Here is a 122,215-nt window from a genome sequence, read left to right on the forward strand (position 1 = left end):
TCCTTCATTGCAACACACTACTTTGGTCAAACACTCATACTTTCAACAACTATCATTTAATTGCTACTAATTGACAACTACTCTAAAAATTACTCGCTATCCAAATATTAAAAGTTATCCCGACTAGTTTTTGTCAAACATGGCCTAAATATAGTCAACGTGCGTGAATTTCTCATATGGAATTATTGTTTTCCCTAATGTTTCCCTAATGTTTATCAATAGTGTTTTACCATATCAAATCATCAACAATTTAATTTGCCAGGACATAATTTTCAAAAAGAAAAAGAAAAAAATTTGCCAGGACTTAATTTGTCACACACAATACTATTTTTAGTATTATATTTACTAATTCAATGTTATATTTGTTACTCCTTCATTCCTTCCCTTTCTCAAGGCCATTTTTGCATAGATTAATTTGAAGGATATTATAGTATTGTACATTTGTACATACTTCAAAATTCTATCTTCTATGTTTTAAAAAAACAATAAAAACAAAATTCTATCTTCTAACCAACATTATATATTTATACTCCATAATTTACGTAGTATTAATATCCCTAAATACACCTAACAACCAATAATAGTTGAGATTAGACGCAAAATTTCCTTGCAATTACCACGACAATTGCAATCACGTAACCATAACTTCAGATTTGGCCCACAAAAACCTTCACGCAATCTTCTCCACGTCAATTCTTTCTCTATTTCTTAATTTTTTTTTCCCCAATTTTAATTTTTTCCTCCATATTTTTTTATTATTGACTTTCACAATGAAGTTCCATTTTTCATTTTTTCGTCTCTAAATTAGTTCAATTTTGTTTTTATTATCAATCTCTAAATTTTTTTGACACAAATCTCTAAATTATTGTTATAATAGTTTTCGAAAAAAATAAAAATAAAGTTATAATATTATATAATAAGCCCATTTCTGATTCTACTTCCCTTTCACTTGAAATTACCGTACAATTTTCCTGTTTTATTTATTGATTTTATTATTCAGTGTTTGTTAGTTTATTTTGTTTCTATTCCCAAAATTTTGGGAATTTTTTTTTCTAGGGTTTATCTTTTTTTTTTCTTGGTTTTGGGAATTCAATCGATTGATTTCTTGCGGAATTGAGCTGTTTTACAAGTGAACGCAAGACGGAGAATCGAAGAGCGGTATATTGCCGTGTGTATGCTGCAGATTTGGTGTGTATAATCATTTGATTTTGGTTGTTTATGATTATTATGTCATTTGTAATTGAAATTAACTTAATTTGTTGTTTTTTGTTGGATTTGAGCTATAATTTTTGCTGTGTTTTGGTTTTTAGCTTATGATTATGTTACTTCAGTGAGTGATGATTAATATTGTGTTTTGGAATTGAATTCATTTTATGTATCATTGAGATTGTTTGTTATATTCAATTTCATAATGAATTACACTGTTGAATTTATTGCTTTAGCCATTGTCTGATTTACGTTTTCGACGACGGTACGAAATCTTTCTTTTTAGTTTGGATTCTGAATTTAGTAAGTGATGTTATGAGAACCTTTTCAGGTAAGGAGATACGGAGTATCCAATTTTAAGTAAAGATATTTGTCACTTTTGGCATGACAACACCTACATTGTGAAAGAGCGATTTGTGCTACGATGATCGTGCTCTATTGTTATTTATTGCGGCATTGTCAACGACATTAGCCTTTGGTGAGTAGCTATGTTTTGCAGGGTCTTTTTTTGGTCGATTCTTGTTTATTAATAAAATGTATTTTTGAAGTTGGTCTGCTATTATGTGCATTGTCGCCCCTGCGTGCCTTGAAAGGCTAGTGTTGTAGTAAGCAATGGAAATAAATCCTTAAGATTTTTCTTTGTGCTTTTCTTGATCTAAGTTGTGACGAAGTGGTTAGGTGGGAAATGTCTTATAAAATGTCGTATGTTTTTTGGTATATCAACTTCAAGCATTGAAATCTAGTTGGAATTGTATGGTTTCCTGTTGTAATGGCAGAGCGAGAGAAGAGGGTTTAGGAAACAAACATTTGCTATGTGTAGAAAAATTATGTGTAGCATGCACGAAAAGATCTCAGAGTAGGTTATATAGATGCCTAAAAAATACAGCTGAACATCTGACCAAATTCTAGCAAGAGAAGGCCTCTTTTTTTTATTTTATTTTTTAATTATTTATTATTTAATAAAAAAGTGTTCTTTTTTTTACCCCTGAAAGTTTGAATATATTTTTCCACTAGTTAAAAGTCCCGTGCAATGCACGGATTTTACTTAATTTATAGTGAAGTATAATATTAATTTAACAATTGTCTACAAAAAAACGAATTATGGTATCCTAATATACAATTTGATTATGCTCATTTTTATAACAAAATTACTTAATGTAAAATATATACATATAAAAATATTTCGTTTGAGTGTGTATGGAAAAAATATAATCGCCAAAGTGGAAAGTGAATATTAGGCTATAAATACTTTTTATGAAGGATAGACAAAAACAAATAAGGAAAGGTAAATTGGAGGGAAAATTTTCAACCAGTGGATGACATTTGTCATCACTGGTTTTGCTTTTAGTACTAAGTTATTGATTGATTGATTTTCTACCTCCCCTTGGAATTATTATCTGACATATCTATCTCTCCTATCTTTTAAGGAACAAGCAAAGCTGCAGCAATTACTGTTGATAGAGAAGTTATCTTTATCAAACATGCCTTCCCTCCAACTTTTGCGACTAACAGAGCATGGCAGAGGCTTTCTTGCTTCAAGAAGGTACTGGGATTATCTTCTTTTCTCTTCCAATATGAAATAAAAAGAAGAATTTATCTATCATTTTTTTTTCTCTATCTGTGGTACTACTAGTCTGCAGCTTCAGCTTAATCCAAGTAGGTACTTTGGGCTGTTATTTTGCTCATTTGAGTAGTTTGGCTGTAACCTGTAACAGAAGTTTTTTCTTAGCTTTTAGGAATTAATTTTTATGATCTTTGGATGTGCATTGGAGGTGTTTATTGCTTTGCAACTATGTTTTAGATGACTGAAGATAATACTTTCATGGCATAGATATAAGAATTGGAAATACATATTAAAGCTACTCACTCCATTTAGTTGTACCATATTGACTTGTAATGTTGGCCTATGCAATTTGCCAATTTACAACTTTGACCATTAAATAACTTTATATATCTGTAGGTACATACTATAGAAATTTGGTATCATGAAAAAACATATTGAGATGAATCCAACAAAAACCCACATGACTATGTTTTCCTTATGTATAAATAACCAAAGATGGTCAAGTTGGAGATGGGGAATATTGCAAAATGTCTGTATGATATAACTAACAAAATGGAGGGGGTAGCTTCATTTTTCATTTACTACTATGCATCCGAGATTCGAGAAAAGCCTTTCTAATCTTATTGCCTCGGCCTTCTCTTTTCTACTATTAATGTGTCGTACATGTTCAAATCTGCTCCAACATATTTGAATTGTAATTCTCTTGCAGGAAGTCTTTATTGCTGGCTACTGGTATCTTAGTAGCAGGTGGAACAGCTGCATATATGCAATCAAGATCGAGCCATAAGCGATCTGATTCTTCCGGTCATTGTAATGGGCCTGGTAGTTTGTCAGAGAGTTCTGAAAATGATATTTCGAACCCAACTGCATATAAGGGAAAAATACAAAAGAAGAATGCATTGAGATCTCTTCAGATCTTAGCAGCGATTCTTCTGTCACATATGGGTAGAAGGGGTGCACGTGACCTTCTAGCATTGGTGTCTGTAGTGGTAAGCTTCTTCATCGATTGCTCAGACTGTTATTAATCAAGTGTTAATGAACCAAAGAAAACACAATTCTAAAAAACAAAGCTCCTTTTGGTTGCAAATGTGGAGAGGTTTATTCTGACTGATACCCGCAGATGCTTGATGGGTTTCCTTTATGTGTTTTCATCAATAACTCAATACCCTCTTTTGTCATTGTGATTAATTTTCTTATTCTGTGTATGTGCCTTGGCTGTTTAACTGGTGAGAGATTGTGAGTAGGGGTAACTTTGTGTAATCCTTCTTAGAGATGCAACGATAATCTACTTTAGATAAGAGATGAATCAATTTGCTTTAGTTGAACACTTAAATGCTTTATGATATTTAGATACGCCTTTTATTATTTATTTTTATTTATTTTTATTTTTTAGTGAGCCTTTATATATTGGTTGTCTTTATTTTGAAAGGTTATAGAAGAAACATTTAGGAAATTTGACACGGCATTCCACCTTTAAAGAGTGAAATCAGTAAATGGCAAAGGGTGCAGCTGAACAAATTCCCAGTAAGCATCTACTAATAGGAATGTCTTGTGGCCTCTAGTTGTATCTAATTGAGAACCATTACCCAGAATTTTATAGTGTGCCTAAGTAGCTTAATTTTCTTTTTAATTGTTGCAACTATGACTGGAAGATCTGAGAGCAGCATTAAATAAACTTGTAATTTTGTAAACCTCTTGTTTAATGTGAACATGAAATTTCCAATTTTTTTGAATGTACCTTAGGTAAGGTTAGTGTGAAAGAACCAAGTTGAGAAGTAGAGATTAAGGGATGGCTAGAGAAGCTTAAGTCCATGCGAACAATCCTTTCACTGACTGGCTTGTAAGTACAAGTGAAAGTAGAATGCACAAAGCCTAAAATCATGATTGGTAATTGTCTTCGCTATTCTATGTTGGAGAGACCCATGCGATATCCCAATGGTTTGGTTTTAGGCAATATAATTTACAAGCTAATCATTAAGGAACTAATTTAAATTTAGATTATATTTTGCACTCAATATCTACTGTATGTAACTCGTATAACGTCAGTGTGAGGTGTGAAGGATCCTTGGAGCCTATGCATGTTTTTTTGGGTGTCCCTAGAAGATTTAATAACCGTGTAACATGTACTTGGAGCATTCATTGACTAGAGGGAGCACTTCCGAGGGGGGGGGGGGGTTTATATGTATACCTCATTTCGCGTGTTGTAATACTGAAAATGAGGAGGGATTCTTACACGCACATTGGTGCACAAAGAGGTAGGTGCTGTTCACCTAAGTGACCTTTTGGTCATTTTGAAAAATTTTAAATGACCAAAAGTTATCAAATGAGCAGAAAAATACCCTTGGGTGTAATTTTAAGTGTACACGGGTACGTATAACAATTTCAGAAAAAATGAGAAAAATTTGAATTTGAAGTAATCTCCCAAAGATTTTGTTGTAGACATATTGAGTAGGATGTGCTAACGTCAAGTTTGGTTGATAATACTTGCTTCTCTAAAGGAAGATGAGATGTGTTTTTCATTTTGTTTTGTCATTTTGAAAATGCATTTTTCTCATCTAATTAAGATGAGATGTGTTTCTAGAAGCAGGCAAGTAAATGGATACACTCCCTAGGAAGTGTAGAGAATCATTGTTATCAGTGGAATTATTTAATCCCATAGAGGACCAGAGAATGAGACTAGGGAGAATTATTATTTAAGAAAATGGTAGTAGAGGAAACATTTTCATTTTACTGTTATCTCACTGCTCTGCCAATATATTTTCTTTTACGAGTTTTACCTTAAGCATCTTCAACTTTACTGCTGATCCATTGGACCTTTGATATTAAATAAAATGGAAAAAGAGGCAACATTTTCATTTTTACAGCTATCTCAATGACTCATTTCTCTGCCAATATGTTCTCTTTTACCCCTATCATCTTGAACTATTACAGATCCATTGGACCTTCACTATGTGCAAATATTGTGTGAAGGTATTAATTAGGAACTGGTTGACAATTGAAAGTCTATTGGAGTTTGGATCCTTAACATGATCCATAACCAGGAGTCAGTACTCAGTTGCTGACTTCTTGTTTAATTGCAAAAGACAACTTTATGATGCAATTACAGAGATTACTCTCAGCAAATCCATTTTAGGTTAATATACTTTTGGGATTCCTTTGCTTTCTATAGTTTCTAAATCTTTTGGTCTGTTGCTGGTACATAATTTGCAAAATAGGTGTTTTTAATACAGATATACATTACATAATTTGTCAACTTTAATTTTTTTTGCAGGTGTTGCGGACTGCTGTAAGCAATAGACTGGCCAAAGTGCAAGGCTTTTTGTTTAGAGCAGCTTTTCTACGCCGTGTACCATCCTTTTTGAGATTAATAATTGAAAATGTTCTTTTGTGCTTTCTTCTATCAACCGTACATTCTACGTCAAAGTACATAACAGGGACCTTAAGCTTACGATTTAGAAAAATACTGACGAAGCTTATCCATACACATTATTTTGAGGTATGTTGTGTGTACAGTGCATGTACCATTTCCTACTGTTATGTTATAATTCTTTTTGTTACTATCTACACTTTGTGTACTCCCTACATTCTTCTATGTTAGTTCCATTTGGAATATTCTATTTGAATAGAGACAAACTTTGACCATGACTATTCATTGATATTTATAAGAAAAAAACATACTCATGGAGGGTCTTGTTGGATACTTAGATTTCTATCTATGTATAGTTTGAAAATTATATTTTTCATAATTTGTACATACATAATTGAAGAATTGTTCTCAAGATATGCATCGAAAACTGTGAAAATGGTCAAATGGGACAAATATTAAGGGACGGAAGGAATAGTAGGTAAATATTTGATTTTAGTTATTGCATTAAATCTATATCTATACTTGTATATTAAGGACAAATGGGAGAGAGTGAGGGATAGCTCAAGTGGTTAGAGCTTTCCTCCCGGTCTCATGAGATTTTGGGATCGATTCTCATCACCTGCCTATGTGGCTCTCTAAACACCAAAAATATTAAGGACAAATGGGAGAAACATTTAGGCTCTTTTATTTTTCATTTATTTTATTTATTTATTTATATATACATTTGATTTACAGTTTAATTATTTATCCTAAATTTAACAAAGGAAACTGCTGATGAATGCGAGTGTAGGAGAGAAAACAATCAGTTACGATACTCATCAATTTCATATCCTATGTTATTGCATCAACAATTAATTTTTCATCAAACCCCATAATCATGTGTAATATGCTAAAACTCTTAAAAGTTCTCATAGTGATTATATATTGTGTGTTAATTTTGAATAAGAAAAAAGATTGGTTATTAGTATTTTTGTTTGACTCATTTGAAGCACAATCGTATATTGCTGGCACTTGTTTTCGCCCGAACTATTATTACACTAAGTGAACACTAGAAAGCCAAATTCTTTGCATACAAGTATAATACACTCCTCCATCCCATAAAGCCTTTCCCGTTTTTTGTGGGCACATAAAGTTAGGAGAGATGTGTATTTATGACCATTTATGAACGTGTGGGATAATGAAAAACAAATTATAATTGGTGGACCAAATCTGTATAAGGAAATGGGAAACTTTGTTGGGACAAACTTAAATTTTAAAAAAAGGGAATAGCTTTGTAGGGCTTGGAGAGTAAATATAAGGAAAATGTGCAAAAAAAGTCCTTTTAAGTGGTCGACTTTGGGGTAAAGGTCCTTATATAAAAAAAGTTGCAAAAAAGGTCCTTATATTCTAGTTAGGTTTTAAAGAGGGACCTTTGACCGGATTCCAGTGATTGACTTTATTTTCTGGCCATTAAAAGTCACGTGTTGCCCTTTTTTTTTTTCTTTTTTTTTCCTCCCTTTTCCTTCCAATTCCAACTCACCTTAATGGTTTCCCCCTTATTTTTCCTTCATCTCTGTGCAAACCCTAATTCTCAAGAAAAAGGGGGAAAGCATTAGGGTGAGTTGAAATTGGAGGGAAAAAAATAAATAAACTAAAAGTCACTACTAGACACGTGAGTTTTAATGGCCGGAAAATAAAGTGAATCGCTGGAATCCGGTCAAAGGTCCCTCTTTACAAACTAATTGGGATATAAGGACCTTTTTTGCCACTATTTTTTAAATAAGGACCTTTATCACAAAGTCAGCCATTCTAAAGGACCTTTTGGACAAATTTTCCTAAATATAATGATGAACTGAATAATTGATAACTAGTGCACTCAGGCTCGGCTATGGGCGGTCCATTCGGATCGACAGAACATGACCCCCTAATTTTGAGGCCCATTATTTTTTTTTTCACATGTTATGATAAAACCCAAACACAAGTAATAAGGAAAGTCTTCTTCCTCACATTCCCTACACTTTCCTTGAGAAATTTAACAATTTATTAACCTCTTTTTTCTCTTTGACTTATCACTCCAATTTTCCATGTTCTGATTTCCAAGTAAATACACCACAGTTAATACTCTCACAATTATCATTCTCCTAAAAACCCTCTAGTCAACTATATCCTTGATGTACTGATTTATTTCCTCATTCAAACCTTTAAAATTTTCTTAAGCAATCCACATAAATTAGAGTTTTTGATGGCCAAATTTTCATACATTTATATTTGTATCAAGATCTCTAAATTACAATCTTTCACATCCTACAAATTTGTTTTAGTTCTTTACAAAAGGGGAGCTCTTGAATATCTCCAGGACGATTTTTCAATTAAATTTCCATGTTTTTATCTATTTTAATCTTAATACGTTTCAATTATAAATTGCTGCTGTGATTTTTTTTTTTAAATTTGTGTGAGTTTATCAGTTATGCCTCTTAAAATCAAGAAATATGATTTTGGTTGTGAAAACAAAAATTGAAAAAAAAAAATGAAAGCTCTGTATAATTTCGTTGTAAAGTAAACACCAGTTTCTATTGAAAATAACGATGGTGATATGGACTATGGAGGATGTTGTAATTTCGAATCAAAAGTATTCCTATCTTGATGATGACGTGATTTCACATTAGATAGTTGTCCTTCAAAAAAATTACTGGGGTCTCATTATAGTACTTGGCACAAGACCTCTAAATTCCCGGAGACTGCCCTGAGTGCACTGCACATGCCACAGGACTATAATTATTAAAGTAGAAAGTTTTCTGCGGCTGGGTTGTTTTACTGAACGAGCTCCTTTACCTCAACATAATCTGATGGGTACAATTATAAACCCAAGGCTCTGAATATTTTTGGAGTGTTTGCTTTGCAATGCGTAGTTGGTTCAAGTTCTGGCTAGAATAGGAATTACTACATTGCTAAAATCAGTTATTGTTTCCTCTGTCTCTTCCTCTCTCTTCTCTTCTATTTTGTGCAAAGTCGTATTCTCTCTCTCTCTCTCTCTCTGTTTCTTTTGTTGGTGTATTGAATCTTCTTCTATCATTCAGAGCCTTTGGGTTGTTTTGGAACTGTCTTCATGTGCATCTGAGAAGAATTGGGTTTTTGGATCGTATCTACATGCTTGGGCTGGACTTGCTTGTACTTTTTGTTGTGCTCTGTGTCGGGCTTCATTACTTGCTATGCTATTTGTGTAATGGCTGGACTTTATATTACTGTTGAGGATTCTCCCCGTGCTCAATTGTTGATCCTTGTTTTTCTTGAAGCTAGAAAGTGACACTGCTTGAACAAACTGTTCTTTATACATGAAAATCATGTGGATATTACACTCACAGACACATCTATCCTTTTCAGAATATGGCATACTACAAAATTTCCCATGTCGATGGCCGGGTAACTAATCCAGAACAAAGGATTGCTAGTGATGTTCCAAAGTTCTGCTCCGAATTAAGTGACCTTGTACAGGAGGATCTTATTGCAGTTACAGATGGGCTACTGTATACATGGCGCCTCTGTTCTTATGCCAGTCCAAAATATATCTTCTGGATCTTGGTATATCCAATCTGGTCATAGTTACACATTTAAATTGAGTTTTCTGGAGTTTTTAACTAAACTCCGCAATCTGGAGATACCCATTTCTGATTACGCCCCTTTTATGTGTTTCAGGCGTATGTACTTGGAGCAGGGACCATGATTAGAAACTTTTCTCCTGCATTTGGTAAGCTAATGTCTAAAGAACAACAACTGGAGGGGGAATATAGACAGCTTCATTCTCGATTGAGAACCCACTCAGAAAGTATAGCATTCTATGGGGGAGAAGCTAGAGAGGAATTTCATATTCTGCAAAAGTTTAAGACACTAGTAAAGCATATGGGTGTTGTTCTTCATGATCATTGGTGGTTTGGTATGATCCAGGATTTCTTGCTGAAGTATCTTGGTGCCACTGTAGCTGTTGTTTTAATAATTGAACCCTTTTTTTCTGGCAATTTGAGGCCTGATTCTTCCACGTTAGGACGAGCTGAAATGCTGAGCAATCTTAGATATCATACTAGTGTTATCATTTCACTTTTTCAGGCATTGGGTACTCTGTCAATCAGCTCAAGGCGACTCAATCGTCTCAGGTACTTTTGGACTTGTTATACGTTGAAAATTTACAACTCTGTGTCATGCTTATTGGCAGTGGATTGTCTTGTGGTCTTGTTGCCTTGTGTCTTACTGTCTTCTGTTCTCTTTTACTGTGTTCTTTTTTTATAATACGTTTCCCCCTAGATTTTATGTTCTTTTGTTTGTAGTGGTCATTTCGTTGGAAGTCCTCTAAGATTAGATGTAGCTTTCTCAGTCATTTACTTGTCCAGTAACCTATAGTTCTATATTTCTACCATGCTGAAGTATCCACCTTAAATTTTGAATGTGCTGAAGAATCCCTCATTTAAGGATCCAAGTAAGGAAAGAAAAGAAATAAAGAAGAATGTATGGATACCTATGTGCCATTCATCTTCCATCTGTTGGTTGTGCAAGGGATCTCTGGCTTGCATGGGAATTGCTTATTTTTTTGTTGTTTTTAGATATATCTATATCTATAATACACACTATGCAAAAAGCAAGCATATCATTGGAGGACAAAGCTTGTAAGGATAAAGGAAAAGGTTGAGTTCCAATCCAAAACAATACATCATTGAATGAACACCCTGTGGTAACCCTAAGAGTAGCAAGCTCAAAGTTAGTACCAAAGGTAATCACCGAATGATTTACCCAAACTTCTCGCAGCAGCTGCAAGAAGTTTGGGTAGGTAAAAACAACAAATTGCATGTTTTCGATGAGCAATATAACCTCTTAACACATGCACAATTTTGAACCATCTAATGCATGACATATTGGCTATTACATATCAATTTCTCAGCTTACTGAACCAATGTATGCTTCCAAAATGCAAGCTCATGCTCCTGCAACGCTTATGCGTAGATTTAGAATGGCTTGTTGAGAAAACACCTTTTTAGCTGTAAGCTACCTCTATCATGTTGCTGGATTAATTGCATGATTGTGATCCAAGACGTGGCTTATTCCTTGCTGATTTCAAAGGAAGACAATATATCTGCAATTTATTTTTCGTCCATTCATTTATTGGCTAAATTGCAGTGGTTATGCGGACCGAATTCATGAGTTAATTGCTGTATCTCGAGAGCTTGGTCTTCGTGATAGCTCCTCTTCACAGAGAAATGGAAGTAGAAATTGTTTTAGCGAAGCCAAGTACATCGAATTTTCAGATGTAGAGGTGCTTGCTTTCTTGCTATTAATTCCAATACAAATTTACTTGTTTTTCAATTTTTGGCTGTTACATAACTCTGTGTTAAATTCAGGTTGTTACCCCATCTAACAATAAGCTGGTGGAAAACTTGACACTAAAAGTTGAACCAGGATCTAACCTTTTGATTACAGGTATGGTAGGAACTTGATGCTTGAAAGTTTTCGTTGGTTTCTTTTTATTTGGGGCTGAATTTCCATTTCAGAAGTGATTGTAATTGCATGTTGCTCTAGTTTGTTTCTCATGTTTAGATCCTTCTATTGTGAAACTATGATTGAACTCTGGTCAAGCAATGTGTCAATCTATGCTTCACTTGGCTTCTCCATAGGCTGTAGTGTAACTGTGCAGAACCTTATGCAGTTCTCATTTTGTGCTGTGGATTGCTGCACTTCTATGACTTATGGCATTTATGAGCTTGTCATTGAACTGACACCCATCTATTTGATTTTTTCGTAGCTAATGGTTACCTTGAAACGTAGACAACCCCTGTTTCTCTAACGTGGAATGTTTGCTACTACACCCTTTTTATCATGATATAGATATGGGTATGTAAGCATATTTCACAGCCAACTACTGTTGGACACACATGTAAAGACAAGACGGGGCTAAAGTAAAAATAAAGAGGCTTAGGAGAGAAATCTGCCTACATGTAGTTGATCTACTAAAGGTCGTGGGGTGATGTGGTATGTATATGCAAGAATGTAAAATTGAGATCTCCCCAAGACCTTTAGTAGAGTAATCTGCCTACATATACTCAGATTACTCTCCTTAGCCAAGAATTGTGTTTAAAGTTAGGAGAGAGAAAAAATAAAGTGTGAAAGTGACAATAAAAAAAATATTAGTTGTGAGAGTAAAAGTGGTGGGTCCTATTTCTAAAAATAGTAAGTTGTGACTTGTGAGTAAATAAAAAAAATAAAATCGAAAAAAAGAAAGTGAGTAAATTAAAAGATTATGGTGGGAGTATTGAATTGTAGTTACCAGGAAAAGGGAAGGTTGTTAAGTGAAATCTGTGAAGCCATTCCATGATTTTTGCATATATGTGTAGTGGATTTACATTCTTTTAAGGGTAGTGGAGATCTATGGTGTCCTAATTATATTTGGTACTTCTGTATGTGATTTGAGGTTTTGCCTTTTGTTTTTCTTTAAAGGCCCAAATGGCAGCGGCAAAAGTTCACTTTTCCGAGTTCTTGGTGGACTTTGGCCTCTAGTGTCCGGACATATTGCGAAGCCTGGAGTTGGATCTGACCTTAATAAAGAGATATTCTACGTGCCACAGCGACCATATACAGCTGTCGGCACTCTTCGGGATCAGTTGATTTATCCTCTTACTGCTGATCAAGAGGTTGAGCCGCTGACACGTAGTGGAATGGTTGATCTGTTGAAAAACGTAGGTTACTTTTCTATTTGCATCATAGTTTATATTTTATATTTGCATCACTGTATATATCTGGAAGTTGTGTAGAGTAGCTGCTTTCTCTCTATAAATTCACTGACGTGTTTGACCACTCAACTCTATTATTTGTGGATTTTTCTTTGTTCCTATTTCTAGGTTGACCTTGAATATCTCCTTGATCGCTATCCTCTGGACACAGAGGTCAATTGGGGTGAGGAGCTTTCTTTGGGAGAGCAACAGCGACTAGGAATGGCAAGATTGTTCTATCATAAGCCCAAATTTGCGATTCTTGATGAGTGCACCAGTGCTGTGACAATTGATATGGAAGAGCGTTTTTGTGCCAAGGTCCGGGCTATGGGAACTTCGTGCATCACAATATCCCATCGCCCTGCATTAGTTGCGTTTCATGATGTAGTGCTGTCCTTGGATGGTGAAGGGGGATGGAGCGTTCACTACAAAAGGTGAGAATATGACTTGGCATTCTGAAATTGTTCAGCATTTAAAAATTATCGATATAATCTAAGAATCCGAAATTTGATTTACTAAAAGGTATTTTTAATTTACAGGGATGAAAATTTGGCAGATGATGAGAATGGTATGGATACTAGTAACCCTTTAGAGTCTAACCGCCAAAATGATGCAATGGCTGTGCAACGAGCTTTTGCGACTAATAAGAAGGTTAAATTTATAAATCCACTCTTCCTGTTTCATTTTTCCATGTATATGTACAAAATGTTTTCCCTTTTCACAATTCTGAAAAGCTTGGCACTGAAAGTTTCATGTCCTTCCAGAGAGCATCAATTGCTAGATCAAACTCTGAATCATACATCTCAGAGGTATTGAGATCATCACGTACTTTGGATCGAGCTCCAACTTTGCCCCATGTACCACAACTCCAAATATCTCCAACAATGTTGCCATTGAGAATTGCAAACATGTTTAAAATATTGGTAAGTTATAGCTAAAGAATCCTTTCATACAATGACTTTTGTTGCTGCAATTTGTGTGATAATTTACCAGCTTGGACTTTTCTGGTTGGCATCACATATGATTTATAATGTTGATGTGAATTGATTTCTTTTTCTCCATGAGTGAAGATATTTAACTTAATGAGTGAGCTCGCACTCAGTGTGTGGGGGCTGTGGGGAGGAAAGCCTTACACATAATGCCTGTTTCATACTGCTGTTAATATCACGAGGGTGCTATAATTGTGTCTGAACATAAAAAATTGTCATATGGTAAAATGTAAAGCCTGAACATTAATAAGCTTAATATGGAAGAAGGCAAAGCTTTGAACATTGAGAAGATTCGCCAAATTTTGGAATGGAGGGAATTACATTTAAGCCTTAAGCCTTGTTCTCTTCACCTGATTTTTGAAGTTGTTTTTACTGAAATTTGATTAATTTTGCCAAACTTAAATTATTTTTACTAAAATGCATTTTTTTTTTATTTTTTTTTATTGATTTAGACTTGTTTTTTATATTTGCTCTTTAGAGTTGCTGATTTTTACTAAATTGAACTTATTTTTATTGAAGTGAACTTATTTTTATTGTACTGAAATTATTTATAAAAAACTTAAATTATTTTTACTGAATATTTATTGAATAAGGTGAAGAGAACAGAGCCTAAATTGAAGATGTTTTATGAGCAATGGTTGTGTTCATTACTTGGCCACTTACGTCATTTATTTGATTGAAAGCATAAACAAGAACTTTAGAAAGTAGTGGTGTACTTTCTTCATGTTGTGTTTATAAGGCAGCTTGTAAAAATTGTTGTGACAATGTTGGTCTATTGCTTATGCTGTTTATCATCCTTGATCATTCTTTGTTATATGGTCTTCTCTGCTATTTTTCTTTGTCATTTTGTATGCTGTAGTTGTTTAAGAGTGAACTATGTTCTTGAAAACAATTTTTTCTCAGATATCAGGTGCTTGTAAGTATGCTATAGTTGATCTATCATTATGACATAAAACACTAATGTTTAGTTTATACATCATTCTGTACGTATCATACCATAGCAGTTTCAGTTTCCACGCTCCTTGTAACTCGTTATGCCTTTCCTGCAGAAATAGATTCATGCTAGTCTCTTTTAGTTGTTGCTTGATTTCAAGGACAAAGTCCTGTGATAGCATTCTTCTAGATTATATATGTAAAAAAACGAGCACTTGGTCACTGTGTAGAAAAGGTGCAGCCATTGAACCATGGAAATGTGCTAAGGTGTAGAGTTTAATATTTGTCAATGCCTTTTCTTTTCCAGGTACCTACTGTTCTTGATAAGCAGGGAGCACAGCTACTTGCAGTTGCGTTCTTGGTTGTCTCAAGAACATGGGTCTCTGATCGTATTGCCTCTTTGAATGGTAATTGGCTTGTATTATTTTTTTATTTATCCTATTCAATTATTTTTAGCCAAAATTGTTACTAAATTGCATGTTTTCCCCAGGGACAACTGTAAAATTTGTTTTGGAGCAGGACAAGGCAGCCTTTATCCGTTTGATTGGGGTCAGCGTGCTACAAAGTTGTGCTTCTTCTTTCATTGCTCCATCTATAAGGTTATATTTCCTGGTATCTAAAAACTGGTACCACTTTAGCACAATTCAGGTTTCAAATTCCCTGCTGATTATAAGCATTCTTGGATTTAGGAAATTTCATGACAAGTATCTGTAAGTTACTTGAGGATTTTATGTAGTCACAAATTGAATCCAATCTAACTACCCATATTAAATCAAACAGTTGGTATAGTTTCTTACAAGGATGACCCTATTACTATCTAATTTCATTGATGATTCATATGTTACTAAGAAATGAAGTAGATTTGTGTAAAACTCAATTGGGGAGTCTTACCTAGAAATTTCCATGATCCTATCACATAAGTGCATAATTCTAGGAAGTATATCAAACACACCCTTAGTGAAAGAAAAAGTACAGGATAAAAAGCAGATTTTTTTGTGAGATGCTCTGCATTAGTACAACAACAACAAAGCCTTTGTCCCAAAATGATTTGGGGTTGGCTAACATGAATCATCATAGCAAAAGGCCCAGCTGCCCAAGAATTAATTCATGACTAATGGTACCCATTGAATTTGTGCTCATAAACCGAAGAAGCTGTTAAATTTCTTGTAGCTGCAGATGGTTATATTAATCGGCAATTATTGCTCATGTTCTGAACATCAAGATGAAAGTCTGTCACTGATGCTGTTGTGTTATTTGATATTATTGAAGCATGAAGATTCTAGCATAAGAGACTTGTTTCTGATCTGGACATTTTGTCATAATTTAGGCACTTGACAGCTAGGTTGGCCCTTGGATGGAGGATTCGCTTGACTCAACATTTACTCAAGAATTACTTAAGGAAAAATGCTTTCTATAAGGTATGAGTTAGACCAACAATTGTCCGTGACAGATTAGACTATTACCAACTTGTTAGCTGCTTTGTCTGTGTTCTGAGCATTTTTTCCCCAAAAACACTTGTTACGTTATGTTGTAGTTATTAAAAACTCTAGTTTTTCAGGTTTTCAACATGTCAAGCAAAAGCATAGACGCTGATCAAAGATTAACTCATGATCTAGAAAAGTTAACCTCAGATTTATCAGGGCTTGTCACTGGAATGGTGAAGCCCACTGTGGACATACTGTGGTAAGCACTGATATCAACTGGCAAGAGATGCAACTGCGGTTTATGATTTAAATTCTAGATGCTACGTGTTCTCTTTCTATGTACAATCCTTACTTGATTTCATTATTTCTTTAAGGTTCACTTGGAGAATGAAGCTGTTAACAGGTCGTAGAGGTGTTGCTTTCTTATATGCATATATGCTGCTTGGACTTGGATTTCTGAGGAGTGTTACTCCGGATTTTGGTGACCTTGCAAGTCAAGAGCAACAACTTGAAGGAACTTTCAGGTTACATTTATTCACTATTGTCTGTCTATCTGGCATTATGTTGTGAACTTTGTTGTTTATTATTTTCTATCTGATTAGGTTTATGCATGAGAGGTTGCGCACACATGCAGAATCTGTTGCTTTTTTCGGAGGGGGTGCTCGAGAAAAGACGGTGAGTAACTTCAATTATAGATTTCTCTTGCTCATACCAAAGATAAAAGGTAGAGGCTCCTCACTATTGGCTGGGTACTTAATAGGGTAGAACTATATATTTTAATCTGACTTCAGAAATGATAATAGGCCAAACAGTTATGGTAAATAATTGGTTATTAGTTTTTCTATTAGTATCAAGCCCTGATTTTACCCTTTCCTTACATTTTAAAAGTTTACAGGTTAGTGAACTTTTCTTGAACAGTATTTTAATCTATGCCTTGTCTTTTAACCTATTGGTTTTGCTAAGTAACCTTTCCAAAAGGAATTTAATTACTTATCTATATGCACATGTGTTGTGCATGTATTCTAAGCTCTTTTGTGCAAGAGTAGGGAAGAGAGAAGTGAGGCAAAGAGAGAAATAAAATTAAGCCATTATGTTGTTCAAAGTCCTAGTGTAGGTCACTTTTAAGAAGTGTATGAATTCTGGCGGTGGATTTCCTGCTGCCAGTCCCAAGGATAAAGGAGGAGGGTTACGGTAGGCCAGTGACAACTAGTGTAAAACTTTGTCACATCGCTTGGCATGAGCCACAAGGATTGAGAGTAGTACTAGGATGGGTGACCTCTAGGAAGTCCTCATGTTGGTTCATGTAGCCGACACCACTTATTAAGGTGTTCAAGCAGAAGAAGAAGATGAATTCTGGCACACCATCTTTTTGTCATTGACTCATTGCCTGCCTTCATTTTGACAAGTGTAGACACTGGAAACTAACTTGTCGAGTTTTCAATTCTAAATTTACTCAACCCAAACCAAAATTGAATTGTACCCAAAACAAGATGTTCAATTCTGACCTGAACTGAATTTGTTTTCCAATTCAAATCAACCCAAATAAATGGCGCAACTAGCATTACTTGAGTTGTCATAATTGGAGTTAGATCTCTTTTTGATCTGTGACTTGAACATGGCCTGATTGAATCAAGGTAAACTGAACCCAAACTGGACGAAAGATTTTCCAGGTCTACTTGGTATCCTACAGTTCTTGTACACGTCAGTATCTCATTATGTTGATGTAATACAGCCCCCAGCCACCCCCGCCTCGCCGAGTGGGCAGTGAGTAAGTTGAGTATTTGTTAAGATTCAGTTATGATTTAGGTATTAATCTAACTTGTGTGTTGTTTTGTTCACCCTGCAAATTTATCAATTATGATAAGGTTTTGATGAGAGCTGTGTTATGCATTCGTTCTGTTGATTCTTGTACTGTTAGTAGTTGAGGATTTCTGATACTGATTTTTGTAAATAATCCTGATTGTGTTTGCAGATGGTAGATTCAAAATTTGAAAAACTTCTGAACCACTCGTTAATTTTGATGAAGAAAAGATGGCTGTATGGCATACTTGATGATTTTGTCACCAAGCAGCTCCCGCATAATGTCACATGGGGACTGAGCTTGTTATATGCCTTGGAACATAAGGGAGACCGATCATTGACTTCCACACAAGGTGAGAACAAACAAACAAAAATGCACACACGCACGCACGTGCCACTTAGTGTCCTTCAAAATGTGTCTAAGTATCTTATTATTTGCAATTTTGCATGATTAACAATCATTTTAATAAATTAACCTATTGCACTACCAGAAGTGATGTTAAAAAATTTCTCTTTATAATTTTCAGAGTTTAACAAGCTGTAAATAACTTGGTTTATCTTGCAACACTGACTTTATGATAATTTTTCCTTCAGGTGATCTTGCACATGCTTTACGCTTCTTGGCATCTGTTGTCTCTCAAAGCTTTTTAGCTTTTGGTGACATACTTGAGCTGCATAAGAAATTCGTTGAGCTTTCTGGTGGAATTAATCGAATCATTGAGCTGGACGAGTTCTTAGATGCTGCTCAATCTGGTAAATAGAAGACACGCTTTTGTAACTTCCTCTCTCCCCAACTATATATCATAGAGCATCGAAAAATCTATACAGTTTGAATTTGTGAAAATGACCTCATTTAGTATATATAATTATTCTGTGCAGCTATTCAGTTATTATAATGCACATGAAACATGCCTGTATTGTTGAATTTTTCTCATTTAGAAGCTCTGTAGCAATTAAGATAAATTCATGTACAGTCCTCAGAAATGAGATTCCAATTTCTCATCTCTCTAAGAGGCACTAAAGCAATATAGCTGAATTGACGGAATACACTTTTATGTCTTATATTACTGTAGAATTATGTGAATTGTCATAATCTAGGTGGTCAAAAGAAAAGAGTGTAGTAGCGGAAGAGATTATGTTTTGACATAATTGCTTAGAATTTTAGGGCGCTCTGACATGTTTGTTGTCAAGGTATCCCATTAAGTCCCTTGAGCTTAATGGGAAATTTTTGCATTAGTTGCTTAACTGCATTTCTTTTCTTCCGCCGTCTTTGTTCTGTGACTCAAAAACGGATTAATTATTTTGCCCTGAATATATAGCTGCTCTGTTGTCATTATGATTCCCCCAGAAAGAAGCAAAAGCCTCCTTATGGAATTGTTTTGTTGAAGAAGATTATCTGAGCTAATTATATGCCCATGCAGAATACTTGACTCAAACTTCATTGGCATCTGAGGGAAATTTTGCTCTCTCTGAAGAAACCATTTCATTTACTGATGTTGACATAATCACACCGTCCCAGAAATTATTGACGAGGAGGTTGACATGTGACATTGTACCTGGAAAAAGTCTTCTTGTTACTGGTTAGTTGATCAACCTATGTTCTTTCACTTTGACGCTCACTTGTTGTTGTCTGACTGTTAGCCGTTTTTTAGGTCCGAATGGGAGTGGCAAAAGTTCAGTGTTCAGAGTCCTTCGTGGTATCTGGCCCATTGTTAGTGGAAGACTCGTAAAACCAAGCCAACTTTATGAAAAGGGAATTGAATCTGATTGTGGTATATTTGTTGTTCCACAACGACCATATACATGCCTAGGAACCCTGAGGGATCAGGTCATATATCCTCTTTCACGTGAGGAAGCAGAGATAAGAGGACTGCAGAGGGATGAAGGTATGCACTTGTTTGACTGCTGTTCAACTCTTCGTTTCAAATTAACCTTGATACTGGATGTGACTGTTTGTTGATTCTGTATTTCTTGTTTGCCTAGGATATCTCGTTCTTCAGACTGCATGTAGTTTTAATCCCTTGATAGGCTCTTTACCATTCTAATGTTTAGATGTATAGATTCTAATAGGATCTTATGCTTTGGGTACACATCAACAATTTGCTCAAGGTTTGTTTGTTTGTTTGTTGTTGTTGTTTTTTTTTTTTTGGGATCGGCATCTCATATGATGCATCATTTCTACGATAAAAATAGAAATATTGTGGATTCCAACATAATTGTGACATCTATGGCCATTACAATGCTGCTTATCCTCCGTCCATTTTTTCCAATTGCTGCACTTTCCTTTATCGGCCATTTTTAATTTGTTATATCTCTCCCTTCACATGGTTCCCACTCCTACCTTTTATTATTTCACTCCTCTCACATCCCTTACTTTTGAATTAACTATAAACCCATTATCTCTTTATATAACTTTAAAGGCCGGTCAAAGTGGGGCACTTAAGAAACGGAGGGATTATTTGGATAATACTGAGATGTGAGATATGTAAGTTTGATCTAGTGGTAGTTCTGGCAGAAAACTTATCATTAAATCGAATGGAAAATATGTTGTTTTGCTTGTTCAGGTTCCATAGAGGTCCCAATTTTAATGATATGCATGGAAATTTATTGCTCGGAATCAGTGCTGGCTCCCCATTACCGTTACTCTAGTTGTGACTTGTGAGGGCAGGGCCCCTTGTGACTGTAGCAAGCTGTCCTTTTTTTTTCGGGGTTTCTAGCATGCAAGTTAATAAAAGAATCCCTGTGTATCCACTGGCTAGGTATCTTATCAGGCTAGGCTAGTGAATGCTACTCCCTCCGTATTTTATTACTTGCTCAATTTCTCGGACACAGAGTTTTAGGAGGAATAGTGGATAATACTTACTCTGTTTTTTTATAGTTGCAACACATCTCTTTTTACGCTTGCCGATGCATGTTTTCAATCGTTAGTATCTTTAATTACCAATATGTAAAAATTATAAACATTTGATATTAAAATTGTATAAATCGAGACGAATCTAACAAGATCTCACATGACTATATTTTTACTTAAATATAAATCGTCAAAATGAAACACATGAATAGTGTAAAAGTCAAACTGTTACAACTATTAAAAAACGGAGGAAGTATATTTTATGATGGAAGTGGGGTTGGTTGAAAGATTAAAAAGAAACCTAAAAAAAAAAAAGCAAAAATGAGTATAAGTGGGGAGGAGAGAGAATATAAAAAATATTAAAATATGATATGAGGGGATCACTAATTGGGAGGAAAATAGTATAAAATTGTTACAAGTTTCCAAAAAAGGAAATGGATCAAATAATAAATTACAGCTGCAAAAGAAAAGTGGAGCAAGTAATTAAATACACAAGGAGTAATTCATATCTAAATGTGGGCCACCTTTATTTTTGCCGGGGTTGGGGAGCAGTGTTTGAAAAGCGCGCCTAGGCACCGGGCATTAGTGGTCTAGGGCCTTTTGTTGTCTAGGCAAAGCAATTTTGATGAGGCACAGCTGAAGCATGGCATGGCACAGGCGCACCCCCGAGGTGCATCTCAGTTTGTTCACAATATTATTTTTATTTTTTATTTATGCGCCTCACTTCAACAAGGTACACCAAAGCGCACTGAGGCGCACGGAATTCCGTAACGACTTGGTGCACCTTGAGCATTTTTATATATTGGTGGGGAGTGGGTGGCGTATGGAGCTGGAAAGCACCCCTCCCCCTCAAGTGACCCCTAGACTTGTCTGTACCTTAGGATCTAGATTGGAAAGTTATGCTGTTAGTCCACTTCAACCTCAAAAATGCTGACTCAAATAGTCAAATGTAATTGTTTGTTCATTTATTGTAAACTTGAAAAATAGAAACTGTTTGAACACTTGGAATTAGGCACTTGATACAACTAATAAATCAAATTAGTAGTGTATGTTTCTCACATTCGATGATTGACATGCTGCAACATGCTTTAGAATGCTTCACGGAACTTTCCTATGTTGATTTCAGGTCATCACACTCGCACCTCCTCAGATGTATTGGATAAGCAGTTACAAGTCATACTAGAAAATGTTAAGCTGACTTATCTATTGGAAAGGGAAGGCGGTTTGGGTGCCGCTCTAAATTGGGAAGATGTTCTCTCTCTTGGAGAGCAGCAGAGGTTGGGGATGGTGAGTTCTTCTTGTACACTGCTCAGAAAGTCAGAATATTAGTGCTTAAGTTTTATCTCCTTGTGGAAATTGTATTCTACTGGTCTAATCTGTCATTTTTTTTTTTGTCCGGTGAACGGCTGAAGGCACGCTTATTCTTCCATAAGCCTAAATTTGCTATCCTTGATGAGTGCACCAAGTACGTAATCATGCATTTACTCTTGTTTTCCATAAATTGTTGCCCTATCCCCATCTTTGAACTAGAAAAATTATTTTCAAACCTCATTGTATATCAATCCACATTGTAGTTGGGCTAATTCACCTTATGACTGACAGTGCCACTAGCGTTGATGTGGAGGAGCACCTGTATACACTTGCTGCTAATTTAGGCATTACGGTAGTCACTTCGTCACAGGTATATGGGTTTTTTCCCCATATCTTCTTTGTATTTAGTGTACATTTAATGTTTTTTTCTACTTGACCTGTATCTATTGTATCGGTACTGCGGTCCAAGTATTAATGAAATACTGTGAACCAGTTTTTAAGGAGAATTAAATTTTGTCAAATTTTTCGAAGTTGCTAAGCCAAGTTTCTGCCCTTTTTAATGGAGTCAATGGGTAACAGATCAGTAAACTGCCTTGAGTTATCTGCTCAAAGGTTGATTACAAATAGCCTCTTTGATTTAGATTAGGGGTGTACTATGTATATTTGTGAAGTTCATAATACACTGTTATCTACTTTTATTCTTTGAATTCTATTTATAAAAGGGTAGCATTTACATCAGTTATATTTGAGAGAAAGACACAAGCCCTTGAATTACCAAAGGGATATGGCCTGATTGATGGGGAAATGAATGAGAGCGCCATGATAACGGGAGCATTTGCATCAGTTTTATTTGAGAGAGGGGCAAGTCCCTATTATCACCAATAGGATATGGCATCAATTTTATGTATCCTTGATTTCGGAAATTTGGAAACAACCAATTTCTAATCATCTCTTAAACTGTGAATTACCTTTGTGCATCTTAGTGAATATACGGGTGAGTTGCCAATCATTTAAACTTTGGTATTAATTATTTTGTTCTTCTTTCAGCGCCCTGCTTTAATTCCGTTCCATGCATTGGAATTGCGACTGCTTGATGGGGAGGGCAGCTGGGAGCTTCGCAAAATTAAGCAATGACTGCTGATTTTTGCAAAGAAATGTGAGGTGATGATATGTTATGTTTGATGCAGGTAGTTAACTATATGTACTGATATTAATGGTTGTAATTCAGATTTCAGGGTGTAGCACTGTCCTGAGCATTATTTTGGCCCAAGAAAGAGCAAACCATTCCCTTAAACATATGGGTAGAATTGCTCACGGGCAATCAGAATTAATAAGACTGCACATATAGATATGCAAGTTATGTAATACATAGAATACTTCTGTACAGGCTATCAGGCAATCTAAGTTATGGCGTCATTCTTATTGTATAACTTTGGTTTCTTAATCAATTTTGTTTCCCGATCTTAATAATGCAATTAACAAGATACTCGATTACTACTGCTGTTCAGCATATTCCAGGCGTCTGTCTTATGCTTTATGCACTTCAGTTTCCTTATTGCCATCAATTTCATGATTCAGAGTTTGTAAATTGTGCATGAACATTTCTTTCTGGTACCTACAGTTACGGAGGAGTCTCATACTCCTGGCAATTTGTAGCTCATTGATCTGAATGACCTACCTACGTAATTAGTACATTAGCTGAGTAGCCACCATTTTATCAATATACTATGACATGGAATTCAAAGCTCTACTTCTTAATAGATTTATAGAATTTATGTTACAGGCTGAGCAAGACCTGACTTTTTATGGTATAGAATTAAGAATTGACCAAGTCGCATGTTTAAATCATGAGTTTGTGGTGACTTTCGTAGGATCTTCACTCTGCATGGGGTTTGAATTAACTATTTTTCGATTTTAGATTTGGCGAAACCTAGTCATGTAAATACAAGATGAAGGAAAATATGTCGAAGCAAAGTATCAATGTTGGTTCTCCTGTAGTTAGTTAAAACCGGAAAGTCAAATCATGAAGAAAAATAAATTCAAAGTAATAATAAAATAAATAAAAAAAAAAAAGTAAAAGATAAAAACAATTTTACAGCTAAACTACACAAGTGAGCTAACCCATGCCAGTCCACGCAGTTAGTCTATTCGTGCTTGTTCAAGCTCTCAGGAATCTGCTAGACTGATCGATAGCTTGCAAAACTTGACACAGATATTGGCATATATAGATCTATCATTTTACAGATCGCAAAGGGTTGTTTTTCCTGTCTCACACAAATTATCATAGTTAACATTTAGCTATTAAGCTAGCATTTTTAGTAAAGTATGATTCTACTAGGCCAGATGCTTCTTGCTAAGATCTTCCAGTCTCCCATGTACTGCAGTTAAGAGTACTGCCAACCATGAAATTGACTAGTTTGTGCTATAAAATGGCTTCACTGTGATAAACGAAGTATAAAATTGTTATTCATGTTCAAACAAACATGAACTTAAACAACAATTCATAATTCATACTAATACCCCACCTTTCTCAACTCCAACAAACATTATCAGACTACAGTACCAGACAACAAATTGTTTACTAAAGTTTCAACCTAGACAATACCATGATGCTTCCAGGTGCCCTATCACTGTCTAGTGTTGACTTCGAATGATTCCATGTAGGTAACCACCGGTCATTCCAAGTGAAAGAAGAGCAACAACTCCAGCAGGAAATACCTTCCTCGTTTTCTGAAAACGATAACCCATTGATCCAAGCAACATTGTAGAGACACCAATCCCAAGTGATGAGGCAAAAACTGGATTATTTGGGAGTTCTGTGTAAACATAGTACAGTAAAGCAGATGATGCTCCACCAGCACCAAGGGACATAAGGCTACCTCTCTTCATATAACCCATAACCCCACCTACTCCAACTAGGGCAGCATAGCCAAGAGTGAGTTTCTGGGATGTTGACAAGTCCATTTTCTTCCTTCGTTAATAATAGAGCAATCTGCAATGACCAAGTGGCACAAGTAAATTGATCAGTTCCCCCAAGTCAACGTCTGGTGATAGGAGAAGGGCTTAAGTTGAGACTTTGTTGTGTTGGAACTATTCGGAGAAATTGTGAACGTCATAAAAACACTAACTGAAGCATAGATTTTCTGTGGCTATTTATCACATGATTTTATGTCATAATTAGCATATTATGGGAAACTGCAACTCTAAGCATGATCACAAAATTACTACTTGTATGATCACAAAAGAGAAAGCAACTCTAAGCATGGACAAATATTTGAAGATAGAGACTGCAGAAGAACAGCTAAACTCAAAGGCCAACCCAAGAATGGAATTTTTTTTTATTGAGTAATAGAGACTATCTCCACTTTTTTCACTCTTTATTTTGTTTTATTTTATTTATTTAATTTTTTTTTTTTTTCATTCTTCAATCCTCCATGACACTACATAATTCCATATCCTTGACACCATCATCTGAACAACCTCAATGGTTGAGTCTCAGCACAATAGGCAATATGCCACTACATAAAGTCTATACATTTGGAAATTGATCTTCAAATTGTGAACACCCGTAAAAATAGCAAAATAATAACAAAAATAATAGTATTACTGTATTAGAATAGAATATATTTGTTTAAGATTCACTTTATACGGAGACTATGTCGATCAAAGTTGTGAAAACCTCGAGCATGGAACAAGATTGGGACTCCCTCCAATGGTGAGTCTAATCTCAATGGAGCCTTTAATCCTGAGAACCTCTTTGAGACTACCATTGAAGGTAGTGACGTTTTCACTAGCCTGTGAATCAGCCCAGAGACCACAGCACAAAGCCAAAGGGAATTCAGGAAGTCAATAATTTGTAAAAGCGGGTTGATATTGATTCATATTGGACAAGGATCAATAATGAGAGGGAGGGTAATCAATAAAAAGATGGAAGTTGGCCTACAACTAGAGAGTTGGATATGGATGCTAATTTAAAAGGAGAGTTGTTGTACATTACTTTTATCTTAAGGATAGGTACATCTTCCACTCCTGAATCGTGATCCGCATATCAACTCTTAAGAAAGTTCAAACATGCATTAAAAATTGCCACCTATTATCCAAGTAGTTGACCTTTGTTTGATACGGATAGGATTAACATAAGAAAGTTGAAAGATATCCATTTTTCCTTTGTCTCTTTGGGCAATTAGAACATGGAAGCAATGAATAAGGTTAAAAGGAGATATAATAAAGAGAATGAAACAAAGTAGAGATGCAGGTTGAGGAAGGAGAAAGTGGTGGGAAACTATAACCTTCCAATTGAAGGTAATAGTTCACCACCAATTCCCCCCACCCCCCTTTTCCCTCCCCTTGTATCAACCCTTAAATGAGGATAATGATTTCACATCCCTCCTTCCACCTCTAACCACCACTACATCAACCAATGATTCAATTGGGTTATCTTGGACGGCATCACTCTCTAATTTATGAGCCCCATTCTAAACAAGACCTTACTTTGACCTTTCAACATGAAAATTGTCAACGACTCCCAATTTTGAAAATCTCATATTAGCCCTCACCTACAAGGCTACAAGTCCTACAACTATAATACATTGAACATCTATATCATCTAGGTTAATGTTTCCACACCCAACTCAACTAAAAGTTGGAAAAGGTATTAATCTGGGATAAGGGGGGAAAAAAACTATAAACCATGTCCGGCTAGGAATATTAGGTTTTTGACAATAAGAGCATGATCAAGCTAAAAGTAAATATTTTTGTGAGAAATTTGGATCTTTTATTCTTTTGGCCTAACCCATAAGGGAAAGTGTAATGTCCAAACACCAAATCCCCAAGATTTGGCACTGCCAATGATAAATCACAGATATCTTACAATTCCACTATAATTAGAACTAAATTAGGAAATTTAATTTCAAATTTGCAAGGCCATAATGTTAGTGCCACGACTTTTTCAGAAAGCATACAACAATAAATTCTAATTTAGCAACTAATTGCTTGACGATAAACAAAGATTAAACAAAACGATTCAAACCCAGAAATCCAAATGTTTCAATCTTCTGGGATCATTAAAGATATTAAGCAAATATAATGCAAATTAAATGAAATAAATGAAAAAAAAAAAAAAAAACCAATTCAACTAATCAGAAAAGGTTGAATTTAATTAGAGAAATCTAGATATCAATTTTGAAAGGAAAAAAACAAAGGGGAAGAAATACTTACTTGCAGAAATGGCGTTTGGTAGAGTTGCTGTATTAGTCTGTGTAGTGAAAGTGACGAAGGAAAAATTCAAGTTTGCACTTTTTTGGGTTTTCGAGAAGATTCTAGTTTCTTGCATTTGCAAATCAAAGTGGCAATTTGGTAATTAACCAAAAAAAAAAAAAAAAACACATATATATATATATGGGGAGGTTCCGCTAAAAACAGAACTTATGGTGAAAACTAAAAACAAGCAATCTTAGCCATTCATTACTAGCACAAAAGATCAGACGGTTCTAAAGCCCTAAGATCATTCCAACCTTACATATAATCAATTCAACCGTTTAAAAGGTCACTACATGCTTAAAATAAGGTAACTTCATCTAAATTGACGATATTTACATAGAGTCACTATATATAAAAATAACGTAACTATATACAAAAATAGGGTAGCTATATCAATTTTTACAATATTTACATTAAGGTCACTATATACAAAAATAGGGTAACTATTTCAATTTTGACCATATTTACATAGAGGTCACTGTATACAAAAATAGGATAACTATAACAATTTTTACAGCATTTACATAAAGGTCACTATATACAAAAATAAAGTAACTATATCGACTGAGTTTTTGACACCATTTACATAAAGGTCACTATATACAAAAATAAAGATCACTATATATAAAAATAAGGTGACTGAAACAAAATTTAAAGCATTTCCATAATTCTAAGGTCATTATATCGAAAATAAGGTAACTATATATGAACTTCGGGTAATTATATCAATTTGACACCATTTACCCAGAGGTCAATAAATATAAAAATAAGTATTAAAAAAGTCCATGTAGGATTCAAACCTACATCCCGTGATTACACGGTGCTCGACCAATTGAGCTAATAGGCTTTCAACATGCCAAAACAGCCAATAAAAGCATACCAACATCACAGACCAACATCATACAGACTTCATACAGACTGAAGCAAAACAAGCTTGACAAGATCAACGTTTTAAGGACAGAAGCAGAGGCAAATGAAAGCATACCAGGAAATCATGATACGAGCAAGCCACCTGTATATGAGGAATCCCGACAAAATGTAGATATTGAACAGGCAGGCACCAAAAATCATACAATCAAAGATAAATCTTCACAAAGGCTGAAGAAGGTTACTACACTAACTCCAGCTGACAAGGTAAGATCAGGAATGATAGAGCTCGCAATAACGCAAACTAGCATACTCGAGTTCTAGAAATAAATTTCTAAAGACACACTTCTACCATTTAACTAACATGTCCTTTACCCTGCATGTTTCAGGATGATAATAAAGTATCAACAGTTATTGAAGATCAAAGGGAAAAATTGATACCTGGTGAAGTACAAATCATGCATCAGATTACAGAAAAAGGTAAGCAATTACATGCCTAAAATTTTCAAGAGCAATTCTTAAAAAAAGACTCCAATTCCCCAATAAAAGAATATACCATCAGAGACTAGAGGATATGTATCCTCTACGAGTTTCTGATCCAAACAAATCTATTCATTTCTTGTCCATATTCTTTTTTCCATTTGATTCTTACACATATATATTACCATGTTCAAACACCATTTAAACCACAATTGCAAGAACAACCATCAATGCTCTTGGTTAAAGAAAGAAACAAACAAGCTTATCAAACATCCTATAGTTCATCAAATATTATCTTCCTAATATCTGATCAAGAAAAACAGATTTTCAAAACTAATTTATATGTTTTAACGAAAAAGAAATAGATACTAATCCTTCACATTTTACACTGCAGATGTCCAAGAGGAATGCGATAATAACTCCTGTAATCAACAACAGAAGCACCAGGAGCCTATAAAGATGGTAAAACAAGAGCCACTCACAGAAGATGAGTTGTTCTTGAAGTAGAAACTCATAAAGAGCTTATCAAATTCTTGAATATTCCTCAATGATTCCAGCAAAATGCAAATATCATAGCAAATCAACGCAAAAATCACAAACAAAAACCAAATCCAAACCCTAATTAACAGATCTACCAAACAAAAAAAAGGAAAAAATTAATTAAACCTGAGCAACCTTGTAGGCTGTGAGAATACTCTCAGCGGCTTCTTTCCTCTCAGCACCAGTCTTAAACTCAGCCGCAAATACCTATGATAATCTCCCATCATCTTCAAATAAAAGACCTTAGAATCACCACTACTAGCAGAAGGAATAAGCTTAATGTCCAGAAGCTTCAAAATACCGTCACAAATATCAGAAAGCTAATTCTCAATGCGAGTGAAAAATCGTGAAAGCTGTAGATCTTCTTCTACTTAGATCTCCGTCTCATCTATCGGTGCTTCCTCTTCAATCTCCTCATACGCTTCTTCTTCCACTGCAAAAATCAATCAAATCAACAAGTTGAACTTCAAATTAGTTAACAATGGTGGAAAAACTCAACTGAACCGAACAAATCAATGAAATTAAGGAAGAAACTAAAGTTAATCGATTAGTAAAACAGGAAATCGAACTAAATTGAACAAAATCGAACAGAAAATCGCAAAATCAAACAAAATCGAACAAAATTGATGAAAATTTCAAAAACCTTAAAACCTCAAATCATGCAAAAAATAGCGAAATTAACACAAAGAACTCACCTGATAATAGATCGTGGAGCTGAAAAATTGCTGAAATCAAAGTAATTGAAGCTGAATTTGAAAAAAGTAGCGTGAAAATTGGGGAAAAAAATGTCGAGAAATTAGGAGAGAGAAAGCAGGAGAGAGGAGGGAGAGGAGGAAGAAAATAACGGAGGAGAGAGAAATTGTTTCGTGGGAGGAGAGAGAAAATTAGTATATAAACGTTAGATGTCATCCGCTAGATTATAATCTACGGCTAGGATGAATCGTTTTCAGTTTTCACCCTAACATTTGTTTTCACATGATCCATACTCTATATATATATATATATATATATATACGAATTATGTGAATTTTTTTTTTCAGATTAATTCTAAATAGGTTTCATCCCAAAAACATATGATAATAGAAAAGGTATTATCTTCTATTTTTATATAGTGTTATGTATGGATTGAAAATTATATAAGACCATCTCCAATGATGAGATTTGAGGGAGTTTTTTAGGAGAGAGAGAGAATTTTTTGCAAAGGATACCAATAATTTGGTTTGCCTAAGAAAAAAAAAAAAAAATTGGTATCTAAACTTAGCAACTCTAATGGAAAGTTGGTAAGTTTAAATACCTAACTTTAGGTCTCATTTGACAAAAAGTGTGAACCCCTTATCAATATTATAATATATTTTGTAATTTATTTACGTTTTAATTTTATTTATTTATTTTTTTATTTTATTTTTTTTTTTTTTGAAAAACTTACAATATGGATGATGGGTCATAAATTGAAAGTGACATTAGTATACTACTATACTTTAAAGAGTCTTATCATTGGAAAATTAGACTTCACATGAGTTGTTAAATTGATAAGTGTAAATTAAGAAGTAGGTTGGGTATCACCATTGAAGGTAAAAATAACTCATTTTGTATTTCAATACTCAAAGTTAAGTCTCACTAATGGAGACAGTCTCTACAATTTGGGGTGTAGAATTTTGAACAAGCATAATCTAAGATAAGAGTAAACATAATCGGTTGATTAAGGAGTCCACCCAAACAGGGGCGGAGCCATGTAGGAACAAGGGGGGACGGTTGTCCCCCCATTTTTCCAAAAAAAAATTTAATTTATGTTAGCTTAAATAAATGCTGTAAATAAGAATAAATACCTTACATGTATACCTTATATAACAAAGACAACATTTGGTCTGGTGGTTGATGGGCTTGAGTAAAGCTTGTATTTCTCTTTGATCCTAGGTTCGATTCTTTACCCGATCATTTTTTTTGTTTCTTTTTGCTATTTTTGGACTTTATTTTTATTTCATTTTATAGTTTATACAAAGTGCTCCTATTTAACTTCTTTTTCTTGTTTTTGGATTTTGCCATTTTTTTTTACACTGGTTTTTAAATTTCATTATATAGTATGTAATTTATATATACAAAGTATTATAAGTCTTCAAACCTCTAATTACTCTCATTTAACTGTTTAATCAAGTATCGCCTTGTTGATAGTGATTACTAATGTGTTATTAAACTATTTGTAATGAACACATGTCTCCGTATTTTTTTATCTCTCTAATTATGTGTGCCTAAATTCTATTTTTTTTATAGCTTGTTTGGAACTAAGTTTCCAATTTTATTTTTAGTCAAAGAAAGTTTATTTATTTATTATTATTTTTTTTTTAAAATGTAACCCAAATCCCTTTACATCTACTATCAATTTGTGTAAATGCTTATCATTTGATAAATCATATTTATCGATTATTAAGGATTACATACCTTAAAATTGGGGTTTACCAGCATAAAAAAAAAATTTGGTTAATAAATTTCTTAATATGCAATTAATTTTTTAACAACTCCTCTTTCACCATATAAGAATAATTGTCATATCTCATAAGCGATTTCAAATATATATTAAACAATTTATGTGATCAATTTCTTTTTTCTTATAATTATTGTCGATTATTAAACATCTAAAAATTGTCCCCCCGGATTACAAATCCTGGCTCCGCCACTGCACCCAAATACCCAATTGCTCTTATTATGATATAAGAATGTTAAACAAACACAATTCCAAGTCTCAAAATGGGTATTTGATTTACCTAATAACAACAATCATAAAAAGCTAATTTATGGATGAAGTAATTGAGAAATTATCACCAGAAAAACAGAGTTCTATCCCAACAACAATATCTCACGACTCACGAGTCGTAGCAGTATATGACAATTACACCGTTGAAATTGAAGCCTTGATATCCCAAACAAGCTACCAAAATTTGAGGTAAGATCCCTCTCAATGGTGAGCAAAAAAAATGCCCACCCACTTTCTTTCTAAACAAATCTGTTTTGTCCATGGGCAAATTTTTTTCACAATTTCTCTCCCAATGGTGAGCAAAAAAAATGGTTGCCCACTACTCTCTCTCTCTTACTTTTTCAATACCCCACCATTACTTTCTCTCTCCTACACAACACTTCTTTATTTATTAATTTCATTTATATTTTAACAATATTACTCCAAATAAATAAAAACTAGTCTAAATTTGTGTAACTTATTTTTTTTTTATTTGTGTCGTTTTTATCGTTAAAATAAAGAATATGGAGGATTTATGGTATTTCTAAAATTATACCAAAATATACCAAAATTCATGTCTATTTATAGAGAATTAAATTTTATGACCGTTGGTAATTTTAATTTTTTTTTTAATAAATATTTATTTCAGAATTTGCATTACAAAAAATATAACCACTGCAAATTGTGGGGCACACCAGAGCACTGTTCATCTTAAAAATGCTCAAGTCTTGGGCATTTTCAGAAATGCTCATGAGCATTTTTTTGCTTTTTCTCATTTGCTCACCATTGTAATACATGAGCAAATTTTATGCCCACCCAAAATGCCCATGAGCAAATTTTTAGTTCACCATTGGTAGTGCTCAAATAAGATCAGAAAAGACATAATTGAGCTTTGATTAGAGGTAATTTTTGAGACTGCTTATTGAAAAACGTAAATGAGGACTGTTTTGAAAATTAAAACTCTGTTTATTTTTCCCTCTTTCTCTCACTATTTTGCTTCCTCTCTCTTCTCTCTAATATATATTGTCAACAAATGAGCCAATAAAGGACTTTTGTTGCCCATCCAAATTCACAGCAAAAGACATAGCAAAAGTCAAAGTAATAAGTAAACTTCTCAGAGAAGCCTTTACACTTGGGCATAAACTACAATACTTGCCACAAGATTAATCACCGATATAAATGGGCTACTTCAAAGAGGAAGGGACCCTTGGCCCAACCCAACAAAACGATTATTTTTTTTTTCTAATAAAAATTGATTCATAAATAAAAAGTTATATAACATATAAAGAAATTTAAATCTAATAAATATATATAAATTGAATCAAATAAAAACAATCATATTTTTTATACAAAGGTTATATGTTTGTGTAATGCATATATATAAAGTACTTGTATTTTCTTTTAATAATTATTAGTGTCAAATAAATAAACAATGCTATGATCATCATATAAAAATTTATACGAGTAGCAATTTTTTGTTTAATGAAATTATTTACTCCGTATTTGATTAACTTGATACTTGTATAGTTGTATATAATATGGTATGGATTTTAATTATTTATTTGTTTGTGACATAGTACATCTTGGAATTGAAGTTAGTGGTTACCCAAATGAGCATGAGCAGTTGAAGGAAATTAGAGAAGCTACCGTAGAGAAATACAAACACATGTACGAACTTATATAATTAGAGGACGAAAAAAATTGTATTGTGACTTTCAATTTCTTACAAAATTACATATAAATCGATCATTATAATTACATCACCAAATTCATCGCCCTAATATTACGTCAAGCTTATTGTATAAAATAGAAAATAATATACATATCCCTTTGGACTACTTATATACAAGTATAAATAAAGGGTAATGCTATATGTATTTAATATTTTTTCTTATGACATGCTTGGATTAAGGGAGATGTATTAATAGGGTAATAAAAGTCAAACTAAGCAAAATGAAAGTGAAAATATGGAAGGAGGAGATAGTGATAGTGTGATTGTAATAAAAATTATGTAGCGATGGTGTGACATGAGCTGAAAAAAGAGGAACTAATACCCTCATTTTGGAGGTAATAGTTATATTAGGGAGAGGGTGGGAAACTACTTTTCTCATTATGAGGATAATAATTCCTCCATCTCTCTCTTTTCCTCATGGCATAAACTATCTTGTTTCATTTGTAGCACGCAAGATTAGTGAGCCACGCAAAGCCGAGCTAGCAAGGGAGCTATAGCTCGCTGCTTGAAAGCTTGCAGCAGGTCCGAGCTATAGCTCGCATGTGAGAGAGCTAGAGCTCGCTGCCAGAAAGCCTACGGCAGGGCCGAGTGAGAGCTCTCATGCGAGAGAACTATAGCTCGCTACCCAGTAAGCCTACGACAGGCAGGGCCGAGCTGAGCGAGAGCTCTCATGCAAGAGAGCTATATATAGCTCGGCCGTGGGTTTGGGCTTTGCGGGAAAGGCTTGTCTTGCTTTGTTTGATTGTTTCTATTTCTTTCTTCTCCTATAATAAATACTACTCCTTAACTCTTATTTCATACATATGTTATTTTCGTTATGGAAAACCTAAACACAAAAACACAAACCTCGCTACCTTTTGAGATCTGAACAGTTCTTGAGTAATTCCAGTCTTCGAGTTCAGGTACACGAATTACGAGGAGAGTTGTGTTAATATTGGGGGGTGTACATCATCAGAAAACATGTACCGGTGATGGCGTATTTTGCTTCCAATGCAGTTGATTCTTTTCTGTGGCACAACTGTATATTTGAGATCATCAATCAAGTATTTTCCCTCATCTTCTTTGTTTTATTATTGGAATCGACAGATATTTTACCAACACACTTGCTCTCCCCGATGATGGCAAGGCGGAGTTTCAACCTGTTAATTTAAAAGACATCTTCAGAACGTGTTTAGTTCACCTTATTTAATACTTTGGTTTCGGTAAAAACATAATATATAATTTTTGTGTAAAATTAAATCACATTAGATCTGATTAGTTTACCTTATTTTAATACTTTGCTTTGGGTTAAAACATAAAAAAAAAATTTTGTGTAAAATCAAATTACATTAGGTCTTAGTTCAGAAAATATGTTCAAGTTAGTTCACATTTAAAAAAAAAATTAATATAAATAAAAATAAAAAATTGGCCAAGTAAATTTATATATGCGTTTTTCTTAAATAAAATAATGAGGCTTTATCCTTCTATATATTATTGTTTTTTTTACGATAGGATCCTTCTATATTATTGACTTATTGTTATCGTTATCGTTATTGTTATTGCAAAGTATTAGTCTTGAAGCATTGATTTTGTATGATTGTAGGTTCTAGCAGTTGACCCGAATAGAGAGGCGTACGAGGTTGGACTGACATCCATTAAAAAGGCTGGAGTTGAACACAAAATTGACTTTGTTCAAGGAAGTGCCATGCCATTTTTGAATGACCTAATAAGCAAGGTAAGATAAATGTACTAATGAATCTAGAGTTTTTTACATTTATTTTTAATTGTCGTCTAGTTGATATGAAAAATTCAAACCACCTTGTAAGTTATGTGTTGTAGTTCGTATAATTTGATTGACACTTGTTGGAACAATTGATATGTGAATTTTGTGAAAAACAAAAAGTCCCATATTGGTGGGAAATGAAAGGTTGTCCTCCTTTATAATGGATAATGTGGAGTATTTAGGTGTGGTCCAAGGGCTACCTACATTTTGTGGAGAGGGAGGACTTACCTACCAAGCCCACCTATCACACACGTGCACCAAACCAAGCTAGGTTGGGATGGGTTTCTTAAATGAACAAGGCTTAATAAGTGCCTTGATTTTTGCTAAACTAACGTTTTTTCCCAGATTTTGTGTTAATTGAAATTTGACCGTCTTAATTTATTCCGTTTTCTGGCTTAATGGGGCATTAATTTTGCTTAACGTTTTGAAAAATTAAGTTTATGGCCGTTATGCTGGCTTAATGGTGCGTTAATGGCTGAACCGTTATGCTGCAATTTTAGAGGCTGTTTTATCCTGGGGGACATCCGGTTACGTACGAGCTGCTTGCACACCTTCGAGGCAGTACCGTGAATGTTCTAAAGAGAACGACATAGTCCGCGACTCAATCTCATTCCCGGTAACATTGTTCTTACTGTTTTGTTTCCTGCGGTTCCGTTCACAACAATATTGATAATAAAATAGATGTGTTTAGAAATAAATTCATGTGACTACATACAAATGTACAAGTATTTGTTAATCTCGCATTGTATTCAAAATTTAGAGTACGTGTACGTATTGTTTTGTATAACAATTATAAAATATGCAGGGTAAGGAAGGGTGTTTTGATTTTGCCTTTGTTGATACTGATAAGGAAAACTACATCAATTATCATGAGCCATTGCTTAACCTTGTTAAGGTTGGAGGAGTAATCGCCTTTGACAACACTCTTTGGTTTGGTTCAGTTGCCATTGCTAGTGATGATGAAATATTCAAGAATGACCCTGTTATGAAATACGTTAAACAAAATGGATACGATGCAATTAAGAATGCCTCGAATTGAGTCTATTCTTCTCTCAATTGGTGATGGTGTTACGCTTTGTAGGCGCAAGTATTAGAAAATATGGGTAAGAAGGAAGGAACGAACCAAATTTGTGACCTATCGTGCATAGGCCCTAGCTGAATTTGCCTCTAGGCCAATAATCATTTTATGATCAATATCAGTGTACAAATAAAAATGTTCTATTACAATGTGTCTTTTGAAGGATAAAATGTCATGTTATAGTTTTAAGTAGTAAAACAAATTCTCATTTTGAGTGCTTAATTAAGAAACAAAATTCAATTTGGTGTCTCAATCTCTCATATATTACCTATGGATATGTATCCCAAGGATGAAATCCATGGAAATGATCTCTCTTTTGGTTTCAAATAAAATTAAAATGTTCCTCTAATTAGTTAGTTGGACCCCTCCTTATATCAAGATCAGAAGATGGCCACAAAGTGACAAAACCTTGTGATTTTGGGTAAGTGTGAACGAAAATATTAATTTCTCTCAATTGAAAACTAAAATTTGATAAGGAGCTAACAAAATTCAATGGAAATTTATTGGGTTAGGGTTTCTAAGGTGTGGAGGGGTAATTGAGGGCATTTTGCGGCGAGGGGAGGAGTTTTTTAGGGATTTTTCGAGGGAGGGGGGTTTCGGGATGGGGTTTATGGTGGTTTAGGGGGCAGCGGAGAGGGTAGGGGGAGTGTCGGCGCCAGCGCAAGGGAAGGGGGGTCTAGGCACGACGGGAGGGGAGGGGCAGAGGGCTGGGTGGGGAGGGTGGCTAGTGGTGGTGGGTTTTATTTATTTTTAATTAATTTTAAATTAATTAGTTTTATTTAGTTAGAAAGTTAAGGATTTAACTACACAATTATGCCTTAACTTCTCACTTTTTTCACCATTAGAGTACTTTAATATATTTTTTTTCCACCATTTGGGTATCCAATCTCAAAATCTGGCCAAATTAATTAAACACAAGTTAAAAAGAGAGGGCCTTGGATAGTATTAATTGATGTACAACTCAGCACAAATTTTGAAGCAATTGAACTTTTATTTATTTACTTATTTTGAGGGAAAAATGGGCGGTAGCATTTTATTAAACACTCACAAACAAAGTATCAATCTCCGCCAAGGCAGAGACGCCTTGCAGAAAAGAGTCCAAAAAGACTTGTTCAATTCCATTACATGGTTCAAGCCTAGTACTAAGATGAGCTACTGCATTCCCATTTCTTCTAATATGGGCACAAGAAAAAGACTCAAAGCTTTTGCCTTCTTCCCGGATGTCGTCAATAACCAAATCAAGGGGAGACCTCCCTTCACGGATGTGTTGAATCAATTTACCACAGCAAATGAGTCACATTCTACCTCCACACATCGGTATCCAAGCCGCACAGCCAAAGAGATGCCCAACCTTGCAGCCATTGCTTCTGCTGTCTTCACCGAATCAATCCTAGCTTCTCTGCGAATAGCTACAGCACACAGCTTCCCTTCACCATCCCTCAGAACAGCACCAAGTCCCACCTTATTACCAGCCAACATTGCCGCATCAGAGTTCACCCGAATCACCCCATTACGAGGCTTCTGCCAGCAATTCCTCGAGGCTGCTCAGTGTCTAATCCCACCTCCACCAGTAGACGCCCTGTACTTATAGTCCTCCACCAATCTCACAAAACCCATAGCCCCCTCCACACAATTACTCCAAGGATTATCGAAGACAACAGAGTTTCTAAAGGCCCAAGCAACCCACGCTAATGCAGCAAAAGTAATAAATTCATCAATACTGACCTTCGTTATCATCCATAGCAAAAATAGGAAAATTTGTTAATTAATACCTCAAAAGGGGGCCTTTGTTAATTACTACCCCTAAAAAAAAAGTTGTTAATTACTACCCCTAAAACTGATTAATTCTAGCAACTACTACCTTTTTTCCTAATCAACCTACTTAATTTCTTAATGACATCATTATTCGACTTAATTATAATTAATAGCTTTTAAACCTTAATTAATTAGCTAAACCCTTGCACCACCTATCCATTACCTCCGGCAGCCCCCCTTTACCACCTCCGGCAGCTCCCCCACTACAAAATCCGCCCCCATCTTGGTCATCCACCACAAAATTCTGCCCCTCCCCTTTCCCCAACCCTTAAAGCCCATCTGCACCCCTTTCCCCAACCCGGATTACCGCCCCTCTCATCCCCTAGCCCTCGAAAATAGCCCAGCCATGTGATGGGGCTATGTTTCATTGTGGGGAAGGGAAGGGGGATGGGTTTCGTGGTGGGGAAAGGGAGGTGGTGGGAATTGCGTCGAGGAAGCGGGAGGGAGGTGGGCATCGTGATAGGGGAACGGGAGGGAGTGGATTTTGTGGTGGGGGAACGGGAAGAGTGAGTTTCGTGGTGGGGGATCGACCGCGGGGAGTGGGTTTCACGATGGGGGAGTTGTCGAAGGTGGTAAACGGGGCCGCCGAGGTTGTGCAATGGTGGTTGGGCGGTGGTGCAAGGGTTCATCTAATTAATTAAGGTTTAAAAGCTACTAATTACAATTTAGACGAATAATAATGTCATAAGAGCTTAAGTAGGTTAATTAGGGAAAAAGGTAGTAGTTGCTAGAATTAATCAATTTTAGGGGTAGTAATTAACAACTTTTTTTTAGGGGTAGTAATTCACAAAGACTTCCTTTTTGAGATAGTAATTTACAAATTTTTAAGAAATAATAAATTCATCAATTGAAAATTGTGGACCACAATTCATTTGCGGCAGTTCAACTCCCCATCCCCTGTTCCTCTTTTTTTCCTCTTTTGGTATGTGTCAGTGAAGGTTGAACAGCAATACTTCAAAATACATGATTAATTCCAAAGATTTTCATCCAATAATGCTATAAATAACCTAATTTGTAATTAAAGTAATTAACAGAAATTCAAACCTGTCATGACATGAACAAAGGTGATAATATCATTCGATGACAGAAATCCAAAACTCGGATACACTTTAGACATATTATGAAACGGTGCATCCACACATAAACATTCACATAGCAGGGTTAAAACCTCTTAAATTAGCCTGAAATGGCATTCATTGAAGTGCAAGAAGCAATAATTTTAGCCATATGACAAATTATACTATTGGAGAACATAGCTGAATATTCTTCTAGTTGTCACTAATACTTCTAACTGTCTACATGAAAAGTAATTAAAGGCAGGACAACATGGTAAATAATACCAAAAACACACAGCCTAATTTGCTCTAGCCGCAAGAAAAATTCTATATATCGGTAAAAAGAAAGAAATAGGAAGTTCTAGTTTCATAAATGTACAAAATGTGCAAGAGGAATGGTAAGCCCTTGGCACCAGCACTTGACAGTAAGCTTGGCAGCGCTGTCCAAGCTGCCAACCTTTCCCTTGTGCTTGATTTCAAAGGCTTCTTGCGACCTTCTCAAACAAATCACTAGGCCAATTTCGATGCAGGTTGTTTGCAAGAAAATTTGCAACCTGTGAAAGTAACTCACATCAGACAAGCAAGTTCATCATATTTACAATGAATGAGCACTTAGTACTTCTCACTAGCGTGTGTCAGCATTATTGCGAAAGCGAAAAAAAAAAAAAAAAAAAAAAAAAAAAAGTAAAAAAGCACGAAGACAGACACGAAACTAGTAAAGAGGAGTGTGATCATCTGTATAAGACCAATCATGATAATCAGAAGATTCAAGGAATATTAGAGCATTTTGTCCATCAAGAAAGCCAATAGCCCACTTCTCTAGTATCACACATCCATACGATCAAAATTAGCTAATTTGCAACTAAACAAGCTAAAGCATGGAGTTTAATAATAACTGATGTGATATTTGCATGCGATGACACATAGCCAATAGCTGAATGTATATGCTCAGGGAAGAAACCAGGCTGCCTGTAATTACCTTTGTTCTTAAAGCACGAAGAGACCCATCAGTATCTGTCACATTGTCCAGACAACTTAAGGCAACTCTTAGAAGGTCAGGGACACAAGCCTGGACATAAGGGGATAAATTCTGGAATGAATCCATGCTTAACCCTGGTGCACGTGGATCCAGTGGAAGGAATGGAAGTTTAGCAATCTCTCGTAATGCATCCAAATGGCGGCCCTGTCGTGCATGCTCGTGAATTGACAGTGTCGCCTCAAGCTGTCTCAAGACAGTTTCTTGTTCTATAACATGCTCTCTATCTTTTACGCTGCACAGAAATTTCAAGTTAGCCTCCAGGACAGAAATTATGAATGCATCCCAGCTACATGTTAGCACAAAATTAACCATTATGGCTCTTACAAAATCTATAAGTGCAAACAGTATAGACAACAGGAAAGGAGGAAAATGAGGAGACTCAAGACTCAGGCCAAATGAATAAATGATAATTTAGAAAATAACACTCATACCAATTTTGCAAACAAGTAAACTGCATCATGTAACTCCTATTTAACAGTGAAATGATTGCATTTAGTTAAAGAGGGAGGACCAGCAACAAATTCACCTGTAAGCTAAAAGCAACACGAGAAAAAAGGTAATATACTAGATGGGAAGAAGAGTTTAACTTAATATCCTAGTGCAGTAATGTTGTCCAGTTAGCTTAAAAGCAGAATATACGGAGTTAATTATAGGGCCAATTGACCCCCCCCCCCCCCAACACACACACACACACAACAAACATTTAAATCTGTAATTTTTGTTATATTAAAACCTGGAAATTAGAGTTTTTTTCATATACAAATGACAATTTGCCCTCAGGTAATTTTAAAGTCTTTTTCACCCAGGCTAATTTTCCTGCCATTATATTTAAAAAGAATAAAGTGCACTGTATTGATAAGTATGTGCAAAAGGCAGAAACCAGCAAGCTCCCAAGATAACAACTAAGCAACAGAACCATAAATTTGTAAACATGAGAATAAGAAGCCAAAAAAATCTAATATTATATTCCTGCACAAGTTTATCCAGCATTTGGCATAACAGTTCCCTTTCTGGAGCATCAGCTTGGAGAAGCTACACTGAAATAAGAATACAGCTGAATGGAAAATTAAGTATATGCGATTGTAATAAATACACACCTGATCTCAGGATAATATTTGCACATCTCTAATATCTCATTGCCAGAATGGATGAGCGCAGCTGTCCGACTATCACCATCGAGTTTGCCACGTGATAGTGAGCAGATTGCTTCAGATAAGCACTTATTAATTGTATCTAAAGCCATTCCAAATGCACCAACTCTCTTCTGAATTTCTACAGACTGATTCAGTATGAAAAGAGCATTAAGAAAGTTGACGATGATCGAATACATGATCATAAGCAAGGAAACACAAGGTACAATAATATACCCTTTTCATCTCAAAAAGTGGCAACATAGTATTAGCTCCTAATAATAGGCATATAACATGACTTCACTAAAAGACCTACTATAAAATTTGGATCATATATACCCTCCTGGGCTAGTCCCTGTCAACCAATCTAAGAATGGACATAATGAGAAACTATAGCAGTTTTTTTTTTTTTTTTTTAAATAAGAAACCATAGCAGTTTAATATAAGGAGGGTAACCATTTTTCGGAATAATAAAGTAACATGTGACTAATATATCCAGATAGCAGCACTAATTAGCTAGCAAGCACCAAGGAATCAGAGCATTAGATTATTACTTTGTCAAACAAACCAGTTTCCTGACACTGTCGAGCTGCTTCAAGCAGAAATTGTTGTCTTGAACCAGCATCAGTAAAAAACCGTCTCAGTTCAGCTTCTTCTCCAGCACCCCTAGGTCCAAGTAGGAGATAGATTCCATTATCACGTAACAACAACTCTGTAAGAAGCTGATTCAACATTAAGCTCCTCTGCCTTTGCTGATCTAAACTACCTCTCCCTACCCATGACAATTGACCACCCCCAACTGCAGCAGCTGCTTGTGCATAATATTCGAGTGCCATAGAAAGATTTCCAATTCTTATGTATGCAGACCCATACTGCCTAATCATGCTAGATACTTCAGCAAAAGCATCCATCAATCCTAGCTTCTGTCCTGCAGCAGCACTTTCTGAAAAAACCCCATGATCCGCAAATGTAATTGCAATGTGGACAGCATCAATGTTAAACCCTTCACCCATTTCTTTTGACAAGTAGATGACAGCTGGTAACAACTGAATGCTCAATAGTAAAACATATGGGTACATGAGAGGGTCCTTCCCACTCTTAGTGTAATATGATGGCTCAAACTTGTTAAGGTATGTTTGTAAATCCTCTAAGGTGTAAGGCACAGACCCCTCATTCAGTGCAGAGGATGAGGCTCCATGTGAATTCTCCCGTATTGCACACAACTGGAACCATAGAAAGTCCTCTATGGTGTTGAACAGATTTGGTAGCTCTCTAAGAAGGCGGTCAATCTGCCTGCGAGATCCAGAAATCATAGCATAAAGTAATAATTTCTTTCTGTCATACACTGCTCGAGCCCCGCGATCACCCATTCTGAACATTTTCTCGCATTCTTCAGAAGCAGCGGCAGCAGTATTTGCAGATACCACACCTCCAGTAGATATCCATTCTGAAAGCTGCCACAGTAGAGAGTTATGAAACATCATCTTATACCTTACAAAGATGCAGGGGATGAACAACTAGTACCTGAGGAGCAAATTGAAGAGAACCACGAGATGACTGAGCTACACTCTTTGCTTCATCGTAATACCCACTTCTCAAACAGAAATATATCTGAAACAATGATATGAGAAGATTCAGTATTTTAGACAAATAAAAGCCGTTTTCTTATTCAGGTCCTCTATAGCTTCACACCGATGAAACAGGTATATTAAATTGAAACAACCAAGTTCAGAAACAATTTCTGAACCCAATCCTGATTTAACAAGAACTAACTTATTACTATCAGGTTTCAAATAATATGATGATCGTGAAAGATAAACTAGGAAAATGTAGGGATATCAATTCTGAGACAATGTTCAGACCTCCCTTGTCATTTCACCAATGTATAGCAACTGTTTGCAAAAAAAACAAAAACAGGAAGGGTATCTAGACAGGATAGAAAAGAAAATAGTAATTTAACAGATACTATAGGACCTGTTGCCAAGTTGTATCCAAAGGAGGTTGCCTCCTGGCATCAGCTGCATCAAAATCTAGAACCCCGTGATCTCGTAAACGGATCTGTAAAAAGCATGACATTGATGATTATAAAGTCCTAAAATACACAGTGTAATTCATGATTAAATTAACTGATAAATAATAACTCAACTAACCCGAAGAAATGCGTGAATTCTTTGTAGATTACCAACCGAACCCCCAAGTGCAGCCTGATTACAAGACCCGAATATATGTTAATGCAACAAAAACCATGTCAGATTGTCAGGTGTAAGATGCAAGCATACATATGCAATAGTAAAAGATGGGATTATTGTTTAAGGCTGGACAATTATTGTATTAACAAAGTATGAGATCTATTGGCAGAAACTACTACAAGCCAAAAAGTACCAACAGGAGACCAGATTGCACAAGCACTAGTTTTGAGAAACACTTGCTCAGCAAGAAAAACTGGTGGTTACTTACCTGTACAGGATGATTTTGTATTGTTTCAATGACATGCTTCGAATGTCCCCACTCCAAATGCCGCCTGGCACCATTCACCAACACCATTTTCCTTGAAATATTCTGCTGAATATTTACATCCTCGCCAACCAATGTCTACAAAGGACCAATACATTAAAATTAAATCAAGGAAAAATTATAAATAGCAATATCTTGTTTAGTCATCAAGATGAATCATATAATCTCACAACCAACCTGCACAAGGTGCCATATCTTCTGCATGCCAACAGACTTTCCCCCAGATGCCTCAAGAGCCAAACTTTCAAAAGCAATCTTAAATGCTGAAGCAGGCTTCATAAAAAGGAAAGGAAAAAAAAAAAAAGACTACTCAATAATGCACTGATTAGAAAGCAAAAACTTGGAAAAGACAACGATGAGAAGAAATCTTTCAGTAAGAGACATTTGAAACTAACACACTAAAAACCTTCTCGATGATGAACAACACAAAAACAAACTCAGAAATCCAGAATTTTAATAAATTAGTATGAACTAGCAAACAGGTCAAAAAGACCTTAAGTTTAGGACATCAAACCACCCCATTTAAATCGAGTAACACTGACTCATATAATTTGAGTAGAAACTTTTCAACACTGACATGCAGTTTTTAACTTTTGGTATCTAGTTCGAGTAGTCTTGCCGTATCAAGTCAGTTAATTTGCAATGCTCCATATTAAACAATCTCAAATCAAACTTTAAGCAAGACGATTCTAAAGTGTTTGTGATTCGCTTTGATCATGTCCACCACTTTGAAATTTGAAACTGTTTGACTTTCTAACTTCACTAGGTTAAAATTTTGAAAGCTTATTTTAGGACAGGAGTATAATAATAAATAAATAATAATAAATAAAAAATAGGACAATTTCAGTTTTGCTACCACCAAAAGGCAGGCACCTCAGTTTTGCTACCCCTTAAATTTCTTTTTTATTTTACTACCACCTAAATCAGAGTTGTTAAAAATTGCTACCAGTTGACGGAATCCGTTAGGATTCTGTTAAGTTCATTCAAAAAATAAAAATTAAAAAAAATTAAAATGTTTAAAAATTAAAAAAAAAACCAACCAAAACCCCAACCACCTTAGAGCTCCGGCAACCCGCCACCTCCCTGCCAGCCACCTCGCTCGCCCAACCACTAGACTCGCCCAGCCACCTCGCTCGCTCAGCCACTAGACTCGCCGCTCCGGCGCTTCCCCTAAGCCACAGTCCCCCCTCCCCGAAACCCCCACACAACCACCTATTAAACCCCTCCATCCCCCATTTCGAAAACTTCCAACCCCGAAACCCTAGCGACTAGGGTTTTTGACGGTGAGGAAGTGGTTGTTGGGGGTTTTTGGGAGTGGGGGAGGGGTTTTGAGGGTGTTTCGAATGGTTGGAAGGGTTTAAAGGGAGTTCCGGTTGTGGAGGGCGGAAAACCAAATCGAGAAAGGAGGGGATTGGGGGTGGAGGTGGGTCGCAACACCGGCACAGGGTGTTTGGGGGGGGGGGAAGCGGCGATTCCGGTGGGGCGAATGGGGAGGGGGGTGGTTTCCGGTTAGGGGTGGAGGTCGGGGCAGCAAGAAGGGGAAAAGGGAGGGGTGGGCTGCGTTGGTGGGGGAATGGCAGTGGGGTAGGGTCGTCGGCGCTTTGGGCGCCGGTCGCCGGCGGGGGGAGGGGGGAGGGTGGCTGACAGGAGAGGTGGTGGAGGAAAGGGAGGGGGGAGGGTGGCTGGATTTTTCTTTTTTTTTAAAACATTTTAATTTTTTTTTATTTTTTTTTTTTGAATAAACTTAACGGATTCCGTTAAGTGGTAGTGAAATTAAAAACTGTGATTTTAGGTGGTAGTAAAATAAAAAAAAAAAAAAAAAAAAATTTAAGGGGTAGCAAAACTGAGGTGCCTGCTTTTTGGTGGTAGCAAAATTGAAATTGTCCTAAAAAATAATAATAAATAAATAAATAAATAGCCTACAAAAATCAGTTAAATGGTTGGAAGGCTAGCACAAGTCAGCTTCATGTTAGATATCTTAACACTAACTCAATCCATTTAGTTGAACAGTTAGAGCTAAATTAATCTAATTACTTCAAAGGATACAAAATATAAAATAAAATAAAATAAAAATCCAAGACATTCAGACACTTATTGTGCAATGTGTAATTGGTCTTGTCATAGAGGATTTTTTTTTTTTTTATAATTAACATTCACATGGAAATTTAAACTCTGTTTAATAGGTACTACAGAAGCGCTAAAGTTTACTTCCAACTACACATAAAAAAATTATCAAATCACAAAGTAATGGAAGGAAAAATAAAATAAGTTGAGGGGAAAATATCCATTAAGACATCAACAGGTAAATATATATTAATAACAAAGAAGTAACGTGGAGGGATCATATCTCTCATTAGTGCTCATTAGACATATATTATTCATGCTCAGTCCAATATCATTTTCTGGGGATCGAGGTTGGTTTTTTTTTTTTTTCTCTTTTCAAAAAACTTTTGCTTATAACATGGAGACTTATGAGGAAAGCAAATAATAATATTCATTACATTTCTTGAGTTTTGACATCCCAATAAAAATCCTGCCTTCACAACTTATGCCGTACTCTTTCAAAGCTTTATGCAGTATAATACAGTAGCTGGGTAATCATGCACTATGCCATCATCACAAGAGCTAAACAAGAAAATTCATAATATAATATAAAATAATTACATACTCACCCGCAGCACGCACACATGCACACAGGTGAAATTATAAAGGAAACAGTAAACTATGAACAATTTATAAAGCCACAGCCTTACTTTAAATGATAAAGCACGCTCCCTTGCACTGTTGAGGCTCCTCACAACCTCAGCATAAACTGAAGCCTTCTTCTCCTCAGTGGGCCTATTAGTTTGAGGGACGATCTCCATACTGGAGGAACCACTAAAGGCTTGAGGTGTAGAAGACACTGATACTATTTGACCTGAACGAGTAATTGCATTAGTTGCTTCACCAGTATTAGAACGAGGCAATGTTGAAATTCGGCTCAAGACTTGAAGATAATCCCTTTTTTCCTTTTGCCAATCGTACTGCAGAAAATCAAACATGCAAAGTTTATTGTTAGAATTCCAGTAATCAATAACTTCTTCTTCCCCTGCAAAACACTCACTCTTTATTAAAATAATAATAATAATAATAATAATAATAATAATAATAAATAAAAAAAAAAATAAAAAAAACCACCAGGAAGCACAGGAAGAATAATAATATAAACAAAATTTTTAAACTCAAGAAAGTCATAATGTCCTATGAACAAAGAAACAGAAATTTTACACGTTAAAATATTGTATATGAGAATGGTTTCTGCCTATTAAGAAATCAAAACACTTGCAAACCCAGGTTAAGAGACACTCTAAATCTTAACAATAAGAGTTATAACACTAACCCACGAGGTTTGTGCATGAGCCATTTGCACTCTTTTTACGTAATAATCTCAAACAATCCTTCTCACTTGAGAGAGCACCTTGAAATGGACGACTACTAAAGATCAAATCCTTCACTGATTGCAATAAAGGGGGTCAAAATACAAGCCAGATTAGGCTATGACATTGTTGAATTAGGAGTCTTTCAAAACAGGGCTAGGTTATGCTTGACAGTGTGAAGAAGGCAGGGGTTACAAAACTTAAATCGATTAATAACAGGACAATGGTTTAACCAATTATCAATCCAAATGATGATTCCTAAATTGAAAATGAATAAAACAAATGTCAACAGAAATCAAATCACACTGTGCTCATATAATACATTCTCTATCATACACTCCATTGTGGAAGATAGCGCATGGTATCTCAGCCAAAACTCTATCTCAAATTTCAACAAAGCAATGACTACTCAATGCCCAAAAAAATAAAAATAAAAAATAAAAAAAAATAAAAATAAAAATAAAAAATAGAATACTAAGTATATACGTCTGAAGATGAAAAAGTAATAACAATTTTGATCTTCTTAACCACCAAAGTGAATCTTGTTCCTCAACAACTGAATACTTGTCACCGTCAAACCAACTCCCTGAAGATCAGAATTGTAACTCTCTTACTCCTAAATGAATGACTATCAAATATATTACGAACCAGAAGATCTACACATCACAAAAAGATGCAACACATATGCAGCATCAAACTTCAGAAAGGAGAAAGTATAATGATAGTTGTGTGGGCCAGGTGATCGTGGGCAGAAACAATAACCAAGACAGTAAGTTCTTTTTTTTTTTTTTTTTAAGAAGGTTGAGTAATCATATACTTTAATTCAAACAAAAATTAGCATGCAAATGGTATATCATACTAACAATAATAATTTTCACTAGAAATACATCACAATAACCAACGTTGATAGCAAGACGTAATACAAGAGAGTAGGGCAAAATGTATGAGCACTTGAGCTAAAGCATACAGAACAACAACAACAACATACTCATTGAAAATAAGATAACAAAAACCAGAGCAACCTGCTTGGCACACTAACCTCCAAAACCTTCATCATATAGTCATCAAAATTTCTCAGATTATCCTTCTGAGCTTCCTGGATGGATGAGACCATTACCATCTCATGTACCTGCAAGAAGAATTTAAGGAGCTAAATGATACAACCAACAAATCATGCTAGGAAGTATACAGCTACGCACAAATGTTGGACATAAAAACCTATGAATCTACATTTCTTAAACCAAAATGACTGTAGACAAAAATCCATTTTTATATTACAATGCCAACCAACCAAACAATAAATAAAGAAAATAACAGGACATAAACCTAATCCTGGAATTTCTTTAGGAAATGTTCAAACTTTCACTGTAAACCACAAAACAGGGAAGGAAAGTACCTGTTGGAGATACTCTTCGACACTAGTTGCTTCAGCTGGGAAAACATCCTCATAGGTGGTCTTCAAGATAAAGAAAGTAAACTGAGTCAAAATCATTCTACACACATAAAAAAAATAAACATAAAAATACAATAAAATAAGAGGGGTATTGCAAGAGGACACAGTGAAACTTCTAGATTTTCTAGACAAGTACAGCAACAATTCCATGATAGTGTAAAGAGCATTATACATCTACTATAAAGGAAGTGAACAGCAAAGATTAGTTCCCATACACCGAAACAATTCAATAGCATTTACCTTCAGTTCAAAAGACTTTAAATCCCTTGCAAGTTGCTCTGCATTAATCCCCTCACGAGCTAACAACCTATCAACAGGCAGCAAATTAAGTCCACAGCAATAGCCGATGCATATAAGGAAAGAGTAAAGGGGGGTAAATAAGAAACACCAATACACCATGATACCATTTTCTCAGTTTAGGAGTTTAACAGAGGAGGAAGCATTAAATAAAGGTTGATGCAGCAATATTCGATGAAGGGCATGTAGGCCTTGGAGTGTTCATCAGATCAGAGATAGGGGAGTTGCTAGCTGTTGGCGTCAGGAGGTATAGTGCAGTGTGGACAGTGGAGTGCCGATATGGCTGAAGTGCTAGCAACACGCTTTGGGCTGATAGTAACACAGAGGCTGGGGTATACTAACATCGTGCTAAAAAGTGATGCTCTGAGATTCTGCGCACTCTTTCCCCACAGTATTATTACCTTGGTGGAGTTTGTTAACTAAATTATAAAAGCTCCCCCCTCCGTCTCCCAAAAAATAAAAAAATTTAAAAGCAGAAACTTTTTCTCAAGATCAATTTTGTTTTGCAACTCATATGAAATCTAATATCTGGTAGAGCTAAGATCAGATTGCCTGTTCATAGACCTACTATCTTCATCACAGAATTATAATATATTCAGTTTATTAACTACAAAATTGACCCTCCTTAGACTCCTTATCCCTCCTAGAATTCCCAAAAAAGGCACCAAAACTATCTTCTCATCCCCCTTTTTAACCCTTAATCTATCATTACCCCTCCCTCTCTCCAAATCAAGACGGAAATTTTTGGCATGTATGAGTAAATCAGTAAATAAATCCCAGGAAAATCCCATAAAAAATATATACCCTTCTAAGTTGTAACCGGCCAATGATCCTTAGTTAGAGAATTGTAGAATACTAGCAGCCATCTAACTCAACATCTAAATTCAGTAGAGAAAGGTGGAATTCAATGACAGATACTATATTTCCTATAATTAATCTCCTTGCTCATTGAAAAAATCCCCGAGTTATGCTGTCAATTAATTACCTCAAACCAAACCAATTGCCTGTCCTCTATCCCCACAAACCCGCTTCCCCAAACCACAAACCCAATTACAGAAATTTGCGGACATTATATCATAGAATACGGTTGAATTAATAATTAACATAATACATAGATACCAATCAAATAAAAATCAAAATGCAAATGAAAAACAACAAGCAAAATGCAGTTCAATCACAAAAACATAAAATAAATAAGAAACGAAAAAAAGGCGGACCTGGTAGCAGCAATAGACTGAGAAGGAGCTTCATTTCTTAGGGTTTTAGCCTTGAGCTTCTTCGACAAGGCTTCCAATTGATCCAAATTCCTCTAAAATCAATACAAACATGAATAAAAGTTTACATTTCAATCATCAATTTAACCTAATTCAAAAATGCCGCAATACTTGAAACATCGACGATGAAATGAAGAGAGAGAAAAACCTGAAGAGGAGGAAACTGAGCGGAAGGAGCGGCTTGTTCGAGAAGCTTAGTGGAGGAATGAAGAAGGTCGGTCCAACCGCTCATGTCTGCTTCGTTCGCCATTGATTTCTCTCTCCTCGAACTCGGGCTTGAGCAGTAGGAGGAACTGTAGTAGTAGTAGTAGTGTGAGCAGAGAGAGTATGGAGGTTGAAGTAAGCCCTAGTAGGAGGAGAGGAAGGGGAGTAGTAATTTGTTCAAGGTTTATGTAATTCAGGGTTTTCAAATTTGGTTAAAGAAGCGCTTGTCATGTTATTTTCGAATAATGGCGAAAATGAGAAAATTCAAGTTTACAAGGCTCATTTACAAATTGTGGTTTTTTTGACGAAGAAAAAAACGCAAAATATTTGATCAACTTGTTTCGTCAATTAACAGGGTATCATCATTAAATTTTGGGCAATTTGGTAATAGCATTTATTGTGACTCAACATATCTGCCACACACGCACGTCTACGTGTATTTGCTGCAATTTTGGCCGTTATATGACTTATATCCTTAGCTACCCCATGTCTCATAAATGCAACTACCCCCTTTTAAGTATTCAATTTTTTTTTTTTTTGTAAATTGATGTATTGATATTACTTTGTTTTAATATGTTTTACCACTATGACCTCAAAAATGGGCATGGACAGTAGATTATGAATTTAAACCATTATGTTTTGACCCAAATCCCCATTTACTTTATATAGTTAGGAATAGTCAAAGGCCAATATGTTTTATGTTTAATGTGATTACCAATTTATTAATAATATTATTAATTTAATGCACCAGGTAGAAAAGCCAAACATGTACACGTACATGGTATTCAAATTTGTACGCTTATTAATTGTATCAAGTGTAACATGGTTCAATTATAACTTGTTTCAAGTGTAACATGTTTCAATTATAACTTGTTTCAATAATATATTATGTTTACCAATAAAAAATTGGGCCAAGGGCCACTCACATCTTATTAGTCAAATTAAAAAGTTCAAGTAGCAAAGGTTTTTAGCTCAACTTGCCAGAACAATGGATAAGAAGTGTGGATATTTGAATTTACGACACCAAAAAAGATGAACATGACATGTGGATGTAAATAAGACAAATCAAGGACATTAAAACTTGACGGTGACGCTCAACACTCTAACGGACATTATATGGGGGCACTCCTACTCAGCTGCTGAGTAATTGCCATCATTCAGATATGTGGATATGTGGATGTTTGCTGTTCACTTTATTTACAAAATCCATTTTGGATTGACAAGTTAAATTGATCAAAAAGATCAATGGGAGCGCCCTAAAAAAATAGTAGAAGAAATGACAAAGCTACATCAATAATTAGATACTGCATACTGGTACATACTAAGTGTCATATATGGCTGGTCATTGTGTGGCCGGGTTAATCGGTTAGGGGTTATTCGGTCAATCAGCGGTTTCTCGGTCAGTTAGGGATTACTCGGTCGGTCTTGGGTTACTTGATCAATGTTTTGGTGTGTGTCAGTCGACCACACGTTGTATTGTCAACCGGCAACACGGTGTGGCCACACAGAAAATGTGCTTGTATATATAATGGCAAAACTACCTATTTATTTATCTTAAGGGTGTAAACACCAATTCATGTATTTAAGTAGGGATGATTTTGAGCAATGTTTGATGGTATGCGGTTAAAGGCGGTGGTCGATGAGGGTTTGTTGAGGGCGGTGAGATGTGTGTGGAGGGCAGTGAAGTTGAAGGCGGTGATCGGTGGGGTGTGTTGAGGGTGGTGGGGTAGATTGCAGTGGCTAGTGGTGTATGTTAAGGGCGGTGAGGTTGATTATGGTAGTTGTCTAGGAAATTGGTGGATGGTGCTGCTGGTGGGGAATTGTGGATGAAGAAGAAGAGGAAGAATTTGGAAGTGAGCTTGAAATTGAAGGTAAGAAGAAGGTTGAAGAAGGTAAGAAGAATGGAGACAGAAAAAATCGGGGTGAGAGAGAGGGAAATCGAGAGAATAGAAGAAGAAAAAAAAAGGAAGGAAATAAAAAAAATGGGGTCCACGGTTGGAAACTTCACCGAAAACTTAAAAAATGTGGTAATATGAGCGGTTACTTAATTTAAGGAGTGGTAAAATAAAAATAAAAATTAAACGGGTGATTATTTCAAAAAGAGTGTATTTTACGGGTGGTAATTTAGAAATTATCTTTTTTTTTATTTTTTATTTTTTTTTCCAATTTTTTTAATAAAATAAAAATAAAAATTAAAGAGCAAGACAAACGCCCTTGAGCTTTGACTGCTGGAGTTGAGTTCTGGAAGAATCTGGAGAAGTAGTGGTAGTCGAGAATGCGGAACGTAAGAGCAATGCAAACGATTCTGAAGAATCGGGAAGCCGCTAAAGCCAAAGCCTTCGATTTACTCAAAATCTTGCAGTCTGAAATCACTCACGAACTCTCTTCTCCCTGCTTTCAAGTATTTCTACCCTCTCTTTCCTCAATTTTTCTTCAATTTTTTTTTTTAGATAATGCTATTTCTGTAATATGCCTCTTTCATTGGAAATTTGTGAACTAAAATTAAATGATTTTAGGGTTGTAGTTTATTAATGTACACCATACCTGAATTCTGATTGTTTTTGAGTAATTTGTGGGTTTTCTGCGAATATGTGATTGGAAATTTGGAATTGTGTTATAGTTTCGAAATTTTGAAACCCTGCTAATTATTTCGAGCGTTTTTTCCGTATTATTTGTCGCAAGGCAATGACCAGTAGGCTAAAATAAACCAAGTGCTTCTTTAAGTTGTTGAGGAGCCTAAAAAAATTGGAAATCGGAAAGTTGTTTGGTTGACAAAAACATGGTGCAAAGCCGCTTATGTAGCTCCTAAACTTCGCATGAGAATTTCGACTTTATAGGGATAAAATAAATCATACCCACTTTCGAAATGCAATTTTTTGGGAAGCATAACTTTGTTCATCTAGCAAAACAACCCCTCTATGTAGACATTATTTATTTATAAGGTTGAATTACGAGAATGAGAAACTCATATCCCATTTAATCTCTCCGTGTTGGAATAATAGGCTACATGTGAGTGATTAATGGTCGATGTATAAGAAATTGTGATATAATACCAGAACTACGACAAAAAGTACTCTGTAATTTGTAGTTAAGGTATCAATCGGTGTAATTTGAGAAGTTCGTGAATTAAATTACTGAAATTAGAGAGTAACCTATCTTGTTGTGAGACAACTGAATATAGAGACATGGTCTCTTTTTGAGGACAGGGGAGTATTGGTTGTGAAATGTTGGACATACAAGATTACAAGGTATAATGTCAAAGTGAGAAATTATGCATACCAAGATGGAAGCTGTTTGTTGTTGTCCTCTATGATTTAGTTGTCACCTGAGGTTAGAAAAATATATCAAGTTGGGTCCACTGTGGCACCGTCCAGTCATCCTCCTACCAATTTAGGAGTGATGATTGTTGAAATTTTAGAACCCTCAAGAGGGATATCATGAAAAAGATGTAACATCAAAGTCAACGCCTTTGAGACTGCTTGATTTGCACTCTAACTCAAGGGAAAACTATTGTCTATCTGTATCTAATTTTAAGCTGGAGAAAAATGCTAATTGGAAATGTGAATTTGATACAGCTGCTTAATTATAGACTTATGGATTTAGTACCATTTAAGGGAAGAACTTTAATAGGGTTTTAAAATGTACTTCCCACTTCCCAGCTGTGTGTTTTGCTACTTGCAGAGTTTATTGTGAGAAGCTTACTACAAGTTGCTTATGCATAGAATGCTTGAATTTTTTTGACAAATAATATTTACAAAAGCGAATAGCTGAATAATATTTACGGTATAATTGGATATATATCAGTTAGTTCAAAAACCTCTCTCTCTCTCTCTCTCTTTTTTTTTTTTTTTGATCGTGTAGATAACTTGAAATGAGCAAAGCAATTTCAGACTTTAGTTTTTGAGACAAAAAAGAGAGAGAGAGAGGGGGGGGGGGGGTCGAGAATTCTGCTTAGCTGTGCAATGCCTTGCGGCCTTGCCTACCTAAGTCCTAGTCAATGTTTGTGCTAAGAGGTAAGTAGCAATGCCTTTGTGCACATAATCTTGGTTGTGCAAAAAAACCCCAGCCTACCACCATTGGTTTGAAAGGGAAAGTCCAGATGTGATTCATTGTTATAGTTGAAATTTACCAGGAAATTCGAATAATAAATGTCTCTTACTAGAAGAGAGAAAGGAGAGTGGGAGAAGGGTAATATATCTTGTATACATATTGTTTAGTAATCCTTTAATTGGTTTGTGTCTTGGGTTGCAAACTTGTGGAGAACGAAGAAGTGAAGTAAATGGTTTCTGTATTGGGTTGCTTATGGTAAGCTATATATACAGAGTTCTTGTTTGCCGAATGAACTAGTCTTTTGCTTCTCTGGAGTACACGATATCATTAAGATATTTCTCTGGCTTCTATTTGACATGCTTATTTTAGTACACACAGACTATATTTATATGCAACTCACATGGGGCTATCTTTCAGCAATTCATCAAAAACTCAGTTGATTTCTGGAAGTGCCAGAGACCAAAGCTCGGCTTGAATAGCTTGCTCGTCCTGTCTTTCTTTCTTTCTTTTTTTTTTTTCCCCTAGTGCTTAAGTTGGTACCATGCTACTTTGATGCCTGACCTTATATCTTATTCCTGGCACAGAATTATCGAGCTGGTTCCCCAGGAGATTTCACAGTGGAATGGGATACTCCAAATTCTAATGATGTAGTATTGCGAAAGAAATGTGATACTGGCGAAGATGTTGCTGTATCGGCTTTACTTGGTCCACCAGATTATGCAAGAGATGGTACATATCCAAGGGGTGTTCTTATGAAAGTGTGCATAAAAAAGCCTGGCTTAAGTTCACTTCTCCACTTTAAGTGCGAAGTTACCAATGCAGGTCATTCTGGCCCAGAATTCAATATCCATTCTGCAGATTATCTAAGATCAACAAGCTCTACAGGTCCTAAAAATTACAAGGCCCCCTTGTTTAGGTAAATGTATGTTGTCATTGTGATTAACAAGCCCTTTTAGTTAGTTTATTCGAAATTATAGGATTGTATTTTAATTGTTACTCCCTATATTATCAATCTTTTTATCTATCCCTCAGCATTCTCTCTTATTTTCTGTTTACCTAAATTCATTTCTTCATTGAACATTTAACAACTTTTAAATCTCCATGTCAACCCCAATAAATAAAGTTAAATATTGGACCGAGGTAGTAATAATTTGCTTACAAACTTTCTTATTTACTAGTATCCGCCCACTTCTTTGCCATTTTGGATTAGTCACTTTTTGACCTTCAGGGAGAGTTGATCAGTGAGATTGGTTGAATGACTTAATGTTAATGGTCATCAATTCATCATGCTTGATTTCCAATGTGCAGCAGTTTTCTAGTCCGTGTTATACTTCGTATCCGCTATAGTTATATTCTTTGTTTATGAAGTGCAAGACTGCAACTCCTTTTTTCTTTCCTAGTGTTTATTATCTTTTATTCAGTACATTTACAGTGAATTGGAACCTCATCTTCTAGATCCATGAGAAGATTTCCTGATTCAATGTTGATATTCTGATATTCATATATGGTTCCATTTCTTCAGTGAATTAGACTCTGATCTTCAAGATGCATTCAGAGACTATTTACATACGAAGGGGATTGGAGAGAGCTTGATGAACTTCCTTTTAGTACACATGCACAAAAAGGAGGAAAATCAGTACGTCAACTGGCTGCAGAAGCTTCAAGGAATGTTATCTCAAGGTGATTGAATGTAAGTTACGGAGAGAATGATCTTCTGACATTCTTGTCTCAGATGTTAGCATGAAATTTTATGTATATAAACACGGCAGGGGTATTTTCGGCGACCTGGTTAGACATTGTGATCTAGTCATTGCTTTATTGTAAGATAGCATGATATAGCTGTCATGTTATTCTTATGAAGCTTCAAAGAAAACTCAACTTACCGAGAAATATTCAATTCTGAGCACGTTGATTTCATCAGTATTCAGGAGGAACTTTTCCTGCATATATTTATGGTAGTCGTTCACATTATTTTTTGAATTGGCACATTGAAGACCTTCCAATCCCGAGCTGGCGCAAGGCGGTCTTACCTATCCACGATTACACATTGACCGAATTATAAAAATCCTATATATAGGGGTGTGCCCAAAATGGCTAAGGGAAAAAAATGAGGTTAAGATTGATAGTTGCGGAATACTTTCTACTTGGAATATATTTTAGACGTCGTTAATTTGTTATGTTCTTTAGCTTTTCAACAAATAAACGTCGTTAATCTATTATGTTCATTAGATTCTGGAAAAATTGCCAAAGTGAGCCTTAAATGGAAACAATTTTCCAAACTAGATGCGTGACAAAACTATTTACCAAACTAAGTTTTAGGGTAAAACGTCAACTAACCTTTTTATTCCTGGGCATTTATTTTTTTAAAATTTCAGTCAAGGCAAAAGCGCCATCTAGGGTGGCGTTTTTACCCTGACTGAAATTTCTAAAAAAAATTGGTCTAGGTAAAAACGCCAGGTTGGTGTTTTACCATTGTACCAAAAACGCTAACCAGGCTGGCGTTTTTGTATCGGGTATTTCAGTCAAAGCAGAGTTATTATTTCCATTGTTCTTCAAAAAAAACGAAACCCCCCAATTTACAAGTCCTAACCCGCGCCACATTGTTCGCCCAATCCTCCATATTTGTAGCAAATTCATCACACCCCATTACTTAGATCTTCATCATAGTCACTAAAAATTATTCCTTCTTCTTTGTTCAACACTTTTACGCAGTACATTGATCGAATTTGAGGTATGTATTGAATTTAACTATTTTACTTGTTTATGATGTTTTTTGGGAATTTATGTTTGTAATTTACAATGTATGTACTATATTGTTGTTCAAGTATGCGAAATATGTATAACTACATAATACATTGTTGTTTAATTATTGAAATTAAGTATATTTATATGTATGTTGTTTAATTGCAAACCATGTATATGAAGCATACATTATTCTTCATACTTAGTGTGTAAATTTCAAGTATGTTTACGAACTACATTGTTGAATTAGGTACATTTAAATATATACTACATTGTTGATTAACTAGGTAAATAAGTACATTGTTGAACACTAAGTTATATATATGCTTAGCTTGAGGATTTAATGGAATCATTGTGGTTTTAGTTGTGTTGTGTATTTGTGTCATCTAATATGTGTTCCGATTGTTATGTAGAACATGGCTTCACAATTGATTGTTTTGTTATGCCGTTGGGGGGAGGGGTGAAATTTTGTGTGTCGGATCGAATGTCGAGTATAGAGGAGGAAAAATGGAACCGTTGGCATTGAAACCTTGTATGACTTACAATGATTTGCTGAAGAAGGTTTATATTATAACTGATTCAAACCCAACAAATGTTGAACTGAACATTAAAATGAGGTTTGAGAATGTCAGTGGGGTTCAAATCTTACCTGTTTTGAATGACGACCATTTGGAGGTTTTGAGGGGTGTCCTTGCAATGAGGTCTCTTCCCACTGATTTGTATGTGGAAATGGTGTCTATATGTACTCAACAGACTATTCGCTTGACAGAGCAACAACCTACATATCTTTCCTCATACAATACAAGCTCGTTACAAATGCCCTCATACAACATTCCGTCATTTGAATATGGAATAAGATCTTTCAGTAGAATGTTACACGACGATCAATTTGACATTCCATTCAGTTCACATTTTACTGCACCTGTACATGAAGGGGCGTCGGTGTCAATGTTGCAGCAACCTGGTCCATCTACCTCAAACAATGACATTTCATCACCGATGCAGTTTCACAGTTACTCTCCTACGCAAGAACATGTTCAAGCAACACCGTCTCAAACTTTGGTGAATGCTGAACCTGTTGTAAACAACGAATTGTCTGTTCTTGATATGTATGATGATACAAACGACGAGGGTGAAGGCGGATATGAGGAAGATGTTATAAACAACGAATTATTTGTTGATGATGCTATGGCTAGAACTCCATTGCCTTGGTTCACTCAAATAAACGAGAACTATGAGGTGGACATGTATTGGGCTGATTCGGGGAGCCAGACTTCGTTTGTTGTCGGGGGAGAAATTGAGAAGGGCATGATTTTCGATAGTAAGAAAGTGCTCCAGGAAATGGTGAAATTGTATTCCATAGAACAGAATCAGTTCTACACCACGGTGACGTCGAATGAGAATGTCCTTCATCTTAAATGCAAAAGGGAGTGTAGTTGGTCGCTACGTGGTACAAAAACAAATCTGACCACACATGCCTTTAAGATCGTATCTTACAAGGGCCCACATCGTGAGAACTGTGTGAATGAAGTTCCGCCCAGTAATCACCGACACTTGGACTCCTCCATAATCTGTGACTATGTGAAGTCGTTTATGCATAAAGATCCGTGTTTGAGGGTTGAATTTATACAACATCTCATCTCCAACAAATTTCAATTCGATGTTCCCTATCGAAGAGCATGATATGCCAAACAGAAAGCTATTGCGGAAATTTTTGGGGATTGGGAGAGTTCGTACAACAAACTTCCTTTTTTCATGCAAGCCCTCCAGGAGTCAAACCCGGGCACCGTAGTTTTATAGAAATACAAAGCTATTGCTGAAGGCATTTACTACAGCAACATGGAGGTGTTTGAACGATTGTTTTGGGCCTTCAAGCCTTGCATCGATGGGTTTAAACATTACATGCCTATGTCTCTCTATCGATGGGACACACTTGTATGGGAAATATAAAGGCACACTTTTGGTTACTACAAGTGTTGATGCTAATTTAGGTATTTCCTCTAACATTTGCAATAGTTGAAGGGAAAACACCTCCAGTTGGTCTTGGTTTCTAAGCTGCATTCGGTTTCATGTTACTGATTGAGATGGCCTATGTGTTATATTTGACCGACATGCTGGGATTATTGCTGCAATGAATGACCCGAATGTTGGATTTTATGAGCCTCGGGCCTTTCACATGTTTTGCGTTTGACACATGGCCTCTAAATTGACGACTCATGTCAAGAACAACATGAGAGATATGTTCAATGCTGCTTACCAACGCCAAGAAAAAAAATTGACTGATGATATGCGTTCTATCGGTGAATCTTGTGTCAAGTCCCTAGAGTACATTATGGATGTGTCGTTTCACAGGTGGTCCTTGTTTCATGACGCTGGTCGTAGGTATGGAATATGTACTACAAATTTTTCAGAAACATTTAACAATGTGTTGAAGGGAGCTCGTTTTCTACCGATCATGTCCCTAGTGGAGTTAACTTTCCACAGAGTTAACAAGTATTTTAATTTAAGAAGGGATAGTTCACTTTCTAGGTGTGCCGACGGATATGCATGCTCACCTAAGGTCACTTCCATTTTGAAGAAGAATAACAGAAAAGCAAAATACCATACATTGGATGTTTATAGCCGTCAGCTTGGTATATACCAAGTAAAAACACACCGGGGAGACAGGATAGGCAGAAAAGGAGGTCAACTTCAATTTGAGAACATGTACATGCAACAAGCCTATGATATTTCACCTACCGTGTTCTCATGTTCTAGCCGTGTGTCTTAAGTACTCAGTTTCTGAGGAACCATGGGTGGACAGTTTCCTACGATCAGAGGCGTATGCGAATACTTATGCCCCACACTTCTGTCCTATTCCTTGTGAGACGACGTGGAGGACATATAGAGGGCCTAATTAAAATCAGTCCTGATGAGCCCATGGTCTGAGGACAAGGTCGACCAAAGTTGAAGCGTATACGAAATGAAATGGATGAGACTAACCGTCCACCAAGCAAATGTGGTCGTTGTCATCAGGAAGGACACAATAAGAGAACTTGTCCGTTACAAACGGGTGATGACTGGTATTGGTCTTAGTTTATGTCTTAGTTTACTAACATGTTGTGTGTATGTTTCACTTAGGATGCAGTTGATTTCTTGTTTTACATTATGCAATGAACAGAGATCATGGAAGGACACGCTCAGGGACCGCCACGAGCTGACCCAGGACCAGCTGACCATTCTGTCCTGACACTTTAGAGCACCCATCGGAGCCGTGACATATGGGAGCAGTTAGTAAGTTTTCATTTACCAAATCTTTAAAGTTTTTGGCAATTTTTATGTTAACTGATCCAACAATGTATTTTTTGTTGTTGTACAGGTTGATCCAGCTCGGTGCTTGCTTTGCAGGCACCACGTTGGAAGGGTCGTGGAAAATTGGGTCGTCGACCCGCGTGTGCTACATTACATCGATTTTGTGGGTTTTGGCGGATTTCACAGGATGGCCTTCACACCTATAGATCGACGCTAATTATATACTGCTCTCGTTGAGAGATGGCGACAGGAGACTCACTTTTTCCATCTACCAGTTGGGGAGGCCACCGTCACGCTCCGAGATGTGGCGATACTGACATGACTCCCAGTACGTGGTAGGGCAGTGACAGGGCCCATTATACAGGACCCTCGTGGCCTTGTTGAGAGGGTGTTAGGGGTGAGGCCTGAGGACACCGCTATTAGAGGCACAGGGCTGAGACACATATGGTTACGAGAGACATTTGGGGTATTGCCTCCTGATGCTGATGATGGAGTCGTTCAGAGATACGCTCGAGCGTACCTGTTCATGTTGATAGGATCGTTATTTAGTAACAAAAGTGGTAGTCACATACAATTGTTAGAGAACAACTGGGAGTAGATATGTGACTACAGCTGGGGTAGTGCGTGTCTGGCGACCTTGTATCGCCATCTTTGCAGAGCATCCCAGCGAGACAGATGGGAGATCGGCGGTCCTTTGATTGTGCTTCAGGTAGCCCTTTAATTTCATACCATTTTTTTAACTATTACGTACTTAACGGTGGCTAAACGTAACTCGTGTTTTTTATTACAGTTATGGGCTTGGGAGCACATCCACGTTGGTAGGCCAGCTCGGGCTGCTAGCCGTCGACGCCAGGAGGAGGAAGACGATCAGGAGCATGCATATGAGGTTCCATTACTCCCTCCACCAGACCTGGCATGCGGTTGCAGGTATGTATGACTTATTGTTAAGTTTTCCTCATACCAATTTATTTTGCTAATAATTTCTCATGAACGTTGTTATTATATATAATTAGGTGGCTGATGCGGAGACTTACTCGTGTGCATGCAGCGAGGGGTCTACCGTATTACAGAGATGCATTCGACAGTCTGAGCAAGTCTTAGGTGATAGTTCACTATAAAAACTAATTTAACACCCCGTTCATTGTTTCAATAAGTTAATTATGATGTTAATGAAGGCGTGTTAATGAAGATGACGTGGGATCCGTATGTCCCTGACCTAGGCAATGCCATGCCCCCATATCTTCGTGATCATCATATGGAGTGGCGTGCCATGACTGTCCTCATCTGTTTTGAGGTAGTTGAAGCTCACCTCCCCGATAGAGTCATGCGACAATTCGGCCTTCGTCAGGCCGTCCCCGCCACGTGTGACACGAGTGTCCACTTGCAGACCGACGAGGAAAGGGGGATGTGAGCTGGGCAGTTCAGCATGCCCCTTTCATTGACATGTGGGATCAGCGGTTGCAGCACGTCGCGGATGGTGCGCCTTTCCAAGGCCGGATGGAGTATCAAGATCCATACATGGTATGGTACAGGACGGAGCATTACCCGGCTCTTCATCAACCCTAACTACACCCCACCCTCAACTCATTATCAGCCAGCTTTTGGAGACATCAGTGGATATGTGAGTTTTAGTTGGATTTTTTTTTTTTTTTTATCAATTTATAATTTCTGGTATTATTAAATTGATTGATTGTTGACTAATGCAGGCGTTTGATATGCTTGCTATACATGATGCATTGGGAGTCTTGAGCATATCATATCCCACCATACCGGAGATAGATGAAATTCAGGAAATGACTGTGAGTAGCTTACAGAGACATGGTCATGGTAATCTTATCCAGGGGCAGGACCAATCACACCGGGTTCACACCGTGAGATAGGCGAGAGTAGCAGGGGACGGACTCACACGTCCCCTACAACGTCCCCGCAGTTTTTTGACAATCAGGAGGACTTCGCCATACCCATGTCTGCGCCATACTCATCACAGGAGGGACCATCATCCAGTCAAAAAAACTCCTCCCCAGACTTCTGCCCCAGATCCTTTCACAACGGTATTTCAGTACTATCGTCGTAGGAGACCGCGAGTTGATAGACATCAATTACATCGAATAGATGAATCAGAATCTTAGAACTTCTTTTGTTAGTTTGTTGTAATCGGATTCTCAAGTACGTTGTATCCAAACAAATATTATCAATTTTACTGACTTTTTTAATTGATTTTCTGTCCATTATCAACTTCACCATACGCATTCATTCTTTTCATTGAACTGATAGTTATTGCTAATGTTATTGTTGTTGTTGTTGTTGTTGTTGTTGTTGTTGTTGTTGTGGTGCCTGCTTTTGTTGTGGTTGATGTTGTTGTTGCTGCTGTTGCTGTATTTGTGGCTGGTGCGGTGCCTGTAGTTTGCAGGTTGGGTGTTCCAGGTAAAAATGCCAACCTGGCACTTTATGACTTAGAGTAAAACGCCAACTAGGCTGGCTTTTTTTTTTTAGAAATTTCAGTCAGGGTAAAAACGCCACCCTGGATAGCGCTTTTGCATTGACTGAAATTTTTATAAAATAAATGCCTAGAGATTAGTTTGGTAAATAGTTTTACCACGCGTCTACTTTGAAATTTTTTTTCCACTTAAGGCTTACTTTGACAATTTAACCTTAGATTTTCAACAAAATTCTACTTGGATTTCATATTAATATAAAATTCTTCTTATAGGGTTTAAATTCAAAGTCAAGACCACCAAGAATTGAATTAGAATTTTAGCTCTCGCCATTTTCATTCAATTTTTTAACAATTTTTTTTTTTTTACTTACCACTTATAACTTTTTTTGTATCATTTTTAGAAAAGGGACTCACCACTTTGATTTTCATAAACAATTCTTTTTACATATCAATTTAAACTTTTACCTATTTTTTTACTCCTTAATATTAAAAAGAAACGGAAATGTTTCCATAGTGGATGTATACTTTAATTGAAATTAGCTAATGATTTTAATGTAGAGTACTTCGTACAATATTTATTTTACAATTTTCTTACAATTATAATATTAATCTTTTTATACTTTGTATTTGTTACACCATACTTGCGAAGTAGTGAGCTTAGATGTTATGAGAGCCTATTATGTACACCTGGGTATACCGTATATCCGGGGTCATTTAACACTCATTTGTTGATTGAATGAGCAAATGACCTGGGTGTATATAACAAATTATAAGACGTTACTCCTTTCGTTCTTATTTATTGGTTAAGTTTTGACTTTACACGTTTGTTAATGCACTTGTTTGACCATTAACATCTTTCATTGCATACTTGTGAAAATTATAATGATTGAATATTAATAAAGTGCTAGTTGAGGTGAATCAAACAAGACCGCACTTTACGATATTATGTTTATGTCTTATATATTGAGATTAAACTAGAAGATTCTCTTAGCTTATGAATAATGTCAAAAACAAAACGTAACCAATAAAAATGAACAGAAGGAGTAATTCATTATGATATTAGGCTAATCAAACAACATTTGTCCATTTCACATAACACAACTTTAAAATCGATCAGATAGACAATTGCAAATACTAAAGGGAATGTCAATTTAATTTAAATTGAGTGCACCATACCTCTCGTATAATATTCGCATACATGTCAAGAAGTAGTCATCGAAATCAAAATTCAATGTAAAACCAGTTTTCAAAAATAGACTCCCTCTTTTTTTTTTTTTTTTAATTAATTAAATATTAAACTTTTTCAAAACTAAAAAAAAATACGGAGTATTAACTTTAACGTGAAGTCGTGAAGGCGAATAAGTGGACCATATAATAAAAGTGGGGGTACCAAGTTTCATTTTCCCATTATTCATCCCTATTTCTAGCCCCCAAAACACAACCTTTCTTTTGTTTGAAAGTCCAATGGTGAACTTGTACTAACTACTAGTACTCCTTCCCGCCATTCTTTGTAATTTGTTTCATGTAACGTAATCGATACACAATAAATTTATCGACCGCCTAATATCATTTTCAATGGAGAGGTTGCTTAAGGACTTTAATTTGCCGCTGGATGCGCCCGAAGACGCTCGTATTCGGTGGCGAAAAGCCGTCGGATTGCTCATTCGTAATCGCCGTCGTCGTTTCCGATATGTTGCTAATCTTAAACAACGCTCTGAAGCTGCTAAAACTCTTCAGGTTCGTTTTATTTTATTTTTAATATTAAATTTCTTAATGGGGTATTATGGTATTAATGTTGCTGAAAATATTTGTTTAATGTTCAATAGTTTGTTGACCTTTTGTATTTCCTCATAAAAATCTCTTTCGAATGGCTCAAAAAGATTATGGTATATGACTTTTTAGCCCCTACAATAAGTAGAGTTGATAAAAATGAGATTGAGACAGTACTCGTAACTTTTTTATGTTGACTATTCTGTATTAGCTTTTTCGATTACCTAGCTACTCCTCTATCGTAAATTTGTAATACGAGTAATATTTTAAAGTACTTCCTCTTTTTTTTTTTACTCACAATTTTTATTTTTATATATATTATTATCAACTTTTGATTCCCCTATAACCCCACTTACATAGAATTTTAATAAATGGAGTACATTAGATGAATAAATTATTTAATGCTGCCGTAAAGGTTAAGATAGTAATAGGAAGTAATTTGTGAGATAAGAATAAAATAATGTATGTTTCGTTTTTGATAATAATAGAGTTATTATTTTATCCCGTCAAAAAAAAAAAAAGAGTTATTATTTTATCTTTATTAACTCTAATTTCTTTTTATCCATCCTTATCATCCTAAACAAAACACAAGATCTCTTCAGTCCTCACACGCTTATTCTCATGAAATTCCCTTTTTCTTATTCCACTAATAAATAGACAACCTCAAATAAAAGGAAATGGAAGATGTTAGAAAGCTATAGACATGTTTTTTTTTTTATAATTTATGAAATTGCGTATTTCCTAGGTAAATAAAACAACTCGTACAAAGTACTCCATCCGTCCCCAAGTTCGACCCTTTTGGCCTAATTTTAGTCCCAAAATGTTCATCTCATTTGCATTTTAATACCCTCTAATTTGCAATAATATTTGTGCAAAATTAGCTTCTCCATGCAAATTTTGCTTTTTCTATATACTTTTATTACTTTCTCTCTCTACTTTTTTGCAATTTCAATATAAATTTCCCTTTTCAATTTACTTTTCTTAGCTTCCCCATGCACTCTTATAGTTCCAATAACTTTCTTAATACCCGCAAAATCAACCCAAAAGGGTCGTTCTTTCGGGGACGGAGGGAGTAGCAAAGAAAATTCTTTATTGTTGTTTTATAACTTACGAATTATTTCTTAGGTAAATGTCACTTCTCTTGGAAACTTTCACGGTAAATGAGGGAGCCTCAGTTTCTCATAGTGAGAAACATGGCAATTGTGTAAATAAAACATACTTTATTCAATCTTATTTGATTGTGGAGCCTATAATAATGAAAAAGTTGTTGATTTATTCACGAAAATGCTCTCAAGAAAAACAAATTTCATTTCTCACTATAAGAAAAAGGGAATTTCTCACTTTAAATGATTAAACAAACGACAAGGTAAATAGAGTGCACCTTTACACTAGAAATTAATCCGACATTTATATAATTTTTTTGAAAATTTCTATTTAGTATTTATAATCTTTAGTCAAAACGATGGAGTCACCTATAAACATCTTATCTAATATCCAGATTTTCAGTACTCATTCTGCCTGTACTTGCTGTCATATTGTAGTTGAATCACCTTATAAATTATTGTGCTTTAGTACTAATAAGATTCCACTTGTTAAGGTTAATGTGATAATCACATGAAAATATCCACTCTACTTTATTAAAGACCCTATCTTATTTATTTATCTCAAATTTCAAAAATTTGTACTGCACTACTAGTGTAGTGGGTGCACCCATTAAATAGCATTATAAATAATGGACCTTATCACCTTGACTTCTTCTTAGCTACTGTAAGATAATGGCCTAAGAAAATTTCTAGCCGCAAAATTTTGACTTTTTTTGAACATCTATACAAAAATATCAATAGGTACATTACATAATACATATCATAGGAAATTTCCTTGAACTTTCATAACGGTATTGCTGATCAAATTGAGATTATGGGCATTTTGTACTGGTATAGGTTAACTTTGGCTATATTTGTGAAAGTGATGTTATGGGGCTTTACTTTATCTTTTTGTTGTGCTACATGCTCCAGTTAAAATCTTTGTACGTGCATTCTGGTACCAATGTCACGAGAATTAATCCTTGCTAGGATTATTACCTTACATAAGAAAGCTCGGAATACCAAACAATTTAGGTACTTGCTACCTAACACGCTATGAATTGATAAACATAAGTACATAATGTATAATGGATGAAGTAAAGATTAAAGTGAGGTCTAGTGCAAGTAATACGTAGCGTACTTACGTGCTACTCCATAAGGATTTGGCATATTGACTACTGAGGCTTTGTTTGGTAATTAATTAGCGAGTAACTAGTTTCTAAGAGCTAGCTGGTTGTGTTGAATGATTTGACTAACTGATTGAATTGGATGTAGTGACTAGCGGAGCTAATAATTTGTAGCTATTACTCCAAAAGTACTTAGCACACTAAAGCTCACACCAGAGTAAAATAAACATTGTGTTTTTGCACACAATGGGGGCGTAAAGCCATAAAATATAAAGATATATGACTATATGAGTGTTTCAATGACTATTAACCTTTGTGACTAGTGAGGAATGCGTTACAGGCTGAATTAAGATAAATGATTTCATTTAGATTTTTCTAGACGTAAAATTTACAACATGACCAATGAATTGAGCACTCTATATGCAGATGTGGTCACAAAACTTGGATGTTCAACTAAATTAAATTCATGTTGCTGTAATTCAATATCTTATACGAGTCCTCCATGCACCATCTTTCCTTATCTGTGCGAGCTGCTAGATGCTCAAATGCTCAATAGAGTAGGTTCATGTTTCATTCTTGTTGCTAAATTCAATTGAACATGTTCGCCTGACTTTGGATTGCTTTCGCATAATGGTATGCTACCTTTGAATTCTTGTATGAACCTTGTAACTTGCACTATATGTTCTCTAGTATGAGGTCTGTGCATTGACATCAGCTGAAAGTATCTCTATAGGTTTTGAATTAGGTCTTTCAGTTTCCTAATAGAGGTTTGTTGATAATGTCCTATTGTCCTGCAATAAGAAGAATAATAAAAATGATCCAATATAATCCCTTCCTTTGGGAGGGTCTTAAGAGACTTATACAATGCTTCTTAGCCCCGTTGTCTACTTAACAGTCAAGACTATAGGACCTCAGCTCAGGAGCAAATACAACTCTAAGAGAAAATAGAAATTTTGGTTGAACAATCCAGCTAACACTAGGGAAATTGTAGTTCAGCATCACTTGTAGTTTGTAGTTCCAACTTCGCTCTATACACATTATAACACTGATGTCTCTTGTGTTATTGACACTTCACAAGGGAATCTTGAGGCAGTTGTTTGTAGTTTGGACTGTTTGCCATACCCATTGATGTCTCGTGTACTCTTGCAATTGACACTTAGGCTACTCAAACTATAACATATGAAAACTATTATTGCTATGCTCTGCAATTGGTAATCTTGAAATATTGTTTCTGGGAATAAGGATATGCATGTTATGATTCGTCTATCTTTGGCTGCATCATCCCATATCCCATGAGTTAGTTTTATCTAGACCTGTGTACTTAGCTGTTCTTATTTATTTATTTATTTTTTGACAGGATTTACGTGTTGCGTTCATGGTACATAAAGCAGCAATTCGTTTTAGTGATGGTATGGAACTTCGAAATATTCTATGATATTACTTGCTATCTATTTCTCCAGTTATTCTGTGTATAATATGTTAATCATTTTTGCAGCTGGTAGAACTGAATATACGCTATCAAAGGAAACCCAAGAAGAAGGCTTTGGAATTGATTCTGATGAATTGGCATCAATTGTTCGTGGCCATGATACGAAGGGCTTTAATACCCATGGGGGCATAGAAGGACTAGCCATGAAAGTATCCTCATCACTCAAAGACGGAATCTCATCAAGTGACATATCTCGTAGGCAAAAAATCTATGGAATGAACAAATACACTGAAAAGCCTCCTAGAGGATTTTGGACATTTGTATGGGAGGCGTTACATGACTTTACATTAATAATTCTGATGGTTTGCGCGGTGGTTTCAATAGGGGTAGGAATAAGTACTGAAGGGCTTCCTAAAGGAATGTATGATGGGGTGGGAATTCTACTCAGTATATTTTTGGTTGTCATTGTGACTGCTGTCAGTGACTATAAACAGTCATTGCAATTCATAGATTTGGACAAAGAGAAGAAGAAGATATACGTCCAGGTGACAAGAGATGGACGTAGGCAGAAGGTACTGATTTTTGATTTGGTTGTTGGAGATATAGTAAACTTGTCTACTGGAGATATAGTTCCTGCTGATGGAATCTTTATTTCCGGATACAACTTGTTGATTGATGAGTCAAGCTTAACGGGTGAGAGTGAGCCAATTAACATAACTCATGAAAAGCCGTTTCTTTTATGTGGAACGAAAGTACAAGATGGATCAGCTACAATGCTTGTGACTGCTGTTGGTATGAAGACTGAATGGGGAAAGTTGATGGAGACTCTAAGTGAGGGGGGTCAAGATGAGACGCCTTTGCAGGTGAAGCTAAATGGAGTTGCTACTATAATTGGAAAGATTGGATTATTATTTGCAGTACTGACATTTTTAGTGTTGACTATTAGATTTGTTATTGAAAAAGTTGTTCATGATGAGATCACACACTGGTCTTCAGGAGATGCATTGAAGCTCCTAGACTACTTTGCTATTGCAGTAACTATTATCGTCGTTGCTGTTCCTGAAGGGCTTCCATTAGCAGTGACTCTCAGCCTTGCATTTGCAATGAAGAAATTGATGAATGACAAGGCACTGGTTAGGCATCTTACTGCTTGTGAAACGATGGGTTCTGCCACATCCATCTGCACTGACAAGACTGGGACACTCACGACAAACCATATGGTAGTTGAAAAGATTTGGTTATCTGGGAAAAAACGAGATTTGAAAGGAAAAGCATTGAAATCAGAAATATCTGAGGGTACCTTGACCACACTTTTACAAGTTATATTCTTAAATACTGGTGCAGAAGTAGTAAAGGACCATGACGGAAAGACTTCCATTCAAGGGCAGCCAACAGAATCAGCATTGCTTGAATTCGGAATGCTTCTAGGGGGTGATTTTGAGGAGTTGCGCCAGAAGTACGAGATAAAGAATGTAGATCCTTTTAATTCTGTTAGAAAGAAGATGTCTGTCCTTGTGGCTTTGCCAGAAGGTGGCACTCGAGCCTTTTGCAAGGGGCATCAGAAATAGTTTTAGGCTTGTGCAACAAAATGATTGATTGCAATGGCAATTCTGTAGACATTTCTGAAGAGCACTTCAAGAGTATAACTAATGTCATTAATGGTTTTGCTGATGAAGCTTTGAGGACTCTGTGCTTGGCTTTCAGAGACATGGATGATGGATATGATGAAAATAGCATTCCTGAAGATGGATATACTTTAGTAGCCGTTGTTGGAATCAAGGATCCAGTTCGTCCTGGGGTAACAGAAGCTGTTCAGACTTGTTTAGCTGCTGGAATCACTGTGCGTATGGTCACTGGTGACAACATCAATACAGCCAAGGCCATAGCAAGGGAATGCGGTATACTAACAGAAGGTGGCCTTGCCGTAGAAGGATCTGACTTTCGTAGTAAGACTCATGAGGAGATGAAAGAGATTTCACAAAGAATCCAGGTTTGTTTTCCAATTCTTATAGAAACTCTTTGGTTGCAGGCATTTAGAGTTGGAAAGTACTGAGATTTGCTTGGATTTTTTTTTTTCCAATCAATTAAATCAGGTAATGGCACGGTCTCTGCCATTAGACAAACACCAATTGGTGAGTAGCCTGAGAATACTCCGGGAGGTGGTTTCTGTGACTGGTGACGGGACCAATGATGCACCTGCCTTGCATGAGTCTGATATAGGACTTGCTATGGGAATTACAGGAACAGAGGTTTGTTAACAATTTCATTGTCTAAGTAAATTATGATGTACCTTTTATTTTAGAGGATGGATGTAGGGTTCATTCAGTTCTTTTACTCATGATTCCACATGGTGATTATGAAATTTAATGCCTGTTAAAATGACTGTTGCAGCGTAGCTACTGAACAGTTTCTTACTTTCTTTCTTTCCTCACACTTCCCTTGGTCTTTGCCAATTTCCGGGGATTGTCGACTTGTAGTTGATACCTTTTCATATGATTTCAGTATCATATTGTTTCTGACAATAAAGACTTTGCAACACCTATAATCTCTAAAATCCAAATTTTCTTACAAAGAGCTTCTATATAGATAGATATTACCTGTATTTCAAGAGACTAGAATTAAAACTTTGTAGAAATTGTTTATTGAGATTTACCATTTACCACCTTAAGTCTGAAATTTTGTGAACTGAGAGTTGCATGTAGAATGCTGCTGTTCTGCCTTTTGACTCCACAAGTTGTTGTCTGCAGGTTGCAAAGGAAAGCGCCGATGTCATTATTTTGGATGACAATTTCAGCACCATTGTAAATGTAGTCAAATGGGGGAGGGCTGTCTACATAAACATCCAAAAATTTGTGCAGTTCCAGTTGACAGTCAACATAGTTGCTCTAATGCTCAATTTTGTAGCTGCATGCATCACTGGTTAGTCAACAAATTATAGTACTTTCTTACATTGCACAATATCTTTGTACATTTTATGGATATACTTTGGGGCTTCTAGGTTCTGCTCCATTGACGGCTGTGCAGCTGCTGTGGGTCAACATGATTATGGATACACTTGGCGCGCTGGCCCTGGCTACAGAACCACCTAATGATGAGCTCATGAAAAGACCTCCTATTGGAAGAAATGCTAGTTTTATCACCAAGACTATGTGGAGAAATATCCTTGGCCAGAGTGTATATCAGTTCGCTGTCCTTGCTGTTCTAAGCTTTGATGGAGAGCGGCTACTTAGACTTAGCGGCCCAGATTCTAACGTTATCCTGAATACAGTCATATTCAACTCTTTTGTGTTCTGCCAGGTTCCCTCTTGCTTTTTCTCTGCCTCTCTTTTATCCTTTCTTCCATTGCTCCCCTTTCCCTCAGATTGAAATTGAAAATCCAGCAACAAACAGCACTTACCATTGAGCTTTTAAGTCATGTTATTGTTTTCGCTGCTTTATATTCATCTGTTTAACATGTGTGTTTTCTGCTCCATTCTTTATCAGGTGTTCAACGAAATCAATAGTCGTGATATAGAGAAAATAAATGTCTTCCGTGGAATATTCAGAAGCTGGATTTTCATTGTTGTTATGGTTTCCACTGTTGCATTTCAAGCAATCATAGTTGAGTTTCTGGGAACTTTTGCAAGCACTGTGCCCTTGAACTGGCAGCTTTGGTTAATCAGCATTTTAATCGGAGCAGTTAGCATGCCTTTAGCTGTCATTCTAAAGTGCATTCCTGTTGAGAGAAATGCTGCTCCGCAACACCATGATGGGTATGAAGCCTTACCTAGTGGTCCAGAACAGGTCTAATAATACGCAGACTGCACCAACTTTGATCAGAGAAAAACGGTGCATAACTCAATTTCACAAAAAAGGCATGAACCAGAGAACTAACTGGTTGAAGAAGTATCCTCAGGTGTTGCTTCAGTTCCACATATTTTCCTCGTACCAGCGGCTTGCAACTCATTTCACTTGCACCAATGTTTCAAGTGTAGATATTCTGGATTAACTTTATGCAAATTAGGAATTTGAGATTAGGCCAAATTTTACTAAAATGATTCATGGAAGTGGTTTCATTTTAGGTACCTCCACCCATACGGAATTTACGCTTCTGTTAAGTTGCTTACATAAACGTATGGCTTAGTTAGAACGGGTTAACTTATAATGGTTTGAAAACGACAATAATTTTCATCTAATGGCTTTGTGTCAATTGAAAGTTTACCTTGCAATTGAACCGTTTGCAATTGTTTATGTCTTTTTCCTAAAAACACAATTAGCTTGGTCAAAGTATCATCCATTAATAATTTAATAGATGTGGTAAATCCGTTTGGGTGGAGGTATTTAGAATGAAAAATACTTGACGATTTTTGAATATTCAAAGGATGTAAGTTTTACAAAATATCAACTCCTGAGATGTTGGTGAAGACTAAAGCCTCTGGTATGAAAAAATGTGAAGTTGAAGCAACTTCTGATGATACATCTTCGGACCATGCTTATCTTCAACAGATTAAGCCATGCACAATTTTATTTTTCATCAAAGTTGGTGCTCATGCAAATATTGGTTCATATGGAGAAGCCGTCGAAGGGAACTGAGACAAGGTGCCATTGTGAGACCTCTAATCTTTTCAAGTTGCAGTTATTCTGTTGGGAGCACTGTAAGAGAAAATGTTATTGGTGTTTACAAAATGTGAGGTAAATTATTAGATTTCATCCATGTTTTCTTGCCATATTACCTGAATCTGAGATAGCATGCTGGTAGAGAAGAAAAAATTATCTTGTTTTTCTGGTGTTATATCAACTTATTTCAGCAAGGTATTGATTTTATGCTCCAAGAATATGCAAACTTTCAATTCTCTTCATTTTTGTTTGTAGTTGCAAATTTGCAATCTATTACAGTACTTGTATTACTCTAGGCAAATTTACTGCATGAAAAACCTAATTGAACCGCGTTCAGATTTTCATACTACCAATTTCACAGCATAGTCATTAAATTCATCTGATCATACTGTTAAATAGCAATAACGACAACACTATATTCTCTCTGATAATTTTCTTAAGCTGATTTGCCTGGTGAGCAGAATAAGTACAAAAAACAGAATTATAACCTCTGTTTTGACCTCTCTGTGAACAAATACTGCTCCACTCTACTCAAGATATGCTACTAACATACAAGGGGTTAAACCCGAAACAATTGACAAAATATAGTTATGTGTAAATACCTAGCTAATCAATCTTCCTATTTAAGATGATAATAAATAAATAAAGAATGTATTACTTGAATCTCCGCTTTGTCTCTCCATAAGCAATTACTCCAAGAACAGTCATTGTATAACCACCAATACCAATCACGGTAACTGGGTTCTGGAAAATAAGTATTGAGATAACGACAGCCACTGCACCCTTTGCATTGCCTAATACCTGAAGGAAAATTAAACATATACTGAGTAAAGATACAAATAGCTGGGAGAAACATCAATATCACAGGAATCCCTAGGAAACAGAATAAGAGAAAATGAAACGGAGTGTAAACTTCACCTAAATATGCTATACAAGAAATTGAGATGTCATATTACAAAGTCTTCCCTAACTATTTAAGTTCTTGTAATGGATAAAACAATCCGTATATAACTAGAATTACTTTCCTAGATAAAGTAGATATTCCAAATCCTAGTATTATTACTTTGAGAGATTAATGAAAGCAAACAGGTTAGCCATCGACTCACTACACACACAATTAACTAAACACATTCAAAGCAACATATTAGAGGCAAGAGGATATCAAACCTGGAGAGTTAGGGCACTTGTATACTTAGTCACCAAGAAGTTGGACAAATTGGCTGCATAAGCCATGGTTGAGTTCAGTATAAGAATTATAAACATGAACTTATGCTGATCTCCCACAGAAGCAAAGACTTCTAATACAGTGGGTTCCATTATAAACACAGCAGGAATTAAGGCGACAACTGCAATTGGGGCCATATACAGCAACAAGTTCATCGAGTCCATCTTTTCCCTGAAATAACAGATCATGAGATTAAACTTGAAGTCCAACAGTAAAGCATCCGAACAGAAGTTAAAAATTCACCCCAGTTTGCACTTTGCAACTTGTTAAAGTATGAGTCAATAGGGAAGCTAAATAAAACGTAGTAATATTCTAACAGAAAAGTGTCTGTTCTTTTGCCTACATCTAGTCTCAACAATTTTTAGATAGGACTTAAGAATCAATGGATGATGTCTGAAATAAGCATTCAATTGTTTGATCCATGATGTGCCATGTATTACACTCTTTTGAACTTTCAGCCTTAAATGTGATATACTTCAGAAAATGCTTCTAGATTTCTAATCATGCCTTTAAATACCATGCCCATGATGCTCCATGTACTATTTTCTTCTAAAATTTTGAATATGATGCAAGATAGATGAATTATTGCTATTGTTTTGCTATCAGCATCATGATTAAGTACGGCTCACTTCTAAATATTTGATGCACCATGCTTATGTTGTGTCACTTTTCATGAACCATGATCCTAATCTGTGCTCATGCCTACGTCTCACTTGACAAGATATGGAATGGAAAATTGGATATGAAGAAGGATAAGCTTTTGTGTGTAGATTTGTGATTTTGTACATAATACCACAAAAACTCACTTCCTTTTTTTTGTTATGATTTTTTCTTTCCCTGCTTATATCTTTGAACAATTCTTTACCCGAAATTAAATTAAAATCCCAAGTGCCCAAACTTTTGTAGTGTCTATTCCACATTATTTCATAAAGTAGTGGAAACTCACCCTTCATCAGAGAGTAGGATGCCCTGGAGAACAGATTTGAAAGCCCTCGCTGCAGTGGCACTTATACACATAATAAATCCAAACAAATGAAAACTTGGCTCCCCCTGTCAAAATCCACAAGAGTTCCATCAAGTTTCTTACTTTCAAGTTCTAATTCATCAAAAACACAAAATATTTTCCAAACAAAGATGGACAGAGTAAAAGGTGGTTGTTTGCTTTAGCGATGTTCTCAAAAGAAGCAAAGTTATGACTGAATCACTCTCTAAAAAAAATGCCATGCATATATTCTATTTATAATCTTCTCTTTGTTCAATAATTGGTCCGAAAGGACCGCATTAATATGTTAACTTGGTCTGATATCAATATAACCAAATAGGCAACTAGATTAGTACAATCAATTAAGTACAACAAGACGGGCAAATCAAATCAACAAACAAGCAATGCAGTTTCATCAAATCCTGCAATTAACCAAATTTGACAAACATTACTATTTACCAACATTCCCCAACAAATTGAACAATAACACTCCCAAAACCATCTTCAGTAGCATACTATAACTTCACTTTGTAAATCAATTTGATTACACCGTGCAATGCTCTACTTTGAAAGATCCATCAAATTCAAAGGTGACATAATTGAAATCAAACATTTGCTATTGTACAATATTTAACTCAATATCATTATAACATATTCCAGATCTTAAATCTCATACTTAAAGTTACAAATCAGATAAAAACATACCAAACAATGATCCAAAGAGGAAAACAACAAACAATCCAACAACAATAACATTGCCAAAGCCGTAATCCTTTTGGGACTACCTGTAAACGTAATCCCTAAAGGAGAAGGTCGACTACGTGAACCAAGATTTTATCTCACGTGATCATCAAACACGAATAAAATATAATATTCGAAATACGAAGTTGAAGAAAAATACCCCACTAGCAATAATAACACCAGTAACAACAGGAACGAGGCAAGCATAAGTGACCCAAGCTTCTCTCTTGAAAGTGATCAAATAAGCAAACAAAGCAGTGAAAAACGGCGTCGTAGCACCAACAGCTTGATTGAAGGAAACAGGAAGAAATCTCAAAGATACATTACCACCAACAACTGACCCACAAAAAACAATACTCAAAGTCACAATTTTAAGAAATTGTGATCTTGATTTTACTCTTTGTAATGGAACTATTTTCAGTATAACAATGGAGATGTAACTCAGAAAAGCACAAGCTGACATGTGGCACATTGTTAGGAATATTGGAAACCCAAATTTATAATTTGAGAGAAGTAATTTGTTCAATAATAATACCCCAATATTTGATGAATACCATAGTATTATTAATGATCCTATAAAAATCATGTCTTTTTTTATTGACATATTTTTAATTTTTGGGATCTGAGGATTTGGGTTGAAGCTCTTTCTGGGGCTTTAATGGAGATTAAATCATGATTAAATCGGGTTTTTTTGGAAGATGGGTTAATTTAATTTTATTTAAAAAAAACAAAAAACTAATGTATTTTAAAAATTTCTTAAAAAAAAAAAGCAATCTTTGAGTTAGAGGAGAGAGAAAGGGATGTATTGAGTTTGCAGGAGATGTCACAGGTGGTGGGGAAGAAGATGAAGATAAAAAGCGTAATATTTGTATTTTTATTTACGAGTTTTAATTAATTTATATTTTTAAGAAATTTTTCATTGTGTAATCTTTTTTAATTCGTTGGAGAGACTGTTACACTTTGAAAGTTTGAATAGGGTATTTGTTACGGCTGTCAGTTTCCGAATCGTTAAAGTCCATTGTTTCGAATTGATCCGAAAGGGAACCGAACTGTTAAAAATCCGTTTTATGAAAATCGAAAACCGGTCCGATCCGATTGTTTCAAATCCAAATCTGAACCAAATTGAATAGTTGCAAACCGTTAATGACCAAACTTGTTATCAAATCGAATCGTTATAACTCGAAACCGAGAGCAACTCGAACCGATTATGTCCGAACCCGATAGTAACCCAACCAAATTTAAAACGAAACTGGCTAAACCCGACTAAAATCTGTTATGACCGAACCGTTTATAACCCGTTACCGGTTGTGACCGAACTGTTTACAATTCGAAACCCGTTGTGACCAAACTGTTTACAACCCGCAACCCATTCTGACCGAACCGTTTACAACCCGTAACCCGTAATAACCCATAACCCGTTATGACCAAACTGTTTACAACATGTAAATTGTTCTGTCCAAACCTTTTACAACCCGCAACTTGAATTGTTTAACCAAACAACTTCATCCAATAGCCCATTACATCGAAATTCTTAACCACTCACAAGGCCATATCATATCTAACCTAAACCCAACCCGAAACTAAACCGTTTACACAAACTGATACCCCTAATAAGAACTAATGCCTTATTATAGATATGCTTAATGTATTGAATGTAATAGTGTTACTCTCCCCACACCTTTTAGTTTTTATTTTTATAAAAAACAAAAAAAAACAAAAAATCAAAGATAGTGTACTTGGGTTATTATTTATTAATGTACTGTATAAAATATCAACTGAAACATTTTTTTGGGGTTAGAAGGCAATTAAAGTTGCTATGTCAAGCAATCTATGTAATAGCCATTAAGAGGGCTTTACTATATATATTTAAATATATTGACAATAACAAGTTTAATAAAATAGACACAAAACAAAGTACTTACAGAATACAACAACTTTTTGAAATTAAAATTGCAACGGATAATACCTAAAAAACACTTATATCATAACTAGGAGAAAATCAGTTCATTTCATACAAGTTACAACCAAAAGCATCTCTTATGATGCATAAATTAAGTTTAAATTGCAACCATAGAGGAAATAGCTCAATATCAATTACAAAAGAAACCAGTAGGGTTAGACAGAAACCAAAGATCAATTAGTATTTACTATTTAGTAATTAGTTAGTCACCATTCAAAATGCTCTATAGTACTTTTGAGCTCAACAACAAAAGGTGAACATAGCCTAAGCCTAAAATATACAGCTTTTTAATAGATACAAAATGTGACCATAATCCCATGTTGAAGTAGCAGCAACGAATAACGAATGCAGTCCCCTATACTTGGTCAAAGTATAAATAAGAAATGAAAAAATGAACTGAGAAAAAAACATCATCAACATTAATATGAAATGAACAAACAAGTATATATAAGAAAGTAAATATTGATACGAAATAGGTGAGTTTTGATTTTTTTTTTTTTTTAAAAAAAAAGTGCTTTAATGAGTAGTGGCAAAGCTTAAGAGTCGTGAATCGTGATATGGGCGAAATGAGCTGAGAGCTGATGAAATATATTCCTTAATGAGCTGAGTTTGCCTCCAAAACTTTACTACTTTTTTTTCTTCTTTTAAAATCATTAATTTATCTACAAATTTTATTATTTATTTATTTATTTGGGTTATCTAATTATTAATCTATTTTATATTTAAAAAAAAAAATTAAAGTCATATTTAATTTATAAATTAATAAGGAAACTATAAAAGTAACTAATAAGGAGTTCATATATAAAAATAATAATAATAAAAAAAAGTAACTAATAAGGAGATTTTTCTTTCAAAAAAAAAAAAAAGAATATAAGGAGATTATGACTAAATAACTACTAGCTTATTATAATTTTTTTTTTACGAAACTAACTTACTATAATTAGTAACTCGCTAATTAAAACAACATATAAATACAACTGGCCTGGTAACTATTACTATAAGCCTATAGCTTTATAGCATATTTATGATCCGACCAATTATAACTCTACTCGTTCAAATTCATTAACCGACCAACTTAACTTGTATAGTCCATATTCGATTTTGACTCGATATGATACATATTGTATGACAGTGTGACACAACTCGATTATGACTTGAGTTGGTTCAAATGACTCACTTCAGCTCATTATTAGATCAATCCATTTTATTTATGACTCGTATAGTCTTGTTAGTTAACCCAATGTGTTTATGACTCGACTTATTCTAATTTGTTACCTATCCATTCAAACTTGTTTAAGTCTCTACTTGATTCAATCCGATTTGAATTCATGAATGACCTAATAACCCAATACTTTATAACTTGACTCGATTATAACATAAGTGAAATTATTTGTTTAATTTACTATGACACTATTCAATCAACCCAATTTGCTTTGTGACCCTTATAATTGTGAGTTTATGACTAAACCCCTTCTAACTTGCTACCCAATTAACCTAACGTGTTTATGATTAGACCAATTACAACCTAACCCGTTCTTCCCCATTATCTAATTAACCAAACTCGATAATGATTAAAGAATTGATTTTAAGCCGATATGATTTATGACCCATTTTCAATTTAACCCAAATCGATTATGACTAGAACCAATAATGACCCGACCCGGTTTTAGCCGATCTGTTTTGAACCAAAAATCGTTTTCAAACTGACACAATTCAACCCGAACCGATTATGACCTGAACCGGTAATGACACAACCTGATTTACCTAATCAGTTTTGAACCGAAACCTGTTTTCAAACCAACATAATTCAACCCAGACCGATTATGAACTGAACCGATAATGACCTAAACCAATTTCACCCGATCTGTTTTCAAACTGAAACCCGTTTTCCAACCGACCGAATTCAACCCAAACTGATTATGACCCGAATCGATAACAACCCGATCCGATTAAGCCCCGTTCTATTTTGAACCGAAACCCACTTTAAACTGGCAAAACCTGTTTTCAAACTGACCCAGTTCAACCCAAACTGATTATGACTCGAACCGATTACTACCCAATCCGATTAAGACCCGATCCGAATATAAACCGCAATAAATATAATCAAACCAAACCGACCAGATAATTTTCAAAACCAATCCGAATCGACCCGTTGTTAATTTTAAACCTTTAAAACCCGACCCATTATAAACCGAAATCGATAAATTCAATCCAAAACTGAACCGTTTACCCGAATTAACACCCCTAGTATTTGTGCACAGATCACATCTAATTGGTACAAAATATAATATGTTAAGTCCGTTAATTGGATGAGTTGCACAAGTTAGTTTTGGAGTAGTTTTATATCTTTAAATAAGGGAATTAATTAAAATTACGATATGAAATTCTAAATCATACCTATATACTCCGTATCGCACACAAATTAAATATTTTAACTTTTAAATAAAAGCTCCCTTTGACGGCTTGACCCCTTGTATATATAAATTGATTGAAATTTAAATGTTGATACGAGCATAAATTTAAAACGCATACAAAATTGTAAAGTCTTTAACTTATTATATGTAAAAAGTTATACTCCATATTTAATTTACAAAACTAATTGTTGGTACATGTGTATTTAAATCAAACTAAATAACATTCTCTTGTTTGTAATGCCTTATATGAACATCACATTTAAAATCTCTTGCTAATTTCTTTTTGTATATTGAGTAGTAGAGTTGATCAAAAGTAGTATGACTCGCTGGCCCGGGTTTGGGCAACTTTCGGACCTGGCCCGTTCCGACCCAACTGGACTTATTAATTTGTTTCGAGCAACCTAAAATATTGTTTTTAGTAAAAAAAATTAGTCCAATCCAAAAGTATGCTATTTTAGCACTAATTAGTGGGATTGGGCACGGTTTTTGGCTCAAACTTTGTATTCGACTAATTATCACGGACTAACAAAGCAACTACGGACTAGTACGGAGTACAGTACCTTACTAAGTTTCCGTAATTACGGAGTATAAAAACTACAACCGTAAAAAGGAAAAAAAAAAGAAAAAAAAAAGCAGTTATCATAGTTTTGTTTTCTGTATTATTTCTGGGCTCTCTCATTTTGGCCCAAACTTGTACAGTTATAAAACCAAGTTCTGTAATAATAAAACTAAAGAGGAATTCCACGAAAAAAAACAGTTATAAATACAGCAGTTTTGTTTTGAGTAAATTTCCACATTAAATCAAACAAAGCATTTCTTAGACTCCAACTGTAGTGTTGCCGCCAAAACCACCACCATTTCCACTCTCCGCCATACTCGACGCCACAAAACCCCAACTCCATGTCTTCTCCGCCGCAATCTCCGCCGAAAAAGAAGCTGAAACATGCCGCCGAAAACGCCGACGAAGAAACCCAGAACAGAGAAACTCCGATGCACATCATATCGAGAGAAACCCAGAACAGTGAAACCCAGAACACTGAAGCCCAGAATAGTGAAACCCAGAACAGAGAAACTCCGATGCACATCATATCGAGAGAAGCCCGGAACAGAGGAATTCCGATGCACATCATATTGAGTGTCTTGAGTGAAACCCAGAACAGAGAAATTCCGGAGCACGTCATATTGAATGAAATCCTTCCAAGACTTCCCGCCGATTCACTTCTCCGATTCAAACGCGTCTGTAAAGAATGGGAGTTGTTAATCTCGAGTTCCGATTTCATCAATGATCATGCGTTCCGCCCAAATCCTCTCTCCTCGAGGTCTGTTCTTTCCATTGCCGATGATTCTTCATTAACTGCTATTGATTACGGAGATCTCAGTTTCAACTAATTTGGCCAGTATTCCTCTGTAAATCCCATTTTCTTGATTGGTTCTTCTAATGGCTTAGTTTTGTTGATTTCTGCTCATGCTCGAAAGAGTGAATTGCGATGTCCTTGTTTACTTCTTATTTTTAAATTTGATTTTAGGGTTTTTAATCCTGTTGTTGGTGGTCTTGGTATTACTATTTCCCCTCCTCGAAATTTTCTTCGGAGTACTCATTATGCTAAAAAGGATTATAGTTTTGGGTTTGGTTATTCTTCAACTCATAAGGAATTCTACATTGTTGCCATTAATTTTCTAGTGTCCTTGAATCTTCCTGTGGTAGTTGTCTTTGTATACAACTGTAGTACCGAACGATGGGCTGTAAAGCACTCAAAGCCAACAGCAGCGCCAAAGAATGAGGGTCAAAGACTGTCAATTGTACTTGAAGATGTTTGGTATAAACATTGTGGAACACTGGTGAATGAAGCTTTACATTGGGGTGCTACTGTAATAGGAATGAATGTCCAATGCATTGTTGGCTTTGATTTGGTTAGTAAGAAGTTGAAATTTATGAATTTGCCGTATGTCCAATTTGGGGAACCTGCATTTTACATGCGTTCTGCTTTTAGTTTGTGTTGTTTGAATGATTGCTTGTGTGCTTGGGCTTATTATGACGGTGGAAGTAGAGTTGATTTGTGGATGATGAAAGAATATAGTGTGCGGAAATCATGGACCAGGTTGTTTTGTGCTGACATGAAAGCTACATTCTGGTATTTTTTTGGACTTACCAAGCCTAGAGAGGTTATGATGTTCGATTTTGGTAGGCTACGATATCTTGACTTCAGCAGCATTACACCAATATGGAGGGATTTTTTTTTTCCAGGCCAAGTGAAAGCAGTGAATTATGTTCAAAGCCTTTTATCACCTCATGCAATAATCAAATATGGTGAAGAGAATGAATGACATACATTGGGAGAATTTGTTGCTCGTGTTGGTAAATACATTGTGAAACTTAGTTGCTCGTGTTGGTAGATACATTGTGAGAATCAGCTAGTTGCTCGTGTTGGTACATACATTTTGAAAATTAGTTGCTCGTGTTGGTAGATACATTGTGAGAATTAGTTAGTTGCTCGTGTGGTTGAGACAAGCATTGTCAAAAATAAGCTGTTTGTGTTGGTACTTATGTTGTGAAAATTAGTTTCTTGTGTTGATACAAACATTTGTTATTGTTGTATTCCGTTGTAAACCTTACCAGAAATGATGATGCAAATCTGCAAATAAGACTTAGCTACTTGTCTTGAATGATAAATCAGTTTGCCTGAATATTGCTATCATAAGCTGCAATGAATATGAGTTGTTTTCCTGGTTTGATTAATATCATGTGGTTTCTCCTATCTATTTTTACTGGAGATATGATTACAATGTGGTTCAACTAGCACTTGCTAATTTGCTATTACAGCAAAATCAGAGAATAATATGAGTTGGATTTGTTTTAGCAAATTTCTTGTTTTTATGTTATCTTGAAGCAGGCATATTACTAAGATAACAATAATCAGGTCATTTGTATGTCCACAACAATCTTTCAGCACGCAGATACCCCTCAACCTAGACTGATCTTGTATTCTTGTCCATAAACCACCATCTATATATATATATATGAGGCAACTATGACACTTAGTCACTTTGTTTTGCTATTTGTTACACATGAAGAAGTGTTGACAAATAATCATTTACGACACACAGTATTATGTCCTCCAACCCCTTAGCCTTCCCCCATAGCTTATCCTGTCTTAAATCCTCGTATGATTACCTGTTTAGTCTCTAAGCCCGTGAGTTGTCATGCTATTCCATGATTTTAAGCTTTGTTTTACCAAATTGCATCATATTTGTTAGACCCTTTAACCAGGAAGCTTTCCCACAGTATACTATCATCATCACTTCCAAAGTGTTCCTCATGCTCAACTATGAAGCTTGTTAGAAAGTCACTATAGGAAATGATGGTACAGAAACATTTGTTACGTTCTTGATTGATTCATGTTCAAGTATAGGTCTGTTAAGTGTATGACTTTTGCATTTTCAATCCTTGCACTGATCTTAATCACCAGTTTCAGAAGGTTTTGAAATGTTAGTCCCTGAAACCTTTGAATAGGGTATTATTTGATTGTTGGTGTAGATAATGTGTTAAGTCAAGCCCGTTCATTGGATGAGCTGCACAAGTTTGTTATGGAGTAATTTCATATCTTTAGTAAGGAAATTAAAATTACGATATGAAATTCTAAATCATCCCTACATATATTGTACACAAATTTATATAAACGGAAATTAGATATTTTAGCTTGGAATTAAAAGCTCTCCTTGACCCCTTGTATAAGTTGATAAAATTTAAAGGTTAATACGAGCCTAAGTTTGAAACGCATACTTAAATAATAGATTAAGTTTTTGAATACCCAATTTAATTTTTTGTCTTGTTTTGGGGCAACTTGCAATTTTTTTGCTTAACCATGGTGCTACATTCTTGGATGACCCCGTTATTGTAACGTTGCGTTTTACACTTGTTTCTCGATGATTTCAGAGTTAATTTCCCCTCTTTTAATCAATCTTATTTAGCTTACATTTTTGTTAAGTGTTTGAGTTTCCGATTTTCATTACTATGCATTAGGAATTTCGTTCGTGTGAGGCCTCCTAATATTTGCTTCCTCCATTTTGTAATCATCACAACACTCGTAATAATTGCAACACAATCTTATTTGATACTTTTTAATTATTTCTCTCTCTTTCACTAAACTCACTTGCACACATATGTTATTAAACCCCTCTCCTATCAATCTCACTTGCACTAATTTAATTCTCTATACTAGTAACAATTTAATACTTCATATCCCTACAAATTATAGAGGGAGCCCCATTAATCAAATTGATTTTGTAAATCAGTCATTTTCTATCTTTCTAAAAAAATAAAATGGAAAAAAATAGATGAAATGACAAAACTGTCCAAAATTATTAAATGGTATGAAATTCGTTCCTAAAATCTCTTAAAATTCAGAGAGAAGCTCTAACTATTTAAGCAATCCCTCACTTTTTTTCCCCACTCTCATTAGATGATATAAATTGAATGTAGTACCCCTAATTTACAAATTTATAAAAATCAAAACATATAAACTTGTAATTTCTCCCAACTATACTATACTTACTAACTATGGAAGTATGGAGTACACACTAGCAGTCACTACACTCACTAGTCACTACTCAAGGTTAAGTAATGACGCATAGTTGCTATTTACATAGCAAGTAAATAGCAGCTATAAGATAAAAGAGTGATGAATTTTATTTTTCTTCCATTGGTACAAATATTGTACCACCGTTATCTATAATAGCTATAAATAGTATTACTAAAACAACTTATACTCTAGTAGTATAAAATACATGTATCATAGTACATTAAATATACCACTGTAAGTATAATAGTACATTTAAAATACCACTGTAAGTATAACAATACATTAAAAATACCACTGTAGCAATAAAAAATCACAAAAATTAAGTGAATTTACCAATTAGCCCTCCTATATGCACCCCAAACAAATAGCAACTATGCGCCTAGTTGCACTCACTACTCACTACCATGTTAAATCAAATGTTTTTTTTTTTCCTCAATGGTAAAGTGTGCAACTTTTCATGATCATTGGTAACCAATAATTAATGTTACTAATCAAATGGTAACTTTAATGGTAATAAAATATCATTAAATCATTAACCATGGTTTATATTGGTTAAATAACAATGATTTGACTTAAGTACCCTTAAAAGTGTTTTCCTCCAATTTTTTTCTTCTGCTTTCCTTACCCATTCGATTGCCCCTTTATAAAACCCCTAATCTTCTTCCATTACTCAATTTCTCCCGATTGTAGGGTTCTTCCTTCTCTATCAACTTTCTAGATTTAGGGTTCATGGAAAAATCAAGTTCATCTTCTCTATCAATGAGGGCTATCACCATGGACGACAAGATTGCGTAGGTGAAGCTCGTATCTTGCAACTGTTCTCCCCCAAAAACCGCTGCGGTGAAGGTATCTGAAACCACAAAAAACCCACGTAGGTTATTCTTCAAGTGCAGGGGTTGCGATTATTTTGCGTGGTTGAAGGAAGTTGAAGGAGGTTCATTTGGTTCTGCGAAGAAGAAAGTAGAAGAATTGGCCAATTTCATGAAAGTTTTTGTGAAAATGGCTCTAATATTGTATTTTGTGTTGTTGTTTCTAAGTAATGTATGCATTCAATTTTGGTATGCTATGCTTTATGCATGTAATATGATAGGCTTTATGCCATTATCAATAAAAAAAGTAGCTACTTAATTCCAGAAATTATTTGCATCCAATTGTTGAGACTAGCAATCAATTAACAGTATATTAGCAAATCTGAATGAAAACAACATGATACCATTGCAAAATTCTAGACAAAAACATAAGTTAATTGCAACCCAAGCTTAGATTAAAATGATACTTATGCAATCCAGCTGAACATAAGTTACTGCCGTATCAAAGCTGAGTCTACTAACTACTGTCTTGTGCTCAGAACATCAAAAACTTAGACAAAATACATCAGGACTTTCAAATATGTTCAAAAACCAACTATTATTGAAAATGATAGTCAACTAAGCAGACTGAGAGGCAGATCGAGACACCCTTCCTTGTTCTTGGTGAGGTTCTTCTTGGGTGTGAAGTTGAAGCAATTGTTGTTGGATCAGGTTGTGACAGAGACACCCCCTTTGGCTTTGATTTTGAGGCCTGCTTCTTCTTCTGCCCTGCAGTTACAACCATTGCTGCTTTTTCTTTCCCAGTAAGACCACCTTGGCATGTCTGACAGTAATAGCCATAATTTTGGCATTTGCTGCACTTTACAGTCTTGGACCTTTTTCCCTTTGCCTGCTCACCTTCCTCCATTCTTCTGTTTCTTGCAGGTCTGCTAATACCTCTTTTCATATTGGATGGGGCTATTTCTGGATAGGTATTGTCAGGCCATTCTTCAACATCTGGGATGGACTTCATGGTGTTGGCATAAGTCAGCCAATACCTTCTCAAGGAGTACCATTCAGTCACATACTTCTTAGGATCTTCATTTGCATGTAAAATTGCCCTCATAGCATGCTTGCATGGCAATCCAGACAGTTGCCATACATTACAGGAACAAGTTTTCTCCTTTAAGTTGCTAGGTAGCACAAATTTCCCATCCAACACCTCATACTCTCCATCTCTAGCCTTCAAACATTTACAGGTCCTTGACTCATCCTTCCAACTCTCACATTATTCCCTTCTAGTAGCCAGTCTCACCAAGTCAGTCTTCTAATCCCTGCAATAACAGTTAAGCAAAAGATGGTTATTATGTTGTATTAATGTAGCATAAGATCATTAACATAAGCTATTTTGAACGGGCTACTTCAAGTAAAGTAAGAACAGGTCTGCATCTATTAATGCCCAAAGTTGCATTAAAGCTTTCAACAAAACTAGACTTGTTCACATTACACTTTATGGCAGAGTTGAAAGCATGCTTAGACCATGTTGATTGGGGTCCAACTTTTGACAACCAAACTAATTCTAATGGGTTAGCCTTCTATAGAGATTCCATTGCCTTTCTAAAAGTAAAAAAGGGTTGTAAACCCTAGCTGCTTTCCAATAGAGTGAGAACATAAGTAGGCCGGGAAATTCTCCCTTGAAATTCTTGACTAGATGCTTGCAGCAGTATCTTCTTCCCACTTTAGGCCGCAAGTCAGTTAGTGCCACTTGTATTCCCTATATTGCATTCAAGAGATATAAAGAACAATCAGCAACAACACTTATTTAACTTTGAAGTAGAGATAAAGAGAAGTAAAAAATTATACCTTTTGCCTATCTGAGATGATACACCATTCATCTCCTCTGCCACTGTCCTTCAATGCATTTTTGAGATGCCAGATGAAAAACTTCCAGCTTTTAGTGTCTTCAGCTCTAACTATTGCCCAAACTATTGCCCAGGCAACTTAAAAAAGTTCATTGTTTGCATTCAAAGCCACAGCTGACAGTAGCACTCCACCAAAGTTTCCCTTTAGGTGAGTTCCATCAACCCCAATTATGCTTCTACAACCAGCAAATAGCCCATCCATTGCAACCTTAAATGATATGAAAATGCTACTAAATGCTAATGGCTCTCTGGATGGTTGGGAGGATTCTAAGCACAGAAAGCTAAGGAATTCGGGTTCATAGCTCTAATCACATCACAATAGACTAGCAACAACTTGTAAGACACATGAAGCCCTCCATGGATTTCTTCTAAAGCCTTAGCTCTCACTCTGTACAACGTTGACTGGGCCATTTCTACACCAAACCTTTTCCACAAAAGCTCATTCAATAACTTAGCAAATGTCATTGTTTGCTCTAATGTCATCCATTAACACACTTTTTACCCATCTAACATTAACCATGTTGTTCCTAGTCTCTAACCCTTGACAGGTGTGTTCAGAGTTTTGAATCAGTTTAATAGCCCAAGTGGTACCATCTGGCAGAACAACAACATGTAATCTCCACCCACAGTGTGCATCAGAGCATCTAACAATGTATCTAGAGTTACTAGCATAGTAAACTATTATAACAAAACCACACTGAATACAGTAGTCCCTTACAACATCCCTAAGATGTTGTTTGTTAATGAATAATTGCCATGGTTTCGACACTATTCTCCCAAAACCCATTTCCTGATACACTTCCCCATTATTGTAAAGCTTACAAAAACAATAGTCCTCATCCTTCTCACACTCAAAAACAGGCTCATCATATAGATCAAAAGCATCTTCAATCATTGGACCATACTCATCCCTAGATAGGTCATCTTCAGTGTCAACACTCTCATCAGTATCATCTCCATTATCACTCTCATTTGGTTCATAACCCCCATCATCTTCATCCTCATATAAAGACAAACTTTGATTGTCATACCCATTACTGTCATCACCCAAGCTAACTAAACTACTTCTCTTTCTACTCCTAACTGCACTCACAGTGTTCAGATCACTATCACCACCAGATGCACTCACACTAATCACAATTCCCTTCCTCGATCTTTGCAGTAGTCCTAGGAAGTTTTCTCCTAAATATGGCTGGTGCCCTAGAAGACTTAGATGATTCAGAATTCTGACCTCCACCAAACTCTCCAGTGTTTGCTAAAGGTGCAATCATAGATTTGGGTAGAAGGCTGGGGTTGTGTTTGTTGGAGACTGATTTGAGTGGGCATTTTGTTTGAGGTTCATGTTCTGACTGAGGGAGTTCAACATATAAGGGTTGATTTTCATGCCAGGGTGTTGGTGAAATGTTGAACCAACTTCCAAGGGCATTACCCCTCCCTCTCCCTCTTCTAGTTCCCCTCCCTCTCCCTCTTCCCCTTCCTCTCCCTCTAGCTGCTCCCCTAGCTCCCCCTCTTCCTCTTCCTCTTACAGGTTCATCACTCAAAATATCAGCCCAAGTGTCTTCAATATTAGTGCCCTCAGGTATATAAGCTTCAACTTGGGGTGTAGTCTCTGGGGTTTTCAAACTAGCAACACGCCTCTGAAATTCTTCTTCACTAATGACCTCAGCTTCAATAAAAGTGTTCTGTCTCCTTCTAGGAATCAGTTTAGGTCCCCTAGCACTAGCACTTCCTATTTCAATAAAACTTCTTTATCCACTTCCATGGGTGTTTTACCTAAAATAAGTGACCTAGCAGCTGCCACAACCTGAGTATCCTTAAGACCATCCACAACCCATACATATATTTCCTTCTCGTCAGGTAGGTTAGCAAAACATCTTCATCAATCAACATCAATTTTCAGTGAAACATGCTTCATTTTATGCACATATTGAAAAGTCGGATTTTGGGGTGTTTCTACATTCTTTTCCTTAGCCTTCTCCTAATACTCAACTATTAGGTCTATTAAGTTCACCTTATCAATATCGTCAACATTAACAGCAACATCTATACCCCTATATTGAAATTGTAACACTACAACATCACCCATTCTACAACAACCACACAAACAAAACAACAACAGCAACAAACACTATAATAATTACACCCTAACCCCTAACACACGAAAACAGAGCATAACATAATACAATGCAAAAAAAATATATATATACCTGGCTTTGATTCGAGTTATATGTTGTAATTTTCTTCAGATAAAGGCGAATTGAAGCCTTACGTAGAGGATTTGATTGAAATCAACCTAGCAAACCTATGAATCTTCTTCAACAAGTCCCTTGAAATTCACCAAATAATCCCCCGAAAACCCCCTAAATTGTTAGTTTAAACCCTAGAAATTAACCCAAAACCCAGATTTCAGAAAGTCGCTCGATTTTTTTGGATGGATGTCCTTCGCAAAATGCATGCTCTCCAATTCTCCGAGTTCAAGTTTTCTAAGTGAGGAAGATGAACGATCAACCCTCTTCACTTAATTTGATCAGACACAGTTGGTTGGAGTAAATTAAATGGGGGCAAATGTGTCTTTTTGCAGCCCAAGACCTAAACCATGGTTAACGAGTTAAGCATTAGTTAAACTAAAGTTACCATATGATTAGTAACATTAATTATTGGTTACCAATCTAATATATATATTTTTTTTTCCAAGATTTTAGAGACCCACCTTGGATTTTGAATTTTAAAAAATTAATAGAGCACCATGTAGGATTAGTATTTTTAGAGCGTTACGTATAAGATTATGCCACGTAGGATTGTTACTTTAAAGCGCCACGTAAGATTTAAAATAAAAATTTAAATTTATTATAAAAATAAAATACTATCTTTTTAAATTGGAAATTTTATATAAAAGAAAAGAAAAAATTTATTTTATTTTGTATATATAAAAAAAATACTAATAAACTTAAAAATGAAATTTACATTCAATTGATATTTAAAAAATTGGATTAGATAAAAAAATAATGAAAATATGACAAGTGATTATAATAAAATATTTTATAAAAATATACTAATAAAAAAATAAAATCACATTCAATTGTATAAAGGGGATTTTTTTCCCCGAGATTTTAGAGAGACACCTTGGATTTTGATTTTTGTAAAATTATTAGAGCGCCATATAAGATTAGTATTTTTAGAGCGTTACGTATAGGATTATTCCACGTAGGATTGTTACTTTAAAGCGCCACGTAAGATTAAAATTAAAAATTTAAATTTATTATAAAACTAAAATACTATTTTCTTAAATTGAAAATTTTATCTAAGTAAATTTTTTTTATATATATATATAAAATTACTATTAAATTAAAAAAAAATGAAATTCACGTTCAACTGATTTTTAAAGAAAATTGGATTAGATAAAAAAAATAATGAAAATATGACAAGTGATTATAATAAAATATTTTATAAAAATATACTAATAAAAAAAAGTCACATTCAATTAAAAAAAAACAGTTTTGGATTTGATACAAAAAAAAAAAGAAAAAAACCATTGAAATTAAAAATATGTCCCTTCTCTTTTTCTAGCCAAAAAAATAAATAAAAATGTTCATTATTTATCATTTATTCGTCTTAAAGATTAACTTTTGCGTTAACAAAATTTATCATATCTAATAATAAACTTTATTATGAATTGATTTTATCTTATGATTTGTTATTATTATAAATAGGCAGTATTTTTAATTGAATAAAAAATTTGTAATTTCTTTTAGAATTAAATAAATCAAATTAAATGCCATAAGTAAAATTGGCGAATGAGATTTTAAAGTCTAAACTAATTAAATATAAAATATTATCTTTTAATATTAGGAAATTCATCTAATTATATAATGAATGAGTGAAAATTCACAATTTATTTTAAAATAAATAAAATAAAAATATTAAATGAGAATATTATATACTACATACAACGGATAAATAAAGTAACAATTTTTATCACAAACATATGGAAAAAATATAAGTTGCAATAAAATTTAAATAAACTGTGCATAAGTTGCATACATTACCATTGAGAAAAAAAAAATTGTGGTTACCAAGGAGAATTTCCCTTTCTTTTAGGGAAAATCAATAATGCATTTTTAACTAAAAGATGTACTAAAAAAAAAACCCTCCAAAAATTAAATCGTTATAAATAATATGATTTTCTTATGAAATAAAAAAAAGCATCTAATCTAATTAATAATCAACTCCAATGTTGCCGCCAAAACCACCACCATTTAATGTAATTAATAATTTTTATGTTATTTACTTATGAATTTAAAAAAATATTGATGGCAGAGCTGTGTATTGACTAGAGGTGATCGAACTTGGCCCGCCCGATTTTGGGCAGAATTTTTCGGCCCGAAAATTTATTTTTTTTTGGCGGGTTTGGGAATGCATTTTTATGCATATTTAATTGTTATTTAGGCCCAGCCCGAAAATGGCCCGAAAATCCCGCACGGCCCGACCATTTTGGGCGGGTTTAGGCACAAAAATTCTCGCACGAAGCCTGGCCCAAACCCGGCTCGACCAGAGAAGTGGGCATAATTTCTTAGCTTCGGTCGGGCCCGAAATTGGCCCGCCCCGCCCAATGATCACCTCTAGTATTGATATATGTGGCGGTCAAAGTGATCTAATGCACTTAAAAACTGAAGAGAGTTGTGTTGTTATATGTTATTAACTAATTAAAAATCGATACTCACGACCCGCCCTTATGACTATCTAAAAATAAAAAATAAAAATATTATTGATATCAACCCATCTACTCGGTATTCTGGGCTTCCTCATTTTGGCCCAAACTTGTACCACATTAAAGTATAAAACCACAGATTGCAGTTATAAAACCAATTAACCAAATTTCTGTAATAATAAAACTCATTTTGTTTTCAGTAATTTTCCATATTAAATCAAACAAAGCAGCTCTTACACTCTTACTGTAGTGTTGCCGCCAAAACCACCACCATTTTCTCTCCTCCGTACTTGCCGCCGCAAATCAACCCCTAAAACCCAACTCCATGTCTTCTCCGCCGGAAAACGCTGACGAAAACGCCGACGAAGAAACCCAGAACAGAGAAATTCCGACGCACATCATATCGACTGAGATATTGAGTGAAACCCAGAACAGAGGTATTCCAACAGACGTCATATTGACTGAAATCCTTCCAAGACTTCCCGCCAATTCACTTCTCCGACTCAAATGGGTCTGTAAAGAATGGCAGTTGTTTATCTCGAGTACCAAGTTCATCATTAATCATGCTCTCCACCCTAATTCTCTCTCCTCGAGGTCTGTTCTTTTCATTGACCCTTATACTTCATTAACTGCTTTCGATTTTGGAGATTCTGGAAATGTTCGAATCATCAAATTTGGCCGATATTCCACTACAAATCCCATTTTCTTGATTGGTTCTTGTAACGGTTTAGTTTTGTTGATTTGTTCTCATGCTCAGACTGGTTTAGTGCTATCTCCAAGTTTTCTTCTTAATTATGGATTTGATTACAGGGTTTATAATCCTGTTCTTCAGCTTGATATTGTGATTCCCCAACCTCTAGGATTTGTTCTTCGGAGTGATCATTTTGCTGCACAGGATTGTAGTTTTGGGTTTGGTAGTGTTTCAACCCATGACTGTCTGGAATTCTTCATTGTTGCCGTTAATATTCGAATGGGAAATGTTGCTGTCTTTGAATCTTCCACGAGAAGATGGGTTATAATGCACACATTGCGAAGGAATCTGCCAATTTTATTTCAAGATGCTTGGTATGTACATAGTGGAACACTGGTGAATGAAGCTTTACATTGGGGTGTTACTGTAGGAATGAATCTCAGATGCATTGCTGTCTTTGATTTGGTTAGTCGGCGTAGGATCAAATTTATGAAATTGCCGTATGCCTATTTTGGGGAACCTGATTGTCCTGATATTGTTCGTTCTGCTTTTAGTTTGTGTCGTATAAATGATCGCTTGTGTGCTTGGGCTTATTATAATGGTGGATATGTAGTTGATATGTGGATGTTGAAAGAATATGATGTGTGGGAATCATGGACCAGGTTGTTTTGTTATGATCTGAGATGTGAATATTGGAATTTTTTTGGACTTACCAAGGCTAGAGAGGTTATGATGTTCCATTTTAATTGGCTAGTACTTATTGACTTCAGCCGAGTTCCACTTGTATCGAGGCCTCTTTATTTTGGACACCAAGTGACAGCAGTGAATTATGTTCAAAGCCTTGTATCACCTTATACAGTTTTTCTTTACGGTGAACAGAATGGATGACATACATTGGGAGAATTAGTTGCTCGTGTATACACTGTGAGAATTAGTTGCTCGTGTTGGTTCATACATTGTGAAAATTAGTTGCTCGTGTTGGTATATACATTGTGAAAATTAGTTGCTTGCATTGAGTCGTAGAGACAAACATTGTAAAAAATAAGCTGTTTGTGTTGATACTTATGTTGTGAAAATTAGTTGCTTGTGTTGATAAATACATTTGTTATTGTTGTTATCCCATTGTAAACCTTATCAGAAATGATAATGCAAATCTGCAAATAAGACTAAGCTACTTGTCTCAAATTATAAGACAATTTACCTGAATATTGCTATCATGAGCTGCAATGAATATCAGTTGTTTTCTTGGTTTGATATATATCATGTGTTTCTCCTATCTATTTTACTGGAGATATGATCACAAAATGGTTCAACTAGCACTTGCTAATTTGCTGTTATAGAAAAACCAGAGAATGTTTAGCGAAATTTCTTGTTTAAATGTTATCTTGAAGCAGGTATGTTACTAAGGTAACAAATGTCAAATGTGCATTGTTTTTCAATTGATGTAATTACTTAGTTGCTACATCAATTTTTGGCTGCTTGAAGTGTAGCAGACTATATGTGTCATGGATGAAGAATATGATCATTACTTGACAGCTTTTGTTGTGTTCGCAAGAGCTTGATAAGCAGATTCTAATTGTGCAAAACAAGAACTCTTCTAGGGCTTCTATATTTTGTTAAAATTTCAAGGATGACTAGGGTGTCTTTGAAGTTATTAAGCTCTCTTTCTCTTTCTCTTTCTGTTGCAGTCATCAAGCAGAAATTCATTTGATTTAATAATGGATTTATATTAGCTTTAAATTATCAAATTCAGGGTTGTGACTTTTTGACAAGAGTAGTGTAGGAACAAGTAAGATTTCTGGTTTACTTTCATATATTTTTTGCCCCCCTTTCCTTAATTCTGTCTATGTCAAATCGTTTTGAGTGGTCTTGGTAATTGGGTTTTGTGGGTTTTAAGCTTTTGGTGGTGTCTTCTTTTATTGAGGTTACTAGATGTACACACTGCTTGATTTAAAAAGCAGAGTATGTGGATCCTGAAACTCTTTCAGAGCGCCTTAATGATGCTATTGGTACTATTATGAGATATGAGCACTTAAAATGGTAAATTTGAAACAAGTTTAAGAGTGACTTCTGGTTGGAGTTAGGATTGGGATCATCTTATTGATTAACTGATACTGGGAATTGGATGAATAGAAAAAAATTCAGGAGCAACTACGACAGCAATTATATAGAAGCTGAGGTATGATTATATATTAAGGTGGCCATCATCCATAAGAAATAATAAGGAATTTCGTTAGAGAAAGTAATTGATATAAGCTGAAGCTATAGGTGCAAATATGAGCCAGCTATAGTTGTCTTAAGAATAAAACACAGCTTTTATGCTCCATTAGACCTCAACCAAGTACATCAGCTAATTAGCTTGGTTACTGCTCTGACTTGGGTATAATTCCATGAGTCGGATCCTTCAAATTTACAATCCAAGGACCTGGGAACACTTTTAAAGGGAGTTTGATTCAGTCTTTGGTATAAGGTGTGGAGTGAGCCATACTTAGAGACCCATAGGTTTGAGATGAGTGATACCTAGAAACCCATACCTCTTTAGTCCAATGAAATTATGATTTTACTCACCATTTCAAAAGTAAAAGGTAAGAACAATCTTTGATTCTTTTGGTTATGGTGGTTGGGATTACATACAATATTGGTCATGAATCATGGGGTTAATGTTGTCGAAATAGAAGTGTGAAGGCATATCCGCTTATATGATACTGATACATTGGCTTATTGCTGTTGTTGTTGCTGTTGTTGTTGTTGTTGTTTTTGTTGTTGATTCTAGGCATAGAGGTCTTCTCCAAACCCACCTCTCTCCGGTATGCCTTGGGGGTTTGGGGGAAACCTGGATATAGAATTGCAAAAAGTTGAACAAACAACTATATATCCATAGTGGCAAGAATCACGGGGGAGGCCAAGGCCCACCCTTGACCTCCCTTTGCTCCGCCACTGATTTTAGCTATGCCTTCAGTTTATTGTAGGAGTCATCTTATAATTTTTCTTTCCTTTTCTCTGTTTTTTTTTTTTTTTTTTCTTTTAATTGTTTCAAAATTTGATGATTCACGTCCCTTAATTGCTTCAAAATTTGATGATTGACGTACAAATATGATACATAGTGGCTAGAAAATTAATGCTGCACCAAAATAGCAACCTCTGCAGTGCTGTGTGAATATAAAGTGCAATGATGCAGATAGTTTGAGAACTTTTCTTTTCTTTCATTGTAGGAGTCTTCTTATAGTTTTTCTTTTCTTTTTATGGGTTGCTTTTAGAAGGGAGGAGTTGGATTATGTAATGAGAACTTAAATTCAATAGGAAATGATGTGTTATCCTTATAAATTTGTTTTGGGGAGGAAGAAGTGAAGAACTAAGAAGAAAAGATGTAGCAGTAACTCTTCATAACATCTAATCAACCATATATAGGAAATTAGGGGCCTCGTGCTTTCTCTTTTGTAACTCTACAACATGTTACCTCCTTCCGTGAAATCAATAGTTTTTCTTTTGAAAGATAGTAATTGTATGCTTTGCTTGCTTCCCTGTAGACCCTGTGCTTATGGATCATGCAGCCATACAGGGGTTCAGCAGTTCAGCGCCGCATGGCCTGGCAGCCAACTACCTTGCCTCCTAGGAATGTCTTATAGATCATACAGGGGCTAAGTTTAGAGATTCTGCTTCAATCGCCTTGTCTTGTGCATGTCTTTTCGGCTTCATATGATCTTAGATCAGTTTTCAAGCGAAGAAAGTTTAAAATTCTGAGGCTAGAAGTTCTTGTAGATAGAATAGGTTTTGATGTGTATCATAGAATTTGTAGTGTTAGTTCTAGTAAAGGCTAGAGACTTAACTTGGCTAAGGGGCATTTGCCTAGGAGATTAGTATCCTCAGTTTTGGTTCGTGTGATTAATAAAATTGACCTTGATCTACGCCTTTACTGATGATGAGCTAATGTTAAGCTAGCTGACTTCGGCCTTGATCCTCCGAAATATTTGCATACTGGTTCCAAGGGCCATAAATATGCGGTGAATTATGTTCAAAGCCTTGTATCGCCTCGTGCCTTTAGCTCGGGCCAAAGAGAATAGATGATAATACATTTGTTATTTCCTCTGTAAATGATAGTGAATAAACTTAGTTGTCTACTTAGTTACTGCAATGAATAGTATCATGTGTAAATACTTTCATCTATCTCTTTTTATTGTAAATAAGATAAATTCAATTAGAATAAAATAAGTCAAGTCAAGTCAAAATCATATAAGGACTTGTGTCACTCCCTCCGTATTTTATTATGTGCTTTATTTTTGGGATTTGTTAAACATCACCCGCAAATTACTACATAAAGCCCACAAAATTAATATGATTTGACAATTTTGCCCCTTTGTCAATTTTCTCTGAAAACGAAAATTTCACTCACCGAAAAATGTGGAGTCGTACGGGGACGCCGGGGGAGGCCGGAGATCCGGGGAACGACGAATGTCATCGGAAAAGATGGCTGGCGTCCGGAGGAGCCGCCACCACTGTGGCACCGGCGTCTGGCCGGGACGCCGCCACCATGGCGGTGGCGCCTAGCCAGGACGCCTGTACCATGGTTGAGGCTTCCAGGCCAGGCGCCATGACCATGGTACTGGCGTCCCGGCTAGGCGCCACCACCATGGTGGCGGCGTCCCGGCCAGGCGCCGGTTCCAGGGTGGTGGTCCGGCCTTTTTTTTATTATTATTATTATTACATTTAACTTGCTTAAAATTCAAAATAAAAAATTTTCTCAGTTACCAACAAAAAAAAACAAAATATTAAAAAAAAAAAGAATTTTTTTTCTCAATTTCCAACAAAAAAAAACACAATATTACACAAAAAAAAAAAGAAAACAAAAAATTATCAATTTCCAACAAAAAAAAAACATGATATTACACAAAAATAGAAAAAAAAAATCTTAATTTCCAAAAAAAAAATATTATAAAAAAAAAATAAAAAAAAAAATAACAAAACAACCACGGCAAGGTGGTGGGGCGCCTGGCCAGGACGGCCGACGGCTGGTGGTGGCGCCAGGTCCGGCAGCCACGTCCACCGGCCTGGCGTCTGGGCAGGACGCCCAGCCACAGTGACTGGCGCCTGTCCCAAACGCCACTCACCGTGGCTGGGCGTCCTGCCCAGACGCCAGGCCGGTGGACGTGGCTGCCGGACCTGGCGCCACCACCACCTTGCCGCCACGAGCCTCGACATCCCCGTACTTTGATTTTTATTGAGGTTGTGTTTTTTTTTTAAGGTCAAGGGCGATATTGTAACTTCAATATAAGTTTGCGGGCGATGTTTAGCAATCCACTTATTTTTTCGGATACATGAGTTTTAAGAGAATTAATAGAAAGTAATACTTCCTCCGTCCACGATTATCTGCACCAAACGTCCTTTTTGCGGACTCATAGGCAAAAATTTTAGTGGAGTTTAATTAAGTTTAGGTGTGTTTATTTAAGTGGAAAAAAGGAGGGAAAGAAGTGGTCCCTTATCTTTTTGTTTTTGGGTGGGTTAAAGTGAGTGGGGAAAAGGTGGAAAATTAAGGGCCCCTTTTATGAGTAGAAAAAGATGGAAAACTGAGTGTAATTAAAGATGTTAAACAAAGTTAAAAAAAATAAAAGTAAGGGTAAGGTGGTCTTTTTACTCTTTAAAATTTACTAAAAGTGGAAAGAAATAAATTTTTTGTACACAATAGAGAGCACCCATTTATGTCAAATGTTGCAGATAATTGTGGGCGGAGGGAGTATTTTATAATAAAAGTGGGGTTGGTTGAAAAGTAAAAAATGTGAAAACACAAAAGTGGTATAAGACTATATACGGAGAGAAGAGAAAATATGAAAAATAATTAGAATATGATATGAGGGGACTACCAGACTACTAATGGGGAGAAAAAAAAATGAAAAATATTGTTAAAAGTTTCCAAAAAAGGAAATAGAGCGAGTAGTAAAAAACGATTGTGAAAGGAAAGTGGAGCAAACAATTAAATATGGAAGGAGTATTTGGTGACTTTATTAGGGTGTGTTCTTACCTTATTGGACTTAACTTATCTGAACTTATTGGATCTTATAAAACTTATTGGAACTTATAAAACTTATTGGAACGTATTAGAACTTATAAAACTTATTGGAACTTATAAAACTTATTAGATCTTATTATTAGATTTAATTTGAAATTATTGAAACTTATTAAACCTTATTTAACTTATTGGAACTTATTAGACCTTATTTAACTTATTGGAACTTATTAAATCTTATTGAACTTATTATTCCTTGTTGAACTTCTTAAACTTTATTTAACTTATTAAACCTTATTGTAACTTACCTTATATTCTTACTTCTTAAAAAAGGCTCCTCAAGGACCTCAACGAAAGGGGTTAGGGGAGGCAAGTTCTTCTACAAGATTTCAATATATCTTCTTTGAGGTTTTGTGAGAATTCTCTTTTGGGGAGTCATAAGAAGTGACTCCAGTTTCCATCTATCACTAGAGCCTGAATAGTTCTCATCTACTCAAGTCCTCGGGAATCCTTAAAAGACGAGAGTTAGCGGGCCAATTGATCACATTGGTATAAAAGTTAGCACCTTCGTGACACATTAGTATAAAAGTTAGCACCGGTGACAAATTGGTATAAAAGTTAACAAATTGCGACAAATTGGTATAAACTTTAACAACTTGTGGCATTTCACCCTTCTTTTCTTGCCGAAGGAATTTTTTTTTATTTTTTCTTTGTTGTTGTTAATTATTATTATTATTTATATTATTATTATTATTATTATTATTTTATTTTAAGTATTATTACTATTATTATCGCATTTAATTATTATTATTATTATTATTAATTATTATTATTATTAAGTGGATACCATTGATTTAGGTGAATGAAAACATAAATAGATGTGTACCATCTTTAACATATGTTAATAGTAGAAAGATAAAAGACAATAGTTTAATATCTTCAAATTATTACAACCACATATCAAAATAGGAACATAATTAGATAAGAGTTTAATATCGTGGTGAATTAACCATCTACTTCTATATGATCCTCATTTTCATCATCTTTATTGTCGCTTTGATCTTCATTGTCATCATCTTCATTGTCGCTTGCCGATCGATTAACCCTCCAAATTTGGCGTGCTATACGATATCGTTTTTTTGCAGCTTTTTTTTATTCTTTTTATATCATTAGTTATTATTATAAATAAAATTATGTATTTAGTATTATTAATAAATATTAAGTATTGCTATTCAAAAAAAATAAAAATATTAAGTATTACTACTCCCTAAAAAAATATTAAGTGTTAATATTATGATCGGTAAATATTAAAAATTCTCATTAATTGTTATTATTATTATTAGTTATTAGTTATTAGTTAATATTAATATTAATTCTTTATATTGTGAATTATTAATTATTACTATTAAAAATTAATATTAATATGAATATTAAATATTAATTAGTATTAATATTAATAATTAAAAATTATTATTATATTTTTAGACACATTAATTAATATGATTATACAATGTTAATATTAACTATTATTACTATTAATTATTATTTTAAAACAGAGCTAAGCAGTGCTCAGAACAGCTCAAAAAAACAAGGCCTAATTATAGCCCGGATTGAGTTCGGGCACGGGTTTTTGGCCCAAACTTATGACAGAGTAATACAGAATTACAGACTATTAGTCTATTACGGAGTACAGTATCTTCCTAAATTTCCTCAACTACGTAGTATAAAAACTACTCCGTACTAAAAAAGGAAGAATAAAACAGTAACTAATGGTTTTAATTGTTTTCTGTAATATTTCCATTTTACACCAAAAATAATCAACTTCAGTGTTGCCGCCAAAACCACCACCATTTTCTCTCTCCGCCACAATCGCCGCCGCAAATCAAACCCCATTAACCCGACTCCATGGCTACTCCTCCGCAATCTCCGCCGGAAAACGCCGACAAAGAAACCCAGAATAGAGAAATTCCGATGCACATCATATCGAGAGAAACCCAGAACAGAGAAACCCAGAGCAGTGAAACCCAGAACAGAGAAACCCAGAGTAGTGAAACCCAGTACCGAGAAACCCAGAACAGAGAAACCCAGAGCAGTGAAACCCAGAACAGAGAAACCCAGAGCAGTGAAACCCAGAACAGAGAAACCCAGAACAAAGAAATCCAGAGCAGTGAAACCCAGAACAGAGAAACCCAGAGCAGTGAAACCCAGAACAGAGAAACCCAGAGCAGTGAAACCCAGAACAGAGAAATTCCGATGGACATCATATTTACTGAAATCCTTCCAAGACTTCCCGCCAAATCACTTCTCCGATTCAGATTGGTCTGTAAAGAATGGCAGTTGTTTATCTCGAGTTCCCAGTTCATCATTAATCATACTCGCCACCCAAATTATCTCTCCTCGAGGTCTGTTCTTTCCATTGCCCTTAATTCTTCATTAACTTATTTCGATTATGGAGATTCTCAAAATGTTCAAATCAACAATTTTGGCCGATATTCCATGACAAATCCCGTTTTCTTGATCGGTTCTTGTAACGGTTTAGTTTTGTTGATTTTTTCTCATGCTCGAAATGGTGAATTGCTATTTCCAAGTGATCTTCTTAATTTTGGATTTGAATACAGTGTTTATAATCCTGTTCTTCAGCTTGATATTGTGATTCCCCAACCTCTAGGATTTGTTCTTCGGAGTGATTATATTACTGCAAAGGATTATAGTTTTGGGTTTGGTTGTGTTTCAACCCATGACCGTCTGGAATTCTTCATTGTTGCCATTAGCTTTCGAATGGGAAATGTGGCTGTCTTTGAATCTTCCACTGGAATTTGGGATATAAAGACATTGCAAAGGAATCTGCCAATTGTATTTCAAGATGCTTGGTATGTACATAGTGGAACACTGGTGAATGAAGCTTTACATTGGGGTGTTATTATAGTAGGAGAAAATATCAAATGCATTGCTAGCTTTGATTTGGTTAGTCAGCTTGGGATCAAATTTATGAGATTGCCGTATGCCAATTTTGGGGAACCCAGTATCATTCGTTCTGCTTTTAGTTTGTGTCGTATAAATGATCGCTTGTGTGCTTGGGCTTATTATAATGGTGGACATGTAGTTGATATGTGGATGTTGAAAGAATATGATGTGTGGGAATCATGGACCAGGTTTTCTTGTGGCGATCTGAGCTGTGAATATCGGTATTTTTTTGGACTTACCAAGGCTAGAGAGATTATGATGTTCCATTTTAGATGGCTAGTACTTATTGACTTCAGCCGAGTTCCACACGAAAGGAGGGTTGTTCATTTTGGACACCAAGTGACTGCGGTGAACTATGTTCAAAGCCTTGTATCACCTCATACAGTTTTTCTTTACGGTGAACAGAATGGATGACATACATTGGGAGAATTAGTTGCTCGTGCTGGTACATACATACATTGTGAAAATTAGTGGCTTGCATTGAGTCGTTGAGACAAACATTGTCAAAAATAAGCTGTTTGTGTTGATACTTACATTGTTAGAATTAGTTGCTTGTGTTGATACATACATTTGTTATTGTTGTTATCCCTTTGTAATAAACCTTATCAGAAATTGATAATGCGTATCAGCAAATAAGACTTAGCTACCTGTCTCGAATTATAAGATAGTTTACATCATGAGTTGTTTTCTTGGTTTGATTTATATCATGTGTTTCTCCTATCTATTTTACTGTAGACATGATCACAAAATGGTTCAACCACCATTTGCCAATTTGCTATTACAGCAAATCAGAGAATTACTAGCGGGTTAGATTTCTTTTAGCAATTTTGTTGTTTAAATGTTATCTTGAAGCAGGTATGTTACTAAGGTAACAAGTGTCAGATCTGCATTGTTTTGCAATTGATGTAGTTACTTAGTTCCTACAGCAGTTATTGGCTGCATGAAGTGTAGTGTATGTGTCATGGTCTCATGGATGAAGAATATTATCAGTACTCATCAGGAAAGAAACCAGGTTTATACAAGTAAGTAGTGATAGGTCATTTACTGCATTAAGTAGAGCGCTGCGAGTATTTGTTAGAAAACTAGTTCTGAATTATCAGTTTATAAAATGTCCTTGTTAGGATTCCCTTCGATGTTCTTAGAATGAATGAATGGTTTAATGTGTCTAATGCTTTTGAAGGAATGAATGGCAAACATTCTCACTTTCAGACATTATACTCTATAATTTGTACTGTTATTGGTTGATTTGTATGTTATTATCTTCTCAATAGACATGGTTGTTTGCAATTTATAATGTGAGAAGTTTTCATTTTTTTCCTTTTTCTATAGTGCGTACTTATATTGTGCTTATTTAATCATGTCTCCCTTTATGTCCAGCACAATCTTTCATCATACACTTAACCCCCTAAATGTAGACTGATCTTGTCCATTAACCACCATCTACATATATAAGAGGCAACTATGACACTTTGTCACTTTCTGTTGCTATCTGTTACATGTGAAGAAGTGTCGACAAATAATAATCATTTATGACACATATGATGCCCTCCACCCCCCTAGCCTCCCCTCCCGCCATAGTTTATCCTGTCTTAAATCCTCGTACGATTACCTATTAAGTCTCTAGCCCTTCAGTTGTCCATGCTGTTTTATGATTCCAAATTGCATCATCTTTGTTGGACCCTCTAACCCGGAAGCTTTCCCACAATAGAAAGCTTGCTAGAGAGTCTTTATAGGAAATGATGGTATAGAAACATTTGGTTTGTGATGCATTCTTATTCGATTCACGCTCAACTATAGCTCTGTTGGGTGTATGACTATTGCGTTTTTCAATTCTTGCACTGATCTGAATCACCATTTTCTGATTGTAAAGAAAAGTTTGGAGGCTGCCTTCTATTTGTATTTGGGTAATGTGTCAAATTTGGACTACTACAAACTTGTAATTCTAGGTCTTGGTACATAAAAAGCTTGTTTATGTCTATTCACTTGTCAATTTAATTAGAATGATTTTCTGGAGTTTTCAGAAGCTATTGAAATGTTAGTCCCTGAAACACTGCATTGGGGTTTTAGGATGATAGTAAACAAGAGACTTGTGATGTTGTATTCGATCTTCAATGTACTAACCTATGTATGTTGTTGTTGTAATGTACACGTAATATGTTCTGTTCTGTATACATACTAGAATAACCCCAAGAATTAACGAAAAATTTAGATTGTAATTACTGGTTGCTTTGACAATATGGAAATTGGAAATATTGAATTTCATCTATTTTTGAAAGCGACTAAATGATTTTTCTCTTGAAAATGTTTCACTTAATGATGATGAATTTTATGAATCTGATGGTTGCTAAAGTTAACATTGTTGGACTTGTTTGTGTTACAGAAATTAAAAATTTGCTACTTAGAAGCCAGCATCATTTCATAGTAATTAATACTTCTGGGATGTTCAATAATTATTTGAGACCTTAGATGTCTTTTACTACAAACCAAGAGTTAACAAGGAATATATTGTAATTGATTTAAATAAATAAAACAAAAAAGATCAACTCCAAAATTGATTTTTTAAGGGTTTTGAATTGGACTGAGAGATCAATAATATTTTTCCAACTTGAAGATAGACAGGCCCGTTTCTAGCTTTTTGATGGCCTATGGGCGGAATGAAAATTTGTGACCCTTATTATCGAGTAAAGTAAAAAAAATGAAAAATATTGTTATTTATTTATTTTTTTTTTTTATTTTTTTTTCTTTTCTTTTTTTGCTTTAAAATGATCGAATTAAAAATAAATAAAAAATGCGCCAACTTACAGTAAAGAAAAAAAAATAAACTTAAAATTAAGTATACAAATCATCATACAAAACATTGTCTACTAGCATTTCTAGATGCAAAATCACCAATAATAGTGTCGACATCAATATGCTCAAACATAATTTTCTCAATGCATAAAATGGCAAGACCGTTTTGTCTTTCTTGTGACATTGATGATCTCAAAAACGTTTTCAATAATTTTAACTTCGAAAAACTACTTACGGCAGATGCAACGGTCCCCGGATCCCATTAAAAATCAAAGAAGAAGAAGAAGAAGACCATTTGCTCTAATTGAATTAGAGTTGTTTTAGGAGATTAATGAGGTTGAAAATTGCAAAATTAAATTAACAGTAAGAAGATTATGATTGAGAAGAGATTATTTTGGAAGGGAAGTTAAATAACCATAAACCATGACAATTAAGATATTTTTGGAGAATTAATTAGGAAAGAATAAAGGAATTGGAAGTTGAAATTTGAGAATATGAACATAATATGGAAAAGGATGCATGCGTACGGCGCATAGTACTTTAACATTAATAATTTATTTATTTTTATTTATTTTTTAAATCTAAAGGACTTTAATTCAAACTTGGGCCTCCTTCATTTGGGCCCTAGGCGACGGCACCTGATGCCCTGCCTTAGGGACGGCCTTGAAGATAGACCAAACAAATTATCTTTGGTTCCACATGGTCTGAACTCTCAAGTGTTACAATTTAATCACTCAAGTAAGATATTGTTTGGTTGGTAAGGTAATTAAAATTTCATCTCTTCAAAAAATAAACAAATTATCTTTGGTTCCTCATCAAAATCACGTCCAGTATTTACCAAGTAACGCCCGTATTTTAAAATAAACATACTAATATACCCCTCCCTTAAATAACCCATCAAAACATTTTTTTTTTTTACTTTTAGCTTTCTCTCTCTTCACCCTTTTCACCTACTTTTCTCTTTCACCCAAATTCAACCCTCAAAATCATCCACCACCATCGGTTACCACCAAATTCAACCACCAAGAAAATAATAATAATAATAATAATAATAATAATAATAATAATAATAATAATAATAATAATAATAACAATAACAATAATTAAATACTTATAATAATTAAATAATATAATAATAATAAACGATATAAATACGATAATAATAATAATAATAATAATAATAATAATAATAATAATAATAATAATAATAATAATAATAAGTAGAAACGCTTGAAATGTTTGAATGTACCATGGACGAAACGCCTGAATATTTAGAATCTACTATGGAACATTCTAAAATTTCAGGCGTTCCTACCATGGTTCGCCTGAAATTTTAGAATGTCCCATGGTAGATTCTAAATTTTCAGGCGTTCCCATGAACATTTGAAAATACAATGTGAGGAACGCTTGCTATTTTTGAATCTACCATGGGACATTCTAAAATTTCAGGCGTTCCTACCATGGTAGATTCTAAATTGTCAGGCGTTCTTACCATGGTAGATTCTAAATTTTCAGGCGTTTCTCCGGTAATTACGAAATAAAAAAAAAAGACAAAGATTCATCCGTACTCACAGGCGACCTCTCCGGTGGCGTCGTCAATTCCGCAAACTCGTCCATTCACCGCTTGTGTAAATCATTTTTGAATAAAGCTTTTTTTTTTTATGAATAATGGTGGCTGGTGGTTGTCTGGTGGCGGTGGCTAGTAGGGTAAAAATAAAGTACGATAAATTTATAAGGGATAAAAGTAAATTAGGGTAAGAGTAAATTAGGGTAAAATTAAAAGGGGGCATGCTTGTAATGTCATGTTAAAATATGGGCGTTACCCGGTAAATACCGGACGCGATTTAGCAATTCACTTCTTAAAATAAGGTATTATTTGGTTGACAAGGAAATTAAATTTTCATAGGCATAAAGGTAGATGCAAATCATGATCTAGTAATTTAATTCCTATCTGAATTTACACCTCCCACATTTTCACTTTTTATTTTTAAAACAACGTAAAACAATACTCACAAAATTTTAAAATATGTACTTAGGGTGTGTTCTATTCACTCGATTTTAACTTATCATATACTTCCTCTGTTACACAAATATTGCAACAAGGATGAAAGTACGCATCCCAAAGCACACTTTATATGTTAAATATCTATAAATATATAAGAGTAAAAATTATAAAAAGTTGATATTGTGAAAGTATTTTTTGAGACGAATCTAACAAGACCTCGTATGACTATATTTTACTTTACGTATAAATCATAATTTGTGGTTAAACAAGCATGATAAATAGTGCAAAAGTCCAGTTGTTGCAATATTACCAGAGCGAAAGAAGTATTATATAAACTTATCTGAACTTATTAAGCCATAAGTTATAATTTATGTTTAAATAACCCTTATTAAAATTTATTTTTCCAAATAAGGTGAACAGAAAATACCCTTAAACAAAAAGCGTAAGCACTGACCTCAAACTAACCTCAAGATTTTGACTTTTATTAACCCCCCTTCCTCTATAAAAAAAATGTACTCCTAAAATCAGTTGACAACTTCAGATAAATAAAAAAAATATATATTATTCTGTTTTTCAAATTCCCAATTAACTCATTTCTCACCACACATCAACATTAATCCCACAACAATGGCATCCTCACCCCCACCAACTCCAGCAACACACTCCAAAACAGAGTCGCCATCGTAACCGGCGCATCCCGAGGAATAGGCAGAGCAATCGCACTCCACTTAGCCTCACTCGGCGCAAAGCTCGTCATTAATTACACCTCTCCATCCTCAAAACCCCTCGCCGATCAACTCGTCTCTCAGATCAACTCCACCACCCGCGCAATCGCCGTCCAAGCCGACGTCTCCGACGAAACCCAAGTCAAAACCCTCTTCAACACCGCCGAACAAACCTTCAACACTCAACCCCACATCGTCGTCACCTCCGCCGGCGTCATCGACTCCAAATACTCCTCAATCTTCGACATCGAAGCTGCCGACTTCGACCGCATCTTCGCCGTCAACACCCGGGGGACATTCCTCTGCATCAAGGAGGCAGCCAACAGAGTTACCCGCGGCGGTGGTGGGAGAATCGTGACGCTGTCGTCGTCGTTAGTGGGGTCTTTGAAGGAGAAGTACGGGGCTTATGCGGCGTCGAAGGCGGCAGTGGAGACCATGACGAAGATATTGGCGAAGGAGTTGAAGGGGAGTGGGATTACGGTCAATGCGGTGGCGCCGGGGCCGGTTGCCACGGAGATGTTCCTTGATGGGAAATCAGAGGAGATGATTAAGAAGGTGGTTGATGAGTGTCCTTTGGGAAGGTTGGGGATGGTAGAAGACGTGGCTCCTGTTGTTGGATTTTTGGCTAGTGATGCTGCTGAGTGGGTTAATGGTCAAGTTATTCGAGTTAATGGTGGTTATGTTTAGGGGTGTTGATTCCGATGTCCGCATCAGGTTCAATGAGGTTGGGTCGGGTCCGGTCAATTTTTAAAGATTAGTCATGCTAAATTATTATGTCAAAATCTAAATCGGATATTTCTCAGTAAACTACATACATTGTGAAACTTATTTGTTTGTAATCCCTCTGTAAATGATAGTGCAAACCAGTGAATAAACTTAGCTACTTAGTGCAATGATTGCGAGTTGCTTTCTGCGTTTGCGTTGATAAAATATCATGTGTCTCTTCTGTTGAGTCCCTTAGGTTTTGAATGATGGTTTTGAATGATGACAAACAGCTATGGGAAACAGGTTTTAATAAGTGTTGAAAACAGTTGGTGGGAACCAGCTAACATAGAACACTGTTTCCCCAGACAAGTTATTACTTACATGAGTTTTCTTATTGAACTAACTTGTCTTTATACAGGGAACAGTTATATGATAAAAGTGTTATGTACTGGTAGGGAACCAGTATGTAATGTTTCCATGGTTGCTACGTGGTAAAGCAGTCACATACTCTTTATTGTGCATTAACCATGTTACATGTGCAGTAGTTGAGTTGATTCCAAGACTTGGAGCATAGAAGCCTTTCGAAGATATTTCGAAGAAAGATTGTTTGCTCATAATAGAAGTATTCAAGGAAGATTCAAGTCTTGAAGATTACATGAAGAAAAGACGATTTATGCTTTAATATGTTATCTAGGTTTTCATGTAATATGCTCCGTAGTATGCTTGCATGTTTGGGTTATATAAGTGCTTAAAAATATATTGAAGTATGATATGAAATCTGGTACAAAGTTGGAACAGGTTTCATAACATGTTTCAATTCAGGGAACCAGGTCGGGGAACCAGGTTCACTGTATTCGAGCTGCCGTTTTGGAAAAAGATTTTACAAAAAGATTTTTTTTCGAAAAGATTATCTTGAAAATATTTTGTGCAGCTGGAAATAAGATGAAATATTCTTGGTTACCTAAAATCTAGGAGTATTTATCTTAATTGATTCTATCTTTGTGATTAAATCAAATAAGATAAAAACTTTCCTAAAATTACATTATATCTTATTCTCTAAGATTGTGTGATTTAAGGAAACTAGGTTTTAGGAATCTAAGCTTATATAAACTCATCTTATTTCACATATTTCGTGTGCCTCTCCAGAAATTAAAAGAGCAATTATTTGAGAGCATATACTTAAGCACTAATCCCATTCATCAAGTCATATACAAGAGCATTCTAGTACTTAAATATTTTCTCTTAATTAGCTTCGTAGAAGTGAGATCAAAGGGGAGTTCTTGATTCTTGTATTGAGTCTTTAACAAAGGGGTTAAAGGCTGGGTGAGTGTTTGTGAGTTCAAACACATTGGGCTTACGAGTGTAAGTCGAGAGCACACTCGGAGTAGAGTGTGGGGTTTGCTGGTTCCCGGAGTAGGGAACAGCAGAGTGTTCTTTGTCTTTGTTTTTCGGAGTAGATTAATAAAGAACTTAGGATAGGAGGACGTAGGCCTGAGTTGGCTGAACCTCGTTAAATTTGTTGTGTTCTTTATTGCTTTATTTTATTTCGTTAAATTTGTTGTCTTCTTTATTGCTTATTTATATTCCGCTGCGTACGGGAACCAGCACAACTGGTTCCTCACACATAATCCGAAAAGAAGCAAAATTAGCCAACGATTACTTAACACTCAATTCACCCCCCCCCCCCTCTTGAGTGCCCATTGAACCTTCAATTGGTATCAGAGCCTAAGCTTCTCGAAAGAGTAACATCTAGAGGAGTTAAGAATGAGTACTCAAGAATTAAGTGCAATCGGTTATGACAACAAGTCACCCAAGTTTAATGGAAATAATTATGCTTGGTGGAAGAACAGGATCCAGAATGTTATCATGGGTATTGATTATGAATGCTGGCTCGTAGTTAAAAATGGTCCTAATATCATTCTCAAGACAGATGTTGAGGGGAACCAGGTTCCCAAGAAAGATAGCGAATTGGTCACTGCTGATTACAAGTTGCTGGAGAAGAATGCTAAGGCAATGTCAATACTACAACAAGCAATAGGTGAGACCGAAACAAATCGTATATCTGGCTGCAGTAGTGCTAAGGAGATATGGGACACCCTTGAACTTGCGTTTGAGGGAACCAGTGAGGTAAAACGGTCTAAAATTGATTTAATCATGTCTAAATATGAATTGTTTGCCATGAATAAAAATGAAAAAATCAATGATTGCTTTCGTAGGTTTATGACTATTGTAAATGATCTTAGATCTCTTGGTAAAAATTTATCTGACGAGGATCTTGTGAGAAAATTATTGCGTAGTTTAACAGATGCATGGACAGCCAAGGTAACAGCAGTATATGAAGCAAAGGATCTGTCTACCTTGTCTCTGGAACAGCTGATTGGTTCCCTTATGACTCATGAGATGCTGATTGACTCTAAGTCTGAGAAGGAACCAGCAAAAGGCATGGCGCTTAAGGGAACAGTAGAAGATGATGAAGATGAAATTAGCATGATTGCAAAAAGATTTGAGAGATCTCTTCGAGATCAAAGAAAGAATTTCAAAGGTAAGCATTTTAAAAACTATAAAAAATCTAACTCTAATTCTTCTTCTACAGGATGTTTCAAGTGTGGAGAAAAAGGACATCTTATTCGAGATTGTCCTAAGTGGAATGACAAACAGTCTAAATCCGGAGATAAACAAGCATACAAGAATGCCATGATAGCTTCCATGTGGGGAGACTCTGACTCAGGGTCAGATGAGGAAGAAGGATCACCCAACTCAGATGTTTGCCTAACTGCCTTTACAAACATCAAGGAAAACAGCACTGGTCCAGGAACCAGAGGGGGAACCAGTACATTCAACAAATGCTTTATGGCAAAGAAGGATGTACTACATGAACGCAAGGTAAGCTTAGAGCAAATTAGAGAAGATATGCATGAATATGATAGAGAAAATATGCTTGCTTGTATTGATTCCTTACTAGATGAATGCTATAAACTAAGTGAAACATACATAACTTGCAAAAGAGAATTAAAAGAAAAACGTGGTGAATGTAATATTGCTATTGCTAGTTGTGATCATCTAGAAGGAGTCTGTTATGAACTAAAAAATCAAGTAGCAGAACTAGAGGTTGAATTGGACAAGTGTAAAGTGGAACTAGAAAAGGAAAGATCGTTTGAACCAATTGATGGTGAAGAGGATCTGACCTCCTGGTTCCCTAGAGACTTATCAACCACTAGTGATACTCTTGATTTTTCAGTAGCTATAAGTAAAGCAAATTCGTGTACTAGAACTTCCTTGTTGAAGGCCTTTGAAACATTGGCTTACAACCTGGAAAACTCTCACAAGGAAATTGCTTCACTTAAAGCTGCACAGTTCACTGTTTCCCCTACAGGTACCAGTGTAGATGTCAGTAATACGATTGATAAGTATGAAAGTAATATTTGTGATTTGCATGCGGAAATCAATCAACTGAAAAAGGACAAGCAACCAGTGGTTGTTGACATGTCTATTGACTCTATGGTTTCAAAGCTTAATCTACAATTCGAAGCTTTAAAAAGTAACTTTGATTTTCTTAAAGAGAAAAACGAATTGTTAACTAAAACACTTGAAACCAGAGAAAAAGAACTTAATGATAGTCATAGACATGTGGACAAATTATTGAATGCTCAAGAATCCTTAAATTACCTGACTTCATCAAGAGGAAACAGAGGAAAAGTGGGTCTTGGTTATATTAGACAGAGAACCAGGACTAACTGGTCTCCCAGAGAAACCACCTGGATCAAAGAATATCAACGAGGCAAGTATGTCATGACTAAAGAGATGCATGTGTGTTTTCATTGTGGTAAAAATGGACATAAAATGCATGAATGTCCAGCTAAGAAAATTAGTGCTAATAAGAACAGCAAGGGTGTAAAATATGTATGGAGAAGAAAGGATCAACAAGATGTTAATGTTGTTGAAAAGGGACCCAAGTATGTTTGGGTTCCTAAAACTAATGTTTGATTTGCTCTTGCAGGCTAGAGTGAAGGGAGACACCTATTGGTATTTGGACAGTGGTTGCTCAAGACACATGTCCGGGGATAAAGATCAATTCCTTTCACTAGTGGCCTTTGATGGAGGAAGTGTCACCTTTGGGGATAACAGCAAGGGAACCATCACTGGTTTAGGTAAGGTTGGTAAGACACTTTCTAACGCAATAGATGATGTTTATTATGTTGAAGGCTTGCAACATAATCTCTTGAGTATTTCTCAATTATGTGACAAAGGTAATATAGTTGAGTTTCAAGCCAACCTATGTCACATAGTTAACTCACAAACAGGAGAACTTGTATGTGAGGGAACCAGGAAGCATGATGTTTACATCACCTTCTTAGATAAAATCCCTCAAGACAAGTCCATCTGTTTGAAAGCTGTTTCTGACAATAATCAATGGATTTGGCATAAGAGGTTTGGACATGCTAGCCTAACACTTCTAAACAAACTTAAAACACGTGACTTAGTTGTAGGCCTTCCTAACATTAAGTATGAAGCTGATAAAGTTTGTTCTGAATGTGTAAGGGGGAAACAGGTCAAAATCTCTTTTAAGCCTAAAACTGTTTTGAGTACCAGCAGACCCTTCGAACTTGTACACATTGATTTGTGTGGTCCCATGAGAGTACAAAGTCGAAGAGGTCATAGATATGTCTGTGTTATGGTTGATGATTATTCTAGGTACACTTGGGTAATGATGTTACACACAAAGGATGAAACGTTTGAAGAATGGGTAACATTGGTGAAACAAGTGGAGAACCAGCTCACCCACAAGCTGGTCTCGGTAAGATCAGACCATGGTACTGAATTTGATAATGCTAACTTTATTGATTATTGTAGGGAACATGGAGTTAATCACAACTTCTCAGCCCCTAGAACACCTCAACAAAATGGTGTTGTAGAAAGGAAGAATAGAACTCTTGAGGAGATGGCAAGGACGATGCTCATTGAGAGTGGTCTCCCAAAGAGTTTTTGGGGAGAAGCTGTTGACACTGCTTGCTATATATTGAATAGAGGTCTCATTAGACCAAAGTTAAATAAGACTCCCTATGAACTTCTTAAAGGTCGAAAGCCCAACATTACATATTTTCGCATTTTTGGATGTAAATGTTATGTGCATAATAATGGGAAGGACCAGCTTGATAAATTTGATCCTAGAAGTGATGAGGGAATCTTCCTTGGATACTCTTCTCACAGCAAAGCATATAGAGTCTTTAATAAAAGGACTCTTCGTGTTGAGGAGAGTGTCCATGTCATTTTTGATGAATTTAACATGTCTTCTGAGATTGCGCAGGTACAACCTGATGAAGTGATTGGATTGATGGATTTCACGGGGAACCAGTATACTGGTCCCACGGATGAAGTGCAAGCAGATCTAGGCCTACCAAATACTCCACCAGATGATAATGATGAAGTGCCTAGAGAAGAAAATGAAGATAATGAGGACTCTGAAGGGGAACCAAGTCCTGATGGTTCCTCAAATAATAGACAGGTAATGAGTTCAGGGGGAACAGAAGAAGGTACCACCCCTGAACCTGAGGTAAGTAATGATAGAGGAAACAGCATGAATGTGAATCCTCCTGGCTCCTCAGAAGAAGGAGAGATCCATGAACATGCTGGTTCCCAACTTAATGAGAAAGCACAAAACAGTCTTAATTTTAAAAGTTATAGATATCAATCTTCTCATCCCACTGATCAAATAATTAGTGATATAAATAAGGGGATTCAAACGAGAACAAATGTTTTTCAAAACTTTTGTGCTTTCTATTCTTTCTTGTCTAATGTAGAGCCTACTGACTATAAAATGGCATTGACTGATCCTGATTGGGTACTAGCTATGCAAGATGAGTTAAATCAGTTTCAGAGGAACCAGGTTTGGCACCTGGTTCCCCGTCCCAAGGAAAGATCAGTCATTGGCACTAGATGGGTCTTTAGAAACAAGTTAGATGACCTTGGTACTATAGTCAGAAACAAAGCAAGGCTAGTGGTGCAAGGGTACAATCAACAAGAAGGAATTGACTATGATGAGACGTTTGCACCAGTAGCTAGGCTAGAGGCTATTAGGATTTTAATTGCTTATGCTGCTCACATGAATTTTAAGCTGTTTCAGATGGATGTAAAGACTGCCTTCCTCAATGGATATTTAAAGGAAGAAGTATATGTGGAGCAGCCACCTGGTTTTGAAGATGCACTGTTCCCCCAACATGTGTACAAGTTGGACAAAGCATTATATGGGTTGAAACAAGCTCCGAGGGCTTGGTATGAAAGATTGTCCAATTTCTTGATGGCAAATGATTACAAGAGGGGAACAGTAGACAAGACCTTGTTCATAAGAACCAGGGGGAAACACTTGATTGTAGTACAAATTTATGTTGATGATATTTTATTTGGTGCTACTAATCAGGTTTTATGTGATGAATTTGCTAATCTTATGCAGAGTGAATTTGAAATGAGCATGATGGGAGAACTAGGATTCTTCCTAGGGCTGCAGATTAAGCAAATGGATGATGGAATAATGATCCATCAACAAAAGTACTTAAAAGAGTTGCTGAAAAAATTCGGCATGGAGAACAGCAAAGCTTATGATACACCTGTTCCCCCATCTACAAAATTAGATGCTGATCTTAAGGGAAAAGATGTTGAAGCTTCTCTTTATAGAGGAATGATAGGTTCTCTACTTTACCTAACAGCTAGTAGACCTGACATTGTGTTTTCTGTTGGTTTGTGTGCTAGGTTTCAAAGCAATCCAAAGGAACCTCACTTAAAGGCTGTTAGAAGGATACTTAGGTATCTTGTAGGAACAGCAAATCTGGGATTGTGGTACCCCAAAGGCAGTACCATTGATCTTATTGGATACACAGATGCAGATTATGCTGGTTTCTTAGTTGATAGAAAGAGCACATCAGGTATGGCACACTTTCTTGGCTCTTGTCTAATTTCATGGGGTTCTAAAAAGCAAAATTCAGTGGCCCTATCCACAGCAGAGTCTGAATATATAGCTGCAGCTTCATGCTGTTCCCAGCTACTGTGGATAAGGAACCAGCTGAAAGATTTTGGTGTTATTTATAAAAGTGTTCCTATTTTTTGTGATAACACTAGTGCAATCAATATTTCAAAGAATCCTGTGCAACACTCCAAGACAAAACACATTGAAATAAGACACCATTTTTTAAGAGACAATGTGGAAAAAGGATTGGTGGAGATGTTGTTTTGTAAAAGTGAAGATCAAATTGCTGATATCTTCACAAAGCCTTTGTGTAGAGAGTCTTTTTGTAGGTTAAGAGTCCTTTTAGGTCTAGTTAGATTTTAGGTATTGGCTTCAATTACTTCCTTCAATGATTGGTTAGAATGGTATTCTCTTGTATAGTGTGTGTACATACTTATGTTGATATCTTTCAAGTGTTGTGTAGATGGTTCAAAATCTCAAAAGGATTGAGAATCATTGTTGTAAGAAACAGGTGAAATCAGGCTGAATTGCCAGAAACAGCGTGACATGGTTCTATACAGGTACCAGCAAAGGGAAACAGCAGACCAGCTCTGATATGTCATCCGATAATATCTTTTATTTTCGGAAGATTACTATAAGATATTTCCTTTTGGAAGGAATTTATCTTATTTCAGTTATTTAATCCCATATAAAAGGCAAACATATCATATGCCTTATTTATAGTTGGTTGAGATAATTATGGTAAAAGATAATTACCAAATTTTTGATTTCAATTTAAAAATATCCTTTACAGTTGCTTTTTATTGGCTCAACTAACTCTTTTCTTTCCTTCTTCTCTCTTTGTGCTTCATTGTTAAAATATACACTAACCCTTTGTGCAGATCATCAATCATCATCACTCGAAATTCTCTTTCTCTCTCTCGTATGCTTTAAATTCATCATTGTTCATTCGGTTACTGTTCACTCAAGGAACCAGCTCAGTCTCAGGGGGAACATCAGAAGGAAGCTCAAATGTCCTTAAGCCCGAAGTTGGAGGAAATTCAGAAAAGTCAGAGTGAAAAGGATGAAATAGAGGTTGTTGGTTATTATGAGGAGACACCCACTGCTAAGACCATGGTACGAAGTAGAGTAACTCAATTAAAGAAGTTCACTGAGAAGGTGCAGGAGGAACAGTCCATTGACGCTGTTCCAGGAACCAAGAGAAAAAAGGTACCAGCAAGAACCTCTTTGCTTGATTGATGTGATGCTAGTTTTGCACTCGTTATGCAACAAGGAGAACAGTTTTGCACTCGTTATGAAACAAGGAGAACATTCTGAATCAGTACATATCTCTCATGTTTTATAAAAAAAAAAAAAAAAAAAAAAAAAAAAAAAAAAAAAAAAAATAGAGGAACCAGCAGGTCAGGAAGTGGTTTTGAAACAGATTGGGGAATCACAAGAATATGCTTAGTAATACAATGATTTTGGTTTAAGCAGAGCATGGTGACAAAGATGAAGAGGAATCAGATGATAATACAGAAGATGTTGCAAAGTTTGAGGAGGAGGAAGGGAACGAGAATGATGATGAGGAGTGATGCTGTTTCTGTTCTTGTTTCCTCACCCTCATGTTTATTCTAAAATAACTGATTTTGTTGGTCTGTCTACTTCTTTCCATTCCATGAACTTTCTTTTTGGATGGATTTGGGCTTCTTTGGTTGAACTTTGTTGGCTTGTATGAACTACTAACTCTGCTATGGTATGAACTGTTTGACTAATCTCTTTTTGCAGCATAATGCTTGAATGGTGGTTGATGCCATTGTATGGATAAGCACATTAACTTGTGCACATTGCTTTTACTTGTGGATACTTTTTAATGATGCCAAAAGGGGGAAGTAGTCTGAAGTTGAAGCCTAAGGTTTAGCTAGTTTAGATTGAGTCAGTTTGAGTCTTTTTATTTCGTATTTTCTATTTTCTGTTTAGGGAACCAGTTGGCCTAACTGACTTGTTCCAAAGAGTCTTGAGTCCTTGTCTTGAGTCCTTGAAGTTTTTGACGGTTTTCCTTTTGAGCATGTTCACAGGTTCAGGAACTTCAAAAGTTTGTCATCATCAAAAAGGGGGAATTTGTTGAGTCCCTTAGGTTTTGAATGATGGTTTTGAATGATGACAAACAGCTATGGGAAACAGGTTTTAATAAGTGTTGAAAACAGTTGGTGGGAACCAGCTAACATAGAACACTGTTTCCCCAGACAAGTTATTACTTACATGAGTTTTCTTATTGAACTAACTTGTCTTTATACAGGGAACAGTTATATGATAAAAGTGTTATGTACTGGTAGGGAACCAGTATGTAATGTTTCCATGGTTGCTACGTGGTAAAGCAGTCACATACTCTTTATTGTGCATTAACCATGTTACATGTGCAGTAGTTGAGTTGATTCCAAGACTTGGAGCATAGAAGCCTTTCGAAGATATTTCGAAGAAAGATTGTTTGCTCATAATAGAAGTATTCAAGGAAGATTCAAGTCTTGAAGATTACATGAAGAAAAGACGATTTATGCTTTAATATGTTATCTAGGTTTTCATGTAATATGCTCCGTAGTATGCTTGCATGTTTGGGTTATATAAGTGCTTAAAAATATATTGAAGTATGATATGAAATCTGGTACAAAGTTGGAACAGGTTTCATAACATGTTTCAATTCAGGGAACCAGGTCGGGGAACCAGGTTCACTGTATTCGAGCTGCCGTTTTGGAAAAAGATTTTACAAAAAGATTTTTTTTCGAAAAGATTATCTTGAAAATATTTTGTGCAGCTGGAAATAAGATGAAATATTCTTGGTTACCTAAAATCTAGGAGTATTTATCTTAATTGATTCTATCTTTGTGATTAAATCAAATAAGATAAAAACTTTCCTAAAATTACATTATATCTTATTCTCTAAGATTGTGTGATTTAAGGAAACTAGGTTTTAGGAATCTAAGCTTATATAAACTCATCTTATTTCACATATTTCGTGTGCCTCTCCAGAAATTAAAAGAGCAATTATTTGAGAGCATATACTTAAGCACTAATCCCATTCATCAAGTCATATACAAGAGCATTCTAGTACTTAAATATTTTCTCTTAATTAGCTTCGTAGAAGTGAGATCAAAGGGGAGTTCTTGATTCTTGTATTGAGTCTTTAACAAAGGGGTTAAAGGCTGGGTGAGTGTTTGTGAGTTCAAACACATTGGGCTTACGAGTGTAAGTCGAGAGCACACTCGGAGTAGAGTGTGGGGTTTGCTGGTTCCCGGAGTAGGGAACAGCAGAGTGTTCTTTGTCTTTGTTTTTCGGAGTAGATTAATAAAGAACTTAGGATAGGAGGACGTAGGCCTGAGTTGGCTGAACCTCGTTAAATTTGTTGTGTTCTTTATTGCTTTATTTTATTTCGTTAAATTTGTTGTCTTCTTTATTGCTTATTTATATTCCGCTGCGTACGGGAACCAGCACAACTGGTTCCTCACACATAATCCGAAAAGAAGCAAAATTAGCCAACGATTACTTAACACTCAATTCACCCCCCCCCCCCCCTCTTGAGTGCCCATTGAACCTTCATCTTCTATCTTAATTATTGTAGATTCAATCACAAAGTGGTTTAACTAGCATCTGCTATTATAGCAAACCAAAGAATAACTGGTTAGAATTGGATTGGATTTGTTCTAGCAAATTTTTTGTTTAGAATTCATCAAATATTCATGTGTTTAATTGAGTTGGCCTTCTGAGCCAGAAGCATAACAGAACCTCCAACAAACAAATTTTAAGGGGGCAGGGGTGATGGGAACGTTTCATGCGACAAGAGGGCTGATTATCTCCGGACAAGAACATCTGTGTTTCCTGTTTCTTTGTATTTTCTTTCTGTTATGTCACAGGACATGAGGTGCAACTACAACCAGAGGATTCTTAGTTCTTTAAGCAATGAAGCAGGTATGTTACTTAGGTAACAAATGTTATAGCTGCATTGTTTTGTAATTGTTGTAATTACTGATTTCCTGTTGAGTTATTTAGAGTATTGCATTGGTTGATGAAATAAACTGTTGTATTTGCATTGCTTGATGAAATAAACTGCTGTATTTGCCCTGCTTGATGAAAAGGCTGATTTTGCACCGTTTGGTTAAACGGTTATTCATGATATGCATGCTTCTGTACATATTCTATTGTTATATATGATGAAAAGCCAGGTTGGTTATTATATATGGCACCGTTTAGAATAACGGCAAACAACAGGTTGTATATGGCACCTTTTGGAATAATGGCTATTCACTTTTTTGCATGCTACATATATATATTCAACGTAAGAGTTGTGGAGGAGACATCAGATTTTTTATCTCTTCATTTAAAAGTCAATATGCATGTGTTTGTCATACTTCATCATCACAAAATAAGTATACTAGTTTACATTGAATCATAATTATACTACACATAATTGTGATTGTTCTTCGTTGTATCTCCTAAGTGATTTCGTGATATCCGGGTTGTAGTTTAAGGGTCGAAATATTACTTTTGGGAAAGTGATTTCGTTCACACCTCGAAGGTTATTATTGTTTAATTCCGATTTCTTCTTTGTGTCCCTTGTATTTTTAGTATTATTCCCAACATTTCCTACATCAATATTTGGCTGCATGAGGTGTAGCAGACTGTATGTGTCTTGGACAAAGATTATGATCAGTATTCTTCAGTAATGAAACCTGGTTTTGCGCCATGATCATTACTTGACAGCTTTTGTTGTGTTCGCAAGAGCTTGATAAGCAGATTCTGAATGTGCAAAACAAGAACTCTTTTAGGGCTTCTATTTCTTTGTTAAAACTTGACTCACAAACCTGGTTTGGCAGTTTGGTTGTTTCTGAGTTTAACTAGAGTATGTGTTGGGTTGAATTTAGGTTGCATTAAGGGTCCGTTTGGTAGGGTGTTAAACATTTTCAATGTAAAATGGTTTTCCATGAAAATCATTTTACAATGGAAAACTCATTTTCAAAAAAGTTTTCCGTTGTTTGGTTGAATGGAAAATGATTTTCCATTTTAAGCATTTTCCATTGTTTGGTTGAACTGAAAATTCAATTGTGAGGGAAAATGTTTTCCCTCCACTTGTGATGGAAAATGTTTTCCTTCTAAATTGGGGGGAAAATGTTTTCAATAGGGTGTAAAATGATTTTCCACCTCAAGTTTTACATTTTAATGTTTTACACCAAACCAAACAATGTAAAATGGGAAAACACTTTTCAGTGAAAATGTTTTACGCCCTACCAAACAGAGCCTAAATGAACATGCTAGAAAATGGTAATCATTTCCTATCAATGCAGATAAGAAAGGAGCTGATTTGAATGAGTACAACCCCCCCAATGGCCAATATCAGAAACCTGAAGGATGACAGAAAGTCAATGCTGGAGAGTAAGCCTTTGGTTATTACACAATCAGGTGGCACTTTTTAGCTTATTATTGAATTGCATTGTTTTATTACTTTCTTCATATTTGGCCGAAATGTCTAATCATGTTTGTAAAGTGTGTATTGCCAGTATTGTGGGATATTAATCAGCTGGTTCCTTTATACCTAAATGTCCCAGTGGACAGTGGTATGGTGAGTTACTTTGGTGCTCAAGAACAGGCCAGCCTCACTCAGTTTAAAGTTTTGTTTATTAGCCTTTTTCTTGGTGAATAACTAATTAAATTAGGACATCTTTGAATATTATTTCATCATAAACTTAGTTCATTCACTGTCAATAATGCTTGTTTTGTTTGTTGAAAGTTTTTCCTTAGTTTCGTTGTGTTCTTTTTTGCTTACTTTTTTTTGTTTGGCCAGTTTGATTTAAGTAAGTTTGGACAAGAGAGTTGCGGCTGTCACTAAATGTACAGATGTACTACCATAATTTTTGCTAATGCTTGTAAATCGAGACCTGGCCCAACCTGAGTCCACCCAATTTAAAAGGACCTATATTAAAAGGGTTAATGGGAAAGGTTTTATCTGATATTTGAACTGGGCTTCTAAAGACAATGATTTGGATTTCTTCATCTGTCTCTCAGTAACTTAAATTTTCTTCATGAGTCCATGGAACTCTGGAAGAGAAAGGCTACTTCCAACAAGACATTCCTATAGTTTAGAAGCTGGAAAAGTCTTATTGAAATTTTGTATGTACTTTATCAGAATATATATTTCTAACGAGTACAAGAAAATTATGTTATTACATCTGTAGCAGATTGTAAAAGTAATTTCAAATAGTTGACACATTGATAAGAATACCAATCTGATACACCAATGTTGGCTACAATCTGATTCACCTCTTCCCTAGTTCAACTTCAAATGCTAGCTATAGGGTGGAGATCCAAGCTTGCACTGCTTTTCAGTTTTTTTGGGTATTTATTGCTCTTGGTGTAGTATATTTTTTACCGGAAACACCAACATTATTTTATCCCTACGATTTGAGGTCTTCTATTTGGAGATATTTAACGTATTAAATCAGTTACGGCTATGTGCATGTTCTATTTGGGCCATTATTAAACGGGATAATCTTTAAGGGACTGAGGGAGTATATGGTTACTCCTTGTCCCGTTTCCCTCTACAGTAGTATTTAGTTGATAACCCCACTAGACCAGTGAAATCAGGAAAGAAAAAAACAATTTGTGGACCACTGAAATTTTATGCTTTACATAATGCTAAGTATTTAACTGTGCTAATGACTGATGATGACAAATTTGACAATGTAGCACTA

General features: G+C 35.6%; 11 protein-coding genes across 15 annotated transcripts; 6 read left to right on the plus strand and 5 right to left on the minus strand.

The window, feature by feature from the left end:
- Positions 1 to 896: 896 nt before the first annotated feature.
- Positions 897 to 23,680, plus strand: LOC110707327 (ABC transporter D family member 1-like). 5 transcript variants are annotated; one of them, XM_021885346.1, is made up of 28 exons: positions 897 to 1,188; positions 1,538 to 1,684; positions 2,634 to 2,749; positions 3,480 to 3,759; positions 6,042 to 6,266; positions 9,498 to 9,695; positions 9,810 to 10,264; positions 11,280 to 11,415; positions 11,501 to 11,579; positions 12,594 to 12,832; positions 12,995 to 13,299; positions 13,405 to 13,516; positions 13,630 to 13,788; positions 15,095 to 15,194; positions 15,278 to 15,386; positions 16,115 to 16,205; positions 16,346 to 16,470; positions 16,586 to 16,735; positions 16,814 to 16,886; positions 18,184 to 18,364; positions 18,606 to 18,764; positions 19,433 to 19,591; positions 19,664 to 19,897; positions 21,989 to 22,149; positions 22,275 to 22,327; positions 22,465 to 22,543; positions 23,221 to 23,334; positions 23,402 to 23,680. In XM_021885346.1, exons 3-27 carry the CDS (start codon positions 2,688 to 2,690, stop codon positions 23,305 to 23,307), a joined length of 4,011 nt encoding a protein of 1,336 aa, XP_021741038.1. In that variant the 5' UTR covers positions 897 to 1,188; positions 1,538 to 1,684; positions 2,634 to 2,687; the 3' UTR covers positions 23,308 to 23,334; positions 23,402 to 23,680. The 5 variants fall into 5 exon arrangements, with proteins under 5 accessions (XP_021741038.1, XP_021741039.1, XP_021741037.1 ...); XM_021885347.1 differs by having other exon boundaries at positions 23,409 to 23,680; XM_021885345.1 differs by having other exon boundaries at positions 23,221 to 23,329.
- Positions 23,681 to 24,593: 913 nt separating this feature from the next.
- Positions 24,594 to 27,539, minus strand: LOC110707329 (protein FATTY ACID EXPORT 7-like). The gene is made up of 2 exons (XM_021885349.1): positions 27,391 to 27,539; positions 24,594 to 25,165 (listed from the first exon to the last, which is right to left on the minus strand). The coding sequence occupies exon 2, from the start codon at positions 25,135 to 25,137 to the stop codon at positions 24,808 to 24,810; it is 330 nt and encodes a 109-aa protein (XP_021741041.1). The 5' UTR covers positions 25,138 to 25,165; positions 27,391 to 27,539; the 3' UTR covers positions 24,594 to 24,807.
- A 12,050-nt stretch (positions 27,540 to 39,589) lies between these two features.
- On the minus strand, positions 39,590 to 51,092 carry LOC110707330 (nuclear pore complex protein NUP93A-like). The gene is made up of 15 exons (XM_021885350.1): positions 50,761 to 51,092; positions 50,556 to 50,647; positions 49,282 to 49,348; positions 48,985 to 49,044; positions 48,628 to 48,717; positions 46,926 to 47,195; positions 44,350 to 44,445; positions 44,116 to 44,250; positions 43,809 to 43,862; positions 43,633 to 43,716; positions 43,183 to 43,269; positions 42,213 to 43,112; positions 41,626 to 41,807; positions 40,469 to 40,760; positions 39,590 to 40,043 (listed from the first exon to the last, which is right to left on the minus strand). Exons 1-15 carry the CDS (start codon positions 50,860 to 50,862, stop codon positions 39,966 to 39,968), a joined length of 2,589 nt encoding a protein of 862 aa, XP_021741042.1. The 5' UTR covers positions 50,863 to 51,092; the 3' UTR covers positions 39,590 to 39,965.
- Positions 51,093 to 52,412: 1,320 nt separating this feature from the next.
- Positions 52,413 to 56,813, plus strand: LOC110707331. The gene is made up of 3 exons (XM_021885352.1): positions 52,413 to 53,217; positions 55,451 to 55,782; positions 56,389 to 56,813. The coding sequence occupies exons 1-3, from the start codon at positions 53,092 to 53,094 to the stop codon at positions 56,552 to 56,554; spliced, it is 624 nt and encodes a 207-aa protein (XP_021741044.1). The 5' UTR covers positions 52,413 to 53,091; the 3' UTR covers positions 56,555 to 56,813.
- A 7,880-nt stretch (positions 56,814 to 64,693) lies between these two features.
- Positions 64,694 to 73,582, plus strand: LOC110707332 (putative calcium-transporting ATPase 11, plasma membrane-type). The gene is given in 8 exon segments (XM_021885353.1): positions 64,694 to 65,073; positions 68,673 to 68,724; positions 68,811 to 70,286; positions 70,289 to 70,734; positions 70,838 to 70,993; positions 71,492 to 71,663; positions 71,743 to 72,041; positions 72,228 to 73,582. Coding segments are annotated over 8 exon segments (3,069 nt in total). The 5' UTR covers positions 64,694 to 64,911; the 3' UTR covers positions 72,534 to 73,582.
- A 186-nt stretch (positions 73,583 to 73,768) lies between these two features.
- On the minus strand, positions 73,769 to 77,401 carry LOC110707333 (UDP-URONIC ACID TRANSPORTER 1-like). Its single transcript, XM_021885354.1, has 4 exons — positions 76,449 to 77,401; positions 75,512 to 75,615; positions 74,508 to 74,736; positions 73,769 to 74,141 (listed from the first exon to the last, which is right to left on the minus strand). Exons 1-4 carry the CDS (start codon positions 76,890 to 76,892, stop codon positions 73,995 to 73,997), a joined length of 924 nt encoding a protein of 307 aa, XP_021741046.1. The 5' UTR covers positions 76,893 to 77,401; the 3' UTR covers positions 73,769 to 73,994.
- A 9,039-nt stretch (positions 77,402 to 86,440) lies between these two features.
- On the minus strand, positions 86,441 to 90,456 carry LOC110707334. Its single transcript, XM_021885355.1, has 2 exons — positions 90,160 to 90,456; positions 86,441 to 87,364 (listed from the first exon to the last, which is right to left on the minus strand). The coding sequence occupies exon 2, from the start codon at positions 87,154 to 87,156 to the stop codon at positions 86,650 to 86,652; it is 507 nt and encodes a 168-aa protein (XP_021741047.1). The 5' UTR covers positions 87,157 to 87,364; positions 90,160 to 90,456; the 3' UTR covers positions 86,441 to 86,649.
- On the minus strand, positions 87,371 to 90,038 carry LOC110707185. Its single transcript, XM_021885190.1, has 5 exons — positions 89,938 to 90,038; positions 89,726 to 89,826; positions 89,479 to 89,681; positions 87,894 to 89,207; positions 87,371 to 87,804 (listed from the first exon to the last, which is right to left on the minus strand). Exons 1-4 carry the CDS (start codon positions 90,036 to 90,038, stop codon positions 88,404 to 88,406), a joined length of 1,209 nt encoding a protein of 402 aa, XP_021740882.1. The 3' UTR covers positions 87,371 to 87,804; positions 87,894 to 88,403.
- Positions 90,457 to 92,985: 2,529 nt separating the features above from the next.
- Positions 92,986 to 94,239, plus strand: LOC110707186 (F-box protein CPR30-like). The gene has a single exon (XM_021885192.1). It carries the CDS (start codon positions 92,986 to 92,988, stop codon positions 94,237 to 94,239), a length of 1,254 nt encoding a protein of 417 aa, XP_021740884.1.
- Positions 94,240 to 101,254: 7,015 nt separating this feature from the next.
- Positions 101,255 to 102,727, plus strand: LOC110707187 (F-box protein CPR30-like). The gene has a single exon (XM_021885193.1). The coding sequence runs from the start codon at positions 101,255 to 101,257 to the stop codon at positions 102,725 to 102,727; it is 1,473 nt and encodes a 490-aa protein (XP_021740885.1).
- A 4,998-nt stretch (positions 102,728 to 107,725) lies between these two features.
- Positions 107,726 to 108,741, plus strand: LOC110707335 (NADPH-dependent aldehyde reductase-like protein, chloroplastic; the record flags this gene model as incomplete). The annotated part of the gene is made up of 1 exon (XM_021885356.1): positions 107,726 to 108,741. A coding segment is annotated over one exon (795 nt), but the record flags the coding sequence as incomplete, so codon positions are not given.
- Between the last annotated feature and the right edge of the window lie 13,474 nt (positions 108,742 to 122,215).

Source organism: Chenopodium quinoa, unplaced genomic scaffold (assembly GCF_001683475.1).
Source record: "Chenopodium quinoa cultivar QQ74 unplaced genomic scaffold, ASM168347v1, whole genome shotgun sequence".
Classification (NCBI taxonomy): Eukaryota; Viridiplantae; Streptophyta; class Magnoliopsida; order Caryophyllales; family Amaranthaceae; genus Chenopodium; species Chenopodium quinoa.

What these genes read in the sequence shown, in the direction of transcription:
- LOC110707186 (XM_021885192.1), top strand. Translation starts at nt 92,986, where the DNA reads ATGTCTTCTCCGCCGGAAAACGCTGACGAAAACGCCGACGAAGAAACC.
- LOC110707333 (XM_021885354.1), bottom strand. Translation starts at nt 76,892, where the DNA reads ATGTCAATAAAAAAAGACATGATTTTTATAGGATCATTAATAATACTA. An exon ending in ATCCTACTCTCTGATGAAGG is followed by an intron (nt 74,737 to 75,511) that starts GTGAGTTTCCAC and finishes CTGTTATTTCAG; the next exon opens with GGAAAAGATGGACTCGATGA. An exon ending in CAAGTGCCCTAACTCTCCAG is followed by an intron (nt 74,142 to 74,507) that starts GTTTGATATCCT and finishes ATTTTCCTTCAG; the next exon opens with GTATTAGGCAATGCAAAGGG.
- LOC110707331 (XM_021885352.1), top strand. Translation starts at nt 53,092, where the DNA reads ATGCGGAACGTAAGAGCAATGCAAACGATTCTGAAGAATCGGGAAGCC. An exon ending in TCTCTTCTCCCTGCTTTCAA is followed by an intron (nt 53,218 to 55,450) that starts GTATTTCTACCC and finishes TTCCTGGCACAG; the next exon opens with AATTATCGAGCTGGTTCCCC. An exon ending in TACAAGGCCCCCTTGTTTAG is followed by an intron (nt 55,783 to 56,388) that starts GTAAATGTATGT and finishes CCATTTCTTCAG; the next exon opens with TGAATTAGACTCTGATCTTC.
- LOC110707329 (XM_021885349.1), bottom strand. Translation starts at nt 25,137, where the DNA reads ATGGACTTGTCAACATCCCAGAAACTCACTCTTGGCTATGCTGCCCTA.
- LOC110707330 (XM_021885350.1), bottom strand. Translation starts at nt 50,862, where the DNA reads ATGGCGAACGAAGCAGACATGAGCGGTTGGACCGACCTTCTTCATTCC. An exon ending in GAATTCACGCATTTCTTCGG is followed by an intron (nt 43,717 to 43,808) that starts GTTAGTTGAGTT and finishes TGCTTTTTACAG; the next exon opens with ATCCGTTTACGAGATCACGG. An exon ending in TGGATACAACTTGGCAACAG is followed by an intron (nt 43,270 to 43,632) that starts GTCCTATAGTAT and finishes TCATTGTTTCAG; the next exon opens with ATATATTTCTGTTTGAGAAG.
- LOC110707185 (XM_021885190.1), bottom strand. Translation starts at nt 90,038, where the DNA reads ATGGGTGATGTTGTAGTGTTACAATTTCAATATAGGGGTATAGATGTT. An exon ending in TGCTAGGTCACTTATTTTAG is followed by an intron (nt 89,682 to 89,725) that starts GTAAAACACCCA and finishes TTATTGAAATAG; the next exon opens with GAAGTGCTAGTGCTAGGGGA. An exon ending in ATATTTTGAGTGATGAACCT is followed by an intron (nt 89,208 to 89,478) that starts GTAAGAGGAAGA and finishes TTGCACCTTTAG; the next exon opens with CAAACACTGGAGAGTTTGGT.
- LOC110707327 (XM_021885344.1), top strand. Translation starts at nt 2,688, where the DNA reads ATGCCTTCCCTCCAACTTTTGCGACTAACAGAGCATGGCAGAGGCTTT. An exon ending in ATCTAACCTTTTGATTACAG is followed by an intron (nt 11,580 to 12,593) that starts GTATGGTAGGAA and finishes TTTTCTTTAAAG; the next exon opens with GCCCAAATGGCAGCGGCAAA. An exon ending in ATCCTTGATGAGTGCACCAA is followed by an intron (nt 22,328 to 22,464) that starts GTACGTAATCAT and finishes TATGACTGACAG; the next exon opens with TGCCACTAGCGTTGATGTGG.
- LOC110707334 (XM_021885355.1), bottom strand. Translation starts at nt 87,156, where the DNA reads ATGAGGGCAATTTTACATGCAAATGAAGATCCTAAGAAGTATGTGACT.
- LOC110707187 (XM_021885193.1), top strand. Translation starts at nt 101,255, where the DNA reads ATGGCTACTCCTCCGCAATCTCCGCCGGAAAACGCCGACAAAGAAACC.